Below are 144179 nucleotides of genomic sequence, written 5' to 3'. Positions count from 1 at the left end.
TCTTTCTTTTTTTAATATTTTTAAGCTATTCTATCTTATCAATACCTTTTAAAAAATCTTTTAAAATTTTCATTTTTATAGTCCTATTTTATCCCTTCACTGTATTTAACCTTATTTTTCGTATACATATAGATTTTTTTTTCTTTAAAATTTTGGGATACAATTTCTTCTAATAGATCAAAACATACCCTAAACCTAGTGCGTGGCTTTATTCTAGTCTCCAACCTGACCACATTCTCTCCTCTTTTTTTTTCTTTTTCCAACCAACTTGCCTTATCAATTCCTTTTTTAGAATCTTTTTTCACTTTCATCTTTGCAATCATATTCCATCCCTTCACCAGGTTTACCTGATATATATATATATATATATATATATATATATATATATATATATTCCCCCCCTTACTTCTCCCCCTGGTTTTGGGTCACTTCTGATTTGGTTAGTGTATATATTTCGAGGGTCTTTGTCAACCTTTAAGTATTTTATTCTCTCACTCATCTATTCATATCTGGATAAAATGATAAGGTGGAAAAAAAATCACGACAAAAACAAAACAAACAAACAAGAAGCAGTACCGATGACTAGGGACCTGATCAATATGGACATTAGTAATATGTCAGAACAAGAGTTCAGAATGATGATTATTAAGGTGCTAGCTGGACTTGAAAAAAGCATGGAAGATATTAGAGAATCCCTTTCTGGAAAAATAAAAGAACTCAAATCTAACCAAGTTGAAATAAAAAAAAAAGCTATCAATGAGGTGCAATAAAAAAAATAGAGTCTCTTACTGCTAGGAAAAATGAGGCAGAAGAGAGAATTAGTGATAGAGAAGACCAAATGATGGAGCAAAAGAGAGACAAATACCTACTGAACTACGAGGGGAGAACCTGAGAGAAAAGTGATACCATAAGATGAAACAATATTAGAATAATTGGGATCCCAGAAGAAGAAGAAAGAGAAAGAGGGGCAGAAGGCATATTGGAGCAAATTATAGTAGAGAATTTCCTCAATATGGCAAAGAGAACAAGCATCAAAATCCAGGAGGCACAGAGAACCCCCCCTCAAAATCAATAAAAATAGGTCCACACCCCATAGTAACACTTACAAGTCTTAGTGACAAAGAGAAAATCCTGAAAGCAGTTCGGGACAATAGGTCTGTAACATACAATGGTAGAAATATTAGATTGTCAACAGACCTATCCACAGAGACCTGGTAGGCCAGGAAGTACTGGCATGATATATTCAGAGCAATAAATGAGAAAAATATTCAGCCAATAATACTACATCCAGGTAGGCTGTCACTGAAAATAGAAGGAGAGATAAAAAGCTTCCAGGACAAACAAAAATTAAAAGAATTTGCAAATACCAAACCAACCCTACAGGAAATATTGAAAGGGGTCCTCTAAGCAAAGAATGCCTAAAAGTAGCAGACCAGAAAGAAACAGAGACAATATACAGTAACAGTCACCTTACAGACAATACAATGGCACTAAATTCATATATTTCAATAGTTACCCTGAATGTAAATGGACTAAATGTCCCAATCAAAAGACACAGAGTATCACAATGGTTAAAAAAAAAAATAAGACTCATTGGTATGTTGTCTACAAGAAACTTATTTTAGACCCAAAGACACCTCCAGATTTAAAGGGAGGGGGTAGAAAACAATTTATTGTGCTGATGGACATCAAAAGAAAACCTGGGTGGAAATTTTTATATCAGATAAATTAGATTTTAAGCCAAAGACTAATAAGAGATTAGGAAGGACACTATATCTTATTTAAAGGATCTATCCAACAAGATAAGCAAACAATTTTAAACATCTATGCCCCAAAAATATAAAGCAATTAATAATAAAATCAAAGAAACACATCAACAATAATACAATAATAGTAAGGGACTTTAACACCCCCTCCCTTACTGAAATGGACAGATCATCTAAGCAAAAGATCAACAAAAAAATAAAGGCTTTAAATGACACACTGGACCAGATGGACATCTCAGATGTATTTTGAAGATTCCACCCCGAAACAACAGAAAACACATTCCTCTCTAGTGCACATGGAACATTCCCCAGAATAGATCACATCCTGGGTCACAAATCAGGTCTCAACTGGTACCAAAAGATTGGGATCATTCCCTGCATATTTTCAGACCACAATGCTCTGAAACTAGAACTCAATCACAAGAGGAAAGTTGGAAAGAACTCAAATACACGGAGGCTAAAAGGCATCCTACTAAAGAATGAATGGGTCAACCAGGAAATTAAAAAAAGAATTTAAAAAATTCATGGAAACAAATTAAAATGAAAACACAACTGTTTGAAATCTTTGAGACACAGCAAAGGTATAAAAATGTATATAGCAATACAATGTATTGCTATAAATGTTTATGAAAATGTTTATATAAATGTATATAAAAACATATATAGCAATACAAACCTTTCTCAAGAGATAGGAAAATGAAAACACAACTGTTCAAAATCTTTGGGACAGAGCAAAGGTGTATATAAAAACATACATAGCAATACAAGCCTTTCTTAAGAAACAAGAAAGCTCTCAAGTACACAACCTAATCCTACACCCAAAGGAGCTGGAGAAAGAACAGCAAAGAAAGCCTAAACCCAGCAGGAGAAGAGAAATAATAAATATCAGAGCAGAAATTAATGAAATAGAAACCAAAAGAGCAGTAGAACAAATCAACGAAACTAGGAGCTGGTTCTTTGAAAGAATTAATAAGATTGATAAACCCCTGGCCAGACTTAATCAAAAAAGAAAAGAGAAAGGACCCAACTTAAAAAAAGCTATTCATGAAACAGGAGAGATCACAACCAATACCAAAGAAATACAAACAATTATAAGAACATATTGTGAGCAACTATACAACAGCAAATATGACAATCTGGAATAAATGGATGCATTCCTAGAGACATATAAACTACCAAAACTGAACCAGGAAGAAATAGAAAACCTGAACAGACCCATAACCAATAAAGAGATTGAAGCAGTCATCAAAAAATCCCAACAAACAAGTGCCTAGAGCCAGACGGCTTCACAGGGGAATTCTACCAAACATTTAAAGAAGAATTCCTATGTTCTGAAACTGCTCCAAAAAATAGAAATAGAAGGAAAATTTCCAAACTCATTTTATGAGGCCAGAATTACCTTGATCCCAAAACCAAAGATCCCATCAAAAAGGAGAATTACAGACCAATACCTTTGATGAACACAGATGCAAAAATTCTCACCAAAAAACTAGCCAATAGGATCCAACAGTACATTAAAAGGATTATTCACCACGATCAAGTGGGATTTATTCCTGGGCTGTAAGGTTGGTTCAACACTCACAAATCAATCAACATGGTACAACACATTAATAAAAGAAAGAACAAGAACCATGTGATACTCTCACTAGATGCTGAAAAAGCATTTGACAAAGTACATCATCCTATCTTGATCAAAACTCTTCACAACATAGGCATAGAGGGTACATACCTCAATATCATCAAAGCCATCTATGAAAACCCCACAGCAAATATCATTCTCCATGGAAAAAACCTGATATCTTTTTCCATAAGGTCCGGAACACAGCAGAACTGTCCATTATCACCACTGCTATTTAACATAGTACTAGAAGTCCTAGCCTCGGCAATCAGACAACAAAAAGAAATAAAAGGCATCCAAACTGGCAAAGAAGAAGTCACTCTCACTCTTTGCTGATGATGTGATACTTTATGTGAAAAACCCAAAAGACTCCACTGCAAAACTGCTAGAACTCATACAGGAATTCAGTTAAGTGTCACGATATAAAATCAGTGCACAGAAATCAGTTGTATTTCTTTACACCAACAGCCAGACAGAAGAGAGAGAAATTAAGGAGTTAATCCCATTTACAATTGCACCCAAAACCATAAGATAGCTAGGAATAAACCTAACCAAAGAGGCAAAGAATCTGTACTCAGAAAACTATAAAGTACTCATGAAAGAAATTAAAGAAGACATAAAAAAATGGAAGAACATTCCATGCTTATGGATTGGAAGAACAAATATTGTGAAAACGTCTATGCTACATAAAGCAATCAACACATTTAATGCAATCCCTATCTAAATACCATCAATTATTTTTCAAAGAACTGGAACAAATAATCCTAAAATTTATATGGAGCCGGAAATGACTCCAAATGCCAGAGGAATGTTGAAAAAGATAACCAAAGTTGGTGGCATCACAGTTCCAGACTTCAAGCTCTATTACAAAGCTGTAATCATCAAGACAGTATGGTACTGGTGCAAAAACAGACACATAGATCAATGGAACAGAATAGAGAGCCCAGAAATAGATCTCAATTCTATGGTCAACTAATCTTCGACAATGAAGGAAAGAATGTCCAATGGAAAAAGGACAGTCTCTTCAACAAATGGTGTTGAGAAAATTGGACAGCCACATGCTGAAGAATGGAACTGGACCATTTTCTTACACCACACACAAAAAGAAACTCAAAATGGATGAAAGACCTCGATGTGAGATAGGAATCCATCAAAATCCTTGAAGAGAACACAGGCAGCAACCTCTTCAACTTGAGCTGCAGGAACTTCTTCCTAGAAACATCGCCAAAGGCAAGGGAAGCAAAGGCAAAAATGAACTATTGGGACTTCATCAAGATCAAAAGCTTTTGCATAGCCAAGGAAACAGTCAACAAAACCAAAAAAGACAGCTGACAGAATAGGAGAAGATATTCACAAATAACATATTAGATAAAGGGCTAGTACCCAAAATCTATAAAAAACTTATCAAACTTAATACCCAAAGAACACATAATCCAATCAAGAAATGGGCAGAGGACAGGAACAGACATTTCTGCAAAGAAGACATCCAAATGGCCAACAGATACATGAAAAAGTGCTCCACATCAATCATCATCATGGAAATACAAATCAAAAACCACAATGAGATACCACCTCACACCCGTCAGAATGGCTAAAATTAATAAGTCAGGAAACAACAGATGTTGGCGAGGATGCAGAGAAAGGGAAACCACCCCACACACACTGGGAATGTGAGCTGGTGTAGCCACTCTGGAAGACAGTATAGAGGTTCCTCAAAAAGATGAAAATAGAGCTACCCTATGACCCAACAATTGCACTATGGGGTATTATCCAAAGACACAAATGTAGTGATCCAAAGGGGCACGTGCACCCGAATGTTTACTTCAGCAATGTCCACAATAGTCAAACTATGGAAAGAAACTAGATGTGCATCAACAGTTGAATGAATAAAGAAGATGTGGTATATATATATGTACAATGGAATACTATGCAGCCATCAAAAGAAATAAAATCAAAATAAATGAATAAAATGAAATAAAATAAAATTGCCATTTGCAATGACATGGATGGTGCTAGAGGGTATTGAGCTGAATGAAATAGTCAATCAGAGAAAGACAATTATAATATGATCTCTCTGATATGAGGAATTCGAGGGGCAGGATGGGGGTAATGGGGGGAGGGAAGGGAAAATGAAACAAGATGGGATCAGGAGGGAGACAAACAGTAAGAGACTCTTAATCTCATGAAATACACTGAGGGCTGCTGGGGGGAAGGAGAGGGTGGCTGAGTTAAGGACATTGGGGAGGGTCTGTGCTATGGTGAGTTCTGTGAAGTGTGTAAGCCTGACGATTCACAGACCTGTACCCCTGGGGCAAATAATACATTATATGTTAATAAATAAATAAATAAATATTTTTAAAAAAGAAGTGGAAATCAAAACCACAGTGAGTCATCACCTCACGACCATCAGAATGGCCATATCAGAAAGACCAGAGACGAGAATTGTTGGCAAGATGTGGAGAAAAGGGAACACTCACACTGCGGGTGGGAATATAAATTGGTACAACCGCTATGGAAACGCTATGGAGTTAAGTGTAAAATAGAACTACCACTGGATCTGTCAATTCCTGTCAATTATCTGAAGGAAACAGAAACACTGACTCAAAAAACAATATGCACCCCCATGCTCTTTGCAACATGATTTTCAATAGCCAAGATATGGACAACCTAAGTATCTACCAATGGATGAATGAATAAAGAACATGCGGGAGGTTGTGTGTGTGTGTGTGTGTGTGTGTGTATAATAGACAATTATTTATGCAAATGAATAAAGTGTGTGTGTATATATAAATAAATAAATTCATATACAACACAGAATATTATTCAGCCATAAAAAGAATGAAATCCTGCCCTTTGCAATGACATGGATGGACTTTGAGGGTGTTATGCTGAGTGAAGTCAGACAGAGAAAGACAAATACTTCATAATATCACTTTTATGGGGAACCCCAAGAGCTAAACTTATAGAAAAAGAGAATAGATTTGTGGTTACCAGAGGCAGGGAGTAGAGGACAGAGGAATTGAATAAGGCGGTCAAAAGGTGCAAACTTCCAGTTATAAGAAAATATGACCTGGGATATAAGGTACAATATGATGGCTATAGTTAACAGTGCTGTGTGATATATTTGAAAGTGCTAAGAGAGCAAAGCCTGAAAGTTTTCTTCACAAGGAGAAGAATTTACAATTATATGAGGTGCCATTAGCTAAACATGGTGGTAATCATTTTGCAATATATATATAAATATCAAAGCACTGTGCTGAACACCTGAAAATTGCAGAGTGCTGCCTGTCAATTGCATCTCAATAAAACTGAAAGTGGAAAAAGTGATTCTTGGGACAGAAAAGGTATCTTTTATAAACGGGCTTTTTTTAGGACACCTGGGCAGCTCAGTGGATTAAGGTGTGCCTTTGGCTCAGGTCATGATTCCCAGGTCCAGGCTCAGTGGGAGTCTGCTTCTCCCTCTACCCCCACCCCCCACTTGTGTGCACAAGCTCTCTCTCTAAATAAATAAAATCTTCAAAAAAAATTTTTTTAAATAAAAAAGGCTCCCCCCACCCCACCACTAAGAACCGGGCATGGCAGAAAGAGAGAAGGATATAAGGATCTTGAGCCTTGCTACTCAAGAAACCAGCAGCATCTGCAACACCCAAGAGCATGTCAGAAATGCAGGCACTGGGGCCCCATCCCAGACCAAGAGGATCAGAGCCTGTGAGCTAGTGAGACGCCCAGGTGATTTGTGTGCACCTTACAGTTTGATAAACAATGGCTTAGCGCAATGGTTTTCCACCTCGGCAGCAACTTGTTTAATCTGCAGAGTTTTAAAAAACTGGGGCTAGGTCCCACCCTAAGAATTCCTGACCTAGTTGTTCTGGGGTACAGTGAGCGCATGGAGGTTTCTTGACGTTCTCTAGTGATTGCAATGTGCAGCCAAGGCTGAGAACCACTGATTAAGTGAACTGATGGCGGGAGTTCCAGCTTGTTTGTCCTCCTCAGTAATGGGACAGAATATATAAATTTCTCCATGTTAGACCTGAAGGCCTGAGATCCTGAGACAGGAGAACGCTTTGTTCTCAGATGAAGGACAGTGACAAGACGTCAGGGAACTCTGAGCACCGTCATGGTTTATGTCATGGAGTGGATCTTTCCATATGGCTGTACATGTTCAACGAATCTTTATCAAGAACAATTTTGATGCTCTTCATATGTATTTTACACTGTGCAGGGCCATGATGTCAATTCCCCCAATCATCCCATAAACTCTACAAAAAAGGTATTTTTGCCACTCTCACACAGATTTGGAAACTGAGTCTCCAAGATATTAAGGCATTTTCCAAGGTTGCACATCTGGTAAATAGGGCTGTCAGGATTTGCGGACAGAGTCTTCTGTCTCCAAAGCTGATGTTCTTTCCCTCGATCTAATGGCTTTCATATGAACACTAACTGTATTTCAGATTCACCAAGTTTATCACTTTATACACAAGATAAATCATTTTGAAAAGCAGAGTTATTCGATGCAATCACTCCTAATTCACCTACTTTATATGTTACAAAGTTTACATAGATTTCCCAAAGGACTAGAGTCCAAGCTCTGATTTTCCCCTCATTCGGGTGAGTTTTAAACAACTAGAGTCACTTCACCTCCCTTCTCCCTGCACTCCACTGCCCCCCACCCACCTCCCGGCTTCAATTAAAATGAAATAGGAGTTGCAGGCCAAAAGAAAATCACTTTATTATTGCCATGTGAGTAGATTTAGCATTCTAATTACTTGAGCTAAAGAAAATAAGGAAGGAATAATCAGAACATTATCACTCTTGAATGGGTTTAGTTGTATTTGATGCGGTCATTTTCCTAGCAAGGAATTATAGAGGCCCAGTAAGATGACACCCATATCCTATTCTCAACCACCTAAGAATGATATTCAGTCTGTGAAGGAAATTCCCCATCAGGAACACCTGGTGGGGCTTCTTTTTGAATATTTATGCCACATTGTACTACTGCAATGTCAGAGCGCGCTCTAGCCTCAGGATCAAAGAACTGAGTCTGCCTAAAATGAATTTAGTAACTGACAAAAATGACCTCAGATGGGAAAAGAAGCTTCCAAAATATATTGGACAGCACGCAGATGCCTAAGCAGATAAATGTGATGTCTTTAAAGTGGCCATCAAATAACTACTTTACATGCAAATATATTGTTCTCTGGGCTTAGAAATCAACAAGCACTATGCTAAGAGCTGTATGTCCATCATCCCATTGAATTCTCACAGCAGCTTTACAAGAACGATTCTACTGATCTCATTTTGCGAATGAAGATGCTGAGGCGTGCTGAGGTTAAGTGACTTGCATAAAAACCTGACTGCTGCTTGTAATCGGTGGACCTAAGAATTGAAATGCGACCTAAGACCAGAGCCAATTTTTAGCCCAACACTGCCACCTATAGGTAAGATGAGATATCGCTCCCTACAAGGATAAGGTTTAAAATGGAAAGTCCTGGGTAGACCAGACAGACCAGCGTCTTTTCTCTTTCTTCCCTGTACCCAACAGATCTCTGATTTCTTTTAAGGAGATATCTGTTGTATCCATACGGTAATCATGCATTAACCACGATGTTTAAGTGCACTACCGACTTCCAGCTCCAGGTGATGGTCTGTTGGCATATTCTCATACCTCTTGCAACAATGGTCAATTTACCTTGGTTCAGTCTGCATGAAGCACTGGAAATACCATGTAATATTGGGAGAAGTGTCACCTTCTACTCTAGAAATGGACAAGGAAGCAGTTGCTGCTGGTAGGCATCTTTGTGACCATGGGGTCACATCCTGGCTAATAATAGAGCCAGAGTGAAGAGATAGTACCAAGATCTTGACCAGAACATGTCTGATTCTGGATCTTCCTTTGATTTTCAGTTACATGAGCTACTAAATCCACATCAATAAGTCTCATTGACTCAGGTGTTCTCCAACTGAAAACTCTTAACTGATATGTAGATATCAATATTGTATATCAGTGTTTAAAATAATTTTAAATGAGGAACTTATTTTCTACACCCTTAGTTTTAATCAGGGCTTCACTGTAGACATCACCCTGAAGATAAAATATCTAGAATTGTCTCCAGACCAAAGCAGTGATCAAAAAATTGTTATCAGTTGGGGCACCTGGGTGGCTCAGTCGTTGGGCATCAGCCTTCGGCTCAGGTCATGATCCCAGGGTCCTGGGATCGAGCCCCGCATTGGGTTCCAACCCCGAGCGTCAGGCACCCTGCGGTGGGAAGCCTGCTTCTCCATCTCCCACTCCCTCTGCTTGTGTTCCGTCTCTCACTGTGTCTCTCTCTGTCAAATAATAAATTTTTTAAAATCTTTAAAAAAAAAAAGAACATTGTTATAAGCTCATCCACATTTTGCAATTTGAAATTCATCATGATACATTCATAAAAATAAAGGCATTCACACTGAGTCAATCATATTACTATTCACCAACTGTGTAACTGTGTGAAACATAATTTATGTCAAACTCAAGGAAAACAGCCTCGTTTTCTGAGAATTTGGAGAACATTGTTACCAGTCACAGGTGGCTTTTAGTCGAAGAACAGGAAATGATGTTGAGAAATAAAACATGACCAAGCTGATTGTTTCTCATTTTATTCAAAACCATTTCCGTCATGAAGTTTTTCCTTATGAATTCAAAGAATTATATGTATGGAGCATGACTCAGGCTCTGCACTGACTTCAGTTATTGACATTTGCAAAATTTGGCTCTCCTCATTGGATTTAATACCTGACCATAGCCCTCATATGCAAAACAGACCCCTCCCCTAACTCCAACCTATTTGCCTCTCTGCATGTTTCCTGTCTGTGTCTCACTGGTTCATGTCCTTACCCACACGTAGTTGGATCCGTTTTGCTCAAGTTAGAGGAGGAAACCTCAAAATTTCAACAGGCCATATAAGAAAATGACACCAGTCAAACACAAACTGCATTGTCATCTCCCCATAAGCTGTTCTATGATTAAATTGTTTAAAGGGAGAAATACATATATATATATATATATACATACATATATATATATATGCATTTGTATGCACATACACATACATACTGAAATATTTGGGGAGAAGGGAGATTGCCAAACGTTTAACAAAATTGCTGTTGACATATTACTTGTCTGAAGAAAAGTGTACTGAAATTTGAGGCCATCAAGAAAGAAAATATAACGTAATTTAGAAAAGTTAACCTGGAAGTCTGGATTAAGGTAAATCAACCTTTGCCTTCAAAGTTCTAACCAATGTCTAACTTGAAATCACTAACAGGTGACGTGAAGAGGTTCTTCTGTCCCCTGCTCCCCCACCCCTGGACCGTGCTGTAACTGAACAAGGGGTGTGTGCTACTTCTGGCATGAGAGAGAAAGTGCGCCACAGGCTGGGGTGTCTCACTAAAATGTCTCACTAAAAAGCCACTGGAAGAACTTCTGTTAGAATTTGGGCTCATGTTGGGCAATTAGGGGGAAGGGCTAGGAAGCAGAGCTTTGCTCTGGGTTGCATGCTGCCAAGAAGGGGGTAATTCTGTGATTGGGTCTGTAAATGAAGCTAATCCAGACACTGGGAAGCCTTGAACAACATGGAAATTGCAATTGATAATAAATCAGCAGGCGCTCCAGTTTACCAGAATGGAAGGATAGTTGATCATTTTCGAGGCTTAAACCACATTTGAGCTTTTGTTTCTGTTCAGTCGTGGTTGTGGCGAGCTCTCATTTGTGTCCTGACCCACTGTTTCTCTTTCTCGAAACCATACAAGTTTTTCAGTCTCTAATCGCATAAAGCAAGTCTTCCCAAGAAACCACAAAACACGTCCCAAAATACAGACAAAAGGATTTGTAATGTGAGGGAGTAGGGAATTGTTTTATCAACTTAGCAACATTAATTAGAGCAAATGGGTAAAATTTCTCATCTTCACCATTCAGATTTGGCAGGGCCCAGGGAGGTGTGACCTTGGGTGAGGTGACTCTACGTTGGAGGCAAATGCTGAAGGGTCTGAGCTACCCTCGCAGGACTCTAGTAGCTGGGGCATTGAAGGAGAATCTGGGGACACAGCTCGTCTCCTGCAGTGTACCAAGCCCAACTTCACATACACACAGGAAGCGGCTCTTCCAGGATTTCTCATCCTGGGAGAAATGTAGGACAGGAACTTAAGTGTAAAGAACTGTATTCCCTGCCCTGCAAACGATCTTAGAATTGCAACTGATACTGTCTCCCTTCTCCATTATCCCTGGTAGATTTCCCTTCTCTTCAGCTGGCAGCTCTACTTGACCTTGAGGCTTTCTGGTGACACGATCCAGAAACTCACTCTTGAAAAGTCTAAAGCCCTGATTCCTTCGACTTTCTCAAGCCAGGATTGCTACCCTTGGCTATTTACCATCCACACAGGGCAAAAGAGTGCCAAGAGTCACCTAAGTGCATCAGCGGAGCTCGACCCACTGATATGGGCTCGCACATCATTTCATGACCAGTCAGAGGACACGCTCCCCTCAGACAAGAAGAATGAGTCAGCCCATGACTGTGAGCTCCGCTAGCTTAACGCAGGGCCTGGCACCGAGAAAGCTGCCATCATCTCCATCAAATGCGCAAGGGAGGAAAAGGAGCTTAGTATGCAGTTGAAATGATTTAATGTGTATGTGTGTGTGTGTGTTTCATTGGAGCCTCCAGCATGGCCGTGGCTCAATAAATATGAATTGAATGGACTATAATTTTGCATGTACATTTTCTGAAATAAGGAATTTAAGGGACTAACATTCTCCTTGCTATCTCCAAGCATAGGACAGGGCCTCTCCCGCCATGCAGAAAAGACGGCCTTATGTCAGAGAATACTGATTTTTCTCTATCGTATTCCGCGACAGATTCTATTTCTATATTTCTGTTATGTTACTCCCAAGGGTTTCTTACGCTGCTGTATTCGCCACTGCAGTCCGCTCCCTGCCGGCTGGAGGAACGTCTCATTACTTCCTTTATTCACTGGAAATCAACAGAACGTGTTAAAAACGATCTGCTGCTTTGTTAATTTTGGCCATTCTAACTGGTGTAAGGTGATATCTCAATGTGGTTTTAATTTGAATCTCCCTGAGGGCTAGTGATGATGAACATTTTTTCATGTGTCTGATAGCCATTTGTATGTCTTGATTAGAGAAGTGTCTATGACCCTGCAATTGCACTCCTGGGTATTTACCCCAAAGATACAGAAGTAGTGAAAAGAAGGGCCATCTGTACCCCAATGTTTATAGCAGCAATGGCCACGGTGGCCAAACTATGGAAAGAACCAAGATGCCCTTCAACGGACGAATGGATAAGGAAGATGTGGTCCACATACACTATGGAGTATTATGCCTCCATCAGAAAGGACGAATACCCAACTTTTGTAGCAACATGGACGGGACTGGAAGAGATGATGCTGAGTGAAATAAGTCAAGCAGAGAGAGTCAATTATCATATGGTTTCACTTATGTGTGGAGCATAACAAATAGCATGGAGGACAAGGGGAGATGGAGAGGAGAAGGGAGTTGGGGGAGATTGGAAAAGGAGGTGAACCATGAGAGACTATGGACTCTGAAAAACAATCTGAGGGGTTTGAAGTGGCGGGGGGAGGGGGGAAGTTGAGGTACCAGGTGGTGGGTATTAGAGAGGGCACGGATTGCATGGAGCACTGGGTGTGGTGCAAAAACAATGTTTTTGTGAAAATAAATAAATCAATTAAAAAAAAAAAGATCTGCTGCGCAGACAGCACGATTAGTTAGCTCAGATGGCAGCTCAGGTAGTCTCTGAATCCGTGCCTTCCGCTGTAGAATGAAGCAGTCAGCCCGACAGACCTTCAGACAGGTCTGTTGACCTTCGCCGGGAAAGAGCCCCGGTAGCCGCCGCGGACGGCGATTCCGGTCCTGCCACTAGAGGGCGCCGCAGCCCGAGCCGAGACCGGCGGCGGCGCCCTCCCCGCGCTGCGGCGGCGACAGGTCCGCGGGCGTCCGCCGGGTCGCCCTCTGTTGTACTGAATCGCGTTAAGTGAAGTTGTGTCCCCCGGTGCGGACTTGTGCGGCGTTTAATTGGCTGGCCTTAAAGAAAATCCTATTTGCTATTATATTTTTTAATGGATGCCTACACTGGGCGGCCCTGACGGTCACTTTCTTTAGTATCAGCGGCTGACACTGAAACGCGACAAAGCGTAATTCATCTCACACCCGCCGAGGGGGCGACGGCGCGGCTCAGCCCAGAGCGCGCGGCCGTGTGTTCGCGCCACGGAGCGTTTCCGCCGCCGGCCTGGGGCGCTGCGGGCGCGGGGGGCTCCGGGAGCGCGGGCGGGTCGGTGGGCGCGGGGGGGGGGGGGTCGGTGCGCGCGGGGGGGTCGGTGGGCGCGGGGGGCGGGTCGGTGGGCGCGGGGGGGTCCGTGGGCGCGGGGGAGGGGTCGGTGCGCGCGGGGGGGTCCGTGGGCGCGGGGGGGTCCGTGGGCGCGGGGGAGGGGTCGGTGCGCGCGGGGGGGTCGGTGGGCGCGGGGGGCGGGTCGGTGCGCGCGGGGGGGTCGGTGGGCGCGGGGGGCGGGTCGGTGCGCGCGGGGGGGTCGGTGGGCGCGGGGGGCGGGTCGGTGCGCGCGGGGGGGTCGGTGGGCGCGGGGGGCGGGTCGGTGCGCGCGGGGGGGTCCGTGGGCGCGGGGGGGTCCGTGGACGCCCCATCGGGCCGCGCTGCCGGGAATCGCGTAATTCAGTATTCCTGAAAGTGTGTCCCCTGATTACCCATAATAGAATCACCTAGCAGTTTACTTAAATGTTACTTCTTCTTCTTCTTCTTCTTTTTTTAAGATTTATTTATTTGTTTATCAGAGAGCACGAGCAGGGGTGCAGCAGGAGAGGGAGAAGCGCGCTCCGCGCCCGGCAAGGAGCAGGACGTGGGGCTCCATCCCAGCAGCCTGGGCTCACGACCTGAGCCGGAGGCAGGCGCGTGAGCCACCCAGGCGCCCCTAAATGTTATCTCTTAAACTACTTTTTTTATTTTTTTAAGATTTTATTTATTTATTTGACAGAGAGAGATCACAGGTAGGCAGAGAGGCACGCAGAGAGAGAGGAGGAAGCTGACTCCCTGCTGAGCAGAGAGCCCGATGTGGGGCTTGATCCCAGGACCCTGAGATCATGACCTGAGCTCAAGGCAGAGGCTTATTAACCCACTGAGCCACCCAGCCGCCCCTAAATGTTATCTCTTAAATTACTTTTGGCCCAAGATACCAGCACGCCTGTGAGGCGATGGTGGTGTCAGCGGAGAAACTGCATTTTTAGTAAGTGTCCGATGTGTGTATTAAGTTTCAGAACCACCGGTTTAATCTACTCCTAGTCTTGGTTTTCTCCCTTTCTTCATCTGAGGAACTAATAAACTCACTGCATCAGTGCCTCGGTCCTGCTGCGTCTGCGGAGTCACCACCGCCTGCAAGGAATGGGAGTGTCGGTCCCCACAGCGGCAGATGCAAAGCTCAGCTGCGAAGAGTGAGACTGAGCTTATTTCCCTCCATCACTTCGAGTCCCTCAGTGGATAGGAAGTCAAGGGAGCCCGCACCTGGGCTCAGGGTCCCGCGGCAAGGTCAGAGGAGGGGTTTGCACCCAGCCAGGAAATAGAGAAGCAGCAAATAGCCCTTGAAGCTCTATTTCAAAGTCTGATCCCTGAGCCGGCCACACAGCATCATCCGGGAACTTGGTAGAAATGCAAGTTCTCAGATTTCACCAAGGACCTGTGGAATAGGAAGCTCTGGGTCCAGGGTGGGGTGGTCCTTGGGAGAGGCTGAGGCTCACCGAAGTCTGAGAACAAGTGCCCCGGGAGCAGCAGAAACTGAACAACTTGAGTCACTGTCCTGATGCTCTACGGTCTGTGGCTTTTAAGGGTGCCGTGGCTGCAAGGTTGGGCTTTCCTTCATGACTCAAATGGGCTCTTTAGGAAAAAAAAAAAAAAAGAAAAGAAAAGAAAGAAAGAAAAGGAAGGTTTTCCCTCCTGGAAAATATCACAGACCCTTAAATCATTATTAAAAACACCTGTATACACATCAGTGTGTGTTTACTCTGATGCCAACTTAAAGCAGCAAAAAAGAAAGATATTATCATCATTTTGCCCATGACTTCCTTGCAACTAAACAATGTAAAAAGCGCTCAGCTTTGTCAAGATTCAGGGGAAAGAGTCCTTTGAAAAATCTCTCCCAGAGAATATTGTCTATTAGGCTAAAAGCCCCCACCCCTCCCCTAATATGGTATTGGCCTGAGATGTTCAAATTCGCCAACAGGGACAATTCAGCATAAGCTCACAACTGGCCACACTTCCTCATCTGGGGAAATGCAGGCCAGGTAGAGGGAACAGCAACTGCGAACACACTGAGTGACCACCAGAGGCCAGTGTCACTAGGAAAAATAGTACGAGGTGTAGAAAGAGGATGGGAAAGTGGCCAGGTGTGTAATGGAGAGCCAGATGGTACAGAGCCTTGGGTGCTATTGCCAGGACTTTGCTTCTGAGTGAACTAAGGAGCCATACGAGCTTTTTCAAGCAGCATGAATGGAAGGATCTAAAAAACATGCTCTGAAAGGACCACTTTGGCTATGGTGTTCAGATTAGGCTGTGTGAGAGGAGCAGAATGGAAGCAAGAGACCACTTACTAGGTTTTCCCAAAATTCATGAGTGAAACCATAATGCCTCCGACCAGATGGTGAGGAGAGGTGCTAATAACTGAAGCATTCTAGATATATTCTGAAGATAGAACAAATAGGATTGCCCATGGATTGGGCAAGGGAGAGGAGTTGGGGCTGACTCTGTTTATGGTCTGAATAACTGGAAGGATCACCATTTAATGGGATGGGAAATTGCAGTTGGGGTGGGTGTTGAGCAAGAGTTTACTTTCAGACATTAGGTTTGAGATGCCTATTGGAGATCCAAGAGGAGAGGTTGAGTTGGCAGTTGGATTTAAGAGTCTGGAGTGGAGGCACCGGTTTAGGCTGGAGATAACTGTAGAAGTTGGCCACTTATATAGACAATAGTATTCCCAAGGATGGAAAGAACAGTTTTATAAAGCCAGCTGATAACTTACACAAGGCTGTTCAGGGCCACTTTATTCATAATTGGTAAAGACTGGAGAACGTTCCGGGGTCTCGCAATAGGGGATGAGGTAAACAAGCTGTGCCATGTACAGTGGAATATCACTCAGTCATAAAAAGGAATATACTTCTGAAAATGGCAACCACCTCAATGAAGCTCACAGAAGTGATAATAGGTAAAAGAAGCTGGACACAAAAAATACACACTGCATGACTCCATCGACATGGAATAGGCAAAACTAATGTGAATGGAGAAAAATCAGAAGAGTAGTTGCCTCTGAAGGGTGACCCCTGCAGGAATGAACTGAGAAGGCACATGACAGGATTTTCTGGTGTGATGCTAACTTCTGGTTCTTGATAAAGGCTGGGGTTGCATTGGTATTTGCACTCATCCAAACTTATCCAATGGAACATGGAAGGTTTATGCATTTCACTGTATGTAAATTATATGTCAAATAGAAAATAAAAGAAACAATGTTTTCTCATATATAAATAATAAATTCTAACTAATAGCCTTAATGATATGCATACAAAGGTGTTTAGAGGTAAAATAAACTGATTTCTTTAATTTACTTTGAAATATGTCCAAAAAAGAATGGATGGATGGATGGATGGATGGATGGATGGACGGATACATTGATAAGCAGTTTTATAAAACAAGTATTATAAAGTGTTAATGGCAGAATTTGTGTGGTGAATATATGGGTATTCACTGCAAATTCTTTCTACTCCACACTGAAAATTTTGAAATTGAAATAGAAAATCATGAAACTGCTGAAAAAAAAAAAAAACAGTCTACTACAGGTTCAAAGCATTAGTTACTTTTACACCCTTAAACTTCCACGTATTAGAATTCAAGTCCCATGGGAGCACAGCACCTGTTTCCTACATATTGTTGTGTGTGGGACACCTGTCACAGTGCACGGGGACCCACCAAATACATGAATTTGACTGTGACTGACTCAGCGGCTCAGTCAGAAGGAATCTCAATGTATCTACTGAACCGGGAGACAGAGTCTCAGATACCTCGATGTGGGTTTGTACTGAGGCAGAAGAGTTTATCAATAAACTGGAGGACGTTCAGGAAAGAGAAAAGGACTTCACTCCTTGGGACATTTTAAGTACTTCTCCCCACTCTCTGATGTGTTTGGGCTCTGAGGACAAGTAGAATGTAATTCACACCCTCGCTCCTCTATTGGGAAGGTTTTTTCCCTTGGCTTCATTTAATAGTTTTAAGTATCTTGGATTTTCTGCAGTTTAAATATGAATGTTGGCATTTATCCTGCTTGGTGTGTTCTGGACTTCCTGGCTCTGTGGGTTGGTGTCTGACATAAATTTGGGGGAAATTTTCAGTCATTCTTGCCTCAAATATTTCTCCCGATTCTCTCTCTTTCCCCTTCTGGTATTCCCATTAAAAGTACTTGTCCCACAGTTCTTAGATCTCTTATTCTGTATTTTTCAGTCTTTTTTTCCTCTTTTCATTTTTTAAAAGATTTTATGTATTTATTGGACAAAGAAAGAGAGCGTGCACAAGCTGGGGGCCATGGCAGGCAGAGGAAGAGGGAGAAGCCGGCCCCTCGCCGAGGAGGGAGGTGAAGGCAGACGCTTAACTGACTGAGCCACCCAGGAGCCCCTCTCTTTGCTTTTCAGTTTTGGATGTTTCTGCTGACATACACGAGCTCAGAGGTTCTTTCCTGAGTCACATACAGTTTATCTATAAGCCCATCAAAGGCTTCCCGCCAGGGACTGGGTCCCCTGGAGTTTCTAACTCTCGGGCTTGTCCACATGAGCCTCCAGCAATTCAGCAACTTCGTTCAGGTTTTTGCTACCCCTGCACTGGTTCCGCCAGAGGTTTTTGCTCTTCGGTTTCGCTTATGGTAAGTTGTGATTCTCTGTAGTGAGGTGTAGGTTTCTCCAGTTTTCCAGGAAGCCCTTGGCCCAGCAACCTCCCCTCCCTTAATGATTTAGGAATTTTTGTTTCCTTCAGATTTTTACTCGTGGTTTAGCAGAGTGGTGACTTCCAAGCTCCTTACATACCAGACCAGAAACCAGAAGTCTCTATCTTGTTCCTCAGATTCGCAACTGAGGCCGTGAAGAGGATGCTTGTGGCTGCTGAGGGGCCTGTCTTCACAGGAAGGATCCTCTGAGGCCTGGACCTGAACAGAACAATTTGGGCCAATAAAGTACAATAAAGTACTTACAATAAAGTAAGAGAGAAAAGAAAACATTATCCAGAAAATCTTAAGGAAGAGAAAATACATTTCTTTTTTTTAATCTATGCTTTTTTTATTATTATTATGTTCATTTAGTCAACATAGAGTACCTCATTAGTTTTTGACGGAGTGCTCGGTGATTCGTTGGTTGTGTATAACAGCCAGCGCTCATCACGCCATGTGCCCTCCTTAATGCCCATCACCCGGTTACCCCATCCCCCTTCCTCACTCCCCCTCCTTTCTGTAAGCTTCAGTTTGGCTCCCGGAGTCCAGAGTTGGGAAAATACTTTTCTAGTACTATGCTCTATTTATTGGAAACAACCCACGTGTCAGTGGACCCACATAGTTCAAACTCGTGCTGTTTAAGGGTCAACAGTTGTCACATGTGGAAAAAGGGGAAACTGGTGATCTGTGTTTGGGAACCATTGTTTCAACATCAGGAGCTTCACATCGTGGGTTCTTATGGCCTCAAGTTCCCTATCTTTATAAAATAATGGCAACAAAGTCTCCCTCAAAGTGAAAGATAGACAGGAACCAGGGAACCCTCTGGCCAGAAAACCCCAATGGAAATGTGAGCCTCTAAGTTTCAGGTTCCAGGAAACTACACCAAAGGGAGTCCAAAGCTAAAAAGAGCTGACCCACTGCTTCTGGTGACAGCTGATGCGGCGTTCTGTAAGGAGGGGCTGATGTGTTAGTCTCTTCCTATGCACTTGAAGCCCGGAAACCCATCTGGAGTTCCCGCCTAGTGGGGCTCCACCTTCCATAAGCAAAGCTGGTCACAGGACTTGGTCTGGACGCAGGATGCTCAACGGCCCACAAATGCTGTGAGTTTCTTTGCTTCAACCCCCGCGCTCTATCTTCTTTCACTGTTTCCCGGGCCTTAATCTGCCGGGACAGGTGCCAGGGGATGTGCAGCTGGTAAGATTGATGGGCTTGGTGTTCACACATGAAATTAGGAAGAGGAAGAAGAGCGACTCAACAGTAGCTCCTTTCTACGGCATGCACTGGCTATTGTGAAGCAACACTAGTCCCCAGAAAGATGCTGCAGAGATTAAAACATTCCTCCTTCTGTGTACTGCTTTCGACAGCTACAGTATTTGAACACTCATTAAACCCAAAGCTCTTTTAATTGTATATGGGACCCTAAGAAGATTGCACACATCCTGACATCCAGAGTGTAAGAACCTTGCGTGTGTGTATGCGTGCGTGTGTGTGTGTTTGTATATTTATACATGTATATGAGTACACGTGTCTATATGTTGGAAGAGGGAAGGACAAAAACTGACAACTACTTCAGGCATTAAGTTAATAGTGAACATTATTTACAGTAGCCAAGACATGGAAACAAGTTCATGAATGACTGCATGAACAAGTTGTGGTAACAGGACAACCATAGCTCACACTGCTGCAGGATAAATAAATAAATAAACATATATATATATATGTGTGTGTGTGTGTATGTAAATATATATATAAAGAAAAAATATATTCTTTTTTTTAAGAAAAATACATCCTTGTTTTGCTTTCTCTTTTACTGATTTCTGTAAGAGGTGATGGATATTAACTAATATATGTATACGGTAGTCATCTCACAATATGTGTGAGCGATACATGTCACGTATGTAAGCATTAGGCAGTACACCTTAAACATATACAATGACCTATGTCCACTGTATCTCAATAAAATTGGACGGAAAAGTGTAGCTAACATTTACACATGCTTACTCTGGGCTGGGAGCTCTTCTAAAGGCTTTGCCCCTTCTCCCTGGTTACTCATTCTATCCTCACAACAACCTCGGGAGACACGTATTACTATTTTCATCATTAGCTCTTTCCTAGAGATGGGGAGGCTAAGTCACAGAGGCGTCAGGAGTGGAGCGGGGTTTGGATCCAGGCTGTTAGTGCTGCAGTCCTGGACTGCAGGGGCTCACTTGCTGGGGTCCATTTAAAAGGCACTGTACCTCTAGAAATTTTGGGGTGGTGTCTTTCCGGTTTTCTATGTAAAGTATCATGCAGTCAGCAAATAGCGAAAATTTGACTTCTTCCTTGTTGATTTAGATGACTTTATTTTATTTTGTTGTCTGGTTGCTGAGGCTAAGACTTCCTGTACCATGTTGAATAAAAGTAGCAAAAGTGTACATCCCTGTCTCATTCCTGACTTAGGGAAAAAGTTCTCAGGTTTTCCCCACTGAGAATGATATTCACTGTGGGTTTTTCATATACAACCTTTATTATGTTGAGGTATATTCCCTCTAAACCCTGTCTGTTGAGGGTTTTTATCATGACTAGATGCTGTATTTTGTCAAATGCTTTTTCTGCATCTACTAAAATGATCATATGGGTCTTATCCTTTCTTTCATTAATGTGATATATCATGTTGATTGAATCACAGATACTGAACCATCCTTGAAACCCAGGAATAAATCCCACTTGATTGTGGTGACTGATTTTTTTTAATGTATTATTGGATTTCATTTGCTAGTATTTTATGGAGAATTTTTGCACTCATGTTCATCAGAGATATTGGCCTACAGTTCTCTTTTTTAGGAGTGTCTTCATTTGGTTTTGGTATCAGGGTAGTGTTGGCCTCATAGAATGAAATTTCAACTTTGCCTTTCTTTTTGGAAGAGTTTGAGGAGAATAAGTGTTCAGTCTTTAAATGTTTGGTAAAATTTGCCTGTGAAGCTATTTCGCCCTGGAATTTGTTTGTTAGGAGTTTTTTGGTTTTGTTTTTAAGATTTTATTTATTTATTTATTTATTTGAGAGAGAGAGAGGGAGAGACTGCTAGCCACGTTGGGGGAGGAGCACAGGGAGAAGCAGAGAATCTCAAGTCAACTCTGTACTGAGCATGGAGCCCCACTCAGCGCCCCATCTCAGGACGCTGAGATCATGACCCGAGCCAAAACCAACCAAGACTTAGATGATCAATCAACAGAGCCACCCAGGTGCCTCTGTTGGGAGTGTTTTGATTACCAGTTTAATTTCTTTGCTTGTTATCAGTCTGTTCAAGTTTTCTATTTCTTCCTGTTTCAGTTCTGGTAGTTTCTATGTTTCTAGGAAGTTATCTATTTCTACTAGGAAATTCTACTATTTCTAGGAAGTTATCTATTTCTACTCTCTGATCCAACAATCACACTACTGGGTATTTATCCAAAGAATACAAAAATACTAATTCAAAGGGATACGTGCACCCCAATGTTTATAGCTGCTTTATCTACAATACCCAAATTATGGAAAGAGCCCATGTGCTCAATGGCTGGTGAATGGACAGGGAAGAGGTGGTATATGTATACAGTGGAATATTAGCCATAATAAGGAATAAAATCTTACCATTTTCAATGACATGAATGGAGCTAGAGAGTAGTATGCTAAGTGAGATGAGTCAGCCAGAGCAAGGCAAATACCATATGATTTCACTCATATGTGGAATTTAAGAAACAGATGATCATAGGGGAAAATAGAGAAAGAGAGGTAAGCCGAGAAACAGACTCTTAACTCTAGAGAACAAACTGATGGTCACCAGAGGGGAGGTGGGTGTGGGATGGGTAAAACAGTTGACGGGGATTAAGGAGGGCACTTGAGATGAGCACTGAGTGACATATGGAAGTGTTGAATCACTATATTGTACACCTGAAACTAACATTATATTGTATGTTAACTAACTGGAATTTGAAGAAAAACTTTAAAAACAGCAAAAAGTTTAAAATGGCACTGTATTCTTGAGACTAGCTAATTCTGCAATTCGATTTAATTCCCCTGATACGGCTGGAAGAGCTTTTTCTGCAGTAGCTTCCTCATTCAGATCTTTGCTTGCAGGAACATGTTGGGAAGTTGGAACCTTTGCCTGTAGGGTAGAAAAACAGCAGATTAGGGGAATGGAATGTCACATTTCAAGACATGTCTAGGGGAAAAAATTATTTAGAACATAGTTTATTTGACTCCTTTCTCCTTCCTTTCAACAATGGCTTTCTGACATTCCTTCTCTCATTGACAGGCATCTACATAGTCCAAGACCAAAAGAAAACACCTCACTTCCTCCCTAAATTATAAGTCTTCTGGGCACTGCAAGGACTGGGACCCATTTGTCTGCCAGTGGTCAGTTGTCGAGGATGAACACAACTACGATGTTAGAGAAGGTCTGATCTCACATTATGTAATGAAGAAATGTCTTCATCTCTGCAGCAACTATGTAATTACAACTGTAGCCACCATTTAATAGAATTGCCACTATTGTTTGGGCAGTATCATATTCTCTCAGTAATCCACAAGATAACCTTATTAACCCCAGTTTACAGACAAGAAAACTAGAGCTTCTGATTCCTCCTCTGGCTGTCTTCACTCCAGCTACACCAAATTTTTCTTTTAACTTTCCTTGCTCCTTTCTGTCAAAAGTCTTTTGCCTACACTGTTGTTTCTGAGTATATACTGTTTACCTCACCCTCTAACTTGTAATTCAGTTTAGAACTTACCTCAGTGAGTAGTCATATATTCATTAGTGTCATTTTAAAATAATGTCTCTCTCCCACCTGATACTCTGAGGTCCCTAAGAATGGGGATGTAGGTTCTTTGCTTATTATCATATCATAAGAAATCGGTGCAATACCAGGTACATGGCAGGCATTCGATAATATAGGTTCGATAATATAGGTTGCATTCATGATTTTGCCCAAATTAGAGTCAAACCAAATTCTGCCTGGCTCCAAACCCTGAACTCTATTGTGCTATATCATCTCCAACATATTCATGGCACTTTAGGAAAATAAATAAGTCTTAAATTAATAACCTACATGGAGATTCCAAGAAAATGGAGCTGTAAGACAAGAAAATGGCAGACAACAGGACAATCACAATTGATTGGTCTGAAAGTCATTGCAAAGTCTTTCAAGCTTTGAATTTGTGGAGACTGATCTACCTGTCTTCTGTCATAGTTATCTGTCCTTGTGTATATCTAGAAATCTGTGACTTGGGTTTCTACAACTCTTCCTACTCTTTGCCCAACCCACACTGAATTTCAGTGTTTGTCATCCACATTTGTCACTTAGACAGGTGGATAGATAAATGTGATAGCTATATGAATGATAGAGACAATACAGATAAATATACATATGCATGGCCATCCTTTGGGAAAAGATTAAAATGGATGCTGAGTCGGGGCGGCTGGGTGGCTCAGAGGGTTAAGCCTCTGCCTTCAGCTCAGGTCATGATCTCAGGGTCCTGGGATCGAGCCCCGCATCGGGCTCTCTGCTCAGCAGGGAGCCTGCTTCCTCCTCTCTCTCTCTGCCTGCCTCTCTGCCTGCTTGTGATCTCTGTCTGTCAAATAAATAAATAAAATATTTAAAAAAAAAATGGATGCTGAGTCACAAGGGAAAAATAAAATTCAAACTACGAATTTTTTTTCTAAGAATTTTTTTTGCTGTTTATAGTCTACTTTCATTTTCCCCTTCGTTCCACCAGTTATAACTCATAACTTCAGTTGGAAGTGTCAGTTTCTTGCCTTAGAGATCCTTGCACTCTCCAGCTCACACCTCAGCAAACAACAATATGGTTGCCATTTATTAAGCAACTATTATGCACCTGGCACACAGCACTTCCCTTTACATGCCCTTGTGCAATAGTCTGCTCATCTAAGGTCTCTATCAAGGTTCTCATTGCACAGGTTAGGAGAGTAGGGCTCCAAAAGATAGAGTAGCTTCCCAAGGTTACACTTCCAGTATGGAGCAGAACCAGAATTCCCATCACCTCCGATCCCAATGTCTTTGTGTTCTTTCTGCCACACTGAAAAATGGCAAGAACATTTGAACCCAATTTAAAAGAAGTAATAAAGCCAATCATCTCAATGGCAGGGGCTGCTTGACCTATACGAATACTGTAAGGGCAGATGACAAGCTACACTTACCTTTCCCTTCATTGTGTCAAACTTCCTCTCCCCGCTCATTTCCTCTCTCCACTTGCTCCTGCATGAAGGGCAAGAAGCGTCCTTGACTAGTCATCTGGATTATGCCAAAAAATCAATTCTGCATTCGAATGAAGAAAGATAAAAGATTCAAGAACAAAAACTAAAAGTAAGTATCATTTATTGACTGCCTTCTTTATGCCAAGTGCTTTACAAATGGTGACCCACTGACAATAATGCATACAATGGCGTTTTGTGGATAAGGTACACTTGGACAGGTTAAGAAACTTAAGTCTCAGCATTTCATTATGAGTCGTATCTTTTCCCTTCGGAAACTTCTACTGGCCAGTTTCATCTGCATGCCTGTATAAATCACCAGCCAAATGCTGATTACTCCCAAATTTAATACTCTAGGTCCCATCTGTCTCTTCATTCCCAATCAGCAATTCTCAACTTTTTCAGTTCCTGGAATCTCTTTACATTTTTCAGAAGTTTTGACAACCTCAAAAAATTCTGCTCATGTAGACTACATCAATCAGTGTTCACTGTGTTAGAAATTAAAACTGAGAAAAAAATTTAAATTTACCCATTAATTTAAAAATATGAATTCACGGCATGTTAATTACATATTATGAAAAATAGCTCTATTTTCCAAAACAAAAAACCATGTGCTGAAGAGAATGTCATTGTTTTGCAGTTTGCAAATCTCTTTAATGTCTGGGTTAATAGAAAGCACTTGGGTTCTCATATCTGTCTCTGCCTTTAGTCTGTTATAATATCGACAACAACTGGCATTGTACGCATATATACTTAGAAAGAGGGGTATCCTAATAGCTCCCCCATTTTTCTCTAACTAATAAATGGACACTACCCAGAAGATACATAATTACATTACTCAAATGTTTAACCTTTTTCCGCAAATATGTTGTGATCTACTTGATGTCACAAGAGTTTACCCCAAGAAGGATCCCTTAGTGCAAACAGGATATACACCAGGAACTTCATGTTGTGGGTGTGACCTACACAAGCCCAACTCTCACCTTTTTCTGAAACTATACAAGCGCCTGTGCCTAGAATAGATCACCTGTATGTAGCTGGAATTCTTAAAGGTGGGATAGAAAACAGCTGTGATCCTTCTAAGAAAAGCAGTAATTAATAGCGTATAAGAACGCTATTTTAAGTCTGCCATTAGTATGAGAACTTGTGAATGACAAACTAGAAACATACATGCGTGCTTAGTTACGTCCACATATGACTACTGAGCCAAGTGTGTGCTGTAAGCAACAGGATGGTTTGAAGCGATGGGAGCTGTCAAAACTGTGGTCCTTAAGCAATAACGCAGACAAGGGTCAAGAACACATCACTTACAGTCTGCATTAATGAGAATTGTGTTATTTAATACTCATATGTCCATGATTTCCTAGCAGATTCCTAAGTTCATGTTATATCTGAAAATCGGACCAAATATTGCAGTTTTTATTGAGAGATATAGTCACTATTACAATACTCCATTAAAGAATGTCCAGGCTATGACTTGACTTTCTTTCTTTTTTTTTTTTTTTTTTTTAAAGAGTTACTTATTTGTTTTAGAGAAAGTGAGTGGCAGGGGGAGGCCGGAAGAAAGGGAGAGAGAGAATCTCAAACAGACTCTCTGCCAAGCACAGAGCCTGATGTGGGGCTTGATCTCAAGACCCTGAGATCATGACTTGAGTTAAAATCAAGAGTCCGACGCTCCACCAACAGACTCACCCAGGCACCCCATGACTTGACTTTCAGCATTAGTCAACTGCTGACATTGAGATTTAAGAACATTGACCTTAATTATTTATAAGCTATTGTCACTTGGAATGAAACTTTTATATGTTATTGTTATTATTATTATTACTAGACCCATTATTTTATCCACCTTTTTCCCAAACTTGAAGAGTGCAAAGTGGATGTAGTGTGAGTTGGAGGAGAAGGAGTGAAGGATGGTATAAAAATCAACTTGGATAACTGCTGTATTAGAAAAAAGGCATCATGGTCACATTCTGTTGGATTTCTCTGTTTTGTACACAATTACAATAGTAAAAGGTAGCAGAACTTAGGATGGGGGAATGATTATTGCTTGTTTCATTTGGAAAGGATTCTCCATTCATTCGAAGAGTGTGTTTAACACTCTTTTTTAACTCTAACTTTTTAAGCACTCTTTTTAAACTCTAATTTTAAAATTTTAAACAAAATTTTGAGGCCCCCACCTCCTAAAATCTACCAGAACCCTGGGTTTCCTTCTATCGCTGAAGTTTGAAAGCATGTGTGCTTTTAAGTCTCCTCTCTCCTGTGGAAGAGAAGACTGAATGGAGTCTGTGTCCATGTTGAAGATTGTAGCTCCTCGAGGGCAGAGACCGTCTGATGCACCTTTACTGTCACCATGCCTACTACCTCTGTCTGGCACACAGCAATTTTTCAATGACTGAGTAAGTTGAATTCTCTCCACTGGCCATTGCAGTGCTGAAAAACAGTCTATATTTAAGACCAGAAACTTTCTCTTAGAGAGGAAACATGCTTAGAAATAGAAATTATTTTTATCACTTCTCAGTATTACTTTTCGTTGTTCAAGTTGTAAAAGCAGTTGTGTGACTTTGATCCCCATCATTAGGACAAATCATAGTCCAATTCAAAAGTTACCCTTCAGGGGCACCTGGGTGGCTCAGCGGATTAAGCCTCTGCCTTCAGCCCAGGTCATGATCCTGGGGTCCTCAGATCAAGCCCCGCATCGGGCTCTCTGCTTAGTGGGGAGCCTGCTTCCCCCTCTCTCTCTGCCTGCCTCTCTGCCTGCTTGTAATCTCTGTCTGTCAAATAAATAAATAAAATCTTTTTAAAAAAAGTTACCCTTCAGCCCTACAATGTAACAACAGAAGGTGAACTTCTCTCAAAACTCATCAACGAAGAGATGTTTTTAAATGACCTATACATCTATAACAGCATTGCTTTAATGAAAGTTTTGGAGGAATTTTAAGAAGGAATTTCTCCACCCTTATCTTGTTTTTCTCAGCAAAGCAAAATTTTACTTTTTTTAAATCGAAGTTCTAAAGTCTTTGTTTTCATAGGAAACATATTATATTTTACATGTTCCTAAATCTAAATACAAAATGATCATTTACTCCTCAAATTCAAGATCAACATCAGGATTTTTCTTAAAGAATTAATGTTACAATCATTGTAATTTACTAAGATCTTGAAAATAAAAATTCCCAATTATAAAATATATTTATTTTAACCTTCACATGTTGGAAAAGTAACATATCATGTTGCATTATGAACGGCTGGCTTCCTTAAGAAGGTGACCCAATTAGGTTTTTATTGGGAGTTCCCCTCAGTGTTTAGAGTTACTCTACTTCTTTTTTTTTCCTTCACTTAGCACCTAGCATAGGCCCCAAGTACAGCTTCAGATACAAAGTGAGGTGTATGGCCGTGCAACAAAGTGATAGCATTTTGGGTCACACAGTGTTAGAATCAGGCAATTTCTTGTTCTCCATGTATTTTCTTCAAGTTACGTCTCTAAATGCTTTTCAGGGGTGGTTTAGTGGTCTGTGCAAATGACCTAACCTAATGATAACCCACATCTTTTTGTCTCCTCATTTTTTTTTTTTAAGATTTTATTTATTTATTTGAGAGAGAGAGAGAGAGCACAAGCAGGGGGAGGGGCAGAAGGAGAGAGAACCAAAACCCCTCTCAGCAGGGAGCCTGATGTGGCGCTTGATCTCACGTGGGCCTCCATCCCCGGACTCCAGATCATGACCTGATCTAAGGGCAGATGCCTGACTAACTGAGACATGCAGGCATCCCTTTTTGTCTCCTTCTTCTCTGTTCTATTGCTATGGGCCATCCCTGCAGCAGAATTGTGGTAGAAACGCATTCCAAGTATTTCTCTTGATTTCCAATGAATGAGATATTGGTATGCATGCATGTTTGTGTGTGTCTTACAAAAACACACAAGCGCCATTCTTCAGCTTGTGCTCTGAAACATACCACCTCGAAACTTAGTGGCTTAACACAACCACCACTGACATAGCTCATAGTTCTGTGGGTTGGCAATGTGGGCTGGGCTCCGCCAGAAAGAGTTCCTGCTGTTTCCAGCTGGACTCATTGGTGAGACTGTAGTCAGCTGCAGATGAGTTTAGCGGCTCTGCCTTTAGGCTGTCGGCTAGAGTAATGGAGCAACTGGGCCAAGGTTCTCTCATCATCCCACCAGCTAGCCCAGTCTTGTTCATATGGTGGTTCCAGGCTTGAAGAGCAATGAAGGTGAAGCCTCGGAGCCGACCCCTGGGGCTTGATTTTCAAGCCTCCATTTTTGTCACTTGGAACTGACCCATTGACCAAAGCAAGGCACATGTCCAAACCCAGAACCAGCATACAGAAAGTCCTTTCAAACAATATGGGGAGGCATGAACAAACAGCCCTTCCTGCAGTCAGTCTATAACTCTCAAGAAAACCCTAAAGAAATGCATTAACCAAGAAAAATATCTCTTTTTAGGGGCCTTTCTCCCCTAAACTTGAAGTCAGTTGCTAACATGGATGAAGCTGGCTGGCCTAGGAGGAGTTGCCCATGACAATGGTTGATGGTGAAATTCCTAGATATCATTCTACAGTGAGAAGCTAATTATACTATTACAAGGCTAGAATAATGAAGAAAATTCTGGGAAAAAAGCCTGCTGATCAGATGGCACTGCCAGATATCAAGCTGTACTAGAAACCTATTAATAATGGGAAACTAATGTCTGTTAGTCATAGTGGAACACAATAATGTCTGTTAGGTCACAGTGGAACACAATATAAATTCTAGAATCATGTTAAAAAATATATATGCCCTTAGTACTTGATAAAAGCATCTCCTCAAGTCAGGACAAAAGTAGATTCACATTTATTTACTCACCACACATTTACGAAGCCGCCATCATGTGTTTCTGAACCGGTGTGTCTTCAACCTCTGACATGGGTCTAGCATTGTTCTAGGCACAGAAGACAGAGCAGTGAACCTAGCAGTCAAGCTCCCTGTTTCCTTAGAGCTAAGGGTTTAAAGAGAAGCGAGGTAAAATAAAGTCACCCAAAACAAGAAATACACATTCAATAACACATGAAACAGTAAAGTGCATTCAGATAGCGATAATTGCCATTAGGACAATAGAATAGGAGATTGTGTTAGAGAAAGATTGGTGGCCTCATTTGGAGGGGATGGCCGTGGAAGGTCTCTCTGAAGTGATTACATTTAAGAAAAACCAGAAAAATGAGAAGAAACCAGCTGCGACGGACGAGAGCAGAGCTTTCTTGGCAAGATAATCAGAAGAACAAAGGAAATGAGGCAGGAAACAGCTTGGTCTGTTCCAGGAACAGAAAATTAAGCCCTAGGGACACCTGGGTGGTTTAGTCAGTTGAGCAACTGACTCTCGATATCTGCTCAGGTCATGATCCCGGGGTCCTAGGATTGAGCCTTGCACTGGGCTCTGTGCTCTGTGTGGAGTCTGCTTGAGACTTTTTCTCTCCCTTTGCCCCTCCCCCTCCCTCTTCTTTTTCTCTTAAAGAAAAACATCAAGCCAGAGCCACAAGTGCAGAGTCCGTACCATGGAAGCAGAGAATCGATCAAGTCCAAGAGATAGGGAAGAAGTGGGCTATGGAGGCCTCTGGGGCCATGGGAAGAAGGTCAGGTTTAGACTTTATCCAGATTTGGGCACAACTGGCAGAAAGGTTTTCAACAAAGGAAATCAGAGGTGGTACTGTGACTTGATTTTTGTCTGGAGAAGATTATGCCGGTTGCAGGTGGAGAATGGACATAGTGAGACAAGATCATCAATAATATATGTATTTAAAATAGGATATGATGTTTTTATTACCTTTCAAACTGATAAATTAAAAAAGAAGAAGAATCCAGGAGTTATCCCAGGAGTATAAAAGTGACACCTTTTTGAGAGAACTTCTTTAAAAATGCACATTGCAATTTCATTTTTTGAACTCTATCTAAAAGGCATTCTTGTAGTTCTATGCAGCTATATATAAGCATTTTCTGAAGTCTTATTTACAGTACCACAAATTTCTCACAATAGGAAACTGATTAAACAATACTTTATATGGTATGATACAGTACAACTAATTAAAATCATTGCAGGAAAAAACTGACTGATATATGGTCAAGTGTTCATAATATGTTTTATGTGATAAAAGCAAGTTATCAAACATTAAGGCAAAGGTAAGAGTATTTTGGTAAATAGCTGTAGAGAAACTATGCCAATGAAGGCATTCACCAAATTGTTTATAGTAATACTACTTAAGGGCTGGGATTGTCGGTGAATTATTCTTCTGCATGTCTGTGTTTTTCAAAACTAACATGTTGCACATATGTAATTAGGTTTTTTTCATATTATGATTTAAAAAATCATATATTTATAAAAGGGTAAGTACTCAAAAATAAAAAGAGTCCCTGGGCCTCTAACTAAAGCTAACCAACTGGAAAGCAGAAGTCAGAACAAAGGCTTCAAGGATGCTTGTGATAAAAAGTGCAAAACAAAGTTGTCCTGGTGCTGATAACAAGCACATGATCCGCAGAGAGAGGAGACTGTGGAGACCGAGCGTAAACTTAAACAAAGTTCTGGAACCTGGGGGCCACGGACACTGCAGGTCCCGTTAGTCATCATTCAAAGGTCAGTCCACGCAGCAGGGGGTCCTGGGGCCAGCTAATCATGTGAACACCCACAAGTAATCCCAAATTACACTGTCCTCATATATGAGGTTGTAGAAACTTTGATGGTGACCTAAGAAGCCCATTGGTTCGACTCTGCTCCGTTTATTAAAATAACCTTGAAACGTGATAAAGCCAGTCGGTCCTCATCTTCATGCACAAGTCAAATAGATAAACTCTCTGACCTCCTGAACATACAGAATACTTAAAACACCGTATTGATCAAACAAGTAACCTGCAAATCTAAACTAATGCTCAGTCTATGACTTTGACATTTGACTCAAAAGACACCAGAAAGCAATTCTGCCTACCGTACTCGTTGTTGAAATTATACTGAATTTCATTTGAGGGCTTAAGGGTTTTTTTGGTTGTTGTTGTTTTTTTTTTTAACTTTTTATTTCTTTATTTAACAGAGGAAGAAATTACAAGTAGGCAGAGAAGCAGGCAGAGAGAGAGGGGGAAGCAGGCTCCCTGCTGAGCAGAGAGCCTGATTCAGGACTTCATCCCAGGACCCTGGGATCATGACCTAAGCCAAAGGCAGATTAACCCACTGAGCCATCCAGGCATGGGGGCTTATGGTTTATACTTGTAAAAAAAAAAACTTACTTTTTTTGAATTGTCAATAGTTTATATGGGAAACAGACATATGAACAATGATACTAAAAAGTGTGTTTAAGTGTGTGTGTGTGCGCGCACGTGCGTGCACTTACGCAAACAAAAGCACTTTGTATGCCCAGAACATCTGTCATTTGAGGGTCTCTAAGTCTTCGGAGCCCTTTTTGAAACTGGAGGTATTGAGCAAAAGCGAAGTCCCCAAATTCAATTCAGTCAGCTAACGACTAAATTGTTTTGTAATTCCTCTTTTGTACTTCAGTGCAATCGTTTTCAAACTTGATGTCCACTGGATTCTTCCTTGGAGCTTACAAAAAAATACAGGTGCCTGCAGCCCCCCCACACCTCCTAGATCAGGGTCTCTTGTGTGCTGAGGCCCGAGGTATGCAGGTTCAGCAAAGTCCCATAGAGGTTCTGGGGTGCCTTGAGGAGCAAGAACCACTGCTCTGGGTGAAAAGGTGCTGGCTGGGCGAGGAGGCGGCGGTAGGACAAAGGAAAGAACGTCTAAGATATTTCTAATTCAAAGAGCACGTTTTAGGCAAGACATGTGAATAGTGCCTATTCATTCATTCCTAGGTAGTGCCCCTTCCTACAGACTACTCATCCGTAATCTGCACAGAGAGTAGAGGTCAGTTTTAGAGTCAGTCCCATTCAGTGGTTAATGTCCATTCCTGTCTCCAGATGTGTGTCAGGGAGCAAAGGAGCGTTCCTATCAGCGGTTCCTAAGGAGGAAAGTAAACACTCCCAACATGCACTGAGGCACAGGGAGTGGCTCAGGTTTCCAACCCTTCCCTGCTGGGGCGAGTAGAGGTAATGATTAACAGCTCCGTGGGCTTGATGGTCCTGCTGGAGGGACACTGCCGGGCTCAGAGCCTAATCCAGCTGCGCGCAGAGCCAGAGCCGCCCCTCCTCCGCACTTGGCTCCGACCTCCGCAACAGGTGAGCGAGCCCTGCCTTCCCTGACAGTGAGTTGGTGAATCTGTGCCTGAGCGGGGAACAGACTCTCCCGCGAGCAAACTCGGCTCAACAACTCAGGTCCAAAGGCTTCTCCTGGCCACAGTGTGACTCCCAGGGGGGAAATGGGGGTAGGGGAAAGAACCCCTTGCTTCCACCCCCTGAGGTCAGGTTGAGGACCAGTTATTAGAAAACAGAATTCACAGGCAGTCAAGTTAAGTGTGTGCAGCCTGAAATGTGGACACTGTTTTCAGGATACCTATTCCTGACCAAGGTAAGCCTGTGGGGAGGAGGGAAGGGCTTGGAGGTAGGTGTGGCCACGGAAGCCCTTTTCCCTTTCCTCAAGGGAAATAGCTCAATGACTGCTTTATCTGGAGCCGCACTTGCCCTCCGGAAGATGCCGGCTCCTGCGCGACACCCTCCTTCTCTTGAATCAGCAGACTTGAAAGTACTTTTAAGCGAGAGTTCCCCTAAACTTTTATTTCCACGGAGCTACAGAGACATAGCCCCCTAAAAATTGAAAAGGATTTCTGATATAATTTATTAAGACTTCACCAAACAATGAATGACTATACATAATTAAATGAAAGTCCATGAGTTAAGGATACCAGTTTTGAAGCAGGAGAGTCGTAAGTTCAAATCCTGCCTTTGCCACTTACTAGTGTGTCCCTTAGCAAGTTGCTTCCCCTAAGCAAGCCTCACTTGGCAGCACAAGATATGCCAATGGGGCTTTCATGGGAATTAAACACTTAGCAAGCATTCTAAAAGTGGTACCTCCAGTTTGCAATAAGAAATAAGCAGGTCTGCCAAAAGGGCCAGATCAGCGAGGGTGAGCTAGCTGTGGAGGTCAGACGGTGTGAAGGTGGTAAGGGTAGGGTGGTTTTCGGAAAGTGGGTCTAGGGTGTGAGCAGATGCCAGATGGGCAAAACATTACCTCTATGAATGGCAGTGAAATGTCTGACTCCTTGCCACTTTTCCAACCAAGTACATGGTGTGACAAATGCGGAATTATTTGTTACTCATTCACTTTTACTTTGGAAAATTCACATTCATATTAACCTGTTATTCCTAACCAGGAAATATAATTTTGTATTATAAGAGAGAGTTACACACAACCCCATATTGTGAGACACATGACAGTTAGTTTTATAAGACAGCTTGCCCTTGAACCACTTTGATAAAATAGACCATGTAGTCCATGACTTTATATTGTGTTGCTTATGTTCAAGTGTTACAGACTTTCATTTGCATTTATGGACAAGAAACATACAGGAATGATACTGGTGTTTTGTTGGTCTTTACCTCTGAACTTAAATCATAGGGAAGTGACCTTACTTCATGAAACTTTATGTAAAGGGCACTTCCATTAAAGTTGCTGTTAGTTTTATTAAAGTGGGTAACTTTGATGAGGGGACAAATTTGGAAGTTGCGACTAGCAAAGTATTTTCGCTAACAACATTTTATCTTTTCATTTCATTAATATATATTTAAACAGCTTGCAGTTGACCCTAGCTTAATATCATCATTGTTTTAATGAATTCTTGTTTTGGACTGCAGATTTGAAATTCTCCAATGTACTGATAACTGGAAATTGACTAGAGAATTAGGGATAGAGTTCTAAAGCCAACGAGACTGAACTTTATTATGTTATTGTCCTGTGGGTTTCAATTTTGTTTAGTGTTTACATCTAAAAATTTATAAAATCATCTAATCTACTTAGAATAAATTATAGTATCAGTAGTCACCAACTGTTTTTCAAAGAGGAAATATTCCTTTATGCTGAATAGATAGGGTTGGAACTTCTTAAGCCAAGTTATGTAATACTTCTTAATGATGTATGTCTGCACAATAAACAGTAGCCCCAACTAAGATTATACTTAACCATATTTGAGATTAACTTGAGATTAATTTACCTAACCACATAAATACATTGTTTTCATAGTTAAACTCTCTTTTAGCAACGATTAAAAAAAATAACTTTCTCAGTTATATTAGAAATAGTGTAACACAAATGTAACATGTTTTCAACATGTAATTCAAAGTTTCATATTTGATACTTGTTTTAACTTTTAACTTCCTAAAATAAGAAGCATCCTATACTTTTCATTGAAATAGAAATCTAATGTGAACCGTCAATTTACTTGTACAGATTCATTGAACATAGGGAATTTAGGATTATTAGAGATACATGGGCTTCCTATAAAAGTTTGATTTTTATCTTGCCATTTACAATGACCTGAATGGATCTAGAGAGTATTACCCTAAGTAAAATAAGTCAGTGAAAAAAAGACAAATAACCATATGATTTCACTCATATGTGACATTTATGAAACAAACCAAACAAAGTAGGAGTGTGGGGAGGAGAGAGAAAGAAGCAAACCAAGAAAGAGACTCCTAACTGTAGAGAACAAACTATTGGTTACTAGAGGGGAGGTGGCAGATGGGTTAACTAGGTGTTGGGGATTGAGGAGTGTGCTTGCTGTAATAAGCACTGAGTGTTGTATGGAAATGTTCAATCACTACATTGTACACCCAAAACTAGTATTATACCATATATTAACCATCCTGGAATTAAATATTTTTTAAAGTTTAGATTTTTTTTTTTAAATTTTCAAATGTAGGTCAATCAGAAAAATACAACCTCTGAGAAAGAACTTCTGAGTATTTTCTCTCTGTCCTGAAGTCTAATGTTAGAGAGAGTTTGGTTTTGTTGCCGAAATCCATCCATGTCTTTCAAAGCTGTCAGATATATAGTGATTTTATCACTTCATAACCTCATTTCAGGTAGCGGACTAATGCTACTGCTTTCTGTAGTTGAATGCGAAGGTGTCTCCTTTTCATGTGATGACAGTGGCATCCTAGTCACTGAGATGACTGAAGGACCCATTCTCCATCATCACCCCAGAGTCTAGTAGTCAGTGAGGTTCAAGAGCAGAAAGTGCTCCCTCTTCAGCCACACACGAACGAGAAGAAGGATTCGCAGTGCCTGGGAAGTCAAGCTGAGAATTTCCTCTCGGAAATTCTAGATGAAGCAGAGACTCCTTGAGCTAGACCATAGCAGCAGTTCCAGAAGATGCCTTTGGCGGACTGCACAGCTCCCTCCCAGACTGAGCGGCGGCAAGATGCCTTGAGTCCTGAGGTGGCTGAAGGCATGTGTGCTTCTGCTACAGCTCCTGTCCCCTGAGGACGCTCTGGGGAGAGTCCAGCCATGGCATTAGTGCCCTGTCAGCACACACGAGAAGAGTCAAGGGTGACCTTTCACATGGGATTCCACAGGGACTGATGGGAATGATATGTTCACGCAGAAGTCTGGGTGCTTGAGCCATATCCGGTTCAGTCCTGTCTTAAAGTCAAGCACTGTAAGACATTTTCATTTGCATCTCAAGCATTTTCTCATTGCAACACATATCACTTAATAAAGTGATGGTTTTTATATGCCGGCCTCTCGCTTTTCCCATCTTTGCAAATGAGGCAAATTCCTTAGAAAAATGTGGAGCCAGATGTTTCCCAGAAACCACACTTCTCTGGGTTCTTTTCCTGTTTTACTAAGAATTGGATAATGGTTGGAATTATGGTAGTTTTTTTTTTTTTTCATTTCCTTGAAGTCATATAATTATATATAGATCTGCTCTTCTCAACTTCAAGGTTCCTGGTCAGAGCTTAGAAGAAACATCTTTATTTTGGAGCTGAATGCATATAACTTTCCATTGCTTCTTCAGGCCAAAACAATATTAAAAAAAAAAAAAACATTCCATGTGTGCAGACCTGAATATAATCTTGCTTCATAATTTAAATACACATTTGCTATTCCAATGTGCTACTTTCCATTCTTTATTTTTTTAAGCAACCTTTATGGTGTGTGTTATGTAAGATATGTTCCTTGTGTATGATTTAGAAAGAACGTATGAAATCAAAAAGAAAATAATTGTCACCCATAATTTCATGGGTCACAATTTGATGGTTATTATTTTAATATACCTCCCTATATATTGAATACATTCTTTCTTTTCTATATGTTTTTGCCTATATAGTTGCATACATATACTCACCCTAGGAGGTATAAAAATGAAATAAGCAGTAATCCTGTTCTAAAGCAGCAATTAAATTCAGTAAAATAAAATGCAGTCCAAGAGAGAAAGCAGCGAGTTGTGAAAAAGCTGCATTTCATTCGCTGTGAAAATTAGCACCTGTATTCTTTCAGTTTGTTGTAGAATTATGACTGGTTTGACGCCTCATGCACCCACAGCGGCCCCAGGAATAAGGGGCTGCAGATACAGAGAGAGGCCGCACTTGGGGGGTTAGCACAGGAGCAGGCCCAGAGAGGGAGCTCATGAAATCTTTGTTGAGGACACAAGAACCATGTTTCCTCTCTCACACAAGTAACCATTTAATGCATGATAGGGTGCAGGAAGGTACTTTATGTGACTGGCCCATTTAAGTTCATCGAGGCTGGGATCCCCTGGCATCCTCTGGTCTCCTGACAACTGACCAGTCCTGGCAAGCCCCCGTCTAGTCAGGACACAAAGCAGGGGGAGGCCACGCACGGTGCTCTCTGCCACACTCGTGTGTCAGTGTGGCTTCAAGCTGGTGCTGGCTGATCCTGCCTTCTCAGGCTCCTGCCTCAGACCAAGTCTACCTTCCTAGTCTCGGCCCTTCCCTGTTGCACCACTGAGGCCCGTCTGAGCTTAGACCTACCCAGTACTTCCAGGACTGTTTATTTCTCCAAGACTAGATGGCGGACCTGTCTCATTTCCTATCTCATAAGCTCCATTCTATCTGGACAAAATGAAGACATAAATAACGGAACTTACTGAATAATAATCTTATTTCATACACAACCTAAGTCAACCAACTCTGGCCTCAGGACCCCAGAGCTTCTATGACTCACCCTTCCAGTTAAGTACATAGATTTGTAACAACTACCTTCCTTCTCAAGGCATAGTTCCTCATGTTCTACCAGGCTAATTGTGAATGCCCAACATAAGACCTCTAGGCTTCCAGAATTACCGTTTTTCCTTTTTTCATAAATCCTCATCTCTGCTTATCATGACCTCTGCTGTCCTTCTCTTAAGCCTTTTGAGGAAACTAGCTCCGACCCTTAAATCTACCAAATTTCTATAATTTAGAGGATATTCACAAAGATCCTACCAGGGTTTAAATTGCTAGGAATCAAGGTTAATGGAAGAGGGGAAACTGTATGAATTCACAGACCTATTTCTCACCTTGGCAATTAATAATAAAATGAGACTTTGACCAAATTACATTTTTACCTTGCAGATATTGGGACTGTTTTTACAGTCAATATTATTTCCTATTCAGTTAGCACATATTGCCCATGAACAAGAATTTTTTCCAGTTTTTAATTTCTTCCATAAATTCCATTTAACCATCTTCCTTCTTGAGTTCAGAGAACAAGGTAAGAGCTTCTGGAGTCCTTTATCACATCTGAAATCTTCTGATTTGCTTCATCATAGCTCACAGGTTTGCCAGTGTGATTCCACAGCAATGGTTTGGGATCTTTAATGATACTTGAACTATTTTCTTATAAATATAAACAGGGAGCTAACCTGGAAGCTCCTTCAATGGCTCTTTAGCCCATCACAGTCAACCGCACCTTGTGATTCTAAGAACCTTCCACTGGTGATTCTTCAGTTCAAGATACACCTGACTTCTAGTCTCAGCAAAACTGTCATGCTAACTATGAAGTCAAGAAAACTTCAAAACTAACAATGAATTCTTCAGACACATCTGTAGCTTGACATTCAGTCAGCCAATCAGAAAATACTCATTGAATTCCTTCCAGGCTCCAGGCAAAATTCTAAGAGCTGGATGAGCACAGGTAAATAAAAAGCCCTGGTCCAAAGAAGTTCATTTTGTGCTTGGGAAGGACAGACTCTTGAATGGATAAGACCCTTTCAGATGCTGTTACGTACCTCAATGGAAATCATAGGGTAGTGGCTGGCTGAGACTTGCTAAGGGAAAGCCTCTGAGAGAGAGATACTTGGCCTGAGATCAGCATGTGGGGAAACAGAAAGGCTCAGGATAGGGTGCTCCAAGCAGGAGCAACAAATATAAATCCCTAAAATGAGAATGAGCTTAGGGAGTGACTGAAAACCAGCAAAAAGTCCAACATAGATGAAATGGAATCAGTGGGGAAAATAAGGGAATGAACATGCAAGAGATGGACAGGATTTTGTGGGTCATCATAAGGAGGCTGTATTTTATTCTAGTTCTTTCTTGGAAGCCATAGCAAGCTTTTAATCTTGGGATGATGACATCTGTTTCAGTCCTTAAAACCATCACCCTAGATGCTGTGTGGACAGTAGAATACTAGTCACAGTGCGGATGCTGGGGAGCGAGTCATGAGGCGGACGCAGAAATCCAGGAGGGCGATGATGAAGGCCTGGCTCAGGGTGGCAGCACTGGAAATAGAAGCTTTTGAGGTTCTGATATATATTGGAGGTACAATCCATAGGATTTACTTTGGGATGGGAATCTGGTTATAATGAAAGAGTAAACAATAAAACTGAGTCTTAGTTATGGTGCCTAATTGAGTAGATGGGAAAGAACTGTGGAGGAGGGAATTCTGGAGACAGAAGGAAGTCTGTGGTCCTGTCTTGGCCATGTTGATTGATACAGAGATGCCTGCTATACATCCAAGTAGACTAAGTAGATAGTGTCACGAGGCTGTGGCTCAGCAACATGGTTGGGTTAGAGAGGGATCCGGTTACCTGGGAGAAAGTGCAAACACAGAAGAGGACGTGGCTGAGGATGGACTAGAAGAAAAAGGCAGCATCCCATGATGGTACAGAGGATTCCAGAGGGAAACTAAAATCTTGAGACCTGAGAAAGAGCAAAACAACAAAACAAAACAAAAGCGAAGCAAAGTTGTTGTGGTTACTGCTTTGTCTCAAAAGCCTCAAGAGAAGAAAGGGTTTCAAAAGCAGGAAGCAATCAACCTTGTCAAATGCTGCTAAGAGGCCGAGAAAATGAGGAGAGAAAATGATTTTGACAAGTTTTTGACAAGTTCATTTTGACAAATGAAATTTGACAAGACATGGGCCACTGGAGTGTGGGAGGGGAGGTGCAAGGAGGGGCAAACTTAGAGGACAGATTGTAAATAATTGGGATCCAGGAGAAGGTTTGGACAATGAGGTTACCACTGGGGGATTCTCAGTAGAGGGCAACAAGGACCCTTTTCATGGGTGATTAGAATGACAACGTCTAAAGGCAAAATTCAGGTTTTAGAAGCAAGAGCCAAGGCTGTAGAACCAAACAGCCCAGACCAGATCCTATGAATGAGTAACTAGGATTGGCTGGACTCATGGGACATGCTATGTTTTTGTCCTAAGGCAGCCTAAAAGACCCATGTAACTTATGACCTACACAGGCTTAATCTACCTGGTTAGCTAAGCTTCTGTCCCTTTCATCATGAATCTTCATGAGATTCCCCCTTCCAATGATGAGCTATCAAAGGGGGATATATGCCCAACTAGAGGACCACAAGTCTTTGAGCAAGAAGCTATGAGTAGAAACAGAAGTAAGGTATACATCTAGAATGACAATACGAGGTAGAAAGGGCATCACAGAAAGTACAAAGAGAAAAGGGCATCACAGCAATGAAGATAATAGGCTATGGAGAGACTTACTCTGGTCCCACTTGAGCAGAGATGAGGAAGAAGCAGGAGTCTGGACCTCAGCCTCTGGTGAGGAGAGCCCTGTCGTGTGAGGAGACTAACCGGTAAGGAGAGAGTCAGTGGTTTGAGATACATTAAACTATTAGGCCTGGTATTGAGAAAAGTTTCAGTTTTCAGGTTGGAAAAGTAGGTGTTGGTGGAATTGCAGAAAACCTGAATGTCAGGTTGGGAGACTTGGACATTATTTGCTAAGAATGAGATCCCAGGAAGGTTTGTGAACAAGATAATGTGATGGTCAGAATGGCAATAGCATAAAGAGAAATTAGTCAAGCACTGAGCTTAGAGACTATTACAGTCTGCAAGGTGAGATGTGCTCATAGCTGTCAAATAGATTATATAATTTCAAATAATATGTTATGAGAAGAATATGCACCAAGAATTTTGTGAAAATAGCTTTCCTTTCTTCTTCTTTTTTCCTTCCTCTGGGCAATTGGTGGGGAGATTGCTAGTCTCCTGGAGAAAGAAGACACGAAATGTCTTCTGAACATCTTACTCCAACCAAACCAGGCTGATTTAGAAGTAAGAAGAGGAAGTCCCTTCCCCTCTTATTTTAAATAAAAAATTGAACTTTTCGCTCTAGCCTAACTTTTTATCCTGGCTATATTCACTATGATTCTCTAAGCTTGAAGTAGTAGGAATTAAATATTTAATTTCAGCAAAATGGGATGACTAGAAAATGTTATACTTAAAATCTCTAGTCACACCCTGATGCTATTTAGATGAAGACATAGAGGAGGATGTTATTCATGTGTGACCACGGTTTCCAGGGCCTGAAGGAGACTTGAAGGATGTTACCTCATACTTCATCAGCACTTGCGAGTCAGAGCTTGATTTTAGCTGCCTGGAAACTTAAAATCATGTCTGCAGGACTGGGGCAGGGTTCAGTCAATTGGGGTTGAATGTCTGGGGTAGAAAAAATGTCTTCCCTTGCACAGAATCATGTAAGACAGAACCCGTCCTAGGAATACTGCAAAAACAGACTTACACACTGGCCAACCCTTCCTTGCCTTGCGCCAGTGATTCTGGAGTTTTTCTATTTACATAGGACATTGTCTTCTTTTCTGAACATCTCCAAACATTGCCCTAGGATTTCTTCCCTACTTTAACTATCCTGTATTCCCACGTGGCCAAAAACATTTCAGTTATTATAAAATGTCTTTTTGGGGGGTTATAGAAGCCTTTGGGAATTGAATATCTTCTTAAAGAAAACAACACTGAGCTGCTAAGGAAGCAGAAGTGTAAAACTGAATTTTTTTCACAAGTCTCTGGAATTTTTCCTTAAAAATATGGTAACAGCAAGACATCCATTTTTCCCATAAATTTCTGGATATTTTACTATAAAATATAAAACCAGCAAGGCTTCAGAAACATTATTCCAGCCAGGCAAAGTTCCTCATGCAGTTTCTTTTTTATTTTTTTTTAATACTTCTCAATAAAAAGTAAGCTTCGCACCAAGAAACAGCACTTTTAAACATCCCAAGCACATCTGTGCATTTGTAGAAAGATAGAACAGAAAGATAACTTCTGTATCACTAAAACCTGGTAGTATCAGAACTGTGGATAAATTGAAAAATGAAAAAAAAATCTTTAAGAGTGTATTCCAAATCAAATACTAAAAATTCAGAAATAGGATTTCTAACAGGAGTTATGCCAAATTTAGCCATACTGGGTATATTCATTACCAAAAGCATAGTTAATATGGCCACCAACTGGAAAGTGATTTTCAGCACAATTTTGATCCAGGGTTTCACTTACAAATTTGCAAATCGTTTGCATTTATCATGGGACCGCATTGTGGTTTGTATCATACTTTCTTAGAAATATCACTCTATTATGTCTGCCTTTCTCTCTCACTATCTTCCCATTGTCTAGCTCTCAGACTCTCAAATTCATTACCAAGGGGAAGACCGTATATCAAGTTATATATTTCTGGTTCACCTAGTATTTTTTCATATGCCCACTTTATGCCCATTTTTCTTTAGAGATTGTTTTAATTAAGTTATATGTTCCTCTTCTTTTACTACTTATTTCCCCTAAATTATATGAAGAATATAATTTTTAATTTTAAATGGGACTTATATCATGGGAGGTAAAATGGATTTTTCTGTTTGGAAACTCACTCAAAGTGAGTTGTAGTTACAAATATGAACTCTGAGCTTAGTTCCTTACCAATGAACATTTTGGAGGGCATCTCACTTATCCTCGATATTAATTCCCATAGATATAGAAAAAGTCTTTGGAAAGAATCTTAGAACAGACAAACTGATAGGAAGTCAAAGATTTTAATCTGTATAACCTTTCTGAAATGCAAAAATAATGTTGGCGGAAAGAAGAAAGGAGAGGTCTTAAAGACATTCAGATTTTGCTTTGAATGATCTGTCCCACCACTTGTGTCGGAACACAGGTGAGAATGCCCACACCTCGCTGGGAGAGTCTGAGGATTAAATACGGTGACATCTATAGACTGGCTCAGGTATAGAGTATAGGACCCATGGCACACGGTAAAAAAAAGTCCTGTTTCCTTCCCTCCCCAACCCAACCTTCATGCCCATGTATGAAACACCACTTAAAAATTCCCCCAAATACTTTTACACACAAGGGACATGACAAAGCATTTCAATTTACGTCAGAAACTCTTTTCTGAGTATATCACAGGAATAGACCATTAATGTTATTCTAATGTCTTAGGGTATCCTCAGATGACCACAAAGAGGGGGAAACAAGGACGATGATGGCTCACCAGTGTTCTTCATGGATCTTCGTTAATGAGAGGACATTTATTACCAGGTAATTATATGTCTCTATTATGTGTTATGCTGTTCCATGGTCATTCATGAGTTCTGCCCTGGCACTGTGTCATTCTAAGCATGACATAGGACCTAAAGATCAATAATATGAATCAACGGTGGGGACATTGAATAGGAATTTGAAAAAATATGGTCCTAAAGACTGCTAACCCATAACCTCTCACGGAAGAATACCTCATGCTTCCTAAGTAGTGGTCTAATTTTCTTAAATGCTGAATTTCTATTTTCATAGTTGGCAGAATTCTCAGAAACAGCCTCAAGTAAAAGATCCAAAGCTCCTCATAAATGACATAACCGAAGAATTAGTCCAGGGCCCCAAACAGGTTTCCCTGTCCTCTCCTCTCCCTCTCTTGCTCCTCAGGACGCACCCCATTTTCACCGTGTTCCCCTTGATGTTAAGTTCCGCAACATATGGGACATCCACAGTTGTTTCCTTGCACACAGCAGACGTCGTCTTACATGGGTTGGGGAACAACAGAGCAGGGACTTGAAACCTCTAGAAGTAAAGCTGAGGACTGAATTGGCTGAGCTGGAGCAGAAGCGGACGAGGAGAAAGACGACACAGTACGAAAAAAGAAACCGAGGCGTCCGGAAGCGGACCCACGTCTCACAGAGAAGAGGAACAAAGCCAAACAAACCATAGAGGCAAATGGATGTAAATGATGCCGGATTGGGCCATAGAAAGAGACAGAACAACTATGGTCCAAAACGGAATTAGAGTCACACCTGGAGGACACACATGACAGACAAGAGGGGGAAGAATATGGGACCTAGAAGACAGTGGATTCTTCTTTTCATTACTTAGGAACTTACTAACTTCTCCCTGTGGATGGGGATTCTTCTGGGCCCTGAGTGTTCCGCAGTGAGCCCAACAAAGCTCCCAGCCTCATGGGGTAGCCTCCTAAAAGGGGGATACAGTGACTGTGTAAGACAAATGAGTAACAATGTATACCATTAGAGACCAAAGGTATGAAGAATAAAAATAAAGCAGAAAGGGACTAATGAGTGCCAGGGGAGGACAGCAGGGATTCGAGGTGTCCTACTGGATGGCCCGGGAAGCTCTTAGTGGGGAGGTAGCACTAGAAGAAAAGCCTGCGGGAGGTGAGAAAGCAGGCTGTGCAGGCAGCTGGCTGGGAGCAAAGGGGACAGCGGGTCACAGCCCTGAGGCAGGTGCACGCGTCTAAGGGTGGAGGAAGCCAGTGTGGGGAAACGAAGCAGGACGGACAGCAGAAGCTGAAGTTCCTGACATCATGGGCCAGAGCGTACGGGAATTCACAGGCCATTGTGGGACCCCAGCTTGCCCACTTATGACTGGAGACGCTGTTGATGGATACGGAGCACATGAGTGAATGATCAGTCTGTGTGAGGTTAGGAGGAGGCTGAAAAGGGGCACAAGGATGGAAGCAGAGAAATGATCAAAGAGCTGATAGTTCAGCGTCGAGATGATGGTGCCTTGAGCCAAGGCGGCAGTAGTGGAGATTAAAAAGAAAGGCCGGATTCTGCATATATTTTGACGGAAGAGACAAACCACATTTGGTTGGCGTGGGGGAGGGTTTGAGATTCTAGTGATCCTTATTTTGTGTCATATTTTGACTTGACCACATAGAGGACTGATTGTTTACCTTCTGTAACCCAGACCCCCTTTCACACACTGGTAGCCACGTATTAACTGGAGCTCCGGGTGGTAAAATAAAATATTGCAACATTTACACAAACACTAGACTGGAAGATAGCATTTCTCAAAATGCGGTCCATGGGCGGCCCCCCACCCATCAGAAAATTTGGTAACAATGCAGATCCTGGGCTCCACTCCACAGTTAATCAGGTTATTTCTGATGCACACTCAATTCTAGGAACCCCTGCTCAGAGGAGGAAAGGATTAAGGTTTGAGAACTTCTAACCACCTGGAGTAAACAAAAGCCCGTGGAAATCTTTAAAAACAGTTGCCACTATGGACACTGGGGAGGGTATGTGCTTTGGTGAGTGCTGTGAAGTGTGTAAACCTGATGATTCACAGACCTGTACCCCTGGGGATAAAAATATATGTTTATAAAAAATAAAAAATTAAAAAAAAACAGTTGCCACAAATTATAAGAATACCACTGACCACCTGTGATATCCAACTTGTCACAAATCTACCAAACTCGCCCATCCTTTGATTCACTGGACAGAGAGTCATTCAGCTCCCACTCCGTACTACGCAAACAAGACAGAAATTATAAACTTATGAAGGGATTTTTATTTTCCTGCACAGAAACACATGAAAATAATGGAAAATAGAACGTGCGTAATGGAAATTTTGGCTTCCGCAAATTTCATGAGAGCTACATATGATCAAGAAAATAAGAGGCCATGATATTAATAGTGTAGCAACAATATAACATTTATGTCTTACTGCTGAATGAGAATTCTCCAAGTTTAGACATTTCCCTGGATAAAGGGTGTTGGCAGCGCCAGCATCATGCTCAAATGAAGTTTCTAGTTGCCGTTTCATTGCCTGGGGTCATCACTGCTCTGGTGCAACACATGGTAAATATTCTAAGTGAGCTGAGTTTAAAAAAAAAAAAAAATGGTTCCATCTGGTTGCTGGCAAAGCTCGCTCATTTCAGGTCCTAGGCTGAAATCAGGACACTTTAGAAGTGAGTAAATGCCAACCATGTACTTGAAAAAATGTTCAAATCCGGTTTGAGAATGCAGATCAGATTTCATTCTCAGAATGGTAACTTGTTCTCCTACTTGGGAACCTAATACAGACCCTCGCAGGCTGCAGCTCTCCCAGGAGCAGCCCACGGGGCATGTGTGCCTTCCCATCCTCAGTAAATAACTTTAATTAGCATGATGTAATAAAGTGTGGCTTGAAGTGCATTATTCCGAACAGTGTCTTTTTCCAAGCATGCTGGCCAGGCACCCTTTGCTGAAACAAAGGAATCAGCCACCTGCACCTCTTAGCACAAATTCAGCACAAAGAGCCAGTGTTCCAGAGGCTGCTCCTACCTGGCCAGTAGAGCCAGAGGGCAACGTTGGCCCAGTTTCCATGGCCAGGGTCTTCTCTCCATCAGAGGAACTGGAGCAAACACTGCGTGCCTCAGCGTGCTCTGCAGGTAGGCTGAGGAAGAGGACACCATTCTCCGAAGGCCACTGGACTGTCTTTAACAAAGGATAAGGGAACCCTCCGTGACATATTTTTATTAAGGAGTCAGAATATTAAAATAAATCAGGAAAAAAAGTTCAAGATATGTTTGGGACCATCTCCTTTATTTATTTTTTTAAAAGATTTTATTTATTTATTTGACAGAGCGATAGAGAACACAAGTATGCAGAGCAGCAGGGAGAGGCAGAGGGAGAAGCAGGCTCCCTGCTGAGCAGGGAACCCAATGCAGGGCTCCATCCCAGGACTCTGGGATCATGACCTGAGCCGAACGCAGACGCTTAACCCACTGAGCCACCCAGGTGCCCAGAGACCATCTCCTTTAAATTGGAGAATTTTTTTTCTGTGTGAGGATTGTTTTTAAAGATGTATTTTAACATTTCCATTATTAGGTTTGAAATCTTCATAATGAAAACTGGGTATCATGTTAGTTACTAGGTCAAAAAATGGTCAATAATGTCCCCCCAGATATGTGAAAAAATTCATTTATTTAGCTTTCTTTATGTCAGATATGTTTTAATCAGCATTGACAGAAGTGAGGCATACCAATATGACTGTTATTCCCAATGAAATTTACTCATTATCACTTTGGTCAGCTACAAAATAAGATTATCCATCCCTCCAATATACACTGAAAATATTTCAATAGAAAATCTGATAAAATCAAAATTCAGAAATGAGAAATACATTAACTTATGGAATTTACTTGAATTTCAGGATGCGTAACACTGGTGAAAGATTTTTCCCCCCCTCTAAAAGTAGGTCAGGGGGCACGTGCTTGGCTCAGTCCATTAAGCGCCTAACTCTTGATTTCAGCTCAGGTTGTGATCTCAGGGTCCTAAGATTGAGCCTCAGGTCAGGCTCCGCCCTCGGCACAGAGTCTGCTCCAGATTCTCTTCCTCTCCCTCTGCCCCTTCTCCTGCTTGCGTGCGCGCTCTCTCTCTCTCTCTCTCTCAAATAAATAAAATCTTAAAAAGATAGGCCAGGCTTTAATTTTCTATATTTTCTTCCTTAAACAATTACTGAGACCATACCATGAACCAGAAGATGTACTAGAATATTCCATAATATAATATTCCATACTAGAGTATAGAATTTTGAGCACAAATAGAAAAGAGCCACCTGAAGCTTCAGATCTCTTCACCAGCATCATCTGAAGGGCTTGCTACACAGGCGATTGCAGGGCTCCGTTCCCAGACTGTGACGCAGTAGGTCCGGACTGGAGTGAGCGTTCCCACGTCTCAGTCCCCACCTGCTGCAGGTGCTACTGGTCTGGGAGTCACACTTGGAGAACCACAGGTCTGAAGTCCTGATAGTAAAGTGAGCTAAGTGTTCAGAAGGAGAGGGACCCTTTAGAGAAGAGGGACCTCGCTTAAGCAGGGCGCGATCCCTGAGATCTGAACAAGGAGGAGCGCGCAAGTTTAAGAGAGTGAGCGGGAGGGCATTCCTGACACAGGGAGATTGCCTGAAGTCCTTACGGCCAGAGGGAGCTCAGAGTGCCAGCAAGTGAAAAGCACCCAGGGTGGGGGTGGGATACAGGACACAGGGAAAAGCATCTCTTGAAAGTACGTTGGGCAAAGCAGATGCCACGGCATGTTCTGTATGCTCTGTGTAGAGGCTGAAATGTAAGGCGGATGCCCGGAAGAGAAACAAGGAGGTCACTTAATACATATCGCTTCTTTTTCTTTCTTTTTTTTTTTTTAAGATTTTATTTATTTATATAATACAGAGAGCACAAGTGGGGGGTGGGTGCAGCAGGCAGAGGGAGAGGGAGAAGCAGGCTCCTCGCTGAGCGGGGAGCCCGATGTGGGACTTGATCCCTGGACCCTGGGATCATGACCTGAGCTGAAGGCAGACACTTAACTGCCTGAGCCACCCAAGTGCCCCAATGTATATAGTTTCAAATGTAAGGAGAATCCGTGGTCAGAGTCCTGGCAGCATTGCAGAAGAGCAGGGAAGGAGCCTGGTACCTGCGTACCAAGAAAGCTCCTGTCCTTAGCTCCCGCTCAGGGCCATGGTCCCGAGGACCACAGACCACCTGCTGTGTTCCAGACACCCTGGTAACAAGAGGCCGTTGGTTTGCCCCTCGCTGGGGAATGGGGGCCTTGGGCTGAGGAGACAGGGTAGCCCTTCTCAGCAAGCACAAAAGCCTCTAACTGTTCATACACAAAGGGTGTTATGCACAGGCAACCCGCGTCTGCTCCAGTCATGACCAGAGCTGCATGGCACACTTGTGTTTACTTGTCAGCTGGTCTTAAAAATGTGTAAGGCCTGGGGCCACCTGGGTGGATCGGTCGTTGGGTGGCTGCCTTTGGCTCGGGTCATGGTCCTGGGATCCTGGGATCGAGCCCCACTGAGCTCCCCGCTCAGTGGAGAGTCTGCGTCTCTCCCTCCCTCTCCCTTTGCTCAAACTCCTCTCTCTCTTTCTCCCTCAAATAAGTAAATAAAAACTTAAAAAAAAAGAAAGAAAAATGTATAAGGCTTGGATTAGAAAAACCCAAAATGAAAGTTCGACACATGGGAGAATGCGAAGCAAGATCCCATTTAAGCCGCAAACCAGCCCAGTTGCTCCATCCCCTCATCTTTATACCCAGCCCGGCCCCAAGTCCAGCTGGCTCCACCTCCAAAAGCCGAGCACTTCTCTCCATCCAGTCCAAGCCCCCATTATCTCTTGCCTGGGCAACTGCGGCAGCGTCCTCATGGGGCCGCCTGCTTCCGTTCCCCGTCCCGGTAGCCACTGCCCCCAGCAGCCAGGAGGGCTCTTTACAGTGTAAGGCACAACATCCTGCTTGAAGCCAGCAGGTTCCTATTATAGACTCTTGACCATAAGGGGGCTCTAAGGCCCAATGTGATCTGGCCCGAGGACGTTTAGAACCTCATCTTAACCACTCTTCCCTTCTTTCTCTCCTCCAAACACGCTAAGTTTAGTCTTGCACGCAGGCAGTGCATCTCTGGTTAGATGCATTGCTCTGCTCTGCTTGACTCTTCGCATGGCGGGCTCCTTCCCATGACTGTGGTCTCAGTTGGATATGTCAGTCCTCCTGATGTCCCTCTCTGGCACATTTTCCACGTGATGCCATGCATCACGTGATCTTGTTTTATTGTGCTTCAAGCATTTATCCTGGGTCAGATCAGCAGATTTCTGATTTTGCTCTTTTGTTTTCTTCTGTCCTCCTCCTAGAGAAAGGATGTCCCTTCACTGCAGGGGCGTCATTGGCTGTATGCGCTGCAGTACCCCAGGCATCTGTTGCATTGTCTGTTCCATAGTGACCCATCAGACTTTCTCCGACCATGCCTGAGTGTGCAAGTATCCGACCTCGGAGACCTAAATCGCAACCTTAGTGTGTTGGCATGTGCTACCCTTCAATACTGTTTCACGTCTAGGGGTAGAGTGATGAAACCAGGGCTTCTCTTTAATGTATGCGTATTTCCTGGGTGTCTTGGTTAAAATACAGATTTTAATTTCTAACGAGATGCCTCCCGGGTGTTCAGACAATCCCGGGACAGGTGTCATTCCGGAATCTTGTGATGGACAAAATAACAGCCTCCCAGAGATGGTTACAACCTAAGCTCCCGAACCTGCGAATATTTCACGTTGCATGGCAAAAGAGAATTAAGATTACTAATCAACTGACCTTAGAGAGATTTTTTTATATGGACCCGATGTAATCCCAAGGGTCTTTGACTATGGGAAGGCAGGAGAGCTTTGTGAGGAGCGTCTGTCCCAGCGAGTCTGCTGAGAATGGTCATTGCTGGTTTTGAGATGGAAAGGGGTCGGAGCCAAAGGATCTCGAAACGAGAAAGCAGGAAAGCGGATAAACAGGTCTCCGTTCTCCGTCCTAACACCATTCACACATCGGTACTGGTTCTCTCCAAAACACTCGGCCGCAACAAGAAAAGCGACTACTTCATCAAAGTGGAGGTAGTTCCGAGTCCTTACTTTGGATTGGAATAAAAATATAAAACCGGTGCTGATTAGTGAATAATATGAGGGCTGTGAACCAGAGACCATAGCGCCCTGTGTTTCAGGCCGGGGAAGACGATTACGGAGCAGAGGCTTCCTTCCTGCTCTCTTCCCTGTCCACAAACTGCTCGGCTGCCTCTGGGAATTCTGCTGTGGGTGATGACAGAAAAGGGGGTCTGAGATGGGAGCAACTCATGGCAGCTGACAGCTGCAACAGCTGCAGTAATAGATCGTGAGTTTTTTTAAGCCTTTTCATTAAAGTCTTTAAAAGCCCAACCCTAGAGGAACGGGGGATGGATACGTATCTTCCTTCATCTGAAATTGTTGGAAGGTGCACTAGTGTGTTAAAATATCAATTACTGAGATTCACCCTTAGAAAGGAATTCTCTTAAAAATCAGATGTCAGGGGTGCCTGAGTGGCTCAGTTGGTTAAGCATCTACCTTTGGCTTAGGTCATGATCCCAGAATCCTGAGATCGAACCCCAAATGGGGCTCCCTGCTCAGCGGGGACCCTGCTTCTCCCTCAGCCTCTCCTCCTGCTTGTACTCTCTGTCTCTCTCTCAAATGATACATAAAATCCTTTAAAAAAAAAAAGCAGATGTCAGATCTAGAGCACTCACCCGTGTTCTTCAGAAGCACTGGCATTTTAACGAATGATGCTCCTTTCCCTCTCCCTTTTAAGCCCTCTTCTAGGTCTTATCCACACCCAGTGACATCGTTCTGTGTAGCTAAGGCCCCTCTCTTCAACTGTATGGTTAGTTCATCATCAAGAAAACACTTTGGGCATTTTTCTTTGTTTCGTATCCACCAGCTCGCCATCACTGCAAGTTTCCCCAAGTCTTTAATCCTTTTGTTCTTATCTGGGTTCTCGGGGTTGAGGACCCGAGAGAAGCTGGCACTTCTATCTACTCATGGCTCTGGGCCAGTTTTTACAGGACTCACCAGGAAAAGACGAATCCCCCCCAAAATATGGAAGTCCAAAGTGGCCTAAGCCAGCCCAGGAGTGATCGTGGGGAGGGGAGGCACATCTGGTTATACTACCGTATTGATCAGATTTGTCATGGAGTTCACACAACCCGCAGGTCCTTTTTATTACGGGTTGTCAGCAGTGAAGAGGGAAGGAGTTGGGTCTGGGATAGAACTGCTTGGATGAGCAAAGGGAACAGACCACAGGCACCCTGATGCTGCTCATCAGCAGTAATTACTGATACTTTAGCAGAATTACTAGAAATATTAGAAACCCTTCCTTTTTGAAAAGGGCAGCCCTTTCGAAGGAAGTCAGGAAAGGTCGACAAATTCAGGGCTCCCCAGTTATTCAGGATTTGCATTTTTACTGCCATCCAGATAGCCCTCCTCTTCCAAGGTCGCTGTTTTCAAACTGTGGAGCCCAACCCCTTCATTTGCAATGGAAATGTGTAGGACCTCCTGGGCTGAGGAAGGTCTTGATGCAAAGATTGAAAGGCCGCCTTCTTTGTTCAGGTGAGCCGGGAGAGGTGGCCGGAGGCAGAAAGATCCGGAGCTGAGGCGGCTAATAGGAGAGTCACTGCAGAAGTTCGCCATTTTAGTTCCAGGCTTCAAGTTGACAGTCCCCAGGATAAAGTGCATTAAGAGAATTCTGCTGCTGTTTGCAGACATCACACAGACGTCAATAATATGAAATGACACGTTGTCTTGGCGAATGGTTTCATGATAAGGTCCTCCTAATTTTTCTGTTGTCCCAGTTTCTGGTTCCACCTCCAAAAACGTGCAGGAGTTTATATTATGTTTTTATGAAAGTAAACCTATGCCAAGATTATATATGCTTTTTGCACTTATTATATAAAGTTTGAGAAGTAGACCGAACTACGACCCATAAAATAGATCCCTGTCCTGCCGGCCAGCACATGGTCCCAGCCAGGTCACCTTTACATACTTTATTCATGGTTATTTTACTAAAAAACAGTAAGTTTTAAATTCAGTTTTTTAACCTACCACAAAATTGTTGATCCCATAGCTCAAATTTAACCTTAGGAACAAAATTCATGTGTTATGGGTGGAGAACCAAATGTACAAGAGAGCGAGGTAACATTTTTATTCTCCCTCAATTTTTCATCTCTTTAAAGATACTCTTTCAGATGGGTTAGGTTCCTTCTCCTAAACACAGCAATATGCACAGTAGAACGTTGTTTCTAAGGCTGCGGTCACAACGCAGTTTGGGGATGCCTGATCGGGAACCCCGACATTTTCCAGTAAGTCTCCCGGGGCAGAAGTCTCATAAAGTCAGGAAGCACAGCCGAGGCCAAAGACCCCTTTCCTGGCTAAGCTGGGCTGTATTTTTTTCTGATTTATTTCCTGGGAGCCTCTGAAGTTTGTGTTAGGTTACACCCTGCAACAGTGTTTCTGGTTTGTCTTTACTGGTTCCAAATAGTAAGAATCACTTAGCAAAGAGTGAGACAGGGCTTTTGGTTTCCAGGAAAGGGATTGGATATCCACTTAATTACACTGTATATCATTACTAAAACAAGAGGAAGAACTCTCATTAGAACTAATATTTGACATCCATTCTCTCTATGGATGCAAGGCATAACTCCGTTCCATCCATCATGCTGTCCAGTGTCCATGAATATTATAGGTTTATAAGATCAAATAAATATTGTTTCTTCCGGCCAGCTAAATAGCATGATAAGATTGAGGAACTCATTTCTTGCTAAGTCCATTACTCACGGTGGACGTCAGTGTGCGGGTAATTCCCTTCTGCTGAGCAGCTGCAATTCAGGCCACAAAGTACAAAGTACACCTAAGCATTTTACAGTTAATTCTAGATGCACTATTGCTCGTAAAACCAGGCTGGGAGCCTTAAAGGAACAGGAGCCCTGAGCCCTTTTCTGCATCCTGGTGCTGTACCTGTCACCCCCATGTCCAGTCTTGGGGTTAGCACGCTTCTCGAACTGCTGTGAATAATGCTGGGTGTCCATCGCCTCTATCGGGATCTGATCTCGGCACTGCCAGTGCACAGTGCCAGCTTCTCTCTTGAGAAGGTTATACTTCTCTCCCTTCATTTAGTCAGAAGTCCAGTTTATATGGAAGTTTGCCATTCCTCAGTTTTCTTTAAATACTTTCCATATCAGGGTGCCTGGGTGGCTTAGTCCATTAAGCGACTGCCTTTGGCTCAGTCATGATCTCAGCGTCCTGGGATCAAGCCCTGAGTGGGCTCTCTGCTCAGTGGGGAGCCTGCTTCTCTGCCCCTCCACCCTCCTCCCCCCAACCCTGGCTGTGTGTGTGTGCGTGCACTCTCTCTCTCTCTCAAATAAATAAATAAATCTTTAAAACACTATCCTTATTATATACTGGTCGATGTGTTTTTTGAAAATCTTGTTATATATTATGATGCAGTACTTCATGTTCCAAAACTCCAAGCTATCAGAAAACCAGTGTCTTCTGGATCAAACATAAAGTGTGTAGGCTGTTTGAACCTTACGTCTATTTCTTGGGCATCCCGTGGCCTCTAGACATCCCAGATGTGTAAACCGAGAAGACTGGATCTGAAATCCATTTCTTCTCACCCATTTTATAGCTTTGTTAGGACAACCGAATAGTTACTTAGCAGCCTGAGCAGCCTGATCCAGGATTGGCGGGGAACTCTTTGGTGGCTGAGACCGAAAGGTGCACAGATATCTGTTGCCTTTCTTGAGGGGAGGAAGGTCCATATGTAACATTTAAGTGGATCCAGAAAATCTGTTACAATTACCACTGACAGGGCACAGTGTGTATTAAATCACTGCCCCCTTACCTGATTAGGGACTGCGTGGGCAACATTTTTATGATTATCTTCCGGTGTCCTAAATCATGTAATCCCAGTACTTATTTAGGACGCACCTAGACTCCATTCCCTTCTGTGCATGAGGGACCCTTGAGCACATGCCACGGAAGCCAGCCTTGCTCCTGTGCTCCCCCACGCCTGTACCGCTGCAGTAGTCCTACTCATCTCTGCTTCCATCTCGTCCTGAAATCCGTCTCCTGGAAGTTCCCTACGGGCCCTTATCATCATGTCTTTCTTTTGCCTAGAATGTTCAGTGTTCGGTAGCTGCCCCTGCCCGCAGGGTAGAATTTCAAGCTTCTTCAAATGGCTCAGGAGGTTCCTACCTGCTTCTTGGTTCATCGCTTACCACTCCCCATTTGCATGTTCTACTCTTAGAATCCCAGTGCTCTGAGCTTTCTCCACAAAAACTATGGAAACCACCCCATGTCCTTGTGAACATCCTCTTTGGCTGGGAAGCTCCTCACACTGTTCGTGTTCAATCCCACCACCCCTCTGCCCCCGAAGTTCACTGTAGGCAGCATCTACTCTTAAAGCTCTCGCCCATCCTCAGAATACAACTGAAACCTATAGGTTTGTTATAGTTGTTTACATAAATGGTGAGCTTTTTTTCCCTAATTCCTTATTTTACCCCAACTCTTCATTTTACTGAGCTCTACTACTCTTTCACACTCTGGAATCCTTTCAAAGTGCCATTAATATTCAGTCAGAATGATCCTGCCTGTGCTAAGAAAAATATGGACAACTTCTGTAGTATTCACTGCCCCGTGTTATGATTGGGAGGGGTTGGCCGACTTGCCCTATCAATGGCCAAATAATAAGTATTTTAGGCTTTGTGGGTCATATGGCTTCTGTCACAACTACTCAGCTCAGTAGTTACAGCAGAAACGCAGCCACAGAGAATAAGCAAACAATTTGGTGTGGCTATATTATAATAAAACTTCATTGATAAACACATATAGCCCAGGACCACAGTTTGCTGACTCCCTGAGTCATCTGGAGACTTATTTCTCTGGGGGAAGGTTTAGTCACATACTGTTCAGGTACAGAAACATTTCCCAAGTGGTTTGATCCCAGAAAATATCTTCTAATTATATATGGTCCTGAAGTAAATACTTTGAAGGATACTTGTACCATATCTTATTGTGCAGTTTTATCAGAAACAGAAGCTAAGGGAATAAGATTATATAAAAATTCATTTGCCTTAATAACAACCCTCACAGCTCAGCATATCAGGAGTTGCATCCCAAGTGAACCAGAAATTTCTATATGCTTCCCTGGCACTCAATAATGAGAGCCATAAACGTGTTCATACTCCTTATACCAGTACAATAATTTTTAGAAAATACCCCACAGTAGTGACTCCAAGGGAACAAGTCCCTTGTGTGTGCAATGATATTTAGAATAGAAATATTCATTAACATTGAAATTCTAAAGTAACTCGGTTGGAAATGGAACCATAGCATGGAGGAATTCTGTAGAATCTTTTTATGTGGTGATTGTGTGAAGTGTATAGAACCTTGCAAATGTGCTCATTAAAATTACAGTGTCAGATGAAAAGAGTGCATTTACATGGTCTCAAGCATAAAAGTCAATATACGTGAATTCCATCATTCAATATTCAGTAAGCATTCATTGATTAAGAGCCTACTATGAAAAAGTCTCTGCTCTAGCACTGGGAAGACAATAATGAATAAAATAGACCAAAATCCCCACCCTCATAGATCCAGTATTCTTAGGGGAGGGAGAAGATATTGAAGATCATAAAAATTTTAACAAATGATATATTTGGAAATTTAATATAAGATTCCCCCCCCCCATTAAACTGCTTGTATAAAAAAGCTTTCCCTCCTTTATTTGGTATGTTTCATATTTTAGGAATAAGAATTTCTCTGATCATTTCATTCAACTGGTGTTCATAGAGTTCTTACTATGTACCAAACACTTTTCTGGGCACATGGAATATAGTGCAAACAAAACATACAGGAACACCTGTTCTCATGGAGCTATGGAGAGAGAGACCAAATATCAGACAAATAAATTAAATGTGTACAAGGTTAGAGGTGATGAAGGGGCAGAGGTAAGAAGGCAGGGTATGAATGTTGGGAGAGGGCAAACCTTTAGATTGAGATGGTGCCTTCTGAGTAAAAAGTTAAAGAAAATGTGTAAACAGTGTGACACTGGGTGGGGGGTAAGAGGAGAAGTCATTCTGGATAGGGTGATCAGCAAGTGCAAAGGCCCTGAGGTTAGAGTGTGCCTGACATATTCAAGGAACATTAAGGAAGCCAGTGGCTAGAGTGCAGTGAGTGAAGAAATGAATAGCAGGAAATGAGATCAAAGGGAAAGAGAAGTCCAGATCACATCTGGCCTTTTAAGTCATGGGAAGGATGTTGGCTTTTATCCTGAATAATGAAAAGATACTGGAGAGTTCTGAGCTGAAGACAGAGATGATCAGGTTTGCATTAAAGTAACAGCCACTGTCACAACAGACTACAGGTACATGAGGCTTTGAGGAGACTATCGCAGTAACCCAGGTGAGAGAAGATGGCTCGGACCAATAGGTTAGTTAAGGAGGGTGAGGATCTTAGGCTGTGGAGGCACAGGGGAAGGGTAGAGAGGCAGGAACCAGTATTCCCACTGCCAGAGCCCACCTGCCACGAAGGATTAGTAACTTGGGAGCAGTGACCATTTCTGAACTGTTACTATACTGCGTGTAGGAAACATGGTATCAGGCACATGCTAGGCACTTAATTTAAGCTGATTAAATGTTGCAAAACCAAAAAGAAATGTGAAACCATATCTCTATTTTGTGGCTGTCTCCTGTCACAGAACAGTCTCCCCACCACTTTGCCCTGAGTCATTTTCCCTTCTTTGTTTATTTATTTATGAATTAGCCCCTCCAGTGTTTGTTGATGTCCCAAGACTTCATTTTCAATGACCAGCAATAAGTGAAAATGACAGAAGAGTGTAGATTCCATTAATCATTTCTTTCTCATACCTGTATGAACTGAAAGCACTGTTATTGCCTTTTACTGTTAAAAAGCCTGATTGTAACCAAATGTAACTTTTTTTTTTAGAGAACAACTCAATTCTTTATTGAAGACCTATAACATTTTTTATGGGACCCAGAAAAATCTGCATATTGTATATGGACAGGTAAGCCCACCAAAGAAATACAATACGGTTTGATCCCCAGAAAGAAATTCCATGAAGGTATAAAGGAATCAGGGTAAGTTGGAGTCCGTAATCTAGCAGCACAAGTGGTCTGGACAAACAGGTGAATCTTTGACTTGATCATTATTTTTATTTTTAGGCTTTATCACAAGATCCCTGTCCTGGTACATGTGACTTTTTAAGCAGTTTTAGGGATAGGAAAGCATTTAAAATTATTATAATGAACTATTTACTTTCTATTTTTAAAACAATGTATAAAAATTATTTTGCACAGCAATTCCACGAGAAATCTATCATAATACTTTCTGATAAATGTACCAGAATGTATAGAGAAGGTGGTGTCGTCCCACAGTGACATCATTTGTAATAGAATTTGGAGATATCTTAAGTCTACACCAGTGGGGGATTGCTCAAATAAATATGATACGGATGATAACATAGTTTGATTTGGTCATTAAGATGAATCAGTTAGATTCCAATGGATGTGTGCTATGTTAAAACAAATGTTAAGATGTGAAAGAATTCAGAAAAGTCCTGAAACTAGAAAGCATTTTTAGGAGTGCAAATTACCAGGCTGTTTTACAAACTGGCCTTAGATTTTTCTTTTTTCCTCTTCTCCTTCTTTGAATGCTTCATTCTCCATGTCTCTCTGCTCAGTCTTGTAACCTAAAGGAGCTCACTTCACATCTTTATGGTATCTTCCTGGTTCCAGGGAACCTTAGGCTTTTCTACCTCTGATTCAAATCTTCAAATTTGATGGTAAAGCATTGGCTTTAGGCTACTGTGATTTGGTTTAAAATTGCCGTTGGGACAGAAGAAAACTTACAAACTACTCTGGCCTTTACTAGAGAATTTAAGTGATTTAGGTCAGTTGAACATTTCAGTTATCTTCCCAAATGTAATAGATAGAAGAAGGAAATAACTAACCCCTTCACAAAGAAATGGGTATAAATTTTATTTCAATACTGTCCTATATCTTAGATCTCGAATATATATAATTGCAAAGATAGTTTAGGAAAATTTAATAAAAGGTCAAAACTTTAAAAAATGATTGTTTATATTTTACTTGAAGCTTCTACAAAATTCACGATGTTAAGATATTTGTTTCCTTTAGGAAAATGTTTGAATTCTGATATTACAAACATGATTTGAGGCATGCTCTTTCCAATTCTATGAACAGTGTTCAACTTACAATACAAAAGTCATTTAATTTTTTTTTAAATTACATGAAGAGAAGTACACAGTGAGACAATTAAGATTGCTTAATCTTTCTATCTGTACTTACTGGTCAGTAAAGTTAGAATTCAGAATTTTCTAAGTATCCTTTGTTATAAAAACAGACATTGTTCAAAGGGAAAATATGGAGGATAACATGTAGCTTTCTTCAACTCTAGTTAATTAAGCAAATAATGATTGTGTGCCATGTGCCAGACACTGTTCTAGAAGGTGCAGATACAGCAATGAAGAAACAGTAGAGAATGTCCTGCCTTTATGCTTTTCACATTATAGAAGACAGACAAGAAACAAAATACGCAATATATCCAATGGTAATAAAGGCTGGGGACAGTAGCAAAGCGGGGATCTAAGTGGGGTGGGGAAGAGGACCATTCAACCGAAGACTCTGAAGGTTGTGAATAAGCCAACTTTGCAGAAGTCTGTGGGGCCCGCATTCCAAACAGAGACAGCAGCCTGAGTAAGGGGCCAAGCCTGGCTTGTATAATTGATGTAGAACAGGGAAGTCAGTGGAACAGGAACCTTATGAGAATTGAGCATTAGTGGGGCGCCTGGGTGGCTCAGTGGGTTAAGCCACTGCCTTCGGCTCAGGTCATGATCTCAGGGTCCTGGGATCGAGTCCCGCATCGGGCTCTCTGCTCGGCAGGGAGCCTGCTTCCTTCTCTCTCTCTCTCTGCCTGCCTCTCAGTGTACTTGTAATTTCTCTCTGTCAAATAAATAAGTAAAATCTTAAAAAAAAAAAAAAAAGAATTGAGCATTAGTGGACAACACGGCTAGAGACGTAACTGTGGAAAGGAAAGCACCAGGGTGTGAGGATCTTGGAGATTATTGTGAAGACCTTAGTATGTGCTTGGAATGAGGTGGAAAGCCACAGAAGAGTTTTGCAAAGAACAGTGACATTATCTAAAAAGACTTATTTTAAAAGGATCTCTCTAGTGATGGGGAGTATAGGGAAGGGCAAAGAAAAGAATGAGAAAGAAAACTCTTGCAGTAATCCGAGCAAACAATGACAATGGCATGGGCCGGTATCATAGCAGTGGATACAGTGAGTGTGGCCACATTAGGGATGTATCGTTAAGGCGGAGCTAATAGGATTTGCTAATGCACTGGATGTTGAGTGCAAAAGAAAGATGAAAGGCGACTCCAGAATTCCTGGCCTGAGCAACTGGAAGGATAGGGTGCTATTTGCCAAGATGGGGAAGACTTGGAGAGGAAAATATTCGTGGGAGAGAGATCAAGAGTTAATTAGGAAGATATTAAATTCGATGTCAGGTAGGCAGTTGGACACCTGAGTTCAGGGGACAGTTTGGGCTGGGAATACAAAGTTGTAAGCCATTAGTTTAGGTTAATTTAATGTATAGGGATCCTTGAGATCACCAAGGATACTGGCGTAGATCTAGAAGAGAAGAGGCCTACAGATTTAGACGAGATTAAATAAGTGTATACAAGCCTTCTGTGATAATTTATCTAGTTAATCTCTAAAGGGAGATGCTCTGTGAAATTAAAAACTATTCTGATACTCCTTGCATGAGAAAACCCAGCATTGTCTGATAGCAGTCTGGGGTATTGCTTTTTGAAAGCAAGAATTAGATCATTTTAGAAGAGCGGTTATTCTGTGAATTTTTGCTGGAAGGGATTAGCTGAAGTATAATTAAACAAAGAAGGGTTGCTCTGCATCAATAGCTAAAATGTAGGACCTGCATCACGAGCTGCCATCTCCGAGACCAAATTATGTTTGGTTGGTTGCTAAAAACAGCTGAGTGGTAACCTGATCTCTCAGTAGTCTGAACCATGGATTCAGAAGTGGGAGAAGGAGCACATTTTTGTTTCAGGAGTGACTCAGAAATAAGTTTATCAGCCAAAGAAATAATAAGTCATAATGATTATTGAGCACTTATTAAATATCGGGTCCTGTGAGTCAGGTATTATTATATGTCCCTTCTTCAGAAGCAGCACGTTTAAAGGTGCTCAGCATCTCATCCAAGGTCGCGCAGCTGGGAAGTGGCAGAGCCAGGGTTCGAACACAGGTCTGTCCGATTCCAGAGTCTGGACTTTTCATTACCCTCTCAAATAAAAAGTCATTTCTATTGAGTCATTTACGTTTTCTAATAATTTTTTTTCATGATAATAGTAGTTATTGGTTGTTGTAGTTGTTATTGGATGGTTGGAATATGACTCCTCTTCATTTCAATATTTTTTGAAATTTCTGTAATGACAACATGTTACTTTAATTACAGAAAGGCTTTTACATAGACAAGAGAAAATTGATTTCAAAATAAGTTCTATGGAACTATGCTTTGGTATTAGTATTACATCTACAGAGTAAGTAAATGCTCACAATTGATTTTTTTTTTAAAGATTTTATTTATCTATTTGGCAGAGATGGAGAGAGAGAGCAAAAGCTGGCAGAGCAGCAGGGAGAGAATCAAGGCTCTCTCCAGAGCAGGGAGCCTGACCACAGGCTCCATCCCAGGACTCTGGGATCATGGCTGAGCTAAAGGCTGATGCTTAACCGACTGAGCCACCCAGGCACCCCTCACAGTCCATGTTTGCATAGAATTTCCTTCTTTTGTTATGTTTCCAATTTAAAGACTAGTCAAATGATTCTTTTTTTGTTCAAATAAATACTTTGTTACACATTTAACAATGTTTCCATACATTTTTCGCTCATTCTGCATAATTTGTGAGTTTAAATTTTCTATTCAGAAATGAAGAAACAGCCACTAAGTCTTTGAAGAGCTGTCCTCCTGATTTCTAGTTTGGTACAGCTTTTAGTTCTGCTATAATTTGAAGATTACAGAATTAATCTTTGAGCTCATTGAAGAATCATGGAGTTCAGAAAAGCATTTTCCACATACTGCGCCCTCTGGTGGGTATGTCGTTACCCATCAAGTACACCATGACTTGGGTGGTTTTAGCTATTAACAAAAATGTATTATTTTAAGGATAAATTGAAAAACCAAAGAACCCCACTGGAGGATTTATTTTTATTTACTAAGATGTCTTACAGACTTGACTTCTACATTTTCAGTTAAAAGATTTACCTTCTATCAATAATACAAAAACCATGTTTGAGCCAATTGGTTTCTTCCCCAGACTAAAGATGGAGAACCAATCGTTGAAGGAATGTTGGACATTTCCTGGGGAGTAAAACGTCCTATACAACTGAAAATCCAAGATGAGAAGCAAATCCCTTCTTTTACTAAAGTGAAGTCGCCCGATGTCTTTTCCGGAAGGTAAGCTGTCTTTCATGTTTTAACGTCTCAGAAGATGACCCTCCTATTTACCTGCCCTTATTGTGTGGACTCTTAAAGATGGGAGCCCGAATGCTTATAATAGGATCTCATCTGATCTGATCCCCAGCAACTCTGTGAAGTAGGTGTTCGGAGCCCAGGGCTCTGAGAGTTTGGGTAATTTGTGCAAAATCTCCAAATACCGTGTAGCAGACCTCAGGTGTACCCCTCTGCTGTGTTGCTTCTCTCCCAGAAGACTGAATTCCTTTATTAGAAAAGACAAAATATAAAGGCAAGATTCCATTAGGCCTGGTTACCAAAAGGGGATAAAGTGTAAATTTCTCCGCTCCTTGGAACAGAAGGCTCTTCCCGCTTTCTGGAAAGGAGCTTTAATTATGCCCCACCTGATTGTCCTGATCCTGTTCAACAGAGCACAGCAAAGTGCCCCTGAAGTTCAGCAACTGCACAAGGCGATCCTCTGTGTAGGTTTTTTACCCTGAATACAGAAGTTGAGCTGATTTTTTTTTTCATTTTCCTCTGCAAATTTTAGAAAAATAAATATTCCCAGAAGGAATCGTACATACAATTTTTTTTTCTTTTTTCTTCCTAATTCCCTACTTTCCTTCCTTTTTAATCCTCAACTTTCCAGCTTATCTCCCTGCGGTACATACGTGGAGGTACCGAGCCCTCTCCTTACCCATCCTGCCATGTATAACATCTATTTCCGGATAGGCTCGGGTCCTAGGAAGAGAGGATGAAGAGAGAGCCAGGACTTTTTCCTTATCTGATCTTCCACCGTAAGCAGGGGGAGCCCACGTATCCACTTGTGTTTGGAAAAACCACTGACACCCACTCTGATATGCACCTGGCCGATTTGTTCAGATACGATGGTCCAGCAGCTCTGAATATTTTGTAATTCCCTCTACATACCATGCAGCATCTTCCTTGCCTGCCTCCTGGAAAGTCTCCCTGCTTTTTAGCATCCATTTGCCCGACTCCCTTCTCTCAGTCTTTTCAAACTCTGGTCAGGGAACAAGGGAACACATTCCACAGAAAGCCTTTTCTGACCCTTTCATGAGTATGGGGTGCACTGACAATTTTTCTAGTCACTTCCAAAATACGCCATTAATTGCATTTTATGCACATACCTCTCTGGCCCGCAAGCTTTTTCAGAGTATGGAACATACCTTATTCATCTGTTATCTCGGTACTCCGTAGTGTGCCTGGCACGAAGAAGAAACTCAAAATAGAGTCTTGAATCAAGCCCACAAGCCCAGTACCTCTGCTCTCTTGTGAAAACTGTCTCCATCTACCACTTCTGACTAGTCTCCCATCCAGGCTAAGGGTTGCCGATGGGCGAAGGGTCCAGTGTTCTCGGAAGAGAAGGGAGACCACAGACGTAGGCAGCCTGATGAAGCCGTGCGTCCCTCACCTTCAGAGACCAGATGACTGATGGCGCTGATGATTCTAAATGACTAGGAGCATCCTGTAAAAGGAGACATTAACCCCGGGCTCTGCGTTGAGATTACTGTGCAAGATATGAATTTGGCAAAATGAGCTATCATCGTTCCTATGCTTAAACACTCATTGCAAAGTTCTCCGACCAGCCGGTTGCTTTTGATGCATTTTCATTCTTCAAGTCATGAAAACTTAATAAGTATGGAGCATTAAGGGAAGATGTCGAGGAGATGCAGTGAGGTACTCGAATGATCACGTGAAGTCTTTTTTTAAATGGCTACCCCCAAGGTATTTTTAAATTTTTGAATTAAAATTCAAAACGCTTGTTCCTAAAAATCCTCAATTCAGGCACAAGTTTCAAGAAACCAGGTGGGCAGAGTAATACTGATGCCTCTGCATACACGGTGGTAGGTTAGAAACGAATATTCTCATGATGTGCCTTCCATCGACACCAATGGCATTTTTCAGTGTTTATCAGCAAGAACATGGCTGTGAACGAAACAGGAATGATCTTTCATTTCAAGTAGAGAAAGAATTTCCTAGAGAAGTTGGCTTGCCCTTTACCACAGCATTGAAACTTCCTGGAACATTCGAAGTGAAAGGCACCCCCGTGGTGTATCAGATCCTTCTGGAGGTCGAGAATGATCAGAAAGAGATGCTGCCCCTCTCACACTCAAGACCAAGATTAGATTCCATGGTGGTCAAGTAGCCAAGAATCTTCCATGGGAACCAGCTCAACACCCCACAAGAAGGGGCAGCATGATTTACAATGGCTGTTCCTTAGCCTCTGGTTCCCTACAGAGCACAGGACTACCTGAGGACCTATTTTGTGTCAGTCCGGTCCTAGACACAGTCACCCTGGCTGCCACCCATAAGGTGACATCCACTTAAATTCCGAGCCATGAAGGAAATCCTGTGAATAAAGGGGTGATTCCCTCATTCTCACTTTTTTTTTTTAATATTTTACTTATTTATTTGACAGAGAGAGATCACAAATAGGCAGAGAGGCAGGCAGAGAGAGAGGGGGGAAAGAGGCTTCTCGCTGAGCAGAGAGCCCGATGCAGGGCTCGATCCCAGGACCCTGAGATCACGATCCGAGCCGAAGGCAGAGGCTTTAACCCTCTGAGCCACCCAGGCGTCCCACCCTCGTTCTCACTTCTCATGGCCCTTTTTCGTCCTGGGCTCCTGTCTGTGGGCAGAGCTTCTCCCTCTGCTCCCACCGGGTCCCAGATGGGGGATCTTCAGTGGGTGGACGTGGAGGAGAAGCCGTGAAAGTTATGTACTCGGCGGTGGGAAGGGCCTCGGTCTGGTCTTTCCATTCACCCATTGAGAGCATCATCAGTTCGTCAGGCTCACTTGTTCTAATTATCTTCGGAATGAGTCACCCTGAGTCAGCTTAGAGGGAGTGGTAGAAGCTTAAATACAAATCAGTTGGTTTGAACCGTGACCACCTGTGATCCTTTATGGAAACGATCCTGTGGGCGATACTTTGATCTTTCCTAGCTGGTACAAGTATTTTGTGTCGAAAATCTTCCAAAATTTTTCTCAAAAACAATAGCAACCACCCAGCCTTACTGAGGTTATGTTTGCTTGCACCAGTTTTCAGTTCTGTTTTTTAATAAAATCAGCTTTGGCTCATTTTGTACAGATCGTGACAGAATGACATAGAGAACAGAAGCCAGACGGTGTACATTTGAATAACCTTAATAATGTAGTTGTTGTTGTTTTTTTTTTTTCCTTACAGCACACGTAGAAAAATGACCACATTCCATTTGTTTATCAAATTACTACCTCCTTTTTATTTTGCATCTCCTCAGAAAACCTCCCCACAGTGTAAATTTACCAACCGTACACCCCCTGAAGCAGTCAGAGCCGCACTAACAGTCGTGTGCTTGGGCAAGTTGCACTAGGAGACCCGCATCACGTTCCATCCAGTTTTCTTTGAACAGCTCTGGGTAACTGCCCTCAACTATAGTCATGTGCAACAGTTACATACGGGTGACTTTGAATTACCCAGAGCTCAAAGCTGATGCTTTCGGAAGCGGGGCACCTGGGTAGCTCCATGGGTTAAGTGTCTGCCTTCAGCTCAGGCCTGGGATCAAGTCCCACATTGGGTTCCCTGCTCAGCCGGGAGACTCCTCCCTCTCCCTCTGCCTCTCTCTCTCTGCTTGTGCTCTCTCTCACTTTCTCAAATAAATAAAACCTTAAAAGCACAACAAAAGACCCTGATACTTTCTACTAAGATGAGTTAGGGAGCAAAAAGGGCCAAACACTCATATGGTGAGCCATGTTTGTCCCCCTGAATTTGGCACCTTAAAGACAGGCACCACAACTTACTGAGAACACTGCACCTAAGAATTCTCCGAATACAATAGTAACCCAAAGCATGTTGGCAGAAAGAACACTTACATCTAAACTCTCCTAAGAGCATGGCAAGCTATCTGTGGAACAATGGATTGTGATGATCTCTACTAATTCTATTTGCATACACATTTTATAGAATCTATATAACCTTGCTTTCAGGTTCTAACTGAATTATTATATCAGATTTGCTTAAAATAAGTACAGAAAGTATTTAAAACACATACTGACCGTTCTGGTATAAATACAATTTTAATAATATTAAAATTGTTATAATTTAGGGTATGCTTACCTATGGAGCCCCTCAACACTATATTAATACTATAAATCTGAAAAACACCATGAGCCTCATACAAATAGCATTGATGTCATTACAAGATTTTATTACTTTTCAGGGGAATGACACGCTGGGGGGAATTTGATGATCTTTACCACATTAGTCATCTGGACAGGACCCAGATTCCAGCATCTGAAGCAACAAATTCCCAAGAAGGTAAGTACCAAATTTTTAACTAATGGAGAGACCTTTTTTTTTTAATGTAAGGGGTGTATCCTAAATGTTTCTCTGAAATTTTAACATTTTACACACCACTAATTAATAAATCTCTCATATTAAAAACATCTCTTAGGATCATACTAATGTTCTCATATGATGTTTAAGAACCTTACTTTACTATATAAAATACAGTTCTCATATGATGTTTAAGAACCTTACTTTACTATATAAAAATACAATGATTTTTAAAATTACATCATGTCACTTAGACTTACTAGATTAGCTAATGGTTTAAATAAACATGTACATAAAATTCTTCAATATTTTCCTGAAGGATTAGGATCATTTGTTATACTCAGGAGCCTTTTATGTTAGACCAATCCCCTCAGGTTGGATTCAACATCTTTTTAGAAGTTGAATGATTTAGTTAGTTAATAGATATTTACATAGCACTCCTTCCCAGAAAGAGGAGGATATACTGGGATCACTGTATTTGAAAGAATTATTTCAAGCACTTATTATTTTTTTAAAGATTTTGTTTATTTATTTGACAGAGAGAGAGAGATCACAAGTAGGCAGAGAGGCAGGCAGAGAGAGGGGGAAGCAGGCTCACCGCTGAGCAGAGAGCCCAGTGCGGGGCTCGATCCCAGGACCCCAAAACCGTGACCTGAGCCGAAGGCAGAGGCTCAACCCACTGAGCCACCCAGGTGCCCCATCAAGTGCTTATTTTAAAAAGAGAAATCAACTTGAACATCAAGTAAGTTCATATCAAACTTGACAAACCAACGGTAAACGGCAGCTTCTACGACATGGGACCTCGGAAGCCATAATGACGACGTAATAGTAGTAATATTAGCAGCTTTCATTTACTAAGACCCTGCTAAGCGTCAGTACTGATATTGTGTATCTTACATAGATTTGGTTTTCACATAATATATGGAGATCCAAGGAGGGAGGAGCTGATGACTGAGGCTGGGAGCAGGGTTCCTCTTTCTGGGGTAGTCCTATTACCAGGCTGATTTTTTTAAAGATTTTATTTATTTATTTGACACAGAGAGAGAGAGAGAGATCACAAGTAGGCAGAGAGGCAGGCAGAGAGAGAGGAGGAAGCAGGCTTCCTGCTGAGCACAGAGCCCGATGCGGGACTCGATCCCAGGACCCTGAGATCATGACCTGAGCTGAAGGCAGAGGTTTAACCCACTGAGCCACCCAGGAGCCCCTATCAAGCTGATTTTAGACCAAAAAGGGTATCCTGCTGACATTAGCCTCATGAATCGATCAACAACTTCCAATGTTTATTTATTTTTTCCATCACAGTCCTTCCTGCCGTCTCCATAACAACCCATATTTAATAACAAACATGATGCTCCTTCCAAGGTTCCCTTTTCTTTGTCTAATGGCTCTTGGCATCTTTTATATAAGAGTCCTTCCTGTCTGCCCTTTAAAAACACTCTTCTAGGGGCGCCTGGGTGGCTCAGTGGGTTAAAGCCTCTGCCTTCGGCTCAGGCTCAGGTCATGATCCCAGGGGTCCTGGGATCGAGTCCCGCATCAGGCTCTCTGCTCAGTGGGGAGCCTGCTTCCTCCTCTCTCTCTCTGCCTGCCTCTCTGCCGGCTTGTGATCTGTCTGTCAAATAAATAAATAAAAATCTTTAAAAATCAATAAATAAAAAATTAAAAAAATTTAAAAAAATAAAAACACTCTTCTAAACCCAGGGGAAATCCAATGTGCCAGCATCAAAGATACCATAAAAACCTATCGATATCTAAGCACCAGTGCTAGAAGAAGATGAAATATCTCATGCCTATTGGATGACATGCTAATGACAACAGGAATTTTTTTTTAAATCCCAGGGTAAAATAGAATACTGTTTCCTAGTGTTTGAAAACATTATAGTTCACTGCTTAGCTACATATTTTCTTATCAAATACATATTAAAATCCACCCAAGGAGGTAGGCGGCTAAATGATGTGGCCTTATAACCTTTATCCTTCCCAGATTATTTATCTTATCACAGTAGCACTCTGAAGCCTTACGCAGGAGAAGAGCCAGAATCCCCGTTGCTCTATCGAACCATGAGTGAAGCTACGCTGGTGAGAAAAAGGATGAAGCCTCCAGCGATGGACGGAAAAGAGAGACAGAAGCACAGGGTCTCCATTAACGGGCACTTCTACAACCATGAAGTGAGTGGTAGTTCCATTCATGTCATTTCAAATAATGTCTGTTTCTCTAACAATGGCACTCAATTTGACTTACACTTAAAAATAGTCACAATAAATAGCAGTCGTCTAATATTTATCACATGCTCTCTGTGTGTTAGGCATTCAACTGTTTTAAATTGGATTTTGATGAATTACCTCAGTCTCTAAAACAATCCTATGAAATAGGTACTGTTACTTCCCTCCCTTACATGCATCCAGTAAGGAAGGTTCGCAGAGGTGACGTCATTTGTTAGGGCACACTACTTTTAAGTAGCAGCTCTGAGCTTGAATCCAGCTTTGTCTGAGCCCAGAACTCCAGTATTAACCAATGCAGTGGGTGAACCCTGGCTCAGGGGCTGGCTGTGTGCCAAGCCCCGGGAATAGCAAGATGGCTCCGTCCAGGTCCCTGCCAGCACGGGCTTGGGTCTCGGGTAAGGAAACCAACGCATCAGCAAATGGCATGAGCATAATGTAAGTGCCACGACAGAGCTGAGTTCAAAGCACATTTGAACACTGTGATTTAAATAAAGAAATAAAGCGAGCTACAGACCTATTATTCTAATAAATCAAATTTCTCCTTTCTGCACGTTCCCTTCCAGGCCTTGTACATATATACATATTTTTTTATGCAAGCGTAGTTGTACTTTAGACATAATTTGTATTCTGATTTTTCACTTAACATGTTAAATTTATCAGCGCCCTTCCACAGTTTTTGTAAGGCATTTCACTTTGCTGAAGGTAGGAAATATATCATTTTTTTCCTAGAACTCAAATTTTTCATGTCATGTACTTCAGCAATTATTCATCCATTCATTTAATAAATACTTAAAAAGCACTTACTCTGCGCCAGGTACCATTCTAAACCCTTTAATACGAAATGTTAACTCGTTCCTCTGAAGCTTTTCTCCTGGAGGGCTTTTCTGCCTGATTCCTTCTTCTACCCTTGGGAACACGGCTGTAGAATGCCTTTGGAGGCTGGTGGGGAGAAACCTCCCTTGTGAATTCTTCGCTCGAATTAGACATTTTTCTGGCTCCAGAATTTCCTCTTAGCCATAAAGTGATATTGATAGTCCCCTATAGTTGCGCAACTACCAATTGCCCTGGTTTCTATGCCTCATAATTACACTGTATCATCATCTTATGGGGCTGGTTCGTGTTAAAGAAGGCTGTGAAAACCACCCCGTTCCAGACGAGCAGCTTCCAGACAGGCCCTCCTCCCCGTGCGAAGAATGACATTGGCCCTAGGTTGGCAGCACCGTGTAGGGTCTACATGCTTGGGTGCTGCAGCCCGACCACCCGCTTTCCAGTTCTTGCTGAACAAAGTTAAAACATACCTCCATCACTTAGCTGTCATTCCTTTATCCTTCCCACTTTGCAAGGTGGATGGGGCTAAAAGGAATGAGGTAGGCTAAGCACTCAGCACAATGGCCCAAAAGAAGAATGTGATTTACATTAGCTTTATTGTTGTTGGTTAAAAGAGATCCAGCTGGAACGACACCGAGGTCCTGCAGATGCCTTTCGCTGCAATTTAATAAGTCAAGAAAACAGAACAAACCCCCAAGCCCAAAAAGAACTCTATCTGTAGATGTGCCATGAGCGGCATCTAGGAATTTAAATTGATAGAGTCGTAAGATGTGTTTTTATGTCACGAAACCCCATGAGAACACCAGTATCGTTAGGACATGGACAACACCCATATTAGAGGCTCAGATGATGACATCTGTACATAAGTTAAACTACTGACTTGACCTGTGGTGTATTTCTATGTGTATAATAATAATAAATGATTTTCTTCTATTGTGTGTTTTGGCCAACAAAACTGATCTAAACCTCTGACAAACATGATTCCAAATTCATTGTATGTTGGCAGTTTGGAAGGACTCTTGGAGACCATCTAGTCCCACTCTCTTATTTTATAAATGAAATCCTAAAGAAGACTCTTCAGGCCTTAACGTCTAGTGGGTTGACCCAGTTGAAGTTGTAAGACATTATGATCTAGGTCTCCGAGTCCTGATCTTCTCCTGTTGCCAAACCCCATGAAGATTCTTCCTATAAACAAAATCAAATCACATATGTTACCTACCCTCCCCTTGGTGCCAGACGATATATGGGTCTCCGGGTGCCATCGAGCTCATCAGCACAGGTCGTATGTGACACACAGGGACTCATCAGTGCCTCACAATGTGCACAAACATTGAATTCTCTCATCTTTAGCAAGGGTTTATTCCGGGCATCCTCCATAATCTACTCTGAAAAGTTATTTCCGTCTCCATATTTCTGTTCATGGAGATGCTATGAATATACGCACTTGATGACATTTACTTACCGACTTCCCAGTATAAGGCTCATCTAACGTTCCGTCGAGACCTAGACCCCAAAACCCACCCATCTCTGAACCCACCTCATTTCTAGAGTCTGGGAACACTATTCATGTTACTTTTCATTTGTGTTTAGGTATAGTTGATTGAAATCTTGAACCACAGGGGAGAATGGTATGATTATCTAGTGAAAATGTTTTGAACATCCTCCAATGATGTTTTACCTAACTTACTCTAGAAACAATGTAAAGCTGCAAAATACATGATATCCCAACAATAACAAAGAAAGCGAGCACAAGAGAACAAAATTTTTTAAACTGGTGATTTGGGATTTTTTTTTTCCTTTGCACATAAGAAGGCCAGGTTCAACATATTGATTCTTGTTAGTTTGATGTAATTTTAAGAACTTTGTTTTCTTCCCAGACATCGATTTTCACTCCAGCCTTTGGATCAGAAACTAAGGTCAGAATAAACAGTAATATGAGGACTGAAGATGTAATACAGCAACTTCTCCAAAAATTTAAGGTGAACTTTATTATGAAACTGAGCTATAACTCTCTTGTATATAATTTAACTGTACATACAAAAATTCACTCTTCTGATAAAGACCTATGAACATGTAAATCTAAGTTGTTCAGTTCTGAAGAATTCTTCTTATGTATCTCACACCTTTTTCTTTCTTTTTTTTTTTTTAGATTTTATTTATTTATTTGATAGAGATCACAAGTAGGCAGAGAGGCAGGCAGGGAGAGAGAAGAGAAAGCAGGCTCCCTACTGAGCAAGGAGCCCAATGTGGGGCTCGATCCCAGGACCCTGGGATCATGACCCAAGCTGAAGGCAGAGGCTTTAAACCACTGAGCCACCCAGGCGCCCCATCTCACACCTTTTTCTTTTTTTCTTTTTTTTTTTTTTTTAAAGATTTTATTTATTTGACAGACAGAGATCACAAGTAGGCAGAGAGGCAGGCAGAGAGAGAGGGGGAAACAGGCTCCCTGCTGAGCAGAGAGCCCGATGTGGGACTCGATCCCAGGACCCTGAGATCATGACCTGAGCCGAAGGCAGCGGCTTAACCCACTGAGCCACCCAGGCGCCCTCTCACACCTTTTTCTAATTGAGCTTGAGAAATTACACTATTCCTAGGGAGCAGAGAAGTTTTAGTGTATAAAAGTGCAAAATGAAAGTGAGGAAAAAGGTACATAATTTGGGTCTGGTTGGCTTAGAAAACATCTGATAATGACCAGTCAATCAAATATGAAAGAATTCATGTTCATTTATTTTTCTCCATTGACAGATTGAAAATAGTGCCCAAGATTTCGCACTTTACATTGTTTTTGCAACAGGAGGTAAGTTTGATCACTCTTTTTTATAGGATTCCAGGATGTTGTAGTTTTCTGCCTCTGGCTGAGATTCGGTGGAAGAAAGAAAAAAGGAAGAAAGAAGGAAAAGAGGGAAGGTGTTTTAGGTTATTCATATCTCACAGTTTCAGAGGAAGATGACTCAATAATAAGGTATCCCAGAAGAGCTTATAATACGAAACAGTTTGCTTGTTGGCCAGACGTTAAATTACCTGAGTGGCAGTCAGGGCACAGGAGTGCGAGGTGGGGGTGGGGGGTGTCTCTGGGAAGTTCCCAAGAATTGTTCTGAATTGATATTGTTGATTTCTATACCTCTTTCTGTTTGGCTTTCCCTTCTCCTTCTCTTACTGGAGTCATTCATCAGTGCAGACCACTTCTCTCTGATCTTGTTATTACCGCTTTCTTTGCACAGTTTCTGCCACACTGTAGGAGTGTTCCCTCTCCCTCAGTAGAAGAAAATATGCACAACTCGGTGATAGGGAGCAAAGGTTGGCAGGAAGACATTGAAGACATTGGGAAGAGGTTATATGTAGGGTGCTGAGAGCAGGGATGAAAGAAAGACCAGAGAAAAAGCTAAGGCAAGACTGAAATGAGTTTTTTGAAAACCTAAAACTGAAAAAAATGTATGTTAAATTATAGAAATATCTCCAGTCATAGGCTGAGTATCAGAATGAGCTGGAAATTGAACGGTATAAAAATAATACATTTTGATGCCAGGACAACTGAAGAAAATGAAAATTGGGTCTTTGAAAATATACAAAATTAAAGCCCTTACAAATTGAAAGCTTAAAATATAAGAAGTACAACTTTTAAAAAATCTAAGGGTGTGTGTGTACAAATATATTCATATTCTACTTGTTTAGGAAAAAACTAAAAGGTATAAAATAAAAAGCAGAAATAGACTATATAAAAATATAAAAGATACAAATAGTAGATTATGAAAACTATCAGGTAAAAGGTTAATACCTATAATATCAGAGTTCTTGTAAAATGATCACAAAAGACAATTCAATGAAAATAGAACCCACAATGCAATATTATCTCACATTTAGCTGATTGGCAAAATGTTTCAGGATTCTACCTATGTCTGGTGTGGTGGAGGGTAAAAGGATATTTTCATGCAATTCTGGTGAAATATGACTGTCTTTACTTTCTTGGGACTCATTCTAACGTTATTAACATTCACAGGATAAATATCCTTTAACCTGGCAATCCCACTGGTGAGAATCTACTCGACAAAAATAAAAGGACTAGTACCTATAGATTTACGTGCAAGGCTATTTTTAATTAATTAATTAGCTATTAATTAATTAATTAAAGACAAAGTCACCTATTGTAGGAGGATGATTAAATAAGTGGTTATTCCGCAGCCATTAAATGGAGTGTGTTAGATGTATACCAGTTAAATGGAGGGAATTCTGTAATATCAATTACATGAAAAAATGCAACATGCCTATAAATGTATATACTTTGATCCGATTTTTGTAAAAGAATGACAAATCCCATCTTAATATGTAGTATATAAGATCGTATGATCAGGGAGAAAGGTATGAAATAATAAATATCAAATCACAAACATTGATTACCCAGCTAGGGGGAAAAGAGGAACATAAAAGTTTAAAAAAAAAAAAGATAAATCATTTTTTAAAACATGACTACAATAAAAATAGCAAGTTTCACATGACCCCCTTTATGTATTGTGTGTTTATGTGTGTGCATAAAGACGTATTCTAAGGGATGGCCACATGAAGGGTAAGGCTGATTCTCTCAGAGTTCTGGGATTCCAGGTGATTTTTACTTTCTGCCTTGCACTTGTCTCTATAGTTTCAATTTACAATAGCACGTATGTTTTTTTTAAACTTTATTGAGGAATAATTGGGAATAATTGACAGATACAATTTTATATAGAGTATGATGATTTGATATACATCAAATGATTGATGTATATTTACATACATTTTACATTACATTTACAAACATTTACATTATGGGATATTACTAAGATCGAGATAATTAACACATCTGTCACATCACATAGTTAAAGCTTTTCACGTGTCTGTGAGAATGCTTCAGATCTACTCTCAGCAACTTTCGAACATACAATACCATATTATTAACTCTAGTTACCAAGCTAGACTTTAGATCCTCAGAACTTACTCTTCTCATCATTGAAAATTTGTACCTCTATCACCCTTCTTTTCTCTCCCTGGCAGCAGGAGTTATTTTTATAATCGGGAAAGAAAATGTCTATTTTCACTGCAAAAATGTAGGTCTTTAAAATTTTATCCGTAAAAATCATGTTTTATTTTATTTTTGGTGTCAAAACTCTTGTACATAAAATCTAGAACAGAATATTATCATAACTAGCACCTTTTAGGGGTCAGGAACAGAGAAAGGAATGGAGCCTCCAGCACCTGTTTGGTATTAATCTGGAAAATAAAGACGTGTGCATTTTAACACCTTGTATTGACTAAGCCCATGATCTGTAACAGTGTTTTTCAAATTCTAGTGCATTTCAGAATTACCTGAGAAGTTCATTAAAAATACAGATTCCTAAGCCATCCAGATCTAGGAATCCCAGTCTGGGAATATGTATTTCTAATACTTATCCCAGAAGCAAATTCATGAAGCAAGAAACCTTTCTCTGTGATACTAAGAGTGCAACAAACAGGATGCAAAGCCAAGTTAATATAAGATGTAGAGATCAGAAGAGGATTCTAGTGGGTTAATAGGATAAGCTGAATTATCAGGCTTCTCCCTTGCTTCAGAAATGTAGAGGAATTAAAGTGATGAACTCTGACCGTGGAAACAAGAATGGATAATATTACTTTAATTGTGCTCTAGATCCTCTCCAAGTCCCTCCCAGGGGATGAGAACAGTTCTGATTCTTAGACCTGTTAAGAGCCCAAGGTAACTGATTGCATACACGACAATGTAGAAAGGACTAACTGGTCTACCCTTTTCCCTTTCAGTCTATTTCAACATATCAGACAGACTGGAAGTCAGACCATGTCACATCACTTCTCATATCCTCCAGGGGTCTCTCTTCCCACAGGAAGGCCAGAGTTTTATGCTGGTCCCACTACATGTTCTCTTCAACTTCGAATAACCCTTCCGTCATCTTCATGTTACCCACCATGTTCCCTGGCTCTTCTTGGATAGCATTAGGCATGCAGTGACCTGTAGGGTGCCTGACTTATTTACTTACTCTGACTGGGACACACTTCCCCGAAATAGCTCCATGGTTCCATACCTCATCTCTTTCAGTCTTTATTCAAATATTACGTCCTCAGTGAGGCCTTTCTCAGCCTCCCTATCTGTAATAGTATACCTGTCCCCTGTACACACCTATTTATGCATACACATTCTTTCTCCCCCGATCCTTGCTTTATTTTTCTTCTGAATACTTATCACTAATACATGACACGTTTTACTGGTTTATGTTCCTCAGCATCTGTGTCCTCAGAATGTAAGGTCCACGAGGGGAGTGATTTTTATTCTGCTTTGTATTATAAAGTGCCCAGCACAGAAAACAATGCCTGAAACATAGTAGGAACTCAAAAAATATTTGAGAGAAGAGGAAAGGAGATGAATGCAAGGGCACTGTGTTCTTCTCATGTTTCATTCTGGTAAAAATAAAATCACGGATGTGAAACTATTTTGACAGAAAGTTGGAAGTGCTTAGATGGGTGGAAATTTGAAGTTCTGGGAATATACCAGATTGGAATTTATTTTCTTTCTCATCTCGTTCTTACGGCAGAATGAATGAAGCCCTCAGATGAATGAAACAATAAAAATACCCATGATGTGAAAAACACAATGAATATATTTTTTCTTAGATTTTATTTATTTATTTATTAAAGAGAGAGAGCGTGTATGAGGGAGGGGCAGAGAGAGAGGGAGAAGCAGACTCCCTACTGAGGAGAGAGCCCAACAGGGGCTCAACCCCAGGACCTGGGACCATGACCTGAGCTGAAAGCAGATGCTTAACTGACTGAGCCACCCAGGTGCCCCTATGAATATATTTTTAAGGAAGATCCAAGGATTGGATTGGGATGAGCAACAAGGGAGTCATTGAAGATAATTACAAAGTTTTGGACCTGAACAAAGATGAAAATATAATAACTGAACTAGGAAAGAATCAATAAAAATTTGTTGAATGAATGAATGAAAAGTCATAATTTCTGGGGAGTGTTGCTTGATTAAAGCATAAGTGGAACTGGAGATTTGTCTGATTATCCGAACCAAAGGCAAGGCTGAATTATCTGAGATACAAATCAAATTTAAGAGATAGCAAGAAAAAGGAGTCCATTTGTAGTTTTTTTTTTTTTTAAGGTTTTGATTTTAATTCACTCATTTGAATGAGTTCCTCCTGTTGTATGTTCTTTTTAGGTCTTCTTCCAATGTGAGCTAAAAAAGGAAAATGAATGGATGACCTATCTTTCTTCTCCTTCTCTAGGATGGATTCCTGCCCATCGTTGATTCTTTTCTTTTTTTTCACTTGCAGAGCGGAGACGGCTAAAGAAAACAGATGTCCCGCTACTGCACAGGCTCCTGCAGGGACCTTCCAAAGAGAATGCTCGCATTTTCCTCATGGATAAAGATACAGAAGAAATTAGCAGTGAAGTATGGATGCTGTCACCCTGAATCTGTCTTTGCTTCCTCCTGACTCAGCACCTCTCGCAGAATCTGCTTTCTTTTTTGTTTCATTTTGTTGTTGTTGTTGTTGTTGTTTTCCCTTCCTTTCCAGGTGGCTCAGTACATTAACTTTCATTTTTCTCTCCTGGAATCCATCCTTCAAAGACTAAATGAAGAAGAGAAGAGAGCTATCCAAAGAACAATAACCAAGTAAGTCAGGAGCGTGCGTGCCGGTGCTTACTCCTTTAACAGGTCCAGTGCACAAAACGTGTTCAATTTTTCATAACTCTCTTTCTCCTTCTCATTTTCAGATTCAGTACAGAAAAGGCTGCTATACTGAAATGTCTTCAAAGTAAACGGGTAGTAAAAACGGAGACAACGGTTTAGCAGTACAAGCTGCAATTGCCGAAACACTTCAGCTGAATCAGGGGGATATTACTATTTGATGAATGCATACATTCGACCCTTGCATTCATTCAAATACATATGAACTTGGATCTGTAGGAAATTGAATGTCGAAAAAGCTTGTCTCCCTTTGAAGCGATGAGGTTAATGAGGGTTCACAGTTGCACTGAAAGGGTCTTGAATTTAGTTTCAGTAACTGAAACAGGCTTGGATACTGTGTATTCCAAATACTTTAATAGTAAAACACACCAATGAACTCAAATCTAAATGGTGTTTTCAGATGTCATGTCACTTGAACTTCTTTTAGCTCAAAGTATTGAGAGAACTCGAGCCTCATCACCGGATTCTCAGAAATGATTCAGAAGTATAAGTTACCAGCTCTCGAAACACAAAAGGAGCACATTTTCACCCAATCAAGGAATTGGAGGGAGACAGTGTTTCGCAGCTCCCTGAAAACTCGAGCATCTTTACAAAATCCAGGACTGTCTTTATATGGTCAGTGGCTTTGGCTATTGGTAACATCAGAGCTATCTGTCCTTTGGGATGGAAACAATTATGGGCCCTGTTAAATCCAAATTGCAATTTTCTCAACCTGAGCCCTTTTAGTCCCCGCTCTGTTCTATTCATAACTTTCCAAAGTATTCTTGAGCATTTTTAAAGTCAGTTGAATTAGTTTTCTTTATTTTTCCAAACAAGTTTACCACAGAGACTTAATATATCTAATCTGCTAGAACAAGATTTGGCCCACAGTAACCATTTGTTGCCGAATGAAAAGATCAGATAATGCAAAATTTGTAGCGGAAGGTAGGGCGAGGAATCTGGAGCTCTCTTCTTTTCCTTCAAGACAACTCATTCCAGGAGGTAACTCTCAAGGTACCTCAAAGTCTGCTAAAACCAATTTGAAAACAAACACAGAGAATGCCACAAGTATCCTCTATGATTTTATTTATGAACTCTATATTAGAATGGAGTTTTATGCAACACTGTTCCGTTCTCCAAACTATGCCCATTTGCATTCCTCTTAAGCATTATATTAAACTGTTTGGGTACATTACATGTAGTAAGGGAGAAGGGTTGTCTGTAGTAAGCTGAAGTTGCAAGATTAATTATCAAAATTAAAATGCGACACCTTTTTAAGACAAAGTGTCACCAAAACCGAAACCTAAGCCAGATGAAAGCAAAAGTGTGCTATGACCTTTAAGTTCCAGGAAATCTTTTCTTGAAGAAAACAGAGGCTAGCGTCATTATCTTTCCATCTCTCAGTTCCTAAGAAAATGGTCTCATCATGCCAAAATGGGGCAAATGAAGATGTTAACATTCGGTATACTTTTAAGTCGTGTAAAGTACCTGCCATCAAGGACAGAAGATTAATCATTAATATATTGAAGGTCTACAAGATGTGTAAGAAAAATACCAAGACGTGGGTGGAAAGGAAGGAAGAGAAAGAGAAAGAAAGAAAGAAAAGCCACATAAAAAGTAAAATCACAGGAGAGGAAACACACATAGCTACTCCGTGTGTGTGAGGGTGAGGGATCTTAGTGGTGATGCTCTGTGTCCAATAAGGAGGCAGAAACAGTTACTGAAGCAGGAGAAGTTTAATATAAAGAATCAAGCTGTGATGATAGAAAGAAAGACACCTCCAAAGTGTCCCCTAAGGCTGAGGAAGAGGACCCCAAAAAGGGAAAGTTTGGAATCAGGGCTCGGGAATTCGCCCGAGAGGCTGTGGTTGCGGCCCGTGGGAGAGGGAAGTTTGCTGCCCGCCAGCGCCAAGGTCGTCGTAGGACAAACAGCCCTCGGGGAGCGGAGCAGCTGGGTAAGTGGGCAGCTGTGCAGAGGGCCTTAGGGATTCTCTGTGATCGCACAGTGTCTGCGTCTGGAGGTCTGCGGGAAGTTTGGGGGCACAGAGAATCGGGGGCCCGGTTGCCGGTGTGCCTGGACCGGGAGCTAGAGGGGCTTCCTGCGTAGGAACCAGGGCCACGCTGCGGGCCATGTGGGCGGCGGTGCCTTCGAAGCCCTGGGACCGAGGCTGGGCACGTGGCTTCCGAGATGGCCACCCGGGGCGGAGGGTGCGACGGTGCGACAGGGCGGGGCGGGGTGTCCCCGTGCGCAGGCGTGACTGAGGAGGGCGCAGAGAGCAGCCACCGCTGGAGGCCGGGACCAGCGCTCTGCTCCAGGCCGTGCCACCGCAAACCAAAGCAAAGGTGGGAGAAGGGGCTGGGGACACAAATGGGAAAGAAAGCTGCACCCTACAGGCGATGAGCCCCGCAGAAGGCCTCAGGGCAAAGCCGTGGACAAAGAAGCGCAGCTCCCCGAAGCCTGGCCAGGCCGCCCCTGGCGTCGGGGAAGCCCAGACGCCCTCCCGCGGCGTTTCTCCGGCGCCCTCTACGGACAAAGCACGACATCGTGCCAAATGCAAAAGAAACCCACTGCAAGGTCCATAACCGTTTTCACAGAACCAACAGTGAACGAATTGGGAGCCCAGAGTCAAATAACAAAGATGTCAACAAAATACCAAGTTTAAAAAAAGCAAAACGCACTTTTTGATCTATTCGCAAAGATTAAGAAATGATATTAAATACTGAACAAATGACACTCAGACCCCTGGTAGAAATACAGATGGATGTAACTTTTCTTGAAAGCAATTTGGTGGTAAATTCATCTTATAATTCAACTTATAGAATCTTATAGTGAAATAACCAGGCATAGAAAGACATTATGCAAAGATACTTATTATATTGGTTTTGTGGTAAAAGGAACTAAACAGCCTAAATGATCAAAAATAGAAAGCAAATGATTAGAGAAGGAAAAAAAAATTTACCCATAGAATGGTATGCAGCTATTAGAATTATGTTTCCAAATAAACTTTATAGAAGAAAATTCTTCTTACATATCTAGCTAAGGATATACATACAAATATTCAAAATATCTTATCCGTAAAATAGGTTTCTGTGTGTGCGCACACTAATATTTGAATCCACACAAACCAAAAACACATTAAATGTGGCTATATCTGCGTTAAAGAATTTTGGGTGAATCGTTTCTTATTTTTCCATGCTTATTATTTTATAATAAACACTTTCCAAATTAGGAATAGAGAAACTATGATTAAAAAGTTACCAACCAGAGGTGCCTGAGTGGCTCAGTGGGCTAAACATCTGACTCTTGGTTTCCACTCAGGTCGTGATAAAAGGGCGTGAGATGGAGCCTCACACTGGGCTCTGCGTTCAGTGTGGAGTCTGCTTGAGATTCTCTCCCTTTCCTTCCTCTTCCTCCTCTGCTACTCCCCTGCTCACACATTCTCTCTCTCCCTCTCTCTACTAAATAAATAAATCTTTAAAAAAAGAAAGTTACTAACACAAAGTAGCAAGTACATGTAAGCACAGAGTCCTACTAGATGCCAAAACATCAGAGTATTTAGTAAGATATTAACTTCACTTCTGTGGTAGTTTTAAAATGTTTTCATAAAGCCTTTGATATTCCTCCTTTCAAGAGGTCGGACCTAATCCTTCTCACCTTGCAAATGGACCAGGCCTAGTAACTCAATCCTGATGAAGAGAGGAAAGCAGAAGGGACAGTGTGGGACCATGGGACTAGGTCATATAACACTACGGCATCCTTCTTCCTCACTCTCTTGGATCACAGGCTCTGGGGAAAAGCCAACTGCCATGCTGGGAGCAGCTCTGCAGAAAGCCAGATGATGGGAATGGAGACTTTTGCCAAAGTCAGCAACAGCCGAGGCCTCCCGTCCCCAGCTAGATGAGTGGGTCATATAACTGTCCCCAGTCAAGTCTTCAGGTGACATAGCCCTGTGTAACCATTTGACTACAGCCTCACAAGAGACCCCGAACCAGAAAACCCAGCGAACCCGCTCCTGGATTCCCAATTCTCAGAAAACCTATGAGATGAGAAATGTTTGTTGCTACTAAATTTTAAGGTAATTTGTTACATGGAAATAGATAACTGATACAATTTCTAAGACAAAAATTTTTCAGAAGTATCTTTGCATAATATAAGAATATAAAGTTTCATCATAAAACTCTTTAAGCTTGTTCAAGGTGGTTCAAATATTTCACTACCAGTTACCTATTAGATTCGATCCCAGATAATGTTAATATTTACTAATGGTAGAGGACCTGTTACATTCACCTTATACTCTTCGCTGTACTTAATGTTATGTCTTGTGTATAGGAAGTGCTTGATAAAAATCAGTTGAATAAAAGACTTAATGACTTAGTGAATCAGTGAGTAAAAGAATGAGTGCATGAATTAGGAAATATTTTTTTCTAAGTATCTCCTGTATATATGCCTCCTTTTCACAAATCTGACCCAGTAGCTAAAGAAATATAGAATCTTTTCTGAATCATTTCCCCGAATTTGATGGCATAATTTATTATCTCTTGGCTCTGTGAAGTATTCAGTTAGGCCATGTTGCTGTGGAATTTTGTTTAGGGCCATTCATGTCGGTTTCAGGAACTGAAGGAGAAAGAAGTCCGTTTTCAAGGCTTGATGAGGTGGAAAACATGGCAGGTTTAACTGCTACGTGGCTATGTCTACATGTGAAAGGAAAGGTGTGGGATTAGGACAAAACCCTCAGCGGCATCCATGTGTCTTCTAAATAAGAAGAGATAACGCCTATTAGATAGAGTTGTTTGAAATTGTCGAGATTTAACCTACAAAAGCAGCAATTTCAGATTACTCTAATCACACTAATGGCACTGCCATTTACCAAGTAGTGTTTTAAGCTTTACATATATTAACTGAATTGGTGTTTATTATAGTCCCACAAAGAAACGGCCCTTTCAGACCAAGGTCATAGATGAAGTAGAAAACCAGCCATGGAGAAGTTAGGAGATGTGCTAAGGTCTTTAGGAGAAGAGTTAGGTAGGATGTGAGTCAAGCTCCAGAATCCACCTTCTTCACCTCTCTAATCTGTGACCTCACGTTCAACCAGACTCCATGCATCTGACAGTGACAGCTGACAGTCTGACAGTTGTCAGACCGATCTGACAGTGACGATCTGGTAGTGACAGTCTACTTCCGAAGACAGTTGTGGGAGCTCTAGGAATCACACATGCGAAGGCCGGCCCTTGACGCGTAACAGGTGTGCTAGATCTTAGCTGCTGTCGTAATTGAACTACAGTGTAGTTCCCCTCCCCCACCATTGTATCCCTAGTCTCCACTAGGTCTTACCGCCCGCAGCTACTTAAATTTTTTTTAAGGATTTTATTTATTTATTTGACAGACAAAGATCACAAGTAGGCAGAGAAGCAGGTGGCGGGGGGCAGGGGGAGCAGACTCCCCGCTGAGCAGAGAGCCCGGTGCAGGTCTTGATCCCAGGACCCTGAGATCATGTCTGAGCCGAAGGCAGAGGCTTTAACCCACTGAGCCACCCAGGTGCCCCTATTTAATTTTTGTCTTAAAACCAGCCAGACTGAATCACGCACCATTCCCCATCCCACCGCACTGCATCTCTGTATGTTCAAATCCTGCCCAGTTTCAAGTCTTTGGCCAGGGTCATTCCTTCCGTGACGTTTCCCAGTCTCTGGGACACTGTGTGATCTTAGACTCCGGTGCATCACATTATCAGTTCGCTCTGCTCTCGTGACACTGGAAATTTGAAATCTGCCCTTTGTTATAATTCCTTATGTGTCTGTGTCTCATATAATTCGTTATTTATCTGCTTTTAGTGTATTCATCTGATGCTCTACAGCACCAAGCCATGTATGGAATACAATAGAAACTTAACAAACATTTCTTTGCATCTAATTTGTTAACGTATCTGAATGTGTCAAAAATCACTGGAGTGAGGAAAAAGTATTTAAAATCAAGTAAGTTGGGGGTGCCTGGGTGGCTCAGTCGGTCAAGTGTCTGACTTTGGCTCAGGTCATGATCTCAGTGTCCTGAGATCCAGCCCTGCCTTGGGATTCACCCTCAGCAGGGAGCCTGCTTGTCCCTTTCCCTCTCCCCCTCTCTCCTCCCATTGGTATTCCTGTGTACGTGCTCGCTCGCTCTCTCTCTCAAATCAAATAAATAGCTAATTAAATAAAGTGAACTGTAATGAGGATTAAATTTTTCTATAATCAAAATAAACACACTTATGTAGTAAACCCTAAAACATCACTGCTTAGTTTTTAAAAAACTTAAAATTTAAAAAATCTGGAAAAACAAAAGTAAGTCCAAATGATAAGTTCATTATGTCATTTATGCCAGGATTTCTGGGGAGAAGACTGCTATTACAAGTCATCACTGAAATCTCGAGTTGGTAAATATCAGGACCCCTGGGTTCCAATGTCAGCATCACATATATGGGGTAAAGATAAAAGATTAGGGAAAAATGGGTAAGGAGCTCAGAGGTCAATTTAAAAATTTAAAGAAGGGAGCACACATACAGAAAGTATATATTTTATATATACATAAAATATATTAACTATAGTATTATGTATTAATAAATTATTAATATAATATCATACTTAATGATAAATTAATAAATAATATAATGTAATAAATAATATACAAATAAATTAATGAATAATTGATGTATTGATATATTTATAATATAGTACATTGCATATATTGTACATTTTATATATCATATAATATACTGTATATTCAAGGAAAGAGAGATGAGAGAATGAGATGGACAGGAAAGAATGAGAAACTGAATGAACATGGGAGGCATCCTTCCAAGGCCGAGGCTTTAGTTGCAGAGTCAATGGTTAAAGGAGACAGCACTAGATATTTGTTTAACTGTTCATGGAAGGAAATAGCCATTATCTCCTCAATACTGTGAAGTTGAGTTTTCAGATCCTGTTCCTTGACTTGCCAGAGGAGCGCTAATGCACTAGGGAAGAGCCCAGTTTCTGGAGCTGAATGGTCTAGATTTGCCTCCTGGTTCCAAACCACCTGTGAATGCCTGAGCAAGTTACTTAACCTCTCTGCACACAATGTCTTCGTCTGTAGAATGGGAAGGTTAATAATAGCACCTGCCTCATTAGATTGTGATGAGGATCAAATGAATTTTTCCTGGTAAAAACTTAACAGTAGTACGTGGCACAAAGCCCCATGCTGGTTGTTAGTATGCAGCCCGAGACAACGAGCCGGAATTACGTCTGACTATGTGTCTTTAGGACACTGGTTGTTGCAAAAGCAAACTTAGTTAGCACGTAGGTGACAAGGTACCGCCCACAGGACCTATTCCTCACCTCAGTCCTGACCTTTTGGAGCTTTGCTAGTAACTCAAAGACTCTTGGCAAACAGAAAGTTAAATATTTTCTTGATTTCATAATGTGTTCAATGCCACAGGCATGAGGCAAAGTCCTGATAGTTCTAGTCTAACTGATGCTGAAAGAAAGAGGCAAAAAGAAGGAAACGCATGTTTTCACCAAGTTCCACCGGAAGGTAAACCTTATGAAGACAGGAATTTTTTTCTGTTCTGTTGGGTCACTGGTGGGTCACAAGCTCCTAGGACTATGACTTGTACCCAGCAGATACCCACTAAAGATCTACTGAATGAATGAATGTTGTAAGTGCTTCCAAGTACCTTCCAGTTCTACACCTTCAAAAAAGAAAACAAACAAACAAACAAACAAAAAAACAAACAAACAAAAAAACAAAAACCAAACCAAGACAGTTATAAAGGTAACTTATTATAAAGCACATTCCACTCAGTTTCGGCAGGGGAATAGACAGAAACTTCAAAGCTTCACTTGGGTCTTTTACACTCTGGAAACCCAGCAGCCAGTTCCCAGCGAGATGTGGCAGCCCATTACCTCTATCTGAGGTTTTGAAAGGCCCCTGAGATTTCATATTTCTGGTGCGGCTCCTGAGAGGCTGGAAGCTTCTGGGAGAAAGGAAGAATGTCAGCTGGTTGTATGAGGGTTACGGTAAGTAGATTTCTCTGCTAAGCAGGAAAGGAGGGATTTAGTGTAGCCTGGCAAGGATCCTTGAGTAACATTGTGAGTAGCTTAAAAATGATTAACAACATTAGTATTTTGGATATGAGACATGTGTTTTATTACTTATGAAAAGTAAAAGGCAGAGCTCAGCAAAGACTTCACTTGGACATTTTCTGGAATCATTTGCTTCCCAAGAGAGACTGGCACTTTTCAATCAGTTTGGACCCCTGGGGGGGGAAAAAAAATCCAATAAGTACATCTGTAACAAAACAAAACATCTGAACAACTATGATCCCCAAATAGAAAATCTTTAAGACTTGTCTATTATATGCCTGAGAGAGGCTCTAATGTGCCCACAGCTCAAGGTCTTGGAATTTCTTAGAGCCTAGTCTCTGAGCTTAAGGGCTTTAATAACTGCAATGTCTCTCCCCCCTCAGGACCCCAAATTCGGAATAAATAAAAATTTGTTTTTTCCTCACAAAAATATGGGACTCTTGCTGCAGGGTAAGAAAACAGACAATCAACGTCAGATTCTCCTTACATTTTAAAGCTTCCCAAGGCTAATCCCATGCTGAATCATTATCAGGTATAAGAACTTAAGAAGAATAAAATCACCAACATTATCAGTGTCTCTACTGCCTTCATACATACTGAAATCAACCTCGATGTTAACTCCAGAAGTTCTCTTCAATTTTTACCCAGGTAGGCTTTATTCAAATAAAAGTTATTTGTGGAAGCCCAGAGAAATCAATAAAAGTTAACTCTTAGTTAACTGTGGGAATGGGACCCTAGAACTCCACTGCTGAGATGAACACACACACACACACACACACACACACACACACACACAGCCCTCCAGGTGATAGATGGCTTGCACTCCTAAGAGCTCCTAGCAGTAGGACATGGTTAGAAGTCAGTTAATTTAGTCCTTCTTCCTGCCCTCAAACAGACCACATTTAAATCCTCTGGAGACTGGAATCTATTTAAGATTGTTTTTAAAAATTGCTCCCCAGTTTAACGTATCCTCGTTTCTTTGGCAACTCATGACTTTGGATTTAAGAAGTGCCTTGAAAATGCCTTTTAAATTTAAAAGATTTAATCCATCTTCATGGGAAATTTTCCCATAAGCTTAACCTCAAGACCCTCATATTTAATCTTGTTCATTGGCTCTGAACCTAACAAGAGTGGAGTAAGTCATATTTCTCTATATCTGTCCCTCTCAACTGTATTTATTTCATAGTTCCTCAATAAATTTCTAATTTGTAATGATAACAAATGTTGGGATAAGGGGGACGTTTCTGATAAAGGTAAGGTAGTTTCTGAGAAACTATCATAATAATGAGAAATGTTCTGCATGAAATAAGGGATGGTAGCTTTATATCTTGAGGCAAAGTCCAAGGAAGATATTGAATTATAAAACATGGGCTCATATGATGGAGGTCAGAGATCAGAGAAAACAAAGAGGAGACATTTTCCTTACACTGACACCAAATTAGTCACTCTGGCTTCCTATAATCCTAGACATGTTGGTAGACCGCTATCATGTCACCCATCTTAACACTAGACCGCTATCATGTCACCCATCTTAACACTTTGGAATAAACATTACCAGTCAATTTCTCCATATCCCTGTGACATGCTTTTCAACACTTCTTTTTTTTATTCTAGATACTCTCTGGACATAACAATTTGCCCATATTCTTTTAAAACGTATTGTCTCTCATCTCTTCCAAAATCCCAGTGCAATAATGGTAAAAATATTATTTTAAAAAAAGAAGAAATCGGGGCCCTGCATGGCTCAGTGGGTTAAAGCCTCTGCCTTTGGCTCGGTTCATGATCCCAGGGTCCTGGGATGGAGCTCCACATCAGGCTCTCTGCTCAGCAGAGAGCCTGCTTCCTCCTCTCTCTCTCTCTGCCTGCCTCTCTGTCTACTTGTGATCTCTATCTGTCAAATAAATAAATAAAATCTTTAAAAAATAAAAAAATAAGAAATCTTTATCAATGCTAAAAAGAAAAAAAAGCAACAAGATGTAATGATGAATGAGGAATGAGGGGAAAAAAATGAATGAGAAAAAAAAAGTCATCAGTATGATATTGACCAATATTTCAAGTACAAAAATAGGAACTCAAGATAATAAAAGGATGAGATGTCACAGCAGTAAAAGAACAGAAAGTCTTTGACTTCTGAATTGGTTTTAGTTCTTGTCTGCTGCCCAGCCTGTTTTATAAAATTCTTAAAGATTCCTGTAGCCACCACTACCCTTTCAATAAGCTAATCTTGACTTAGCCAGAATTCAATCCTATTATTATATCCAAAGAACCCCCATTGACAATCAGCAAAAATACTGTGCAAATATATAGACAAAATAATATTTTAAAATGCAAGGACCCAGAAAGTTTATCTCCCAGGTGTTCATTCTGAAATAATACATACATATGCACATATGTGTTAGGAACATAGTCCAGCAAAACAAAATAGTCCAAGAAAAAACATAAAATAGTATTTTAGAAATAGTCCAATTTACCCAGGATTACACTAAAATGAGACCCCATGTGGACAGCCATGAATCATTAGATTATTAGAAATTATTAGAACTAATTAGATCCGTTGAAAAGTTAAGTCAGAGGACTTTTTGAAATATACTTTTAAGAAGACAGAATATTCTGTTACAAAAACTCTATTATCAAGAACCTGAAACATTTCAGCGGTGTCACGAAAGTAGGTGCTTTATTTGCCAACATAGAAAAAGAGAGACAATTAACAGCTCTCAAAAACAGAAGGATATATTAGGGAATTGTAATCCAAATGTGCAAAACTAATAAAAGTGGCATGATTTTCTGCAGCTTAGGTAAGAAAAAGATTTTGTTTAATCTCTACACCTTTTAACAGGGTAAGTCATTCCATTGGTCCATCCATTCATGGTACTAATGTAAATAGTGTTTCAACTAAACACACAATTAAATATAGTATTTAATGGTTTCCAGTTTTTAGCAACCACTTATGAACAAAGCATATGAACCTTATATTTAATAGGCAGATAAATAAACCCAGACAATGTAAACATAATAGTATATATAGCTTTCGGAGGGGAAGACAAACCATGTGGACTCTGAGAAACAAACTGAGGGTTTTGGAGGGGATGTGGGTGGAGGGTTGGGTGAGCCTGGTGTTGGGTATTATGGAGGGCACGTATTGCATGGAGCACTGGGTGTGGTGCATAAATAATGAATTTTGGAACGCTGGAAAAAAACAAAAAACAAAATAAAATGAAATTTTTTAAAAAAAGCTGGCAAGGAAGTCAAAGGAAGTTTAGACATGGTTACTATTTTTGGAGAATCACTAGATGCTGACTGGTATTAAGGGGCCAAGAAATAACATATAACTAATAAAAGAATTAAAAATACTTTTAAATAAATTAAGAAAACATCTAGAGATAGGCTTCTGGAAGTTAGCCTAAATACACTTAATTCATTATGTGATGTTAATATTTTAAGAAACTACTATAGCAATGATGGTAATCACTGGAACTAAAAGTGAAAACTTAAACTGGTTACCTTTTGCGAATGGGAAATGCACCCTGGTTTTCTGCTTGAACTTTTACTATGTTCGTGCATTACCTACACAATTTTCAAAGCTTGCGTAACTGTAAGAAACTGTGGTAAGAAACTGAACATAGTAACCGGGAATGACCTGATCCACATAAGTTTGGGTTATCACGCTGGTTCATCTGATCCTTGTTTTCTCTTCAGAAACACATCCAAGATTGTGGTAGCTCTGATACTAGACCCAACAAGCTGGTAGGTACAGACGACTTAACCAGCAGACCTTTCCACATGAACCTGGGTTAAGTCACATCTAACAGTAGAACCTTGCCTTTTTTCCATTGTTAAATTTCATATATTATTTTCAAAACATTGTTTTAACTTGCCCACATTTCTGCTTATTCATGTTTACCTTCTTCTATATTATATTCTGTTGGTTGATAGGGAAATATCTTGGGCTATAATTATCGTTCCCCACTGACCTGGCAGAGACAATTTCTCTGAGTTGAATTTTATCTTTGAACCTGCTGATGTCTACAATTTGTTTCATGAAATGTGAGATGCCTTTTCTCTGGATGATCCAAATTCACCCTGTATAGCTGAGTTTCTTTTTTTTTTCCCCCCTTTTATATATTTCAGTTGTACTCTTGCCAACATTCCAACATTGACTTTGGTCCATCCTTTTTCTCCTCAGAATTGGGCTTGCTTCTTAAAATGTCTTCCATCTTCTCTAAAAAGGTTTTATCTTCCCAATGGCTATAGTTAGAAAGACAGTCTTCAATCCTGCCTACTTTCTCTTTTAACAGGCAGAACAGGTTCCCATAATCGACTCTTAAAATCTCAAAAGAAAACAAAGAACATGCCTGCAGGTCCTTGGAGCGCTTAGTCTTTTCTAGCTAACTTGGAACAAGCACAGACTGCCCTTTGGCTGAGCCTCTTCACTTCTGGGGTCTTGGTTCCAAGGGGCTTCCTAGAGTAGCTAGGTTTAAATCCTTTGCACTAGAGTCAACCTAGACTCCTTTCATAAAGGTAGAAGTACAAAGACACCAGTTCTTGGCAATAAAATTCTTAGGTAGTTTGGTCATCTACCCCACATTTTTTTGCTAAGCCTGTTCATATACTATAAGGCTGTTTTTAAAAATATTCCAGTCGTAGCTTAATATTTAATATCCCCCAATTCTCTCCCTTTCTTTCATAAATGTTATTTCCAATTGTTTCATTACTTCCCCTCCTGTCCTTGGTTCCAGCTTCTCACTGAGAGTTGGGCATATGGAAATATGGGGAGGGGATAGGGAACAGTGTATGATTAGCCGCTTGCACCTTAGCCAAGTAACTCTTTTTTTTTTTAAGATTTTATTTATTTATTTGACAGACAGAGATCACAAGTAGGCAGAGAGGCAGGCAGAGAGAGAGGGAAGCAGGCTCCCTGCTGAGCAGAGAGCCCCATGCAGGGCTGGATCCCAGGACTCTGGGATCGTGACCGAAGGCAGAGGCTTTAACCCACTGAGCCACCCAGGTGCCCCCGCAAAATAATTCTTCAAGGGGTTCCCAAATGAGCAGCGTTAGCAGCACCTGGGAACTTGTTGGAAGTGTAAATTATCAGACCCCACCCCAGAACTACTGAATCAGACGCCGTGTGGGAGGAAAACGCTGATTTTGTTCCAGCAAGCTCTGGAATTGATTGGATGCACACTAACATTTCAGAATCACTGCCTTGGAATAATCAGACAAGGGTAAACTTGACAAAACGTTAGAGATAAGGCATAATTACAGATAATAAGCATTTTTATCCGAAGAAGTAATTCTGGCCAACTTTAATTAACATGATATATTCTTCAGATAGCTTCTATTTTCTCCTTTAATTCGGGGGAGAGATCCTAAAAGAAAGTAGAGAGAGGAGGGAAGGGAAAAGAAAAATGGTTGGGCTTTTAAACCATTAAGTTAGATCAGTGTTGGGCGAAAGCCCTGGGAAAAGCCCACAGAACTCTCCCTATCATGCTGTTCTCCAATAATAGTTTGAGCAAGTCGTATTCTTACGCAGAAGTGAGAATACGTCAAGAAAACTCCCTTGGGAATTCGCAGACACAGACCCTTCTTGAGTGTGTTGATCTGTGTGGCTATGGGGTTGCTACTCAGGTGGAAACATGTTCTCTGAACACTCTACAAAAAGCAAAAATACTTTAAAATAAATAAATAGACTCTAGCGTAGGTGATTACTCTGACTTTGTTATTAGCCAGTCTGGGAGTCAGTACAGTTTTTCTGTGAACAGCCTGATAGTCAATATTTGGGACTTTGCAGTTCATAGAGTCTCTGTGACAACTCATCAGTCTGCAATTGTTTAATGCAGCCATTGTGGACAGAAAGCAGCCATAGAGAATATGTAAATAGATGGGCAGGACCGTGTGTCAGACAACCTCATTTATATAAACAGGAGGTGGAGTCGATTAGCCTGAGGGCTGTCATTTGCCTGCCCTTGACTAGACCATAGACATTTGATTTTTAACATAAATAATGTAGTTTAGCTAAATAGGTAGAAAAGAGCCACTGAAGGTAACTAAGGATTCATAAAAATTGTTACCTGTGAAAACATTTCCCTGGGCCACTGCTAAACTTAACCCTGGTCCGAATGGTCCCAGCCCATTTGCACTATAAAGTCTGCTTTACTTTTTTACACCTACACTCTGCATTCCTCTGCTCAGATACTATAATCTACTCAACCTGAGTTTCTGCTCCTCCCGTCACATCCCTGGGACAGAAGTTTGTCTTGGGTCCCCTCCATGAATTTTCATGAATTTTCTGTGCCGCATCCTACCATGATATTCTTAGAAATTTAAGTCCTACGACTTAGAATGAAAATCATTTACTTGTTAACTATATGCAATTAGATGAATGCCAGAAAACAGTCTGCTGGTGGTCAGTTCGGTGGGTGTGCACACAGACTCTGCCCTGTCGCCGTTTCTTCCTCTCTCTGTTCTTCAACCTCTCCGATAATGATCTTCTGGCCACCGAGAAAATGAAACCCTTTCCACTGGCTCCTTAGTGAAGCCCCAAACTACATTTGGGGACTATGCCTGACTGTGCCCCAGAAATTTCTAGAACAAAACTACAGTTTGCCCAGACAGGTTTTTAAACTGTTATTTCTTTAAAATTTCATGACATTCCAAGGACACCCTTTCTCTACAATTATCCAAATCTTCAGTCCGTCGTGCCTCCTCACACCCCAATCCTAAATATCCCCACGCCATCTGGTGTCATGACTGGTATTCGACTCTTTCCCTGTCTAAACCGTTAGTTTTCTCAATCACATATCTTAAAGCCGAATATAATGGATTCCACCAATCCATCTGGACTGCGATTTTCTCTGCATTCACCCACAATTAGGACGGAAAAAGGGTTTTTGTTTTGTTTAGTTCTGTTTTTTTAACTTCAGTACATCCTAAGCGCACTGTGAGAACAGATAAACAGATACCTCTTCTCGGAAACATATTTCCCTTGTCTCTGCTGGGCAGCACTTCTCCACCACGTGGGCAAAGCTGTCAGTCATGGGTCGGAACTGCATCTCTGCTGCGTATGGCTTCTGCTTCACCAGGTGGCTGAGGAGCCTGAATCAGAAAGGAGTGGCAAAAACACAAGTACCCGCTGAGTTCTAGAAGGCCAGCTTGCACACCTGCCTTACTGATTTAAAGCTGGGACCACCCATGCCTCTTCCTCACCCACACTCTGACGCTTAGAAGCCCTGAAAACGCGGTGATGTGTTCACAGGTCACACCGCCCATCTCCATCTTCGTGTTTTACCCAACATGCCTTTCTTCCAGGACATCTCTTTTACATAATTCATACATTAAATTTAATTATTTTTATATAATTGTTACTAAGATAGAGATTTTTGTTTTCTATTTTCATGGCATTGGTTGGTAAATAGATGGATATAGTAAGTTAAATTGTTTTCCTGTATTTTGTTAGGAACATTTATGCTGAACAACCAGCTTCCAAATAAATATTGTAAGTATGACACACCTGAAAGCTCAGTGTCTTTCATACATTATTAATGATAAACCAATAAGCTAATTCCAAACTATCATGGCTTAACAGTATCTCTGACCTCCTTCACCGAAGAGTTCCCCCCACAACGGTAGTTTCAACCACTTTGAATATTCAAAAGTGTAACCTGGTTTCTGTCTCTCTACTTAATAAAATAGTATTCCAAATCTTCCAGTGTTATCTTTTCCCTTTCTCTCTTTTTTTCACCATTTTAGACCAAGGCAGATTTAACCAAAGAGAAAATAAGTCATGAGGGGTCGGGAAAATGTACATTAATTGGTATTTTACTGTTCAGCCAAAAACCCTTGCTGATTCTTCATTTTCAAATTCATTGATAATACCCAGTGGCCTTATCTGTGCCTTGAATGGGTATAAAAGAAAATATCTCAAAACTCGAAGTAGCTATTTCTATGACAATTTAAACCAGGGGTCTAGTAAACAATTGCAGATAGTAATTATTTTAGGCTTAGAAGTATAATATCATATCACAAGACAGAAGACTCCAAACTCCCATTTGCCTGGGGTGAGCTGCCCAGGTGACAGGTGGCAGATACGGTTTGTGTCCAGCTGCCATCCGCTGGAGACGATGGGGAGGCGGGACCCGCCGCGGAGGGAGCGGGTACAGCAGGTGCGCACCGGCCGGTTCCGCTCTCCGCCCCGACACGCCGTGCTCTTCTCCCCGCTGTCTCAGTGCGGCCAGCTAGCCCCAGCTGCTCACGGGGTCTTTGACTCCTAGACTAAGAGGCCACCACCTTTTGCTGCCCGGTAGCGACCAACAGCAACATCGCCAGCATATGTGGGCACCAGCTCAGGCACTGTGCAGCTGCGAGCATGGTCACCTGAAGGAAGGCAGACCCTGGGAGCAAAGTGGGGGACATGGATAGAGCAAACTTGGAGCTTTGCAGGTCTCAAGCGTAGCCCAGTCCAACAGTGCCCTCGGACCGACAAAGTCAGCTGCGCCCACAGGCCCATAGCCGCTCGCATTAAACAAGAAAACAAGACCTCCCGCTGAATGGTAGTCCATGGGACGCGCCTCTTTGAAGTTGTCATTTCAATTCCACCCTCTCCCACGCCCCCAGCCCTCACACCCCCAGCCTGCCTTGCCGATACACAAAGCTAAAACAACAGCAGAACTGAAAATATTAGAAAAGCAGAAGCTAATGATTTCTTTCTTTTTTTTTTTTAAGACTTTGTTTATTTGTCAGAGAGAGAGAGAGAGAGGGTGGGGCACAAGAGCAGTGGGAGTGGCAGGCGAGGGAGAAGCAGGGAGCCCGATGTGGGACTCAGTCCCAGGACCCTGGCATCGTGATCTGATTGGAAGGCAGATGCTTAACCATCTGAGCCACCCAGGCAGCCCACTAATGATTTCTTTTCAGAAACTACCTCAAAAGGAGGCTGGTTTGAAGAACACATCATCGTTGCCCCTCAGCTGCCAGACGGAGTTGAAAGAAGCTAAGAGATTTTAACTACCTCCATGTTTGCCTCCTAAGTCCTAGGAATCTAGCGGGGGAAATCAGATACACCGGGAACAAAGATTTATGTACAAAAATGCTCATTGTCACAATGTATGTTGGTTAGAAATTGAAAACAATTTTCATGTCCAGCAATAAGAAATGGTTAAATTCATTATGGAACCCAGATGGTGGAATAGTATAGAGCCATTAAAATGTGGTTTTAAAGAATAATTAGTGACCAAAATGCATACATTATAATTTTTAAAAGCTATACAAAAGAATAGTGGCAACAGCCAACATCTTTTGAGTGTATGGATATCTACTATGATCGAGGCAGCGTGCTGAGAATTTATATTATTCCATGTAATACCGTCACTTACCTTTTTAATAAAGCTGTATGTCATCTCCACTTTGCATTAGTATCTGTGATTTCAGACCTCCTGGGAATATTACAGTTTGGGGCATATACAGCAAACCAGTGAGGTCAGCCTCCCTCCCAGAAGGCGAAGGGATTGGGAACCACTCCTCCGGAGACCAGAAGTCACCCTCGCTGACCTCCATCCAGTAAGAGAGCTTGATCAGTGGAAGACGGGAATGATTTCATGGTTCCCCAACTGGGCCTTCATTCTCATTTCTGAGTTACATGGGATCCGCACTTTGAAAAAGTGCCGTAAGGGAACTTTCCTTGAAGTCCTGCCGACCATGAGGACACACCCAGCACTGCCCTGGGACCTGCCGCAAGTGGATAATCCTGAAGGTCAGGGGGAAGGACTGATCTTTTTTTCACGACAAAACAGAAAGCAGCTTTGTCATTTCAAGGGATCCATCCTATAGCTGAGCAGGAGACAGCAGCAGCTGGAGGGCAGGACCATTCCCAGGGGCCCAGGAATGGTGCCAGGGAGAGCATGTTTGGAGAATTCCTGGGGGTGAAGGGGTTTCCTAAGCTCTCCCCTCAGGATTCTAGGGATAATTGCTGGAGCCAAAATTTTGTATAAGCAGCTAGTCGCAAGATTGTGCAAAACTTGTATTATTAAATATTAGACCACAGACTGATGGGCAAAGGGCAATTGTGGGAGCGTGTGCTTGTATGTGTATGTGACATATATTCTTATACTACATGTATGTTTATACTGGGCAGCTCTGCAGTGTTGGAATAAAAGTATTTTGATTTTCTTCTCTTCTGTATTTTCTAAATTTTTTGCAATTATTATGCATTACCTTAATAGTAACAGAAATCAATATTTTAAAAAGAAATAGAATAGTATAAACATTATTTTTTCTCTCCTACAGTTCTGTAGTTAGTCTTCTAATTAGATCTAAACTTGATCCCACTTGAAAGAAAATGCTGTACTTGTTTTTAAGTGTCTCTACACAATTTAAGTCTGTATGGTTAGATATATCCTCAAACCAGTTTCCACTACCTTTGAATAATCATTATCAGTTTTTAGGAAATTACTTAGTAAAAGTGAGAAATACAGGCTATTTCCCTAATTCCCATTGGAATTTGATGGAATTTGTCTTCGAATGTTATTTTCCTACAAAAACAATACTAATCATGATGCTGAAATTCACTGACCCACCCTGAGAGCATAGGCTTGCAGAAGTCCCCGGTAATAGAAACTACCCGTCATGGTACCTACACTACGGAAATACCCCATCTCCAAACATGTAGTTAGGGCTTCTATGGTCTGGCTTAGGGCATTCGGCATGGAAAGGGCAGGAGCTGGTGTAGGAAGGAGACAGAGTTTACTACTGGTTCATGCAAAATCTGGACTCCTCTTTCCTTCCAACGTCATAAAAAGGGCACAAACATTGAAGTCAAACTAACTTTGGTTCAACTAGGTAGTGTGACGGTGAGCAAGACACTTAACCTCTCTGACTTGAATCTATAAAAAGAAAATTTGAACACTTACATTGCAAGGCATTTGTAAGGGCCCCAAAATAGCACATTAAAGGGCTGAGTATAGTAAGGGGCATACTTCAGGCAGTAAATAATGGCAAAGGTAATAGTAATGATCAATAGCTGTAATAATAATAGCACATCTTACTTCCATTTCAAATTATCAGTTGCTTCCAACCATGGTCTCCTTCTTCCCTGATTCTCACAATAAATACTACATTGTCACGGCTCTTCTCCTGTTCATTCACTTATTCCATTCAGCAAAAGATTGATGAGCATCTTTACAATTTCCCTGAGGATCCGAGCTATAGATCCAATAGTAATAGAGAAACCTAATGAGAGAGCCAGGAAAACTCTCTTGTCTATACCCTCCTCTTCTCTCACTTATGAGCTGTGGGGTCCAAGTGCTGTCATGGCTCGGCCCCTCCCAAATCCTCTATTCTCACCCCAAAAGTTTATTCTCCTTCTCTCACTTATGCTTTGGTCACACTGGACCACTCTGCTTTCCGCTACTTGGGCGAATTTTCCAGCTCCACAACCTATTCACCTGTGGCGTGATCTCATACCAATCTTCTTGCCCCTTACAACTAAAATGGCATATAATGTCATCTGCCTCATACATTTGTGGTAAGGATTTGGTGAGATGCCGTACATAACGCAGTGTCTATCTATGCCCGGAGAGCTTCCTCAAGAGAAGGCAAGCATGCACATTAGGAGTGACAGAGACCTTGTTCCCCTACGTTCTCGAGTCCAGCCTGAGCAAACAAAAGAATGGCTAACTGAACACGACAGTGGTCTTCAGGTGTTGACTGGAAGTGTTAAAGTCTAGTTTGAGATTGGCTCACCCTGGCCACTGCAGAAAGGATTCCAAGGGTCAGCTGGCATAAGATAGCAAGTGGTGTGATTAAACAGAGCAAGCACCAGCTTGTGCTTGCTGCCTGCCAGTATGTGCACAATCCAGAGACAACAAAAATTTTGCCTCACTTGACAAGATGGTATTACTGGACTCTTACATTTAGACCTTGCAAGTGCCTGTGTTAGAGTAAATCAGTGAGTTAGAAATGCAGTAAGCTACCACTTCTAATGATCTGGGGGGAGGAGGAGCAATGAGGACGAGGGCTCCCTTGCTTGCTCCTGAGGACAGGAACAGGGACAGTAGAAGGAACTGCCGCCCCCCGCCCCCCCCCCCCCCCGTCAGGGGGCTGGAGAGCTGCTAATTCAGGGAAACCAGAATTTCACCCTTTGGCTTTTCCTAGAATGGCCACCTTTGGTCATGGCCAAATGGGGCCTTTGACAGCAGAATTTTACCAGAAGCAGAATTTTATTCTAGGGAGAAATGCCTGGGCCATGGGGGGATCTTGGCTCCGGGCTCGGGAGTAGAAGGCAGGCAAATAGATGGATGATTGATACCGCTAAGAAGGCGATTCTTTGTCTACAACAGCGAACAAGGAGTCTCTTTTCTAAGAGCTGACAGTAAGTGTTCCATTCGATCCACCTAAGCAAGAGTGGGGAGATTGGGGAAAATGCCAACCACCTATGAGATCTTAATCAGCTTATGCTCTCAGAGGCAAACGGCGAGTCTGCTGCTCTGAAGTCATGTGCACTGACGTGTACTTCCAAAGCCAAGGCCATGACCCTCAGTCACCTTAGCAGCGGTCCAGTCAGAAATCTGAGTCTCCCAGGTCACCCCTCTTCATGCTGAGGTTTCTACACCCCTAATCTGATCCATCGCCTGCTCTCCTGGTCCTCTGTCTCCTTTGTCACTTGAGGCTTTCTCAAGAAAACATCCCTCTCTCCACAGCTTCTCTTTGAAACTTCTCGGTCTTGCTCTATACAAAAACATGAGGCTCCCCAGAGGACACTGCTTCCCCCAGGACCTTTCAAGAGAAGGCTATTTTTGCTTGAACTCCATCTACTTTAGTATCTAGGTCTCTTTTACTTGCAGCATATCTCTTCTTCATGCTCTTTGAAAAGCCGTTGTTCCTCTGAAGTACACTTTATCCAGCTCTAACATCCCTCATCCCTACTTATTCCTGCCCCATATAGAAAATCGGGTCATTCTCCCTCATTTTTGATGACTTGAGACCTAGCATATCACCTCGCTTTCCACCATTATCTTGACATTTATCATTTTCCACAGTTTCAACAACTGCATTAATGATCCACAGGTAGCAGATCGATTACCAAAATAGACCAGTTATCCATCTTTCTCTGTATTCATGTCCTTTGCAATGTGATGTTCCAACTCTTCCTATCAAGAAATGAAGTCTATTTCCATACCCTATTTTCATCTGGGCTGACCCTATGACCCACCTTACAGAAGCAGTGATATTGCATGGTTCCAAACCTGGGCCTCACGAGGCCTCCATACATCTACCTTCTCCCAGCTACCACGAGCAGAAGCCTGGGTTAACCTTCCAGAGAATGGAAGGCCACATGCAGCAGAGACAAGCCATCCTAGCCAAGGCCAGCCTCAGCCAGCCAGCTCCCAGCTAACTTAGCAGCTGACCATACGCTCTTGAGCAAGCTCAGCAGAGAATGGCTGGGGCTGGCCGAGGTCAACAGACTCATCCAGTCAACCCACAGGCTCCGTTGCTGGCTTCATCCAGAAGCCCTTTTTACATAGAACACATGTTGCATATGTATATACATATACATCTAAATATACATTTATAGACATCGTATTCTACTGGCAATATTTCTGACCAATAGTCTAAAGTATTAGAAACAGCAACCAAATCAGAATAACGCTTTGCGAAGTAATAACTCATATTCATAAAATTTTCTAAGTTATAAATGTTTTCATAGTTTTCATATGTATTACATATGCATATCTCACACACACAGCCACACACACACACACACACATACACACGCAAATGCTCCAAATTTTCCGTTAGGAAAAATACATTAGTGTACTTCTCTGTCAATATTTTTTGACCAGTAGGCTTCAGTCTCACTAACTGAGCTCATTTGGGTAACAACCACAATAGCCATACTGCAAAACCGCAGAATATTTTCAGTTCTAACCGACCTCCAGCACAACACTGAGCAGATCCATTCATTCTGCAGTATTTTACCTGAGCCCACTTTACCGTTCTCTATACCTGCTCCCTTGCGAGCAGAACAAAGTAAATAGCAAATTCAACAAGGATTCTTACTTCTGTTTTTCAGTTTGGAACTCCTCCCGAGCTTTGCACAAGTTCTCTTTAAGGCTGATGACTTGGTCGCAGGATAAAGGTGGAGAAATATAAGTCCCGTCGACTTGTAGATCATCAAAGCACAGCTTCCTGAAGGCGTAGGAGTCATCACAGCAGCGGCCCACACCAGCATTGATAGGCTCGGCCTCATGTCTTCTGCATAAAGCTCCAAGAATTAGTTTTGCCTTTCTCAGAAGAGAATTAAAATAAGAGTCATAAGGTTTTGGTCATATATATATATATATGTATATATATATATATATATATATATATATATATATATTTTACTCCATAGAAAATAAGACTCATAAATATTCTCAAATTCTGGTTTCTGCTAGTTCCGTCTGGATTTCACTGTTTGGGAAAAAGCAGGAGTGTCACATGCAGCCTGGTTCCCAGACTTGTCCTCCCTCTTCCCCCCATTTTCAAGTGGAGTTCACTGGGACTGCACCTCCAGGTTCCTTCCCATTCCAGTTTGTAGACTAGTGTTGACTTAAGGTAGGAGTTTCTTATGCACTTTTAAATTAAAATCAAGCCTCAAGTCAACAGCACTGCAACTTTGACTCAGATGTATAACTGATGAGTGGAGCTCTTACTTAAGAAACTCAAATCCAATTTGTTTCTATTTTTATAACTGTGCAACTGTAACGACCACAGAACTTGGCATATGGTAGATGGTCTATGAATATTTATTGAATGAATAACTGATGATGAGAGAAATTCTTGGATCCTATTTCAGTTACCTCCTTCATTTCCTTGTCCTCTTCTAGAACTGTCACTTTGCCTGCTCCTTGTGTGTCTGATTCTTATCCTGATGTTGCCTGCCTATATGCCTTTCCAAGTATGACTCCCCAAACTCCCAATTATTTATGTATTGGGGAATGAAGTAATTGAAGCCAGTAAGCATCAACATTTCATGTATGAGTTTTTCTATTTTAAATGTGCAGTAACCATAGAGATCACCCAAAAATAAGGCTTTAGAAACAATGTAAGTCTAATTGAAAGAGTTCCCCAAGGAAGACATTACTAGATAATAAAAACTTATAATAAAATAAAAGGGTTAGATAATAAATTTTTTTAAATCTGCAATCAAAAAAATTGTATTTTATCAGAAGAAGGACCAATTTCGCATAAACAAGATGTTCTGTCAAGAACAGAGGTTAGAGAAAGCTGTCACCAAATAAGAATTCCATAGTGTTAAACTAATAGCACTTGAGAGAGACCTAAAGAGTACATCTTGGAGACTTGAGCATAGAGGTCCCTAGAGGGATGTTCTTCCTTGTGAGGAAGACATAATTTCTCATTCCTCAGGATAGCCTGGAAGAAATATCCCTTAAGACCATCCCTTCCCTTCTTCTGATTCTATTTATACAACTACCCATATTTTCATTCAACTTCCTAAGTATTTTGATTCAAGAAAAAGTGTAGTCCAGTTATTAGGACCAATTATTGGAAAGACATTTCTCATTGTAAATGAACATTGGAAAGATATTTCTCATTGTAAATGAACACACAGGTGGTATTCTGTCTAATAAATTTAGAACTTGTGAGTTTGATGTGAGGTAATAAAAAATATAAATATTTGATCTTTGACACCAATTCCTGGCAAAGTTCTTCTGAAACCCTTGTAAATTCTTAAGTGATAAGAGAACTAGGAGCATTTTTTTTTTTTCTAATAAGGAGATTCTAGGTGGACTTCTGGGTGGGGGCTGGTTCTCGGAAAGACCAAGCCATGTCTAGGAGGTTAAATTTCAGCCCCACCCCACCACCCATTCTCCAGAGAGGGGAGATGGGTTGGGAATGAGTTACTAATTGATCATGTATACATAAGGAAACTTTTCAAAATCCCAATTGTATGGGGGTTGGAGAGCTCCCAGGTGGGTAAACCCATCCACATACAAAGAGGGTAACACATTCCAGGTCCACAGGAACAGAAGCTTCTGAACTCAGGACACTCCCAGACTTTACCTTATGTATTTCTTCATTTGGAAGTTCACCTATTTCCTTTATCAAATGTTTTGCCTATCTGGTAAACTTAAGTAAGTGTTCCTCTGTGTTCTGTGAGCTGTTCTAACAAATTAATCAAACCTGAGGAGGAGATCCTGGGAACCTTAGATTTATAGCTGGTCAGTCAGAATCACAGGGGACAACCTGGACTTGCCATTGTTATCTGAAGTGGCAGGGAGCAGTCTTGTAGGACCGGTCCCTTAACCTGTGGGATCTGATGCTATCTCCAGATAGACACTATCAGAATGAGTTAAGTTATAGGACACCCAGCTGGCATCCCAAGAAATTGCCTCTTGTATGGAAAAACATCTAGTGTCAGAGGTATGGTGACTGTTGTCTTTTTTGCCTGCACATTTGATTAGGATGACTTCGTCTAAAATCAGCATTATCTTTGAAGTTGTTGACAAAGTCATTTTTGTTGGCTTGAAAATCCATGAGTTAGACCCTGGAGTATGATCCAGGTAAAGACTTGTTGAACCTGACATCACCACCCTTAGGGAAGTAACAGTCTTACCTCTGCTGCTAACCAAGACAATTGGCATGAGATGGCCTAAAAGAAGTTTTCCTGGGGACAGAAATATTAAGTTCCATTGACAGTTCATAGTCGTGTACATGAACATGAGATTGATTGCCGGAGGTTGGAGATTAGGACCATGAAGAGGCAAACATGAAGTCAAGATGGACTTACCGAGTCCTCCATGCAGGCAAATCGTTGCTCATCTCTTAGTGGACAACATTTGGTGGCAGCGGCTGCCATGTTCTTTGTGTACATAACCAACTCTTGAGCAGATAGTTGTGGGGCTTTCTTAGTATAAAGGATTATGAGCCTGAAAGAATAATTTCCTCTTACTCCTGGCAATGACCACATGCCTCAAATGAAGAATTCTAGAGTTTCCTCAATATTTGACAATCTCTAGCTTAGGCTGAACAAAACATTAAACGGGGTTTAATTCCTGTTAGTCCTTGCTCCAATGGCCCAATAACTTACTCAATACACCTAGAATTCCCTTCACACCTCCCTCACACACTACTCCACGCTGATCCTCTGTGGGGTGGGGTGGTGGGCGCTTAGCAAGGAAACTATAAGAGCTACACTCTAAGAGCTAACAAAATCAGACTTAGTAAACAGCTTCTGAAATAAATGTATACACCGGCCATTACAGCTTCTGTTGTCTACAAGTGTAGGAATAGGGGGACAGCAACAATCAGCAAACAGGCCCCAATATCATGGGGCTCACACCCTAATGAGTGAGATAGCAGGTATACTTAATGTAGTGACAGGAATTCAGAGCGCTGTAGGTGCACAGAGAATGGCATCTGATCCTATCCCTGGGAGGTCAGGCACACCTCCTAAAGGAAATGGCATGTGGGCTGAGAGCTAACAATAACAAAAATAAGCAGGTGAAGGGGAGTGAAATTGGGAGGGGAAGCCATTGCATGTGATTGTTGTTTTGTTTCGTGGAGTTTTTTTTAGCGGGGGGTAGGGTATTGGGGATCAGAGACAGAAAGAGAAAGAAAGCTTAGTTAGAGAATTAGATTTGCTTTATTTTTAGGATAATTATGGTTGCCATATAAAGAAAGAATGAAGGTGAGCAAGAAGCAACGTGGCGTAAGAAGAAGTTGAAGACCATTCCAGAAGTCCAGGCAAGAGACAGTGATAGTCTCAACTAGGAGAGTGGTGGTGGGAATAGAGGGATACGAGGGAGATTTTAAGGAGAAAGACTACTGGATTTGAAGACAAAAATGTTAGAATCAATCATTGCTTTTATATTATAATGGAGTTGGGGAAAGAACTTAGCTGTAACATCTAATAAGCAGGCAACCTAATCCAGCGGGTCTAGTATGTGACTCATGGACCAGCAATTATCAGCAGCCTTGGGTACTTGTTAGAAATGCAAATTTTCAGGCTTCATCTCAGACTTAGGTAATGAGAAACTCTGGGGATGAAGCTGTGTTTTAACGAGTCCCCCAAGTAATTTTGATATACCCTAAATTTTGAGAACCACGATCTACTCCTTAAACTGGACATTAGCAAATGAACACAATATAGAAATAATAAGCCAAATATTCTTTCTGAAAAAAAAAATTTCTGGATCCATTATTCTGGACAGTAATTTAATTTTTTAATTAATTAAGTAATTTATTTATTGTTTTAAAATATCACTTTAATTTCCTGCACAATTTTTGTGTTAGTTCAGATAGATGAGATTTTGTAACAATAACAAAAAATGCAACTTTGTTGCATGGCTTCAAAACACAATGGCTTATTTCTTGTTCAATCCATATGCCCAGTGCAATTTGGCGTGATGGTTCTGTTTATCTGGAACCAAGACAGATAGATCAGCTGCCATCTCAAATGTATCCAACTGTTGTGTCCAAAGGAGAAGAGAAAATAGGAAAGCATGCATTGGTTGTTAAAGCTTCTGCCCCCAAAGTTTTCACATTTTATTAGTCAAGTCAAATCACATGGTGTGATATCCATATTAAATATTTTGCAAATCCTCCAATGAAGAGATTGAGTCTATTTCTCTACCCCTTGATTCAGCTTGGGCATATGACTTACTTTGGTTAATGGGGCAGTAGCAAATGTGATGTAAGTAGAGTCTTAAAACTGGACATCCACCATTTGAAGGGACGGGGGGTGGGAGGTTGGGGTACCAGGTGGTGGGTATTATAGAGGGCACGGATTTGCATGGTGCAAAAATAATGAATACTGTTATGCTGGAAAAAAAAAAAAAAAAAAAAAACTGGACATCCATTTCAAGCTGAATTTATGGGACACTATATCAAACTGAATTTTTCAACACTCTACTTCTAAATAGACAGTAAGACACTAAAGAGCCTAAAAATTGACTTTTGGTTTTTCATATAGTGATCTTTGAAATACCAGTCTCCCTGCACATAAGAGGTTGATGTGTTCTCTCTAGCACACAGCTATCTATTCATCTCTACCGTCCCTGGTAAAAATAATTAATTAATTAATTAATTAACTATATGACCTAACTTGACTCTGACAAAGGGACCCAACAACTGCAGGCAAAGCTCCAAACTAAATATTCAGGGGGAGGGAGAAGCTCCCGAAGAGACTGCAGGAAGGCAGCCAGGGTCTGCTTGGTTCACTAGCTTCTGAACATTGGCCAGAATTGGGAAACTGGCCTGGAAAGCCATGTAGAAACACCTAAGGCCATGTGGACATCTGTATTATCAAGACAAAGATAGCTAAGTTAATTCTGTTTTTTCCCTTGCCTTCTGAGATTTCAAGGTTGGATGTACACTCTTAGCAGCTCTCAGCATCAGGAGTTAACACAAACTCGCTAACAAGTATGAATCTGGACAATTGGAAGCCTACCTGTCATGGAAGTCAGCCTCTCCCAATTTCTCATGCAAATCACAGTGATGTTTTACACGCTCATGGCTTTCACGAACCACTCTTTGGAACATCTCTTGCTGGAAAATAAAGATAATCAATGTTATCACTGTGACAATATATCTTGAGGTAAGATTGCAAAGCCCTGATAGTAATATAACCGTTTTCCTAAACCCAGAGCTTTATTTATTTAGTGAGCTTGCAAATCTTGAAAAACATGTTCTGGTAAAACAGGAATGACCATGGATTTTGTGGAGAAAAAAAGTGGTACAACAAGACTGATACTTAGTTTCTGGTGATATAAACTCATTTATGGGTTGATATGTTGTACTTTATAAGCATAAGGCAAATCATTCATCAAGCCAAAGAGATCTTTAAAGGTAGTTTATAGATCTAAGTTTGATTGGTCAGAGTGTGTTGGTTATTTTTAATAATACAGCCTTTTTACATAAGCAGCACAAATACATAGATAAGATATTGGCATAGAAATATAGATATGTTTTAAGAAGTCACGGTTTAATAAAAATATGTAGCAGCCTTTAATATAGTAAAGTACTCCACAAATACACATTGAAGCAAAGCAAATGGAATTCTCAGAGCTAACTACTAGTTCAAAGAGTTCTTCAACTGTGTACATAAAATTCCAGTGGGAAACTACAAGTGACCTTTCAGGCTTGGTTTTTCAGTAGGAAGAGAGGTTATCATCTTAACTAATCTGACCCAGTGTACTTGATCTTACTGAGCAGTGTTTGTTACAGTGAAAATTTTACCAGATTTGCAAACTGTATGCCTAGATTTAGCCCTTAGCCTTGTCCTTACTGTCTGTGTGAAGTTGGGCAAGTATTTTAAACCTTAACTGAATACTCTCACCTATAAGATGCAGTTAATAATTCTGGCATGGCCTATGTTACTGTGCTGGTGTGACAATCAAATAGGACACTGGTTGTAAAGTTGCTTTGTGAACTCAAAACATCCATGCTCCTGTAAGGTGCTATTATCATGATGATTATTGTGGGGGTCCAGTGGGGATGCTGAGAATGGGTGCACCCACAGGGGAACAAATTACCTTCACTGACCCTTCTTTCTGGGAACAGAAAGGTGATAGATGTACGTGCTTGAGCCAAGACAGGACTGGGCTCTACCTGTACCACTACCTCACCCTCTGTAAATGTGTAAGCCTTCCAAGAAGCCAGAACCACCTGGTTCCTGGTAATTCATGGATAAGTGATCATCGGGTCAGGGACATAAGGTCACCTGCTTTTTCCATGTCACATGCACAAACAGCTGTTGCCCGTGAACAGTATGACTTCTGGCCTGAAGCTGGGTCAGTTTCCAAGACTGCTGAGTGGAAATAGTCAACCTTCTCATACCCTAATATGCTGTGCTTGCCTGGTATTTGCTTCTGTCCAGTGGACACTCTTATTAAAAGAGAAGATTGCACAGAGAAGGTTTCATGAAACATACAATCTGTAAGACAGTGACTCACATAGAAAGCTGCTACAGTGTGATGATGTGGTCTTCAGTTTAGATGAAAATCATATTTGTTGTGCAGCATTGGTGATTAGCAAGAAGATGCACAATCATTTTATATAAAATATGGCTCTACCAACATCTCTGGAATTTTTCCTATGTTGGTAATCACTTATGAGTAACAAGTTAAAAAATAAAAAGGCATTTACCCCACGGCTATAGCATTCCAGAGGATTTTCTAATTTACAGCAGTTTGCCAATAAATTTTGATAGACCGTATCCACTCTTAAAATCACAGGAACTGCCAATTCTGAGTGTCTTCTTGAATATTCATAAAGAAACCTGTACCCATCCATATGAAACATATTAGAAAGTTAACAGTAAAATTCAGAAGTCATGAATTTTCTTTCAGAACCCACTTACAACTATGAAATTTATTCAATATTTTCACTGATTTTTAGACATTTGGAAATTTGGGGAGGATGGCAGGGAGGTTTAATTGACTACATTTTGAGATAAGGAAATAGAATCAATAAAATTACTTGATTTTTCCAAAGTCACACAGGAGTGGGGTCAGATTCAGAACTTGAAACTAAGACAATCTGATTAGCTGATAGTTTCTAGTTCGGGGTCACTAACTTACTTTTATGAGAAATTAATTTCCAGTGTTTGGATGAGAGCACATTTTTCTCAATCACCTTGGAGGCTAGATTTTATAAGTATTGGAATTTTTTTGACAAAAAGTGCTAGCTAGGTCTTAAATCATCATCTTCCCCTCTTTTCCAGCTAAACTTTGAAGCTTGAGTGGTTCAAGTATAATGTACACATTCTTCTGGGTCATAAGAAAGAGAATTTGGACCCTCGAGTGTTTACAAAGGAATCACAGAGTAGCAGGAGGCACCTTCCAAGTGATCTTATCCAACCCCTCAGTAAGTAGCTGGAACACAAGAGCCTAAGGAAATTAAGTGGCTTGACCTACATTCCAAAGTTTATGCATGACAAAGCTCGTCTTTCGAACTCTGGTCTCCCAACTAATAGCTTAATGTGATTTCCACCCAGAAGTTGTGCCTATCAACTTTTCCAGTACCAAATGTAAGTTGAGGAATGAGTGGGTTCAGGCAGTGACATTTACTTTCATAAGCCATATCAAATGTAATTTCAGAATATAGTCCAGGTTATTCTACAAAGAGCTTTGGAGAAAACTCAAATTCTTTTGCTTTGCTGGAGTTTAATTGCTCCAAATAAGGCTTCACAAGGTGACTTTGGAAATACTTCAATCACACAGCAATATTGGTTTAATATTGCATATTGAAATCAGTTTGTCTTGCACAAGTTAATATGCATTTTGGAATGGACACCTGAGATGTTAATATTCCATCAATCTAATCTCTAAGTGCTACACCACGCTTTAGTAATAGGTATTAAATTAATTAGAATAGAAGCGCTCACCAGGTCTACCAATCTGAAGCCCTCCTGAGGGATGAATACCTTGGAGCAAAGTTTGTAAACACTTGATCCTCTCTGTGTTTTTAAAAATTCTGTATTAGTTGTCAACACTTAAAAATCAAGCGGCTTCCAGCTTCTTTCAAAAATGCAGTAGACCTGGGCACCTGGGTGGCTCAGTTGGTTAAGCAACTACCTTCAACTCAGGTCATGATCCTGGAATCCTGGGATCGAGTCCCACATTGGGCTCCCAGCTCTAAGGGGTCTGCTTTGCCCTCTGACCTCCCCTTTCATGTTCTCTCTTACTGTCTCTCTCTCAAATAAATAAATAAAATCTTTTTGAAAAAATGCAGTGAAATAAGTCAAGCAGAGAGAGTCAGTTATCATACGGTTTCACTTATTTGTGGAGATAGCAAATAGCATGGAGGACAAGGGGAGATGGAGAGGAGAAGGGAGTTGAGGGAAATTGGAAGGGGAGGTGAACCATGAGAGACTATGGACTCTGAAAAACAATCTGAGGGTTTTGAAGGGGTGGGGGCTGGGAGGTTGGGGGAACCAGGTGGGGGTATTAGGGAGGGCACGGATTGCATGGAGCACTGTGTGTGGTGCAAAAACAATGAATACTGTTATGCTGAAGAAAATAAATAAATTTTTTCATCACTAGCCATCATGGAGATTCAAATTAAAACCACGTTGAGATATCACCTTACACCAGTTAGAACGGCCAAAATTAGCAAGACAGGAAACAACATGTGTTGGAGAGGATGTGGAGAAAGGGGAACCCTCTTATACTGTTGGTGGGAATGCAAGTTGGTGCAGCCTCTTTGGAGAACAGTGTGGAGATTCCTCAAGAAATTAAAAATAGAACTTCCCTATGACCCTGCCATTGCACTCCTGGGTATTTACCCCAAAGATACAGATGTCGTGAAAAGAAGGACCATCTGTACCCCAATGTTTATAGCAGCAATGGCCACGGTCGCCAAACTGTGGAAAGAACCAAGATGCCCTTCAACGGATGAATGGATAAGGAAGATGTGGTCCATATACACTATGGAGTGTTATGCCTCCATCAGAAAGGACGAATACCCAACTTTTGTAGCAACATGGACGGGACTGGAAGAGATTATGCTGAGTGAAATAAGTCAAGCAGAGAGAGTCAATTATCATATGGTTTCACTTATTTGTGGAGCATAACAAAAAGCATGGAGGACATGGGGAGTTAGAGAGAAAGGGGTTGGGGTAAATTGGAAGGGGAGGTGAACCATGAGAGACTATGGACTCTGATAAACAATCTGAGGGGTTTGAAGTGGCGGGGGGTGGGAGGTTGGGGGTACCAGGTGGTGGGTATTATAGAGGGCACGGATTGCATGGAGCACTGGGTGTGGTGAAAAAATAATGATACTGTTATGCTGAAAATAAATAAATTAAAAAAATTTTTTTAAAAGAAAATAAATAAATTTTAAAAAATAATAAATAAAAATTAAAAAATAGAAATCATCCATAAAATCACCATGTAGAGATAATTAGTAGTAGTATCGTGGTATACTTATTTCTAGTGTTTTTCTATGCCTAAATAAAAACATATATTTACAAAATAGGAAAAAAAAAATGCAGTAGACCTTACGACCCAGCAATTGCACTACTAAGTATTTACTCCAAGCATAAAAACATAGTGACCTGAAGGGGCACATGCACCCCAACGTTTACAGCATCAATGTCCACAATAGCCAAACTGTGGAAAGAGCCCAGCTGTCCATCAACAGATGAATGGATATATATGTGATACACAGACACAGACACAGACACACACACACACAATCGAATACTACTTTCCATTTGCAACAACATGGATGGAACTAGCAGGTATTTTTCTAAGCGAAATAAGTCAATCAGAGAAAAACAATTATCATATGATCTCATTCTTATGTGGAATTTAAGAAAAAAAACAGAGGATCATAGGAGAAGGGAGAGAAAAATATTCTTTAAGATGAAATCAGAAAGGGAGACAAACCATAAGAGACTCTTAATCATAGGAAACAAACTGAGGGTTGCTGGAGGGGAGGGGCGTGGGGGGATGGGTTAGTTGGGTGAGGGACATTAAGGAGGACACGTGATGTGATGAGCACTGGGTATTATATAAAACGGATGAATCACTGACCTCTACCTCTGAAACTAAAAGTATATTTATATGTTAATTAATTGAATTTAAATTTTAAAATAAAATAAAATAAAAATGCAGTAGACCCAGCCAGCCCAAGCCTGCATCCCCATATGCTAACCAGTGGCTGAGGCCATATAAGCAGCTGCCACCTTCAACCCCACCAAGCATCTCCTCTTGAACAATCTGAGTCACCATTCATATTATGGGCTCCTCTGTCATCATTCAAGTCAACAACCCTCCCCCCAAATTCATAAATACAGTATTCCATTGTGAAGATTTTACAAAAATCTGTATTACTCTTGCAGGAAATCATCTGGCTCGTAGGAGAATTGTTCACACACAGATCGGTCTTCTGTAAATCTGCCGAGTGGCAAGGATGCAAGATGAGGCTTCTGCTCGTTTTCTGAGCTGATCACGCACTCCCCTCGGAACGGCGCCGGCTGTGCACAGCACGGACTGATTTTGCTGGAGAGGCTCAACTGTTTGGAGCAGGTATAGTTCATAAGCTGGCTCTACGAAACATCGAAAAGAGTTTGGTGTTTGATGACTTCATTCTGAACTTGTTTATTTTTATTGTTATTACCAGAAAACCAGAGAAAAACTTGACATCTTCTATCGCTTTATCTTTGGCAAACTGAGAGACCAAAAACATCATGTATCTAGTGACTCGCTCTAATAAAGAAGGCTTCTCTATCTGACCTCACTCAAGGGTCACAAGCTCCTTTCTCATCTCTTAAGGAACTGAAGGGGAGACAGACTATAGTATGTTTCCATGGTTAGCCCCACAAGATATAATGCAGAGTTTTATTGTCCTGCTATTGTTGTTACTGTTTTAGGATTCCAGTGTGGAAAACATTTTTTCTCCGCCATTTACCACATATATGGCTATAATATTACTATTATGCTTACATATTTAACATATTTACTGATATGCACATACACAAATAATTACGTGTGTGAAAAAGTTAATCGCTACACTTAAGAAACTCACAATCTAATTGGAGAATAAAATAATTAACGATTGTAATGCAGTATAACAGAAGTTGTAGGAGACATGCATATGTGATGCTTCAGAAGAAAAAAGATTGGCAATCCAGGGTGGCTGGAGGTCGGAGTGAAGATGTTACACAGTTTAGTCCTGAAGGACAAATAAAAGTTACTTGGAAACTAATGAAGAAGAACATTCCAAAATTATTCATCTTTATATGTAAGAAAATCCTGGAAGTGAGATTATATGATGTATTTGAGGAAATGGCATATAGGATATTTGGGGGTTACTGAGAAACTGTAGTTAAGAAATGATGGATGGGGCTTACTCTGCAAAACAGTGTGGAGCTTCTTCAGAAAGTTAGAAATAGCACCACCCACCATCCAGCAAGTGGACTTCTATATATTTACCCAAAGAATACAAAAATACTAACTCAGAGGGGCTCATGCACCCCAACATTCACAGTAGCATTATTTACTACAGCCAAACTGTGGAAGCAGCCCAGTGTCCACTGACTGATGAATGGCTAAAGACGAGGTGGTATATATGCAACGGAATATCACTCAGCCATCGAAGGAATGAAATCTTGGCATTTGTAACGACACGGATGGAGCTAGAGGGTGTTATGCTAAAAGAAATTAGTCAGTCAGAGAAAGAGAAGTACCACATGATTTCACTCATGTATGGAATTTAAGAAATGAAACAGATCGACGGGGGAAGGGGGGAAAGAGGCCAACCATAAAACAAACTTCATTTTGAGGGTTGATGGAGGGGAGATCGGTGGAGAATGGGCTAGGAGGGTGAGGGGTTATTAAAGAAGGCACTTGTGATGCACGAACGTGATGAACCCCTGAATTCTACTCCTGAAACCGAAGGCCATTCATCTCAGAGTATATGTGTAAAATTAAAAAGGAAAAGGCCAAGAACAGATCAATTGGGAATATCAATTTTTAAAGGGTAGCAGAAGACGGGAAGAAAATTGATGAAAGAAATTGTGAGAATACAGATACACCAAGTAGATGAAAAGCTTCTCCCACCACTATCATCTTCTAGACACACCTTTGCCATCATCACTGGAAAAATAAATGAGTGCAGTGGTTGACAGCTTTGGCTCTGAAGTCAGACTTCCTGACTTCTTGACTTTGCTACTTCCCACCTTTGTGACCTAGGCAAGCTGCTTTGTCTCTTGATGCCTCGATTTTCCTCATCTATAACATGGGGTTAAAGTAATACTTCCTAAGGTTGTGGGAACAAAATGTGTTAATAATTATTAGGAACTAAAAAAAGAGCCTGGCCCAGCTTAAGTACTATAAAAATATTTCTTGAATAAAAGTGAAATGCTTAGAATTAGTGGCTGACACATAGAAATCATTTTTAAGTTTTGTACTATAACAATTATTATATAACCCCAGAATGTTGGTATAATAGTGTCTTGAAGTCAAAGAAAAGAGAACCCTACAACATAAAATTGAATGATGTTGACTGAGTGATATAACAGGCTGATAAGCCCTATTAATTTTTACATTTGGTATTAAAAATTGACATCTATTATAAAGATTATGTGCTTCTTGAATTGGGTGTGATATTATGAAGCATCACATGGAATGATATAAGCACTGATGAGTGTTTAAGAGACTTTCCAGGACACACAATTCAAAGGCATATAATCCATACACCATTCCTAAAAGCATTAGGAGAAACACTCTAATGATAAGAGAATTAAACCAATATGAAAAATAAACAGTAAAAAGGATGCACTTATCATGATGAGCACTGAGCAATGCACAGCATTGTTGTATCAGTACATTGAACACCTGAAACTAACATAACACTATGTTAACTATACGGGAATTAAAACTTTTTTAATGAATAAATAAATAAACAGTAGAATACAGTGTATGAAAGAAATGATAGTTCAACTGAAACCATTCTGGTTAACAACGTTATTAAAAAAGAAATAGTACATCAACAGATGAATGGATAAAGAAGATGTGGTATATATACACAATGGAATACTATGCAGCCATCAAAAGAAATGAAATCTTGCCATTTGCTACAACATGCATGGAACTAGAGGGTATCATGCTTAGAGAAATAAGTCAATCAGAGAAAGACAACTGTCATATAATCTTCCCTGATATGAGGAAGTGGTGATGCAACATGGGGGCTTAAGTGGGTAGGAGAAGAATAAATGAAACAAGATGGGATTGGGAGGGAGACAAACCATAAGTGACTCTTAATCTCACAAAACAAACTGAGGGTTGCTGGGGGGAGGGGGGTTGAGAGAAGGGGGTGGGGTTATGGACATTGGGGAGGGTATGTGCTGTGGTGAGTGCTGTGAAGTGTGTAAACCTGGCGATTCACAGACCTGTACCCCTGGGGATAAAGATATATTATATGTTTATAAAAAATTTAAAAAAATAAAATTAAATTTAAAAAAAAGAAAGAGAAGAAATAGTACCAAAAACTAAGAAGTCAACCTAAACAACTGAAATAAAAACAGCTGAACAGAAAGCACGAACAATAATGGAAATTTACAATCATAATACAAATGACTGGGAATGTTTTCGTTCTTGTGTTGGGTATCAAATTCATGGATGTCCACTAAACAATTATGTTTATAACAACAACAACAACAAAAAAACAGTTAAACAAACCTAAGAGAACTAATAAAATTAAAAGTAGAAACCTAGTAGAATTAATAAATAAATCCAGGAACTTTGCCTTGGAGAAGACCAAGACATTAAATAGGATCTTTCCAAGGCTAATTAAATAAAGGAGAACATGCAAATACAAGGAGAAAAGGAAGCATAATTACACACTTTATGTTTTTAATGATCAAATAATAATATTATTATTTCAAACTCAATACCTAAATGAGAAAATGCTGATAAAGGAGACTTTATTTAAAAAATGTGTATTATAAAATCTGACCCCAAAATGGTGCAGTTGATGCTCATTAGTCACAATAGTTATAAATTCACTGAATTTCTGAATACTGACTTATCAGCCCTAGTGGAATCCAGGATTAGTTCCTTGCAAGTTTCTGGTCACATTTCTGTCATCAACAGATCAAGACCTAACCTTGTGCTATGTGTGTTTCTTTTTAAAGACCCCTTATTTAATATATATTATTGATTTATTAATGTTGAACTAATACATCTAATACATTATTTTCTCCCAACACCCTAGCACTATGCTTGGGGGCCATTTCAAACAGCTAACTCACCAACAAAAAAACACAAAAATGTGGAAAACGTGGCACTAGACTGCAGAAAGGATGCTTATTTACAGTACGAGAGCTAAAACAGGAAGGCAGAGCCTTGTCGTGTTCCCTCCCAACTGGGAATATGGGTGTCAAGCAACCCGAATTCTCCACTGTTCTGAGCGTGCCCAAGTCTGCAGGCAACCCCTAAAGTGCCATGAGAATTGACTTGGGGGTTACAGATAAATGTTGGAAACAGGTGAATTCACAAGCACTGAATTAATAAGTAGTGAGGATGGACTGAAAAATGTCAAAATAAATCTATAGCAAGAGAAATGGAAAACTGTCCCACTGGTTTCTGTCTCAATCCCTGTTCCAGTTTCATGGACAAGTTCTTTCAAACCTTCACAGAACAGGCCATTCTCAATACTGTTACATTATTTCAGAGATTTTGAGAGGTAAAACAGTACAGTTTTGGAAGGTAGCATAACTGAATAGCAAAACCTGAAAGTTCATGTAAACATAAATGCAAAAATTTGAAAAATATGTATATATAAAATCCAGAAATATAGCAAAATGAGATGGGTCTAATCAGTCTAAAGATGGTTAAAAATTAAGAAATCTTTTAATATGATTCACCAATGAATAAGTTATATGAAGTCAAATGGTGATCCTAAGAAAACAGAAGAATTTACTAATGTAAAGAATTCATCCTAATTAAAAACAAAACCACCTCAGGACACCTGGGTGGCTCAGTTGATTAAGTGTGGGACTCTTGATTTCGGCGCAGCTCATGATCTCAGGGTCATGAGATCCAGCCTCTTACTGAGCTCTGTGCTCACGGCAGAGTCTGCTTGAGATTCTCCCTCTATACCCCACTTCATGTGCACGCTCTCTCTCAAATAAATAAATAAATAAATAAATAAAATCTTTAAAAAAAAAAAAACCTCTAAAATAAGAATGAAAAATCTCTTAACACATACACAGTATCTTTCTCAAGTCAACAACTTTACACCTGTTTCCATGAAAGTCTGGACCAAGACAGGAATGCTAGAACCATTTATAGTTATTTTATATTGTTTGTGAATGCTAGCCAACACAACGAAATCATTAATGATTGTTCTGGGCTTCCTGACATGGTGTAGGATTTTAAATGAAGTTGCTGGCATAGGTATTATTTATGTGCTAAAGGATATTAGAGATTTTGCTTTGTTTTGTTTCAATTATGATTGAGTCAGTCAGGCCCCCATTTTCTCTTTACTTTTCTCCAAGTTTACCTAATCTTCACACAAATCACATTCTAATAGCCTGTCCTGAAAAGCCAGGACTTCTTCTAAGTAGGCAGGGGACTGCTCCTTCCAGCACTGGTTGGGATTCCTGCCATACAGAGAGAAGCTCAAGGACATTATACTGTCCATCTCCAGGTAGGAAGGGCCACTGGCTGTGCCCACCCTTCTCAACGGTGGGGCTGAGTATGTCACTGACTTGACAACCACAAGAGGGACCAAAGAAGAGCTGTGGTCCGACCCCAACTCTGTTCCAGCGAAGTAAATAGTTGGGGATGTAGAATCCGTCTAGACTGAGTGTCTGCGTGATGACTTTCTATTTTCATTCCCATAGTTACTCATATCCCTTAATCTTTCATGGACTGGGACTAACATGGCTGAAGGTGGGGGCTTCTGTCCATAAGAGTCATGGACGTCCCCATGAAACGATGATACTAGTCCTTCTTTGTCCCTGGGTTTTATTTATCATGATGACAATTATTCAATTTTCTAACTTGCAGAATGGTAGGAACATGACTTGTAACCTGTGATTTACTAAAGCCTCATCAGGTTTTTGACAGTTACAATTTTTCCTTCTCTGGAATTGAGAGAACTTACACTTGGATGAGGGGAAGGTGAATTCTGTGGTGTTCACGCCCCCAAACCCCAGGCCCACATCCTTGTCTTCATGCTTCTTTTTTTCCTCCAGGCTGAAGTGGCCTGGGGATCTGGGTTGCAGTTTTGGGACTTGCTTGGGATTCAAAGGTGAGTGAAATGTAAACTTGGAAGGAAATTAGAGGTCAACTCTAAAAATTAAAGAATAACAGAATAAAGTGGAGAAAGACGGGATAAGTAAGGAAGAAAGGAGGGATGGAAGGAGAAAACTGGGGAGGGGGAGAGGGGAAAGAAGAAAATCATTGCCTGAGCTGGGACAAGACAAGAGGGGAGACATTACTGATTATCCTACTGGTTAGATTCAGAAATGCTCATGACTTTGTTTTAGATTCATTCCGTACCATGGTCACCTTTCTTTAAGAATTGAAAGTTTGGGGACACCTGGGTGGCTCAGCCGGTTAAGCATCTATATTTAGCTGAGGTCATGATCCCAGGTTCCTGGAATTGAGCCCCATATTGAGAATCCCTGCTCAGCGGGGAGCCTGCTTCTCCCTCTTGCCCTTCCCCTGCTTGTGCTGCCCCCACCCTTTGTCAAATACATAAAATCAAAAAAAAAAAAAAAAAAAAAAGAATTGCAAGAGTTTTCAAGGCTTGACGTTTTCAAGGCTTTAAGAAAGGAGAGGCTCTCTCTCACCCTGCCGAGTACACATGTGACGACGTCTCCTTCGCAACAGGCCTGATGTAGATTTTGTGCATCCACAGCCAGCCTGGCAATTTCAGAGAAGTTACCTTCTGGTAGTTTTTTAGTCAGCAGAACCAATTCCCTGAAAAGAAAAGTAAGTACTTCTTTAACCATATTTTGAATTCAATCCTTTCTAAAAAATCAGTCCTAGTTCATTGGGTAACCAAAATAATAGAAACGCATTTGCAGATGTAGGAGAAAGAGAGTATATTTTAAATGCTTCCTGTTCCTGGGAGGGAGACAAACCATAAGTGACTCTTAATCTTACAAAACAAACTGAGGGTTGCTGGGGGGAGGGGGGTTGGGAGAAGGGGGTGGGATTATGGACATTGGGGAGGGTATGTGCTTTGGTGAGTGCTGTGAAGTGTGTAAACCTGGTGATTCACAGACCTGTACCCCTGGGGATAAAAATATATGTTTATAAAAATTTAAAAATTTTAATAAATAAATAAATAAATAAATGCTTCCTGTTCCTTCGAGGATAACACTCAGAGCCACACAAAGATCTAAATCACAAAACACATGCCATTCAATTCATAATCATGCAAAATATTCAAAATTTTCACCATTGAAATGATCACTTAACGAAGCTGAGTCGTTTTAATGGGTAATTTGAAAATTTATCTGACCTGACTCTCCAAGTAAAATTCTTCATCATAAAGACAATAATTCTAAGAGTCTTGGGTCTCCCTCGCTTCTCCATTGACAACCGAACAACATCCTCCAAATTTCTCCAACAATAGGGAAAATGGGCCTGCCTTATAAACAGTACGACGCTTCCATCCAGCCCAGCGCTGTCCCAGCCTGGGCAAGAAGGTGACAGAAGGAAGGATACATCCCTTCACAGGCAAACTGGGACAGAAATACAATCTGGGCCAGGAAAGAGGCGCACTGAATAACCTCAGATTCTCCTTGGTCCACATTCTTCCATCCCTACCCAAAAAACACCACTAGGTTTTTCTGTTCTGCATAACATGGGGAGCCAAAACCTTTCCTACCCTCCCAGAGAAACAAATACACTTGGTCTGCCAGCCTTCGTTATGGGGAACAATTAAGTGCTTACATATTCATGTACAGAATCTTCTGTGCACTAACGCAGAGATAAGGGATCTGACCAGATGGAAGAAACTGAGGCAGAAGACATTGGGTAGAGATGAGGATTGTGCGGTTTCAAGCCCAGCTCTGTGTGCCCTGTTGACAGGCAAGTAGCATTCGTGTGCAGAAAGGAACAAGGTTTGCACTGAGAGATATAATTAAATGTAAGAAAAATGATTTTTCAAATGAGTTTGATCAAATGGGGTGACCCAACAGCCACAGGGTCCACATATCTCAATCAGTAACTTACACTGCTTTTGCTACTTGGTGCTTGAACTTAATCCCAATTTCACACAAATGGTGATGCCTCAAAGATATTTCTTTAACGTATTTTTTGATGGGTTCTAGCTGTAATTAGAAAAACAACTCATCAAAGAAATGTGGTTGTAACAGAAAAATCACTCTTGTCATTAGTAAACAAGAAAGAAAAATAAAAATTGTCTATCCCCTCAAAATTAGAAAATCTTTATTTCTTATTTAAAAGAGACCAAATGCAAAAGCAAAATGTGGTTTGTTTTGTTTGTTTCTTTGTTTTATAAAATAGCATCTTATTTCCCAGAGATCACGTCTTCTAAAACCTCAAACATTTGGAATAAAAAGAAGACATGAAATCGAGGAAACAAAAGTCCAGAGAGCCACAAGAATAAATTTCAATGATGTCTTACAGTTGTATTTGTTTGTATTCAAGTTACTAGCTCTGTCATCTTGGACATGTTTCCTATTGCTTATCTACAATATATGCTCCAGTTTTGTGAAATACATTAATGAAGTCACCCTCCCCCAATATATTCATAGTTTTTAATCCAGGATTTTTACTTTGGAAATTATTGCGAATAAATTCTTCTACATAAATAAAAACACAATTATGCAAAAAGAAGAACATGCATGTTTTGTTACAATGGCAAAATTTTGGAGACAAATAAAATGTCTCAACAGAGTGATGGTAAAATAGATAATAGCACATTAATTTTGACAAGTAGTATACTTCTAATAAAAAGGAGGCATGTTTAAATCTCGAATCAAAACTATATATTCAGTGTGATCACAACAATGTACAAAATAAAATCTGTGAATGCAAAAATGAATAAAAGGAAGTACACTAAAATGGTATCTGTGTACTAGGAATATTAGTAATATTTTAAAATTTGGGAACAGCTCTATATTTTGACTTAAACTCTATAATGACCATAGGTTAGTTTTACCTTGGCTAATTGTACCTTATAGTGCTATTTTTAAGAATAAGTAAAAAGATTATACAAAGGCAATATTCAAACCACAAAACTAGCACAATAATTAAATTTTAATTTAGTAATTATTAAATATAACTAATTATATTTTATAATTAATTATAAATGTAGTTATTACTTTAATCCTGATTTTGTTATAGTACACTCATTTAAAATCTAGTACAAACAAGTTGTCTACTTCTTCAAAAGCCTCTGAAGACTTAACTCATAAACCACATTCTCTGATCATAGGCACAATTTTTACACACTTGGTTATGTCATTTTCTCTGAGAAAGAAGCAAGAACTATTAGGAATAGGCATCCTGGAAGCAGCAATACTGTAGAGATCATAAAGTTGGGTAGGCGAGGGAAGAACTCTTGGCTAACTTTATAAGGGCATATTATACATTAAGGGAAATTCTCCACTGAGAAGGGTTGAGATTAAGAAAACTTTGTAACTGGGGCGCCTGGGTGGCTCAGTGGGTTAAGCCGCTGCCTTCGGCTCAGGTCATGATCTCAGGGTCCTGGGATCGAGCCCCGCATCGGGCTCTCTGCTCAGCAGGGAGTCTGCTTCTCCCTCTCTCTGCCTGCCTCTGCCTGCCTCTCTCTACCTGCCTCTCTGCCTGCCTCTGCCTGCTTGTCATCTCTCTCTGTCAAATAAATAAATAAAAATCTTTAAAATAAAAAAAAAGAAAACTTTGTAACTTAAAAGAGTAAGCACAAGTTAATTTTTAAAAAGCTTAACCTCCACAAAAAGTTTCATTCTTTAGAAGTGTGAAGTAATGAGATATAAGTCAGCATGATCATTTGTTTTTCTGTTTTTAATTAACACAAACCTAAAAGCGGGGGGGAAAGACTCTCCTGCTTAGGAATTCAGAATTGACTTCTGAAGCAGTCATCAGGGGACAGATGGAGAGGAAGGTTATATATCTATATATATACTCACACATATATGATAATGATAATATCTTTAATGATAATAGCTGTAACTATTGAGTACTGAGCGTATGCCGGAAGCTCTTTAGATACATTAATTTCTTACTCAAGGTAGATGCTGAGGAGCTCAATAGGAAAATAGGTTTGGAAGAATAGAGAAATCGTGGTTTTGGAGAATATGAGATAAATCTGCACTGAGAAGATCAAAGAAACCAGTAAGAATAAAACGGCTCTGCATTTAGTCTTGAGGGATTCATCAAAATGATCATCAAACTACTACTCATTTCAGGACAACCTTTGGAAAATTCACCTGGTGCCCTCTCTAAAAATAGTCGTTTTATGTTGGTATTTAAAACCTTTAATGAACATGCATGAAAAGTACTTTAATCATAGAACTAATCACTGATTTATGTCTCTTCAGTGAAAGAGAAAAGGCTACATGGTTAAAGTTAAATGTGATAGATTATATTTTCCAAAGATGGCTATAGTGATAGCTTCTATCCCGGGCTCTTCTTACAATGAGACTTCGACAATCGTCCCATCAAGAAACATAGTATATATACTAACCCTTTCCAACCAGTGAGGTTTTATAGTGTTGGGTTTTTTTTTTTTAAGATTTTATTTATTTATTTGACAGACAGAGATCACAAGGAGGCAGAGGGGCAGGCAGAGAGAGAGAGGAGGAAGAAGGCTCCCTGCTGAACAGACAGCCCCATGCGGGGCTTGATCCGAGGACCCTGAGATCATGACCTGAGCCGAAGGCAGAGGCTTTAACCCACTGAGCCACCCAGGTGCCCCGTGTTTTATAGTGTTTCAACCAACAGCCTGTGACAGAAGTAACTTCTGAGGCTAGCTCATAAAAAGGCCATACAACTAGAATATGCATTCTTGAAGACTGGCCATATGTAAGCAATCCAGCTGCCCTGAAGCTACCATGCTGTGAGGAAGCCCAAGCTATAGCCAAGGCAGAGAGGCCACATGGAGAGGCCCTGAGATTCTATGAGAAGAAAGCGATGTTGAACTAGCCCCCAGGAGCTTCAGCCCCCCCAGAGTCCTAGAGCTAGCCATTGTCTGACTGCAACCACAAGAAAGAGCATTGGCCAGAACTGCTCAGATGAGCCCCTCCTGAACTCCTGACCCACAGAAATCATGGAGAGATAGTGAAATGATTGTTGTTGGCTTGAATTAATACATTTTGGGGTGTTTTGATATGCAACAATAATAACTTGAATATTAGATATATATGATGAAGTAATATCTATGCTAAATCTTACTTTTCAAATTATAATAACAATATGAATTGCCTCAGTATCTCATTACAATAAAGTCTTATTTAGTAGGTCTGGAGAAAAGCTTCAGATTATGCATTTCCAATGCGCTGCCCATGGCCTGTGCTGTTGGTCCACAGTCCACACTCTGCAGAGCAGGATTCTAAATAATAGTTGACATATAGATATTTTACCTTTATCTGGAAGCATTCAGTTTTATTTCTTTCTTGACAGCATGACTGGATAGCTGTTTCATAGCAAGCAGACATGGTCAGAATTGTGGGCCCATACAAGAACGGATGCTTTCGAGACGTTTCATAAATGTACCTGTAAGTTGGCAAATACATAGTTGTGTAATTTAGAATTCAAGAACATGTGCCAAGATTGTTTCTTCATCCAGTTTTGTGGACCTGAACTTCCAGAATCTCATAGTAAAAGAGATGGGGTAGCATAATACATAAACACATCGCACGTTCATGTCACTCTGAACAGATCACTGTGTAGTCAGACGTTCACTGAATGCCCATGAAATAAACAACTGTAACTTCCAGGATGGTGGGGAAAGAAAAAGTAGCTAAAATTTGTCCTTTCTACATAAGAAAGGAAGTTCAGTAGTCCAATCTGAATTATAAACACAGGATTGTGCAGAGGGTGCAGGAAGATAAAATTTAGAAGCTATTAGGGGAGAGGATGATCTCCTCTCAAGATCATCCAGAAGTTCTTTCTAGAACTTCTGTCGTTGTTCTCCAAGATGTGCCCCTCAATATTTTGGTCTGAGACTAAGTCCTCTGTCTTTCTTTTCCTCTCTAGTTCATTCATTCCTCACACTCGTAGAGCCTAGACATCAGGTCTACCTTTCACTTATAATACATATCTCCTCCTACTTTTGCAAAGCTTGCTCAAAAGACCCCACAGACCCACATGCAAAAATACTCAACAAGATGACATTACAGGCAAAAACTGGCTCAAGGCTCACAGAAACCCATTTTCTTTTCCTGTGGGCACAGGGACACTCCTTTTTCAGACTCCCTTGCAGTGAGGTTGAGAACATGTAACTGAGCTCTGGATGATGAAATGTCCTGAAAGAATGAATGAATGTCCTCTGCCCTACTTTGAGGTGTGGCTATTAATGTCTCTGCACATTTCCTGCTCTTTTTCTGTTTCACAGTGACCTGGGAAACACAGGCTTCAGATAATACAGAGATGGAAACATCTTGCGATCTCGAGTTACCCCTTGGAGAAGAATGTCAGGAGCTGAGGCCAGTTAGAGAGCAATGAGAGGCCAAGTGTCAGGGTAGCCAACGAAAACAAAAGGAAAGTAACACTCGAGACTTTAGTCACTTACTGGGATAATATGAGCAAGAGGTTAAACTGGAGAGAGTGTCGACTGCCCATCCTCTCCCCCTGTCCACTTGCCCACCAGGGTCCTGACCAGCTGAGGACCCAGTAGAGCACTACAGACTTGGGGATGGTTTCCTCCTGAGGGCTTCCCAAACAAGAGGCTCCTGTGGTTTCAAGGGCCCTGGGGCAGGGGGAAGGAGAGGAGAAAAGGCCAGGAGTGGGAAAGCCCTGAGTGCTGAGCCAAAGTGCACAGAAGTCTGTCCAAGTTTCTCCCTCCATTCCCCCAATTAGGAAGTCTCAGCAGAGGCCCCTGGGCTAGGCATGAAGCTACGCACGAAAACATGGTAGGTATCGGGGGAGGACTGAGCCCTTCACTGAAGCTCCGTCAGAGACTAACATGTGTTTTGCCCCATTCTGCTGTGGGAAGGGCAGCTTGGCCCACGGAGGCCTGTCATCCGTAATTGTCTATTGTCAGGTCTGGAAAAAAAAAATCATGCCCAGGATTCAACCAGGAGCCAGACTCCTCAGGAGTCGTGAAAGGGAACGACCCGATTTAGACTATGATATGAAAAAGAAATAAATCTTTACTGAACTCAGCCAAAATTTAGGATTTTAAGATTTATTCATAAATTTAGGATTTCCTTAAGACCACAGCATAGCTTAGTCCATCCTAATGATCATAATACTATCCCTAATGCAAGTTTAATATGTAGTATTTGTAAAGTAGGCCAATATTACCAGAAAAATGGTGACCTCAGAAAATCAGGTTTTCAACACTGAAAGGATAATGGAGGAATTGACAGAATAGGGACTTGGTTCACGTTTTAACTTTCCCCACGCCCCTGTTCCTTGGACAATACATACAATACATATCTGTATGCCTGTTCCTTTGGGACCTAACTCCAAGTCCTTTTGGGATCCCAGAGAAGGATACAGGTGCAGAAACCACTGCATTCAAAAGAAAAATGGCTACTATCACCTTCCCTGGAACAATTAAATTATATCTCGTGACGAATAGCCAAGGAAATGCTAAAAATATTTTAATAGAAATCCCTGAGCACTGCAGAGTCTAAAAGAGAAAATCCCGTCCACGAAGATGACTAGAGTTTCTGGGGTCAATACCCATATGTGACTTCATCAGAAGAGTATTTCTTGCTGCTCTCTGACCAGATAGGGAATGGTGGTGTCATAACGAAAGACAAGAGATTTGCAGGAGACCTGAAGCACTAACCAAACATTAATAGATACTTTATCTAACAACTGGTGTGTAGCAATCCTGTGGTAACATTTCCTTTCGGTTAAAAGTACAAAATCTTTTCTTGTGGGTGGATGGCCACTGAGGTGGTGGCCATCAGAGTTGTTTATCAGAGATTTCCAACTCCCTTCCCGTCAGGCAACTGGTAGGATTGCGCATTCACACCCCACACCCTCCACCCCATGAGGTGAGGTATGACAGTGTGACTTGCTGGTTAATGATGTGTGAGAAGATATGACAAATGTTGTTTCTAAACAAGCTTAAGAAGCAGTGCCTGATTTACTAGCATCCCCTTCCCTTGCCATAGTAACCAAAGAAGCAAGGGTTGAGATGGTGTCTTTGTCAACCTAAGTCCCTAAGTGACCATGATAAGGAGACCTCCTAGACTACAGTCTATGCTGGACAGATAGCATGAGCGAGAGAAGGAAAAAAAAAAAAAAAAAAAACTTTAGTTATATTGAGCTGCTTAAATTAGAGGTTATTTGCTATCACACTAAAGTTCGCTGATCCTGGGATTATCACTTTTGCTTTTTAAAAACCTATAAAGGAATAAGATAGAATGGGGAAAAGAAATTTTTAAATTAAAACCTATAAAGGAAAAAATCATCCACAATTGATGGAGGGAAAAGAACAGACCAAATAATGGAACTGAACGTCATTCATTAACACGACTTACAAAAGTCGGTCTGTGCGTCCCCAAAAAAGCCGCTCTTCATTCTCACCAAGGGGTCCCAAACTGAGAATGAAGTTTAGTGAAGTTTAGTGACTAAACCTGAAGTTTAGTCAGTAGGCTTTTATCGGCAGAGTTTCTCAAGCCCAACTTGTAGAAACAGAACAGAACAGCAGAACTGATACTATCAACATACACCTGCCTCCCAACATAAGGCAAAATTCTTGGTCAATATGAAATTTCCCCAAAGCCATCTAATACCTCTGCTCTTTATTGTGTATGCTGCATTAAGAGTTCATTTTTGTGCTACAGTAACAGTTCCCTTAGAAGATATTCAATATGAGCCAATCTAGTTTCAAATCTCGAAAGTTTACCTTTGTATAAGGAAAAGCTTTCTGATAATTAGAGCCATTTCAAAAATGGACTGTCCCTATTGTAAGGTAACATAGGGTCATGCTTGATTGAAAGTCGGGTTCTATAGTCAGACATACAATAGAAGCTTACAATAATTAAAACTGCTATTGAAGATTCCTTAGATAATCCAAAGGTACAGTAACAATATATATATATATATATTTTAAGATTTTATTTTATTTTATTTTATTTTAAGATTTTATTTATTTATTTGACAGACAGAAATCACAAGTAGGCAGAGAGGCAGGCTGAAATAAGGAGGGAGGCAGTCTCCCTGCCAAGCAGAGACCCCAATGTGGGGCTCGATCCCAGGATCCCAGGATCATGACCTGAGCCGAAGGCAGAGGCCCCAACCCACCGAGCCACCCAGGCACCCCAGTAACCATGGTTTTATGTATTTATAGACTATGCTTTCTTTTGAAACATCTGAAAGAGCTGACCTCTCTCCTCCCAGCTCTAATATATATTACTATTTCCTTGGTTGAGAATTAATGATAAAATTTTTATAGTTGTCTGCATGTAAGTTAAGATTAGCATTTAAAATAACTCCCTAATATCGACTTCATTGTAAATATTCCCGAAGAGATTAGATTCACTGCCTGAGTATTGGTTAGATTCTATAATCTCTGAATGTTCAATAGAAACCTGATTTTATAATTCTCCTTTAGAGCAGCAATATAGCAAATAGGTAGCTGGGTCCTATTTCCGTTCCCATTTGGTTGCCCCTGATGTCAGGCAAGTTGGAACCTGCCCAATTCCCATCCCTTAGTCCTCTCTTTTTTTTTTTAAGATTTATTTATTTATTTGAGAAAGAGAGAGAGAGAGAGGGAGGGAGGGAGAGGACACGCACGTGTGCACACACACACACTCACACATGCATGTATGCACAAGCAGTGGGGAGGGGCAGAGAGCCTTAAGCAGACTCCACTCGGACTGCAGAACCCAACACTGGGCTTGATCTTCAGACCCTGAGATCATGACCTGAGCTGAAACCAAGAGTTGGACTCTTAACCGACTCTGCTAGCAGGTACCCAGTCCTTTCTACCCAAGTGGCAAGGGTCAATTAATTTCCTCTTGAAGGCTCAGTAATGTCTGGGGCAATTCTGCCCCCACATGGGTCAATGAAAGGAGTTTACGTATTTAGCGTCAAGTCACCCTCTCTACTCACTCATCTCTGGTTTAAAGTTTCATGTCTAAAACCTGAAATCAAATCACTACCATGCTCCTTGCCCTCTAGAACCAGCAATCAGATCTTTGCTTTATTCCCATTGTCTGAGCCTGTCTTGATAAGATGGCTAGAATTGCCTTTCTTGAGAACTGAAGCTTTTTGTTTCTCTTATCATTTCTACCTCTCTAGGCATTGGTTTCCTGCCTCTAAACCTAAGCCGCTTGCTTGCACCTCTTTACAAATAAGCCTCTGTGCTCCCCAGGAAAACAAAACAGAAGCTTGCCTACCCATTTGCTAATTTGCTATAATGCTATCCACTCCAGATGGGAATTACAGAATCAGAATTTATGAGCAGAAAACTCATCTCTATTGAATCTGCAGTTGTTACCTCTTCCTATGTTCTCAATGACCGACTCTCTCCATGCCCTATCAGATACCTTCTCTGCTATCCCTTGATGAGTTTCCCAAATGCCAGCCCTTGTCAGAGCTATTACCTGCTCTCTGTCCCCGATACTCTGTTTATTATGCTCTGCTTACTTGCTGAACCTTTCAACATCACTTGCTGCTGGTCTGACTAACCTAACATTAAGGAGAAGGGTCCTTAACACTGTACTAATCCTTTTTTAAGTTTATTTTAATTTTTATTTTTTTTAATTTTTTAAATTTATTTTCAGCATAACAGTATTCATTGTTTTTGCACCACACCCAGTGCTCCATGCAATCCGGGCCCTCTCTAATACCCACCACCTGGTACCCCGACCTCCCAACCCCAGCCCCTTCAAAACCCTCAGATTGTTTTTCAGAGTCCATAATCTCTCATGGTTCACCTCCCCTTCCAATTTCCCCCAACTCCCTTCTCCTCTCCATCTCCCCTTGTCCTCCATGCTATTTGTTATGTTCCACAAATAAGTGAAACCATTAAGTTTATTTTTAAATTTTTTGTCCTAGTCACTTTTAATGTTTCTACACATAGATATTTCCATGTCCTGTCAGGTTCACTGAGATTGTAACTGTCATTCTGAGGGAGCAAAATATATATTGTAGCTCAAATTTTTACCTTAAATTCATGTAATAAATCATGGTGTTCTTAGAGACCCATATATAAAGAAAAGATCTGTCTTCAAAATCGGAAAACACTCTTCTGCAGAGCCTATGGCAAGGAGAAATGACTCACCTCTCCTTCACTGACACTTGATTCTCTTCATCCATCTCACAGATCTGCTCAGGATTTGGAATTTGGGATATATCACTGTAACCTGCATCATCTTTTTTGTATAATAGGAAGCACTTGAGTCTTGCTTTGTTATTTATATTGCAACAGTCAGAAAACTCTTCTTTGTCAGCCTTTCCTTGGTTATTACAAATGTGCTCTAGGAAGGTAGTCATCTGGAGGAGGAAAGAATACTTTAAAGGGGAAGCATGTGTGATCTACTTTCCTAGGAAAGTTAAAGAATTATTATCAAGAAAAGGCCACTGAGGACATGCTCTTACAGTCTGTATTTAATAATCCCTGGACATAGTTCTTTTGACCACAAGTTTTTTTAGGTTTTTAAGTCTAAATTCCCACATGCTAGACATGGACCAAATGGAATTTATCGTTCTCTCCTTTCTAAAATAATTGTGATTTCAAATTCATTTTCATACAGCTGTTGAGAGACAGTAAACATAAGCCAAAATTCCAGAGCCTAACAAAATCAAGGTTTTTTGGGTAACTATCCACCAAGAAATAAATGAAGTTTAATTTCCTTGCTTACTATTTGTTTTTAGTTTGGTTTCCATAGGAAGTTATTTTAAGAACTGAACTCTAAGGCAGTGTATATTCAGTGTCAAATGTTCAAATGAAAATGTAATAACTCAGTTAGTTTTCAAGTACCTTGGAGTGGCAGTAAGTGTGTGGGATGCGGTAAACCTCAAATAAAATACATGTCCAGATTTAGGGAATAAAGGCAGGAAAAAGCCCATCATTTGAGGTAGAAATAAAAAGGGGTCACTATAAAACAACTAAGACAGATTAGTGACTGGCAGAAGCACTTCATTTCCAATGTGTTTCTAGGAACATCTGGGTGGTACAGTCAGTTAAAACATCTGACTCTGGATTTTGGCTCAGGTCGTGACCTCAGGGTCCTGGGATGGAGCCTCACATGAGATTCCACACTCAGCCAGGGAATCTGCTAGAGGAGTCTGTCTCCCTCTACCTCTGCCCCTTCCCCCAACTCTCTCTCTCAAATAAATATATCTTTAAAAATTTAATAAAATGTGTTTCTAATTAGACTGATGGTTTTTCTATGTCTACTAAGAGTCTAGTAAAAGATAGGTAGGTTTTAGCCCCAAGAAGAGGGAATAGTAATAATAATAATAAACTTACCAATAAAGAAGAAAACTATTGATTTGTAGTTTAAAATGTTTGGTATGAGACAAGTGATCCAAAAAATATCTAGATTGCACAAATATGTTAGCGTTGATGAATAATTTGTTCATGGTAAGATACACATACTTTATGAGACAGAAGTAATCCCCAAGATTTTCTACTAACTAGGGAAAGAGCCCATAATAATATTCACTTCTTTCTTCTGTCTCAGATACTCTTAGAAACATTTTAAAATTAGTATTTTGGTTTCCAGGAACCTTTATATGAGGATGTCAGACAGTGGCAGTCCGATGGCAGAGGCAGAGCAACCAACCAAAATGAACAAATAGGCCTCTAGGTTGTAATCCATTCTCTTGAGCATTTGGTTCTCTGAGTCTGATCTCCCAGAGATGAAATGAAGAATTTGGGCTTATAAACTTACAAAAATTTTATTTTGAGTGTGGTTGATGTCCTTATTGTTGCCCTAAAGTCCTCTACCTAATTCTTCAACATCTCACTTCATAACAACACCTTTTGGTTGGAATTTTAGCTTAAAAAAAGAGAGAGAAAGACAGAACATGATTCACCTACCAACTGGTGAGAGCATTCTGATGGTGACTCGTGTGCCTTGAGGATCTTGCACTTGTCTGCAAGATGTACCACCTCTTCGACTATGGTTTGTACCTCTTCAAAAGTTAATTTCTGGAGAAACTGAGCCACCATGATGCTGGTGCTGAAACATAACACTTGTGAGACTGTTAAAGGTGAAATCAAACTCTTCCTCCACCATCGTTAGATCACTGCCCCCTCTCCCTTCCAAAATGATTGTGATTTCAAATTTCAGAGAAGAGAATATTGATAACAGAACTCACATGTCTCTTAAGTTCTCCTGCAGGTAATTCTGGCTATTAATGTGGCGCAAGGCTGAAAAAAAAAGAGATTTTATTTGCATAAGAGGATATTTTCAAATTTGAAATCACCCTTTATAATTCTGTTATCCATATTTATTCACTTATAAATTTCCACATCTATTTTATTTACCATCAAGAATTAAAATGAATTGCCACACTATATCTTCACTTGTGTTTCAACTGCCTTCTGTGAATGACTTCCTTCTGTTCAAATATATTGTGCCCTTGAAATCTGTCATTAGCCCACAAATAGTTGCATGTACTTGTGTTGACACACCTGAATTAATTAACATGATTTGGTTATTTAATTCTTTATATTAGAAGTTACTAGCATATCTGAGGAATACTAAGAAAATTAGGGTAATTCATGTAATAAAGCATTGGAAGCAAACATATAATCATTAGCACATTGCCAGGCTTCATTCAACTAAGACAGTATCTCTCCCATTTTGGATTTACTCATCAACTTTATCTTTCTTATCACCTCCACTTACCACACACACACACACACACACACACACACACAAGTTCTCTATTGAAAACAGTATCTTCTTATACTAACCTCTTCTGAAGAACTGAGCAGCTTTCTGTTAAATAAAGAAACCATCATCATATCTGTTACAGGGAAAGGCTTTGGAGCCAGTTACTCTGAGTTCAACTTCCAGCTCTGATTCTGAGCGTGGCCTTAGGAAAACAGCTTAAGCTCTCAAAGTTTTAGTTTCTCTACCTAGAAAACATAAATAAACTCTACCACGATGGATAGTTGTTCGGATTAAATGGAAACATATGAGTGTAGCACCAAACACAGCACCTAGCACCGAATGGGTACTGAAGAATGTAGCTCGTAGTATTATTCTTGCTACTACCAACACAGTTGCTTTATCCACAATCATTTACCCAGTTTCAAACACAAGTTTGAAATGTATCGTTCCCTCACTAGAGTGGAAATACGGCTAAAGTGAGATCTTCCTGTGTGTGTTGCCTCAATATATTAGCTCTCTTTCTGCATCCCTTCCACAAACCAATTTCTAGCAATTTCCAATGACTCTGCTGACAGTGATAAGCATTGAGGAAGACAAGCCATTCCCTATATTTTAGTCTACATTTTAGTAGTCGTTATGCCTTATGTCCTGGCACAGGGGTTGTGTAGATTATAAATAGGATCCCTACCTGCGGCTAGTAAACTTCTCTGAAGAGTTTGACACTGAACATAGCTGAAGAAAACAAGAAAACATATGGGTCTAAGAGTCTTCATGCTTCAGATGAAACTTGAAAGAAGGTGTTCTATCATCTCAAAGAATTGAAGAATCCTTTTTATACTCTTTTCAAGTAACAACTATTAATAATTAACCTTTTCCTGGTGAATATTTTTTCTGGGCCAGTATGACCCTGATGAAATTGAAAAAATTCATGACAATGGAGAAATATCATTACTGGATGGCATTCATTAATGAATACTGGGTTTTAAAATGAGTCGTGTCAATTTACTTGTTGTTTTTCCAAGATTATACCATGTAGGCCTCGTAGTAATCAATAAGCACCTTTGGTACATATCTCATTTGCTGGGAAGGCCTGTTGACACGGACAAAGTTCTAAAGTAGCAGGAGGGAAGGTAAACATGTACTACCACAGATTCAGATAAATGGTTAAAGCCCTGGTCCCAGTGCTGGGCACGTTTTCAAGTCCCTGGAAGGGGTGGGGAAGCATGGGCCTGGGGAGCAGACCCAAGGAAATGGAACGTAATCTACTGAGTGTTTATTGTGGGTCTGGTGCTTTATACGACTATATTTAGACAACAGTATTCTTATTTCTTGAATAAGAAATTAAGACTCGGGATCACACTAGGTACGACACTGCCCACCGTACTAGGTAGCCACCTAAAAGGGGAGCCTGGAAGACTCAAGTTCTGGAAAAGGCCAGGAACACCTCGTGCAGTCTGCCTAAAGGCCATAAAGCTGCTGACAGCCCTGGCGAGGGTGAACCGAGACCAGTGCACGGGCAGTCTCTTGGCCCAGTAGCTGTATGAGGTTGAGAGCATCATGGAACTCAAGGGCAGACACAAGGACGACATGCAGCTGCTGGACCAGCGAAGACACCAGGATGCAAGTGTGCAGATGAAGCGTGTCCAGTGAGAAGTGGGAATTGACAATGAATTTGGGCCTTTTCTTCTATTGAGTCAAGGACTGAACTTTTTCAATGACCCAGGCCAAGCAACCAGAAATCACTTTCGAGTGCATACAGTTCTTGAGGCTTATTTCTGAGGCAGACCTAGAGGACCTAGATTTGTCCTGCCAAGCCAGGGCCCGTCCATAGAGACCTGAGAAGCCAGCCGAAAACAGCACCTGGGAGCCTCAAGTTCTGGGGAAGCCTGGGAACATACCACGTCACCTGTCTGTAGGGTACAGGTGGAGGAGTCTGGACTGCTGTGCAATGACGCGGCTTACCAGGCGGCAGGAATATCCTTCGCTAAGAGACACATGGGAGACTTGACCAATCAGCCTTGCAAGGGCTGATTCCAGCATGCTGACTGTGGTATCCTCAGTAAGAGACACTCGGAGTCATGTTTGTTACAGAAGCCTGGGACTTCAGGAAATAGGCACACCTGAAGCGCTTGGATTGCCCTGCCATGTTGGAAACAGGAAGAAACCGAAAATTTGAACAGACCAGTGACCAGCAATGAAATTGAATCAGTAACCACAAACTCCTGAGAAACAGAAGTCCAGGGCCAGATGACGTCACAGGCAAATTCTACCAAACGTTTAAAGAAGGGTTAATATCTATTTGTTTTTGTTTTTCATTTTTTGAGATAATACCTATTTGAAGCAGAAGAGCTAGGTTCTTGTCTCATAGAGTCGAAAAACTAATCTCCCGGACAAAGGAGAGTGAGCAAAGCGATCTTAGCAAGTAAGGATACAGACAAAGCTCTCAGGAGTAGGACGGTCCCTCCCAGTTTGTCCACGTAGGCCTCCACCGACAGGCTTTGATCTAAAATTGACCAGGGAGCTTGTGGCCTTAACATCCTTGTGACGTCTTGGCCTGAGTAAGGACTGGCGATAACATCTTGAATGGCTTACTTCTACTTTCAGGTCTGGTTATTCCTTGTTGTGCACAATATGACTGCCGTAAAAAGACCCTACCTTCAACGCCCAGGGCAAGGTGGTCTGATTTGTACCCTTGTCTCTGATTTCACTGTGCCTCAGCATTTCTGGGGTTTTGGGTGAGCCTGACCATACGGCCCCTACCCAGCCCTGCCTGCCCCTTACTCATATTCTCCTCAAACTATTCCAAAATATAGAAGAAGAAGAGAAACTTTCAAATTCATTCTATGAGGCCAGTATTTCACTGATACCAATACCAGATACAAACACCACAACCATGACAAATTGCGGACTCCAAGAAACCAATAGAGGGTTTCAGAGGGGAAGGGTGTCGGGGGATGGGTTGGCCTGGTGGTGGGTATTAAGGAGGGCACATATTGCATGGAGCACTGGGTGTTACACGTAAACAATGGATCTTGGATCACTGCATCAAAAACTAACGATGTGTTGTATGGTGATTAACACAACACGATCAAAATTTAAAAAAAAAAAAAACACGATAAAGGAGAACTATAGGCCAATATCTCTGATGAACATGGATGCCAAAATCATCAACAAAATACTAGCAAACTGAATCTAATAATACATTTAAAAAAATCAAACAACACAATCAAGTTGGATTTATTCCCAGGATTCAAGGGTCATTTAATGTTTGCAAATCAATCAACATGATACATCACATTAACCAGAGAAAGGATAAAAGCCATGCAATCATTACAACAAATGCAGAAAAATCATTTGGCAAACTACAACATTCATTCATGATACAATCCCTCAACAAAGTAGGTTTACAGGGAACATACCTCGTTGTAATAAAGGCCTATTATCAGGAAAAAGACAAGGATGTCCACTCTCACCACTTTTATTCAACATGGTAGTAGAAGTCCCAGCCACAGCAATCAGACAACAACAACAACAATAATAAATAAATAAATAAATAAATAAAGCATCCAAATTGGTAAGGAAGCAGTTAAATTTTCACTATTTGCAGATGATATGCTACTATATCTAGAAAACCCTAAAGACTCCACCAAAAAACTACAGAACTGACAAATGAATTCAGTAAAATCACATGTTACAAAATCAATGTATAGATATCTCCTACATTTCTATACACTAATAATGAAGCAGGAGACAGAGAAATTAAGAAAACAATCCCATTTACAACTGCACCAAAAATAATAAAATACTTAGAGGAAACCTAACCAAAGAGGTAAAAAAGACCTGTACTCTGAAAACTATAAAACAGTGATGAAACAAATTGAAGATGACACAAAGAAATGGAAAAACATTCCATGCTCATGGATTAGAAGAGCAAATATTGTTAAAATGTCTATACGATGCAAAACAATCTATACATTTAATGTAATCCCTATTAAACAGCATTTTTCACAGAACTAGAACAAAACATCCCAGAATTTGGATGGAACCACAAAGGATCCCAAATAGTCAAAGCAATCTTGAAAAAGAAAAACAAAACTGGAGGTATCACAATTCCAGAATTCAAGTTATATTACACAGCTGTAGTAATCAAGATACGATAATACTGGCACACAAATAGATACATCGATCAATGGAACAGAATAGAAAACTCAGAAATGAAAACCACAATTATGTGGTCAGTTAATCTTCTACAAAGGAGGACAGAATATGCAATGGGAAAAGAGTATCCTTGACAAATGGTGTTGGGAAAATTGGACAGCTGCATGCAAAAGAATGAAACTGGACCACTCTCTTACACCATACACAAAAATGGACTCAAAATGGATTAAAGACCTAAACATGAGACCTGAAACCATAGAAATTCTAGAAGAGAGAACAAGCAGTAATTTCTCTAACATCAGCCATAGCAACATTTTTCTAGATATGTCTCCTGAGGCAAGGGAAATAAAAGCAAAAATGAACTATTGGGACTATGTCACAATAAAAATTTCCTGCATAGTGAAGGAAACAATGAACAAAAGCAAAAGGAAACCTACTGAATGGGAGAAGACATTTGCAAATGACATACCTGACAAAGAGATAGCATCTAAAATATATAAAGAACTGATAAAACTCAACAACCCAAAAAAAAAATAGTCCAATTAGAAAATGGGCAGAAGACATAAAGAGACATTTCTCTAAAGAATATATCTAAATAACCAACAGACACATGAAAATATGCTGAATATCACTCATTATTAGGGAAACGCAAATCAAAACTACAATGAGATCTCACCTCACACCTGTTAGAACGGCTAAAATGAAAAACACAAGAACAACAGGTATTGGCAAAAACGTGGAGGAAAATGAACTCCTCTACTCTGCTAGTGGAATGCAAACTGGTATAGCCACTGTGGACAACAGTAGGGAGGTTGCTCAAAAAATTAAAAATAGAACTAAACCATGATGCAGTAACCACACACCTGGGTATTTATCCAAAAAATTCAAAAACACTAATTTGAAGAGATAAATGCATCCCTCTGTTTATTGCAACATTATTTACAATAGCTAGATTATGGAAGCAACCTTAGCGTCAACTGACGAATGGATAAAGAAACATAGGGGCGCCTGGGTGGCTCATGGGTTAAAGCCTCTGCCTTCGGCTCAGGTCATGATCCCAGGGTCCTGGGATCGAGCCCCGCTTGGGGCTCTCTGCTCGGCAGGGAGTCTGCTTCCTCCTCTCTCTCTCTGCCTGCCTCTCTGCCTACTTGTGATCTCTCCGTCAAATAAATAAATAAAATCTTTAAAAAAAAAAAAAAAAGAAACATGGTGTACACATACGCAATAGAATATTTTTTCAGCCATAAAAAATGAATGAAATCTTGCTACATGAATGGAGCTAGAATATAATGTTAAGCAAAATAAGTCAGAGAAAACAAATACTGTATGATTTCACTCATGTGGAATTTAAGAAAGAAAACAAAACAAACAAAGGGAAAGAGAGAAAGAGAGCAACCAAGAAACAGACTGTAGGGAACCAGCAGGCAGTTACCAGAGGGTGGTGGGGGCAGATGTGAAACAGGTGAAGGAGACAAAGACTACGGTCGTCACGACGAGCACGGAGTGCTGCACTGACTTGTTGAATCTCTCGATTGTCTCCCAAAACTAATATAATACTAATATAACAATATAAACTAATAGAGTACCGTATGTTACCTATATTGGAATTATAATAAAAAAGGTATTTGAAAAATGATCAATAACGACAAGAAACTCGGGGTCATATAATTTGCTCACGGACTCATGGGGAGAAATCCAGGTTTGACTTTGGAGCCCACAGCGCTCAAGAGCGAGTACAGAAAACTGCGGTGTCAGCATTCCTGAGCTAGGGATCTAGCTTCACCTAACACCCAGTTTGGGGGGTTAGGGGAAGAAAGGGGTACTTACTGATTAAATAAAAAGTCTAGGAAAAACGTGAAAGCCAAAAGTTTTGGAAATGTTTTGGAGATCACTGGTTACTACTTGAACAATTCCCATCCCGAGTTGCCTTATTTATAGATGGAGGGTTTGGACCAGATAATATCTAAGACTGACAGTCCATCATGTGATTGTGCTACCCATATATTCCTATTTCTGGTTTCCTAGGCAAATATATATATATTTTTATTTAATATTAATTAATTAATAATTACTATATATGTATATCAAGTAAGAAGGATTTATCTGCCTGAAAAATAATGATAAATCTGTTCTTGTTTAGCTTTGGGACATGTTTGCTAGTGATAAAGAATATAGATCATGTGTGATGGAAAACTAGGGTCAGCAAATGAAAAATTATCTTTGGCAGGTTTTCATTACTTTTTTAGGTCCTCTAAAGAGTGCTAACGCTCAGCAGCTCTTCCGTTGCGCATTCTTAGAGCTGCGCCCTTGAGCTCTTACTCTGAGCCTTACTCAGCCTTACTCTAAAGCCGTACTCAGGACAATTAGACCTATTACTCTCGGGATGGCCAACACTTCGGATGAGACATGCCAGACTGTCACCCACTACAGATCTTACTAAGGGATCACTGCCTCGTTTCACCACTCAGTGCCACAAGAAGGCCACTATTAATTGATTGGAGATGACACTTTAAAAAAAAAAAAAAAAGGAACCATTGCATGTGTGCGGAAATAATCCCTCTTTTTATTAAAATAATGGACAAAATTTACATCCTAGTTGAATTCTCATCTCAGAGTAAAAGATTCTTGGAAACATAAAATGATGTTAAGTCCTTTATCAGTGACTGAAGGCAGAACTTCAGACCAGAGGACAAACAAGTAGTGAGGATTATTGAAGCCAAGGCAAGGGGACGGGTTTCCTGATAAGACTGGAAAGACAGCCCAGAACTTGTTCCCTACGAGAGTGAAATCGTTACCCTGACCTTTAAGATGAAAAATGGAAGGTATACAAGACACAGTGATGATGTTTAATGAATATTATTTCACCACAAACCAAATTCTTATCTGAGTTATAGAAACAGCGTTGGAAGGAACCTTAGAAAGACCAGGACTAGATTCCTGGATCCCACAGAATACCTGGACAGGGATTGCTCATGACTGTGCAATTCGATACTCATTGCTGTACCATGAGGCCCACCCCACTGAAAGTCATCGTTAATACATCGTCTTGCACTGAATTCTGGTATGGTCTCGTCACTGGTCTGAGTTCTAAGCAATACAGAGTGATGTGCCCTCGTTCCAAATCCTCTCTTTTGAGGCAAAATACAACTTTTTAATAAACCATTCCTCCCCTTCCTTTCCCCACATCAAGTTGGTGACATGCTTTTTAATAGTATGTTCTCTGGAATATCAGTAGAGAGTTGTAGGGTAAGTTCCTCTGTGATTATAGAGTCTTCTAATTAGAGGCTATTAATAAGTATCTAGCATTTACCTGAGTGAGTGTGCACACTGAGGCCATGGAAAGGGAGGGGTGAAGTCACTGGCAGTTCATAAAAGACACTTGAAGAAAGGGTGCTGGGCACCTGGGTCGCACAGTCAGTTAAGCCTCTGCCTTCAGCTCAGGTCATGATCTCAGGGTCCTGAGACTGAGCCCCGCCTCGGGCTCCCTGCTCAGCGGGGACTCTGCTTCTCTCTCTCCCTCTGTGCGCGCTCTCTCGCTCTCTCTTGCTCTCTCTCAAGTAAATAAATAAAACCATTTTTTTTAAAGGTATTTATTGTCTCCCTGTACAATATGGGACTGATTTCATTCTAACCCAGCAGATTCCTGGGCCTCTGGTTTCGTATCTGTTGTGTCTAGCCCAGTACTGGACACATAGCTGAATCCACTAATAGGTACCAAACTGAATTACCTAACTGGGCGCTGATTCACTTCTGTTTGTTAAACTTACTATCCAATATCTAAGTGAAAAGTTCTTACTGTTCCCCTCATTAGTAAATGGAAATGTTTGGCAAAATGGCAAAAGGACAAAATAACGTCCCAAAATAAACATCTATTATCTGCTAGCCGTGGAACTGGGTACTTTGTATAGTAATTCAATGCATTTCTCTAAAGCCTTTGTGAAGTGGAGATTATTATCCCATGTTATACAAAGAAATAAATGTCTTGGATTATAGGGAACTTGTCAGAAGCCATACAGGAAGTTACCCGCAGCAGGAATTTGATGCCCCACCCCCGCCAGTACTTCCCCTACAACTTCCGCTTAGATTGTAGTGCCTGTGAGCTCCCACAGCAGGGGACTTCTATCCCTATGACATCATATGTCATTGCTTGTTTACTATCCTTCTCCCTGCCACGGGGAACCATCTCTGACCACCTCATATTTGTATGTGCAGTGTCTGACACACAGTAGGAGTCTAATAATAAATATTTGTTGATGAAATAAAGGAAAATCCCAAAGACTACACCATAAATGCTGTGCTAAAAGAACTCTGTGACTATTCCCCTGCATTATCTCTTAAATGGTCATCAGCTTCCATTCCAGATTTTGAAGCACTAAAAACTTTGGAAGTTTAGAAAACAGTCAGGACCAAAACCCCATGACCAACCTCCCTTTCCTGCTTCCTAGTTCCCCCAGCTCCCTCTCCCTGGACATCACCGACAAGCACTTACATCTCCAATATTAACAGCAATCCCGGCTTGGAAGAGTAAGACAAAAGAGCCACTGTTGCTGATGCCTTAGGTGCTCCTCCCTCTCTGTGAATGACATCAACATCCACCCTAGGACATAGGGTGTACAGAGGTCAGAATACTGGTCTGGGATTAGAGGAGTCAAATGCAAACCCTGGTTCTGTCACTTACCACTTACCAGTTGTATGACATTGAACAGATGACTCTACAAACAGTTCCTGCTTGTAAAATGGGAATTAAAATGAGATCTACTTCAAGGGCACCTGGGCGGCATAGTCAGGTAAGTATCTGATTCCTGGTTTTGGTTCAGGCCATGATCTCGGGGTCATGAGATCAAGCCCCACATTGAGCTCTGTGCTCAGCGGAATGTCTGCTTGAGGAGTCTCCCTCTCCCTCTCCCTCTGCCCCTCCCACCTGTGTTCACTCTCTCTCTCTCTCAAATAAATAAATAAATATTTTTAAGGTAAGGTAACTACTTCATACAGTTGTTAGGGTTTCATGCATTAAAAAGTACTTTGAATGATGTTTTGTACATTGAAAACATTCAGTGGCAGTGGGGGGTGCTGGGAGCAGGAGGGCTGCCTGGCCTTAGCTCCCCTTGCCCTTTCCAGCAGCAGCAAGAACAGGCATCTCTGAGGAGTCTGCCCCCACCACTGCTGCTGCCCAGCCCCGCCTTCCCTGGAACAGTGTACATCGGCCAAGGAACTCACGATGCTGATGGGACAAATACATCCTGATTGACTGATTTTGTTATCAAGCTGACGCACGACATCAGTCTTTGAGACATAACTTTATGATGTTGTTTATTGCTCGCTACAATAAAATGATTTCAGTAAAGGTTACAGAAGGATCTTTTCACCGCATTCTTCTCAGAAAACGAGACCCACCGCAGGAAAGATAGGAAGCAGGGAAGTCAGTGTTCCTCTTTTCCCCACAACCTGGAAGCAAAAATAGTATTTAATGCAACACACGAATGTGAAATCGTATAACTTGGGTGATGGGAAGTCGTGTATATAGAAAAGTGTGAGTGGTAAAGATGTTGTGCTTCTCGTAGACCCAAACCTGGACTACTGTGGTGGTCTAGGCCTCTCTTCCCAGACGCTGAACACCATTTGTTCCTAAAGTTTGTGCACGTGTCTTACCTAAACTGCAGAGAAGAGAGCACGTTTTACACATCGCTTTGTGAAATCACAAACATCTCGCTTTTCACTTAGGAACACACTGTTGTGGCAAGACTCTTAGGCCAGGTTACTGAGGCTTCTCTGCCCATCACCAGCCCTCTCCTCCCTGTCAATATTCACAGATTTTCATTGCCTTTCCGCTCTGGTCCAGACCGCTGAGTGCGGAAGCAGAGAGGCAGAAGACTGGGTCCCTTTGGCTCCTCGGAAAGCTGCTTGAACATCAAGAGAAGTGCTGCCACGAAACAGGCCACGCAGAGTGGTAGAGACTGAGGGATGTGGGAGGACCGAGACGGGCGCGTGAGGTACGAGGCACATGGAATGAGCTAGAAACAGACACTGAAGCACCAGAAGGGAAAAGCCCGAGTGACCACACCAGCCACATGTACATTTGGCACTTGACTCAGCGGAGATTACCTTTGTTGGGTTTTGTTTTGTGTTTCTCAAGCAGCCTGGCTTTTGGCCGCCACCTTGGGCCCCTGAGAGGGGGGAAAAAAAAGAAACAAAAACACATAGAAGAATTTAAGACATGATTATTTAAATTTGGAGACACATGTTGCCTTGAAATTTGGGAAGAAAAATTAAAGCAGTCCCATCTTGTAGAAGGGGAGGATTCAATGAACCCCCTTTCTTCAAGTGCAGTTTATGAACTGCCGGGGACCCCATCCCTCCCTTTCCATGACCTCAATGTACATACACACTCTGGTCAATGCTAGATACTGATTAATAACCTCGAATTGCATTAAAAATATTTGTAAAGGCTAATAATTTGAACCACACACACACACACACACACACACACAATTCCCACCGACTAAGCACTCCCTTGGAAAAAGTAGAGGGCTATCCACCAGAATGAAGACTGGGTGTGAGTGTGCGTGTCTGTGACCAGGCAGGCAGGACACGAGGGGTCCGAGTTTGCGTGTGTGCACGCGCACTGTGAGTCTGGGGTAGAGTGGGAGTTGCTGGGAATGAAAAGGTGAGAAAGGAAGCTGGAAATCAGTGAAAAGCTCCTTCCAAGCAGCCTCCCTCTGGGGCTGGCATCCACCCGCACCTGAGAACCCACCACAAGCTGGCAAGAGACACCCGTCCCTGGAGTGAGAAGCCTCGGGGAGCGCGTGTCCTCTCTTCCGCCTCAAGGCACGCAGCCCCCACCAACGCCTCACTTCCCACACATGCATGTTCACCTGAGGGACGCTGCGGCAGGGCCCATGAAGGTGAGCCCGCCACCCCCGGAGAGATTTCGCAAACACCCTTCGTGCTCCCCTCTCTTTGGACCTGATTACTATTTCTTTTGCAAACCAGTCTGGCTATTCGTTTTATTAAACTAATGAGTGGTTCAAAGAGAGTAAGAGAGTAAGGACCAAAGGTCTAATTGAAGGATAACGATCCCCATCCTCATTTACAGGTGGTGAAGTACAGCTCGGTGTAAGCTATGTGATTAAGATGGCTGGAATCAGGACCTGGGTTCTCCTGGCATCTTTTTCATACACCGTGTGGTTACCAAGGAGACAGTGCCGAGGTCCTTCCACAGGGACATCTGCCTGGGACATCAGGCTCACGGTGCTCCCAGAGGCCTCAGAGATATTGCAGGGAGGGAGCAGGGTCCCACTGAGAGTTCGGTTGTATTTTGTGTGACCGGGAATACTGGATGAATTTCAGGGGAAAAGAAACGAAACTACCTCTTCACGAAAGCAGGTTTCAGGGTCCTCAGCTTTGCAACATTTCGCCACCACGTCCGTGAAGTCTGAGAGCAGCGGCCGCAGCACTGCTTCTGTAAGTTCAGGCCCTCGCTTCACTACATTAACAAGAAACCTGTGGCCCAGAGATGCCAGACAGAATTAATTCAAGACTCTTTCTTAAGCTCCTCTTCCCCAAAACGCTTGTCACAATTTCACATGTCTTAGGGGGTACTTGACTTAGGGGGGAGTATAAAAAGTTAAAATAGTCCACTTCGAAGGAGTCTCCTGAAGCTTTCCTGTTCAACTTGTGGGATGGATTTCACGTTAACACTCTTCAGAGGGTGAGGTCATTATAAACAAAAATGATATAAAAAATGTGAACATAAATTACATCTTTCTTATGTGCAGTCCTGTGGGTTATGTGACTACTTTTGGTCTTTCTAGAAAATTCATTTTCAAAACAACCTCTGTTCCCTTTTCCTCAGTAGCTGAATGCTGTTTCCACTGCACCTGATACAGATACTACCTAAATCCCCCTTTGAAGTCTTACTCTTTCGCATTTATAACATTGCCTGAGAAGACAAAAGTGAAATTCTTGTCCCTTTTAGGCCTCTCATTTTTTTCAAACAGTAAGCAAGATTCTCAGGGAAAATATCTATGATATTCCCTCAAGAAAGTCCAGCTCATTATGAACTTGCCTATGAGCCTTTTTGCTGCCTTCCCTCAGTCACCTTTCCAAATCACAATGTACTGGACACTCCATGCCTAGGGAAAGAAAAGACTAGCGAGGTATTGACTTTCCAGCAACAGTCATGAAAAGGCCCTGGTGTTTTTCTGGATAGGAGAGAGTGGGCAATTTGATGGAAGTAACAGGATTAGAACACCAATATCCGATGTATTACAGTACGCCTTCTCGTTAACACATGATGTGCCTTCAGGCTGAAGAAAAAGGTGAATGGAAGAGAATGTTTATACCTGTCCTTCTTCCTTTGGAGCTCCTCATTATGAGACTGACATAAGTCTGTATGAAAGACAAATAAATCCTGAGGCGTAGATGGAGGTCTATACGTTTTATCAGCTTCCAAGCCCTCAAAGCAGGGTCTTCTGAAGGCAAAGTTGGTTTTGCAACAGTGGTCCACATCTGGGTTGATGTTCCGATTTTCATTTAGTCTGCATAACTCTCCAAGAACTAAATCCATCTGTCCCAGTGAAAGTCGGAATTTAGATAAGAGTTTAAAACTTGAATAGAGTTTTGAAATATGGTGAGAAAAACCGTTAGATTGTTGTAAGATGACTGTTAACTCAGAAAAACCCACGCACTTGTAATCATGATACTACATACAAAGTAGAAGCTTGCGTTACAACAAAATTTCAAGCCATTGTAATGCAAGTGCTATAGGTTAATTTCTTGTTAGCACATATACAAATCTGTAATTATGAGTCCTAGAGTCCTAGTGGCAGCCAAACACAGTTGCCCTTTGATTTATTCCTTTCCTAGGGTGTTCTAGGTTATCCTCCAAGATAATCTCCACCCCAGCCCTGAAGAGATACATCCAAGTTGTGATTGGGCAGAAGTATCAATTCTCTTACTGAGCAGGTGGGACAAGACTGAATTTGTAACATTAAAATTACGAAATTTCTTATATCATTCTGAAACTTTTGCACTAACAATTTACAAATAACAAATTAGTAATAAGAAGTAAGAGGAGTGCCTGGGTGGTTCAGTCGTTGAGGTTGAGCATCTGACTCTTTTTTTTTTTTTAAAGATATTTATTTATTTATTTATTTATTTATTTATTTATTTATTTGACAGAGATCACAAGTAGGCAGAGAGGCAGGCAGAGAGAGAGGGGGAAGCAGGCTCCCTGCCGAACAGAGAGCCCGACACGGGGCTCGATCCCAGGACCCTGGGATCATGACCTGAGCTGAAGGCAGAGGCTTAACCCACTGAGCCACCCAGGTGCCCCCTGACTCTAGATGTTGACTCAGGTCGTGGCCTCTGGGTTTTGAGATCAAGCCATGCACCAGGCTCGATGCTCAGCCTGCTGCTCCCTCTCTTTCTGCTCCTTCCCTCGCTCTCTCTCTCTCTCTCCTCATCTCTCTCTGTCTCTTAAAAATTAAAAAAAGCTAATAATAAAGATGATTTGGAGAACCCCCAAGAAAATATTTAATACATTCACCTTTGCTTTTTAGGATTGTGATGCAGTGAGGCCCTTAAAAAACTTTGACATTCCTTGCTCAACAATGTTGAAAACCATGAAGAAGGCATGTAACTGCCTAATTGTTATAGATTAATGAGTACGGTACAGCAGATGTCTTTTTTTTTTTTTTTAAGGAATAGTTAGGTCATGCTCACCAAATTGTCAACACAGGCAAACTCTTCACTCAGTGTGCAGCAGGTGGCCAGAGCTGTCACCATTTCCTTGCCAAGAAAGGTCAGTTCTTCAGTGGAGAGCTGGGGAGCTATCTTTGTGAGTTTGATAAGGTAGCTGAAAGAACATTTGTCTGTTTGGTTCTAAACAAACACAGATACCCACTTTCCCTTGTCTAACTACTTGAAACCCTAACTCTTCAAGGCTAGGGACAACCAAGGTAAGGACAACGTGAACCTCGGCTTTCTTATAAAAAATAGCGGAGAACTGTCTCTTCACTCCCTATTTCCCCACACCCTGTCTCCTAGATTCTGCATTTTTGGTTTTCTCCTAATTTCATGGTAATCTCAGAAATTTTCAAATTTTCTCATCCTGTCTTACCTGGGAGCATAGGAACTCCTGGACTAGGATGTAAAATATCTTGGTTAGTATGTAAAATTCTGCTTGAAATCCCTTGCATAGTAAATAATATTTTAAAGGGAGAGTTTAATTAATAGATCCATGTTGGAAAATGATAATCTAAGGTGAAGGAAACTTCTATCTTTAATGGGCTGAGTTTGAGTTCTCAGCCAACAGCCAGATTGCAGAAACAGTTATTTTTTAAGCTCTGTTTTGTTTCAAAGATGTTTGGTTTAAACACACACTATATTACCCTGGTTATTCATTAAGAAAATCCAGAATAAACTGTGTATCACTCATGAATGCTCACAAGAGCACTAAAAAACAAA

The 144179-nt window shown here is 41.0% G+C and overlaps 3 protein-coding genes across 11 annotated transcripts in view; 1 reads left to right on the top strand and 2 right to left on the bottom strand.

Moving 5' to 3' along the window:
• The first annotated feature begins 26964 nt into the window (after window positions 1-26964).
• Window positions 26965-80286, top strand: RASSF6 (Ras association domain family member 6). Of its 5 annotated transcripts, XM_032334566.1 has the most exons (12): window positions 32687-32847; window positions 39150-39324; window positions 43248-43346; window positions 57352-57430; window positions 61778-61917; window positions 66129-66226; window positions 68226-68410; window positions 71170-71271; window positions 72038-72089; window positions 76609-76727; window positions 76852-76949; window positions 77051-80286. In XM_032334566.1, exons 3-12 carry the CDS (start codon window positions 43288-43290, stop codon window positions 77124-77126), a joined length of 1008 nt encoding a protein of 335 aa, XP_032190457.1. In that variant the 5' UTR covers window positions 32687-32847; window positions 39150-39324; window positions 43248-43287; the 3' UTR covers window positions 77127-80286. The 5 variants fall into 5 exon arrangements, with proteins under 5 accessions (XP_032190454.1, XP_032190457.1, XP_032190455.1 ...); XM_032334563.1 differs by lacking the exons at window positions 32687-32847; window positions 39150-39324 and adding an exon at window positions 26965-27040; XM_032334564.1 differs by lacking the exon at window positions 39150-39324.
• A 4527-nt stretch (window positions 80287-84813) lies between these two features.
• LOC116584072 (alpha-fetoprotein-like) lies at window positions 84814-130361 on the bottom strand. Of its 4 annotated transcripts, XM_032332045.1 has the most exons (15): window positions 130243-130361; window positions 129635-129799; window positions 129034-129085; window positions 128753-128894; window positions 126989-127200; window positions 121161-121293; window positions 117787-117884; window positions 116394-116523; window positions 109924-110138; window positions 106232-106364; window positions 104535-104632; window positions 101874-102012; window positions 99140-99363; window positions 92053-92185; window positions 84814-85266 (listed from the first exon to the last, which is right to left on the bottom strand). In XM_032332045.1, the coding sequence occupies exons 4-15, from the start codon at window positions 128882-128884 to the stop codon at window positions 85219-85221; spliced, it is 1695 nt and encodes a 564-aa protein (XP_032187936.1). In that variant the 5' UTR covers window positions 128885-128894; window positions 129034-129085; window positions 129635-129799; window positions 130243-130361; the 3' UTR covers window positions 84814-85218. The 4 variants fall into 4 exon arrangements, with proteins under 4 accessions (XP_032187936.1, XP_032187933.1, XP_032187934.1 ...); XM_032332042.1 differs by lacking the exon at window positions 129635-129799; XM_032332043.1 differs by lacking the exons at window positions 84814-85266; window positions 129635-129799 and adding an exon at window positions 90390-90459.
• Window positions 130362-139005: 8644 nt separating this feature from the next.
• Window positions 139006-144179, bottom strand: part of AFM (afamin) — a 22079-nt gene continuing 16905 nt past the window's right edge. For both annotated transcript variants that reach the window (XM_032334561.1, XM_032334562.1), the window contains 5 exons: window positions 143436-143568; window positions 142055-142278; window positions 141080-141212; window positions 139815-139876; window positions 139006-139157 (listed from right to left, as the gene is read on the bottom strand). In XM_032334561.1, coding sequence (XP_032190452.1) covers window positions 139841-139876; window positions 141080-141212; window positions 142055-142278; window positions 143436-143568 — 526 coding nt within the window. In that variant the 3' untranslated portion in view covers window positions 139006-139157; window positions 139815-139840. The remainder of the gene's footprint in view (window positions 139158-139814; window positions 139877-141079; window positions 141213-142054; window positions 142279-143435; window positions 143569-144179) is intronic.

The sequence above is a fragment of the Mustela erminea genome, chromosome 2 (genome assembly GCF_009829155.1).
Source record: "Mustela erminea isolate mMusErm1 chromosome 2, mMusErm1.Pri, whole genome shotgun sequence".
NCBI classification, from domain to species: Eukaryota; Metazoa; Chordata; class Mammalia; order Carnivora; family Mustelidae; genus Mustela; species Mustela erminea.
This window is presented reverse-complemented; position numbering and strand designations above follow the sequence as displayed.

Bases quoted from the DNA above. Each gene is read 5' to 3' on its own strand.
- LOC116584072 (XM_032332042.1), bottom strand. From the start codon at position 130,327: ATGAAGACTCTTAGACCCATATGTTTTCTTGTTTTCTTCAGCTATGTT. The intron at 128,895-129,033 runs GTGAGTTCTGTT...GTTATGTTTCAG, and splicing joins CAGGAGAACTTAAGAGACAT to CACCAGCATCATGGTGGCTC. The intron at 110,139-116,393 runs GTGAGAGAGAGC...GATGTTTCGTAG, and splicing joins TCACATGTGTACTCGGCAGG to AGCCAGCTTATGAACTATAC.
- RASSF6 (XM_032334563.1), top strand. From the start codon at position 26,976: ATGCACCTTTACTGTCACCATGCCTACTACCTCTGTCTGGCACACAGC. The intron at 57,431-61,777 runs GTAAGCCCACCA...TTTCTTCCCCAG, and splicing joins TGCATATTGTATATGGACAG to ACTAAAGATGGAGAACCAAT. The intron at 76,950-77,050 runs GTAAGTCAGGAG...TCTCATTTTCAG, and splicing joins ATCCAAAGAACAATAACCAA to ATTCAGTACAGAAAAGGCTG.